The sequence below is a fragment of the Haemorhous mexicanus genome, chromosome 19 (genome assembly GCF_027477595.1).
Source record: "Haemorhous mexicanus isolate bHaeMex1 chromosome 19, bHaeMex1.pri, whole genome shotgun sequence".
In the NCBI taxonomy this organism is placed as follows: domain Eukaryota; kingdom Metazoa; phylum Chordata; class Aves; order Passeriformes; family Fringillidae; genus Haemorhous; species Haemorhous mexicanus.
Genome location: NC_082359.1, coordinates 1918040 through 2039935, shown reverse-complemented (window position 1 = coordinate 2039935; position 121896 = coordinate 1918040). Strand labels below are relative to the sequence as shown.

General features: G+C 55.4%; 2 protein-coding genes across 3 annotated transcripts in view; both read right to left on the bottom strand.

Moving 5' to 3' along the window:
• Positions 1–247: 247 nt before the first annotated feature.
• Positions 248–67645, bottom strand: NOS1 (nitric oxide synthase 1). Of its 2 annotated transcripts, none has more exons than XM_059863300.1 (29): positions 67371–67645; positions 53854–54954; positions 41653–41785; positions 34765–34902; positions 33424–33569; positions 31920–32082; positions 30756–30847; positions 30174–30315; positions 28268–28407; positions 27703–27877; positions 26387–26488; positions 25559–25753; positions 23598–23683; positions 20676–20820; positions 20292–20396; positions 19877–19935; positions 16761–16877; positions 16027–16201; positions 14763–14901; positions 14036–14114; positions 13321–13514; positions 12699–12868; positions 12272–12482; positions 10878–10965; positions 10487–10608; positions 9716–9864; positions 8866–9060; positions 8069–8187; positions 248–7211 (listed from the first exon to the last, which is right to left on the bottom strand). In XM_059863300.1, exons 2-29 carry the CDS (start codon positions 54564–54566, stop codon positions 7196–7198), a joined length of 4308 nt encoding a protein of 1435 aa, XP_059719283.1. In that variant the 5' UTR covers positions 54567–54954; positions 67371–67645; the 3' UTR covers positions 248–7195. The 2 variants fall into 2 exon arrangements, with proteins under 2 accessions (XP_059719283.1, XP_059719282.1); XM_059863299.1 differs by lacking the exon at positions 67371–67645 and adding an exon at positions 64741–64909.
• Positions 67646–100272: 32627 nt separating this feature from the next.
• KSR2 (kinase suppressor of ras 2) overlaps positions 100273–121896 on the bottom strand; it is an 80823-nt gene continuing 59199 nt past the window's right edge. Inside the window, exons 15-19 of the mRNA XM_059863857.1 lie at positions 112492–112588; positions 107097–107230; positions 103884–104015; positions 101306–101435; positions 100273–100410 (exon numbers count right to left, since the gene is read on the bottom strand). Of these exons, the coding sequence (XP_059719840.1) occupies positions 100273–100410; positions 101306–101435; positions 103884–104015; positions 107097–107230; positions 112492–112588 (631 nt within the window). The remainder of the gene's footprint in view (positions 100411–101305; positions 101436–103883; positions 104016–107096; positions 107231–112491; positions 112589–121896) is intronic.

Sequence of the window (121896 nt, the reverse complement as noted above, 5' to 3'; positions counted from 1 at the left end):
CTCTGTTAAACTTTTTGGGTGCTCCCAGGAGAGTGAAGGTGTGTTTCACACACACGAGTGCTGTGACTCAGGCCACTTCACGAGGCACCGTGTGTGTCTGGCAGGTGGAGGGGTGCTGCTGATTGTCACTGCTATTTGTGGCACCCTGGCATTACAGGTGGCAGAGCAGAGCGAGGCCAAGGCACCGGCAGAGACCTCGAGCACCTTCTGGTGTTAAAAGCCCAGAGAAGAGAGAAGAACTGCCAGCTTTGAGTTCGCTTTTTTATTTTGACCGTAATGCAAACAGGCATAAGTATTCCATAAAATCAGAAGATTGGGACTATACAGAGAGGTGCATGCTTCAGAACAACGTGGATATCTTGCAAACAGAGCCAGAGCCAGTCTGAGAGAGGGGCTGGAGCACGGGGGACGAATGGCAGAGATTTTAGCAGCATTGAGAGCTCGGAGGTAGGGGAAGAACCACGTTTCTGGCTGCTTAAAGCACTGGTAGGATCACACACAGCTCAGGTCACCCCACCCCTGCACAAACCTACCCTGGGATCACACAAAAAGCAGCTACAAAAGGAGCTCCCCCTGCCCCACACACACCTGGGGGATGGGATGCAAAGTGAGAGTGCCAGGCTCAAATCTTGGCATCGTTTCCTCGAGCGGATGAAGGCACAGTGACCTCAGGGTGTGAGGGGAGCAGGGAGCAGCCAGGGCTGGGAGCCCCAGCCAGCCCAGCAGGATTTACCCACATCTGAAGGGTTTACAATGGAAAATCTGGGAGTTCCCTGCCCCAAAGCTGCCACCTTCCCCAGCCCAGTCCCCGTCCTCACCGTGGCACCGCTGCTCTTCAGGAAAAGGCCACTGGAAAATGAAAGACTCCAAGCCAACCTTTGAGTCTGAGACTGAAGGTGCCTGGGGGAGCCAAGGGGATAAATCCCTGCTCCTATTACAAAAATTAATTGGCACTGAATATCAAATTCCCCGGGCAGCTGGCAGAAGTGGTGTTTTTAACTCGGTGCAATCGAAAAAGCGACGAGTCCCGGCTGAAAGTCACCGTGCTCTGCTCATCCTCTGCCTGGGGAATTGTGTGTGCACTCTGGAAAAGCTGCACACTGCTCACAAAGCACACACAGCCTGGGGTTTTTAAAGGCATTTTGAGGCAGCAGAGCATGGGAATTCAACCTTGGGAATTGTGGGGATTTGCCTATCTTGTAGGGTTTTAGCAAAGCAGGGATTTTGCACTGAATCTCACTCGCAGGGAGATTCTCCAACCCCATCCCCGTTCCTGAGCATCCTCTGGGCTGCTGGGAAGTGGCTTTTGTTAAGACAGGGCTCCATGCCACGATCACAGGGAGAGGAGAACAAAAAAGCAGGCTCAGAAGCAAGGAGCATTAATGTCTCAGTTAATTAAGGCTGGTTTTGTTGCCCTTGATAAAATTTAAAAATCTCCGCCAGCAGTTATTGTAGGAACAAAAAGTTTGATTTAATCCAAATTTGATACACTGGCTGTTTGCTCTCTGTTTGCTTTCCCCACCCTAAAACCAACACAGGAAAACAAAGCAGCAAAAAGGAGCCCTGAATTAGCTCCTCTCTTAGACCAACTTTTCCAGTATTTAGCCTTTCAAATTTCCAGGTATTAAGGATGCCCCCGGAAGGAAAATACATTGCCTGGTGTTTTTCCCTCCCAGATTTCTACACCAGCCCTGCAGAGAGCTGCCCTGCATCCCAGTTCTTGCTTTTCCACAGCTCCAGAACAGCTTTGGATACAAGAATCTTGCCCAATTCCTCTCCACTGCAATGAGGAATAGCTGCAAAACTCCAGCATGTAGGCTCCTGGTAAAGCAGGAATTCTCAGGGCCAGCCTCACAGGTTTGATTTGCTCACTTTGAGGCGCTTCCTCCCTCCTCCCTCCCCAAAATCTGGCCAGGTAGGACGTGGATGAGTGAGGCAGGAGAGCAGCAGCCCTGGCAGTGAGGTGCTGCCACTGCTCAGCTCTGAGCTCACAACCTCTTGGGGTTTTATTCCTGTGATTCCAGGGCTCAAATTTCCATCACACCCAAACACCTGCAGGGGTGGAGGCCAGGGATTGCCAGTCTGCTTCATTTTCCCAGCAGGAAAAAAAAAAAAAAGTGGATCTGCATGGCAATGCTTAGATATGCCACGAGTTTCCCTGGGCTAAACCAAGCTGATTTTTACCTCTCCTAAATTCTGTTTCACCTCTGGAACCAAGTGCTTTAAAGCAGCAGCTTTCTCCCTCACCCCTGACTCCCTGCTGAGCACACATGGCCACAGGGAAGAAGCTGGAGCTGGGATTCTCCCGGGAAGGGGGAGATTTCCCAGGGATTGCTGGAGCCATGCATTGCAGGCACGTGCAAGCGCAGATTGACACACGCAAAAATATTCTGAAATTGCTGCTGCTGCTGCTGTGCAAGCTGCCAAAATCCCCAGTGCCACTGAAGCCAGCAGGTGTGGAAGGCATTTTGGATCTGGGAGGACTTGGATTCCAGGCTGATTTCATCCAAGTTCAGGATTACAGGTTTTTCAAGAGCACTGGCCAAATTTTGCTCTCCCTGTTACAGCAGAAGGAGTTGTTATAACAAACAGGGAGTTGCAGCAAAGTTGAATGGTCCTGAAAATGTGTCTCCATCTGTTGTGTGAAGGGACTGTGCTCCCCTCTGGAACTGTCAACGCAACTGCAGAGTTATCAGAGCAGTTCTGAAGCTGAGAACGAGTCCCTGGTGAAAGCAAGAACAGAGTCGAGTTCTGAGCATAAAATCATCCTTCCAAAAAATGGTGGGAACCCTCAGGGGGCAATGGAATGGCTTCAGTGGTCAGAAGTCAGGAGGCAGCAGCTTTGGCTTGGGCTTGGTGCAAGTCCATGAGGCTGTGAGCACAACCACGACCTCTCCCCCCAGTCTGACCAGAACGGGGTCTCCAGGGTGTGGGAGAGTTCCCAGCCCCAGTCTGCACCCACACTGTGACCTGCCCCAGCTCCATCCCCCTCTGGAACCCCAGCTCAGGGAGATGGGGCTGGGTCTGCTCCCAGTTATCCCAGGGGGAAAAGGAGCCCGAGGCAGGAGCAGTGCTGTGCTCCCTGCCCAGCACAAGGCACTGGGAGTCCCTGTGCCCCCAGCTGGGCAGGCAGGGCTGCCAAGGGAGGCATCCCTAGGGAACAGCCAGGATGGGGCAGAGGAATCACACACTCCAGGGAAGGAGCAGCCACAGGCTGGACACGGGGGCTCTGTCCCCTCTGTTCCCACAGCCTCCCTGCAGGGTGTGGCTCCTGGCCAGGACACAGCTGCAGGACTGCTGGCTGTGCACAGACACCTCAGATCCCACAGATCCCCGTGCCCAGGGGGTGCACACAGTCCCTGCCCCCCCTCGGGACACACAGGCACAGAGGGGACAGGGACAGCCCAGAGCCAGATGCCACTCTCTGGCCAGTTTGGCTCAGTTCCTCTCAAGCAACAAGCTCAGGCCACGATGTGGAGGTGACAGCTCTGTGAGGCCAATCCTGGTGGCAGATGTCTCTTTGTTTTGCTGTTGTCTCATTGTTTTGCCCTTGTCTCTCACAAACAGAAGAACAACAAACTCCCAGGCAGCCTTTCCCAGGAGATGAAACCTTGCAAATCACCAAGAGCACAGCACTGGATACCTGTGCACTGAGTGGTTTTTCCCTGCTGGTGGACACAGCAGGGTGGGAAAACACAGAACCTTTTCCCCCTGGGTTTTCAAATCCATATAATGACTCTCTGTGGACACTTGAAAGAACTAGGATGTGAAATCTTTGCACAAAACCCCATTTGTAGTGTCTTGAAAATCAAACCTCCTGTTCAGAGAAGAGACTCTTTAACACCTGGAGAGTGAAAAGGAGCAGAGCTGCTCCAAACTGGGGTGGTGGAGGTGGTGGAGATCCTTGGGAGAGCCACTGGGATGCTGGCCAGGCTGGGTCCAGCACAGGGGGTGGGCAGCAAGCACCCAGAGGGGACAGATTTGTCACCTGAGTGCCCCAGAGGCACAACTCCTGTGTGTGTGACCCCTGGAGCAGCTCAGGGCCCCGGGCTGGGGCAGACCCACCTCCCTCTGTGTTCATAGCAGAGATTTTGTGGCTTCACCTGCACGTCAGAAAGGCCACAGGGAGATGAGCAGAGGCCAGGCTGGAAGAGCCACGTTTCAGGAATAATAAAGCACATCCACAAGTTTCTTTCCCCTGTTGCTATGGGAGAAAATGGAGCTCGAGGGGAGTGTGAAGCCCCTGCAGGGGCAGGGGATGAAGGGGAGCAGTTCAGACGTCTGAGACTGACTCAACAGCAAAGAGTGAATCAAAATTCCCAGTGGTGCAGCTTGTGAGGAGCCAGCAGGAGCAGAGGCAGCTCAGAGCCCTGGGGGGTTTAACCTCATGGACCTTCATGCCAGGGAGGGCATTTCTGCTCCAGGTCCAGGCAAGGAGCCCTATACCAGCAGTTCCCCTTCAAGGGCTCAGGTGTTTGCTGAGTTCTGCCTGCCTGGCCCAGACCCTTTGCAGACCCCTGGCAGGAGGGCTGTGCTGCCCTGCTGGCTCCCCTGGGAGGGGAGATGGAGCTGATGAGCTTTGGGATGCACTAAAAGCAAGACAATCCAGCTCAGGCACGGGCTGCAGGTGGTACAGCATGGCAGGCAGGCAGCAGGACAGGAGGGAAACCTTGCCAGCACCACGGTGGGAGCTGGGAAGAGGACAAAGAGATGTTTCTTTGGGCATTACCTCCTCCTCCTCATCAGATTGCATCTTCCCTTCTTCTAAAGAAGGACCAAAAGCAGAAAGCAGGAGCCAGAATTTCCCAAAAGAAGAGGATGAGTCTGATTTTGCTTCTGATTTCCTTTCTGATTTTAGCTTTGTTTCTGCAGCCCCAGGATGGGGGTCAAGGCCAAGCTTGCTGCGAGTTCCCAGCTCTGGAGAGAGGGAGTTTTCTCCCAGACAGGACCTCTCCCAAACTCATACACCCCAAGCCAAGGGGCCCAGCTCCCCCACCCCACTGCCTGCCCCGGCATTAGGGTGGGCTGTCCTTTCCTCCCTGCTCTCCAGCTTTCCCCTCCGGGCCACCAAGTGCCGAGGCAGTGCCACACAGCCGGCCGTGTGTCCCAGCCCTGCCGGCTCAGCTCTGGCCACACCGTGGCAGCATTTATTCGTTTTATCCCGTGTTGGATGCTCAGCTGGCACCAGCAGACCTGGATCTCAAATTCTCCCGGTGCCTGGAGCCCTTTTGCTCCTGGGTTTTGGGCTGGAGATGCTTCAGGGATTCAGGGAGTCGAAGTTGCAGAAGGTGTCACAGCCCACGGAGATGTGGCAGGAGATCCTGGCTGAGGGTGGGAATAACAGCACAGCCTGGGACAGTGGGGCTTGTTCCATGGGCTGGGAGAGCAGCAGAGCTCCTGCAGCTCATTCTGTGCTGCCTTTAGCTCAGGGCAGGTGATCCGAGCCCTGTGAAAGCTCCTGGGCAATCCCAGTGCTGTCAGCAGTTCAGGAGCTCGGCTGCATCCAGGATATCCATGCACAGCTGGGCACAGCAGGGCAGGAGGGGAGGATCAGCAGCTGCCACCTCAAGATGCCAACCCTGCATCCCTGCCTCCAGCAAGAGCTGCAGCCATGTCCTGCTGTCTTTGTGGTGGTAGTGAGGAAGGACAAACCTGGGATGGGCAGAGCCAAAACATGCCAAGGTTCAATCCCTGGATGGGCCATTCACCCAGGAGCTGGGCTGGATCCCTGGGGGTCCCTTCCAGTTCAGAATGTTCTGTGATTCTCCAGGGTGCAGCAGCAGGAAGGACACACAAGGTCACGTTTGCTTTCCCTTGCAGACAGCTTTTCTCTGTTAGAGGCTTTCTGTTTCCTCCAACCTTGCTGTGGTTCTGTTAAATTGCTTTTGGGGCCAGGCTCTTGCAGCAGGGCTGAGGTGTGAGTGTGTCAGAGCCCAGCACCTTTGCAGCTGATCTCACCTCCCTTCTCACAGGAGCTGTCCTGGCTGAGACAGCTCGTGCCGCTGGCAGGTGGCACAGAGGGGCCTCACCCCTCAAAATGCCACACACATCTCTCTCGGCAGGCAGGTGGCTCCACGGTGGCACTTTCTGCTCCCTAAAATGTGGAAAGGGCTGGGGTCTGCTGTCCCAGAAGTGCTCATGAGATGTGCTAAGAGCTGCTGGCTCTGGGATTTCATGATTCCTCCATTGGCACATCCTCACCAAAGACCTGGAGCCTCCTTCCCCCTCCAAGTGCTGCCTTTGTTCCCTGGGAGCTGCTTCTGTCCCATCCTCGTGGCTTTCCAGGGTCACCTGGGAGAGGGATCAGGGCATGCAGAGCTCTGGGAACAGCCAAGCCCTCAGCGTGGCTGCAGATCAAATATTCCCTGGAAAACCCCTGGAGAAGTCACTGCCAGGAGCTTTTCCTTGGCCTGCACATCAGCCTGTGTGCTCAGAGTTTGTGGGAGAACTTCCATGCCAGCAAAAGCTGGGAGTGAGCAAAAGGAGGGAGCAGGAAAAGAGAGCAGGAGAAGAGAGACAGAGCAGGGCCCGTTTAGGAGCAATCATGACACATAAATCAGATCAAAAACCACACAGCTGTACCCAGGCTGCTTGGGGATGAATAAAATACAAGGGAATTGCACATCAGCTGCCCCCAGCCTCAGGCATACGCCCAGGTTTGTCCAAATCCAGAGAAAAGCCATGAAAACACAAGGATTCAGCCAAGCCCCGAGCTGGGGAAAGAGGGAGCCTGGCAGGAACAACCCCCAGCTCTGGACAAGCAACAAGACCTTGCCATTGCCCAGCCCCTGCCACCTCTGCTCACCCCCAGGAACTCCCACAAATGAGCACAAAGGTGGTGATTTCATGCAGCTGCAAAATGCCCTCACGGGAAGGAGAGGAAGTGTGGAATTCTGAAAAGAGCCACTGCAGGTTATAAAGTCATCCAACTCCAGTGGGGAAATCCAGGGAAGGGGAAGGAGGTGAAAAGAAATGGCCAGAGGACAAGAGCAAGAGAAGGAGGAAGGGAAGGAAATAAAAGTCATCATCATCATCAGGACACAAGAACAGGACGAGAGACAGAGTGCTTTCCATGGGCAGTTCCCCTGGGAAAGGAGCCACCGTGTCCGTGAAATACAAAACCCAGTGCCCTCCAGCTGGAGGGGGCAGCAGGTGCTGGGACTGGTTTGGCATCCCCTGGGGGCGAAGGGTCCAGTTAGGAGCAGAAAACCCTGCAAGGGAAAGGGGAGAAAGGCTGGCCTTAGAGGGAGCAGGGAGGAGCACCGCGATCATCCTGACCTGGCCTTTCCGTGTTGTGGGCAGGAGTTTACAGAGCTGGCTGGGGTGGGCAGGAAGGTGACCTTCATCCCTATCCACAATGGGAAACTGAGGCACTCTGGTAGAGTCCAGACCCCAGAGTATGTGATTCCTTGGAGAAAAATTCCTGCCAAACCTCAGGGATGTGGGGAAACCCACTCCAGGCACTACACAGGAAAGGGGTTTCACCCCAGGCTACCAAGGGCCAGCACAAGGAGCACGATCCATGCAGCTGCCCAGCCTTTATCCTAAATAATCCTTCTGCTCAGCCAGGGAAAATCCCACCATGACCAAGCTGAGCAAATGGCAAGACTTGGTAGAGCAGAAACAAACACGGCAAATGTCAAATTTTTTTTTTTTCCCCCCTCTGGTTGTTTTTGCAACAGCAGGGAGAAAAATCTCTGGATCTTTCCTGAAGGGGCATGGAGAGCTGAACACCTGGAGCCAGCCAGGCTCCCCTGCAGCTGGGGAGAGCCACCCCTGCCTGTGGGTTTTGCCAGCCTGGAAGCAGGCAGGACCATTTTCCTTTGGATGGCATTGTCAGGTCTGAGCACGTCAGTGCAATAAATTGGGAAGCTGGAGGGGTTTATCCTAGAGAGGTGACAGCTATTCCAGAGGCACTGCCGGGCTTCCAGAGCAAAAATCAGTGCCTTCCTCAGCCTCTGCTTCAAGGTGTGCACAAAAGCCAGAGCTTCCTTCCCCATCCTTCCTTCCCCATCCTTTCCCAGCCCACCAGGTGGCTGCAGGGGTTAAAACAAAGGTGTGGACTCACTCATCCGTGTCTTTTTTGCTCTCCTCGATGAAGGCGATGGACTCGGATCTAAGGCGGTTTGTCACCTCGTACGTGCGCAGGGTGACTCCAAAAATATCCTCATGGTACCGGCTGTCATCCTGGGAGGGAGGGTGGCAGGGAGAAAAGGGCATTTGTGAATGCTCAGGGACAGCCCCAGCAAAATCCTGCGCGGTGGGGAGGCAGCAAAAGCACACGAGAGGGTTTGGGGTTTGTCACGAGGGGACAGAGGGTGGAGTGACCTTCCAGAGGTCACACCTTGGGCACAGTGGGGCTGTTCTGGGCATCAGACCCCCTCAGCTGCTGGAAATTCCTGGCTGGCAGGGGCACAGTCTGTGGACAGCCCTTGGATGGGGCCTGGGTGGAGGTGGGGACATGGTTCAGAAGAGGAAATCCCACAGGAATCATGCTGAGTTATCCTCCTGGGGAGAAGCAGAGCTCTTCCAGCATCCACCCATGGGTCTGTGTCCCAAACTGAGCTCATTTAAGCTTCAGCTGCATCATCTGTCTCAAACAGGGAGATTTGCAGCAGGGACTCACAAAGCACCCTGATAAATCCATTTTTTGATGGATGGCCAACAAGCCCTGCCAGGGGTGCCCAAAAGCACTGTCACCAGTGACAGGTGCCAGGTGACCTCCCTGCACACAGACACCTTTGGAATGTCCCCCTGCTGACCCTCCCTGGGCACGGGGGGGCAGGCAGCAGGTGCAGTGCCCCTGGCAGGAGTGGCAGTGGTGGCACGCACGGGTGGCAGTGGCATGCTGCAGATACCACTCACCCGCAGCTTGCTGAGGAAGGCTCCTGCCTCCTCTGCTGACAGCTGGCCCTGCTGCCTCACGATGAGCTGCACGGCCTTGAGGACGTCCCCGGCCATGGTGACATCCCCGCAGACGTAGATGTGGCCTCCCTGCTCCTTCAGTGCTTTGAACACGGTCTGGGCCAGCTGCTCCTGTAACACGTCTTGCACGTATTTCTGAGGGACAAGGAGGAGGAGCAGGGAGCTGGGATTAACTCGGATTTGTCCTGTCCTGGGGGCAGCACTGAGGGGTGACCCCTCTTTGGGGGACACAACTGTGCCTTGCAGCACCCACAGTGACAAAAAAGAGGTGGGGACAGCAGCAAAGCATCCTTCTGCTCTTGCACGGGCACACCTGCACCATCTCTTCCACTGCCAGGCCTGTTCAGTCCCAGTGGGATTTTGGAGCAGGTATTTGCACTGGCTCTGGGCCACCCCACTGGGTGACACCTTTTCCCCTTTTCCCCTTTTCCCTTTTTCCCTTTCCTTTCCTTTTCCTTTCCTTTTCCTTCTCCTTCTCCTTCTCCTTTCCCATCCTCCTCCTTACCATTCTCCTCTTTTCCCATCTTCCTCTTTTCCCTTTCCCCTCCCCATTTTTCTTTCCCATTCCCCTTTCCCCTCCTCCTCTCCCACCTAGATAGCAGCAGGAGCAGCCTGGGCATGCATTCCAGCTGGCACTGGGATGGGGACACACCCTGGGAATGGTGCCTACAGGGAAGGGACAACCCTGCCCATTTCTGTGCCCCAGGGATGAGCCACCACCGGCCAGGGACCCAGCCCTGCTGGCCCCCGTGGGCACCAGGCTGGGCAGCATTCCCGGGGCCGTGCCCACCTTTGGTCTGTCGGGTTCCCGGGAATAGGCCGTGTACAGCTCTCTGAAGACACCCTGGCTCTTGGCAAACAGCGTCTCCTCCTTGTAGATGTGGTCAATCCTGGACTGTCGGCAGCCAAACACCAGCACCATGGGACATGGCTTCAGCCCTGGGGACAGCGTGGGGACAGCACTCAGCCTGGGGCCACCAGTTCCCACCAGCCACCTCCAGTTCCCACGAGGGGCCATCAATTCCCACCAGCCACCTCCAGTTCCCACCAGCCATCTCCCTCCAGACTGCCAGCAGATCTGCTGGGACACCCCCGGTAGGGTGGGACCCCCAGCCAAGGTGTGTGAGGTGAGGAAGAGGATGGCCCCACCCAAAATCTGTGTGAGGTGAGGAAGAGGATGGCCCCACCCAAAACCTGTGTGAGGTGAGGAAAGACGGCTCCACCCAAAATCTGAGGTGAGGAAGGACGGGCCCTACCCAAACTCTGAGGTGAGGAAGGACGGCCCTACCCAAAATCTGTGTGAGGTGAGAAAGAGGATGGCTCTACCCAAAATCTGTGTGAGGTGAGAAAGAGGATGGTCCTACCCAAAATCTCGGTGAGGCGAAACAGGGGACAGCTCTACCCAAAATGTGTGAGGTGAGGAAGGATGGCCCCACCCAAAATCTGTGAGGTGAGGAAGGACAGCCCCACCCAAACTCTGTGAAGGGAGGAAGAGGATGGCCCCACCCAAACTCTGTGAAGGGAGGAAGAGGATGGCCCCACCCAAACTCTGTGGCCCCACCTTTGTGCTGGATGTCGAAGAGCCGCTGCTGCCAGAAGCTGCGGAAAGGGGCGATGCCGGTGCCGGGGCCGATGAGGATGCAGGGCACCTGGGGGTCCTGGGGCAGGTGGAACCCGGGGGCACTGCACACATGAAAGCTCCAGTTAAACACCAGCAGGGTGCTCCCTCTGCCCACAGCCAGCTGAGACAGCTCCCAGAGAATGAGGGGCAGAAAATGAGGTGAAATCCCAGGATGTGACTTTTTTGTGCAGAATTTCCCTCCAAGGGGAACCATTTGCTCACAAACCCAGCCCTGTTTGCTCCTGCTGTGACAACAATTGAGGGCAGAGAGCTCACCCTGGGAGGGGTCTCACGCCCTCCTCCTCAGGCCTGGCCTCTGTGGGTCACTCACCCTCGTACAAAGCAGGGCACCACTTCATCTGTCTGGATCCGACTGAGCCACGACGAGCACACTCCATGGTGGATGGGTCCCTCTCCATCTGGGAAGGGAGGGAAGGAGGTCTGTTCATGGCACATCACTGTTTTCTTTCCTAAAACCCTCCCTGCTACATCCTGCATGTACACCTCCCTGAAACATTTCATATCTCAGCATCCATTCTCCATGAACTTGGCAGAGTTTGGGCCTTGGATCCCTCTGTGGAGCTACCCAGGACCCAGACCTGGCAGAGCTGGACCTCCACAATCCTTAGGGAGCACCCAGCTCTCCTTTGGACCTTTTTGGCAGGAGCAGCATTGTGATGCTCCCAGACACAAACCCCCCAGGGCAGCTCCACTGACCTCCCTGTGTCCTGCAGAGCACCAGGGCTGTGTCCATCCACACCATGACCATGCCTGGGCACATCAGTGTCACTGCTACACAAGTTTGGCTACTGGGAATGTGGATTTTGGGGTGGGCAAACAGAATCCTACATGGAGCTTGGGTTATGGACCTGCCTGTCTCAGGTTGAAAGGTGTAGCTGGGGCTGTGTGCTCTATCCCCATCTGTCAGAGCTGGGGCAGTTCTCTGCTGTCCATGGGGCAGTTTGCTTTGTCTCTCCCACAGCCAACCCTCCCTCCAGGAGATCTCTGCTCTCCATGGCCACTGAGTGTCCCTGCATGGCTGATCAAATTCCATCATCCCATGGGGAGATGCTCCGCCCAGGGGAGGAGCCAAGCATTCCTACCTGGATCCAATCTGCCCTGGGAACAGCACAGCAGCCTTTGCCCACTGCATTCCCAGAGGAGCAGCTTTCTCCTGCCCTGCATTCCCAGAGGGAGAGCAGGCCCATCTCCAGCAGCCCTGGAGCTCCAGAGGAAAACTCCTGCCTTGTGCAGGATCCCTGCTCCAGCAGAACCACAGCTGGCACTGCAGGAGGGCTGAGCCCCCCTGGGTGCCACCACCCTGACCCACAGGGGGCCAGCTCCTGTTCTGACTCTGGCAGGGTTGTTTTGTATTACTGCATTGCTTATTTTATTTTAATTTTTCCCTACTAAAGAACTGTTATTCCTACTCCCATATCTGAGAGCCCCTTAATTTCAAAATGATAATAATTCAGACAGAGGGGGTTTACATTTTCCATTTTAGGGGAGTCTCCTGCCTTCCTTAGCAGACACCTGGCCTCTAAACCAAGACACCACCCCAGAAGTGTCACCTCTGTGTCACTGCCACTCTCCATGACATGGGACAGCAGTGGTTTGGGGAAATCTACTCTTGCAGTGGGCTTTAAAGGAACATCTCCCTGGCAGAGGTTTGGTGTGGCTGCCCCTGTGCTGTGTTTCCTGCAGAGCCCAGCCCTGGGGCGGTACCTCGGGTACGGTAGGACACCACAGCCACGGTGAGGTGCACCTCCCCTGGGTACATCTCTGGGGACGAGCTGATGGAGTAGTAGCGAGGCTGCAGGAGGGGCAGCTGGGTCAGCAGCAGCGTGGAGGGCATCTGCACCGAGGGGAACTCCTCCAGCACCTCCACAATCGTGGGGTTCTTGGACCACTTCCACTCCTCGTACTCCTGCAAGCCCTGGGAAAGAGGGAGGGAGGAGAGAGCTGCAGGATCCACCTTTTCCAGGTGATATCCCAGGAGGTCCGTGGCAAAGCTGGAGTGGGTGGTAGTGAAGGCACACTGAGCCCTGCTCAGGGGTGGAGACTCAGCCTAAGCACAGTGTGGGATGGAAGTGCCCTGGCTGGGCTGTGATTGCCCCCAGGCCTTGCAGAACCCAGGGCTTGGGCTCTTTACCTTGCTGAGGACCTGCAGGCGTTTCTTCTCCTTGTCACTGGTGGCCAGCAGAGCAAACTGCTGCAGCAGCAGCGGGGTAGGAGGGGTGGTGATGTCCAGGTAGTACTTGAAGGCCTGGAAGATGGTGCAGGGTGGGACACGATTCTCGTCTGTCCAGTTACTGATGACACCTGCCAGGAGGGAATCCAGCACGAGCCTGGGATCAGCTGAGCAGCAGGGCCAAGGTGGGCAAATCCTGGTTTTCACCCCCACTGGATTAGGGTTTTCCATCTCCAGCAGGGAATCAGGGAATCCCTGAAATCCGGTGTTGGGACGGCCCCTCCACATCCCTTAACTCTTCTTCCCAGTCCTAGACATTGCCCTTTCTAAGGGAATATAAACACCTTTAGTTTTATCATGGAAAATCTTCCCCAGGGCCCTGCCCACCCTTCAAACCCTTGCCCCACATCCTAAGTGCAGACAAGCAATGGCTCTGGGCAGAGATGGGATGAAGGAGGTGCTCCCAATCCACACAAGCACACCAGGGAGATGAAAATAATTTTCCTGGGGCCACCCACCTCCCTGAGGAGCTACAAGAACTTCAGGGAAAGGAGGAGAGAGGCCACCTGTGCTCCCTGGTTACCTAGAGCTGTACTCCTCTCCTCCAGCAGCTCCACCTTCACCAGCTGGTTGGTTGGAGGGGCGTCCTCAAGCCTGTCAATGAGGGCATTGACCAAGTCCTCGTGGTTGCCCGGGAAGACGCCCAGGTGGTCCCCGGGCTGGTACTGCAGCTCCTGGTGCCCGTTGGTGTGCAGGCGCAGGAAAATCGTCAGGCGGCTGCAGGGCAAGGAGCAAAAGCAGGAAAAAGTGGTTTTGGGTATCCTTCCCCAAAATCACTGACTTTGGGGTGATCTTTGGGAAAGCCCCCAAAGATCCTTCAGGGAGAGGCTGAGCCCTGGCCTCAGGAGCTGCTGGTGAGCTGGGCAGGGGTGGTGGCATGTCCAAGCTGAGGTGGCCGTGTCACCAAGGTCACAGCAGGGAAAAGGGACAGTGCAGCATGCCCTGACTCACCCTCAGGGACTTTTTAAAAGGGGAAAACCAATTGAACCTCTTGCTCAGTGATTTTATCCTTCCTTTGCTGCCCCTCCAGCCAGCTCCCCATTCCATGGGCTGAGGGAGGGACCAGCAGGAATTCCACCATGCATGGAGGCCAGGAACACCCTCCACTGCCTTCCAGGTTGACTCATGGCCTGCACAAAGGTGGATTCCATGGATATCCAGGGCTCAAGGGCTGTTTGCAGCACTGTTCTGGGTGCCCCACGTGTGTGTTCACCTCCCAAGACAGCAGTGTCTCCTACCTGGACTTGGGGCTCTGCAGGTTCTGGCGTGTCAGGAGCCGGGCTGCATAGACACGTTTTTTGTGGATGCTGTACAGTCCTGAGGAAAAGAGTCAGGGAAGGGATTCAGCATGGCCAAGGCTTCTGTAGGATCATTGTGGGTTCAGCCCCTCAGACCAGAGCTGACCACAGGAGTCTGACCTCCCTCCTGTGAGCCCAAGGGATCAGGAACCCCAGGGGTGACACAATCATTTTTTTCAGTGACAGAGGAGGACTCCAAAACCAGCCCTGTGACACTCAGGGCTGTGGCCTCACACTGCCCACAGCTCCTCTCGCTGCCAGTGCCACCTGGCTGGCAGGAGAGTGCCTGGGTTTGGGCAGAGCTGAGCTGGTGCTGCAGGAAGTGCAGGAGCCGTGCTGAGGGGCCAGGTGTCCGTGGGCTGGACCTGCCTTTGCTCCACAACGCAGCATTGGACAAAATAAGCCTAGAAAGATCCAAATTTTCCAGCTCTTCGCTTCAAAAAATGGGGTCAGGAGGAGGGAGAGCAGATCATGTCCAAACATCTCTGTTACAGACACAGACAGGACCGGCCTGAGGGGCCTGGGGCTGCTCCTTGAGCATGGGATGGGGGGGAAAGGCAGGGCTGAAATGCTGGGGATTTACCAGAGACAAAAAAAACAGGGTCTGGCCCCTCTGCCCCTGTGTGTTGTCCATGTTCCCCACAGGCCGAGCCCTCCAGGCCTGTACCTTGTGTGAGCTCAGGAGCCTCAGCCACGTAGGTCAGGCGGAACTTGCTCCTCTTCCAGCTGCGGTCGTTGCTGATCAGGGAGTTGTTGGCTTTCTCGATGTTCACATCGTCCCCCACGCAGAACACATCACACGCTGCCTGCAGCACCCACCAGGCCCTCAGGCACCCACCAGCCCAGCTGATCCCCTCAGCCCAGCCCGGCCCGGCCCAGCTGATCCCCCCAGCCCAGCCCAGCCCGGCCCAGCTGATCCCCCCAGCCCGGCCCAGCTGGTCCCCTCAGCCCAGCTCAGCCCGGCCCAGCTGATCCCCTCAGCCCAGCCCGGCCCGGCCCAGCTGATCCCCCCAGCCCGGCCCGGCCCGGCCCGGCCCAGCCCAGCCCAGCCCAGCCCAGCCCAGCCCAGCTGATCCCCTCAGCCCAGTCCAGCCCAGCCCAGCCCAGCCCAGCCCAGCCCAGTCCAGCCCAGTCCAGTCCAGCTGACCCCCTCAGCCCAGCCCGGCCCATCTCATCCCCCCAGCCCAGCCCAGCCCAGCCTGGCCCAGCTGATCCCCCCAGCCCGGCCCGGCCCGGCCCGGCCCGGCCCGGCCCGGCCCAGCCCGGCCCAGCCCGGCCCAGCCCAGCTGATCCCCTCAGCCCAGTCCAGCCGATCTCCTCAGCCCACCCCCAGCCCAGCCCAGCCCAGCTCAGCTCAGCCCAGCCCAGCTCAGCCCAGCCCAGCTCAGCCCAGCCCAGCTCAGCCCAGCCTGGCCCATCTCATCCCCTCAGCCCAGCCCGGCCCATCTCATCCCCTCAGCCCAGCCCAGCCCAGCCCAGCCCAGCTCAGCCCAGCCCAGCTCAGCCCAGCCTGGCCCATCTCATCCCCTCAGCCCAGCCCGGCCCATCTCATCCCCTCAGCCCAGCCCAGCCCAGCCCAGCCCAGCTCAGCCCAGCCCAGCTCAGCTCAGCCCAGCCCAGCCCAGCCCGGCCCAGCTGACCCCTCAGCCCAGCCCACACGGAGAAGGAGCCCCCAGCAGCGTGGGGCTGGAGCAGTGCCCACGGGCATGGCTCGTGGGGCTCTCCTTCCCACCTATCTGGGATGATGCAGGGGTTCAACACGTTGGTGATCTTTGGGTGGTCAGCCCAAAGCAGAGGGTCAGCTCCACCCTCCTTACTGTGGGCTGGGGCGGTGCTGGAGTGTCCCGGTGCCAGGAAGGGGAGGCTGGGTTCGGATCCAGCTCCAAGCTCTGCCCTTCTCCCCCCTGCTCCTCCCTGCAGCCCCAGGTTACCTTGAAGACCTTCTTGGCCCAGGTCCTGAAGGATTCCTCCTGGCCGCAGAGCTCATCCCCTTCTCCCATGCGGAGGATCCTCTCTCCCCCCAGCTCCTCCAGCAGCGTGTCCACGGCGCGGGCGAAGGCGCAGAAGTGGGGGTAAGCCCTGGAGCCCAGCCCAAACACGGAAAACCTGTGCAAAGATGGCTCAGCTGTGGTTGCTCAGCTGGGAGGGACCCTGAGGGGGAAGGTAATCCCACCAGAAGACACCAGAGTTTACTAAGGTGCTCCCTAAATCGTAGGGCTCACAACTCTCTCACACACACGAGGTGATGAGCAGTTTTCAACCCCAGTGGGCAGTGGGGTGACTCACCACAATGCAGCTGTTTTCACTTACTATACGAACAATTTATTCTCAGAATTCAGCTGATGTGTGGCTCTGGTGAAAATTTGCAGTTTGTGCTGCACTGGAGACCACATGTCTGGGTAGCAAGTCAAGTTCAAAAGCTTCATCTAGATACATCTATTAAGTTTTAAAAATCGCAGCTATTGATCTGAATTATTTCAGTCCAGAGCCAGGTCTCATAGAAAGAAACATGTCAGGAGCAAGGCACTCTGAAGCTTGCCAGAGCACAGCTGGCCCCTCCTGTCCCACCACCAGCCACAGCAGCCTGGGGGGGTCTGCCCATCACCCAAACACCTCAGGGCCAGGTGGGGTCTGTGCAGCACCGGCTCCTGCTTGGTCCCTTTACCTGACGTTTGCCAGGGGCCCCGTGCTCTCGAAGTTGTCCCTGGAGTCAGGGCCATCACTGGAGGATTTCCGTGCGTCCGAGTAGGAGGAGACGCTGTTGAACCGGACCTTGTAGCTCCTGTGAACAGCGACAGCAGCCAGGCTCACTCTGGGGGCACCCCTGGCTTTGGGCTCACAGGGGAGCTCCAAAGCAGAGCTCGGGGCTCACAACTCCATCAGCAGGCAGGGTGGGAAGAGCAGAGGAATGTGTTCCCTCCGGGGGTAAAGCCATAGCAACCCCTGTGCATCCCCAGCTGGAGCAGGAATGCTCCATGAGGTCCTTGTCACCTCCCACTGTGCTGGCCCAGGTGCTGGCCACCACAGTGACGCAGAGCTGCCAGCACCTTTGGCTTTACCTGCCCTTCCCTGGCAGCACACAAGGTCGGGTGTGTGTCTGAAGAGATATTCTGAGGGTTGTTTCATTCATAGGAAGTGGGAAATAAAAAGAAAAAAAAACAGAGTGAGAGAAGAAGGGGTGAGGAGGGGGAAGGGGAGCCGAGGAAAAAAAAATAAAATCTGACAACAGCAGAAGTATTTCTGAATTGAGCCATCTCCCAAAATTGCTCTGCACAAGAGTTTCTAAATTTACAGGCAGAGCAGTGAGCAGTGAGCAGTGCTGTGTGCATGAGTCACGGCACAGCTCCTGCACCCGGCATGGCACGGCACGGCACGGCACGGGAGAGCACGGCCTGAGCCAGGGACAGCCAGGTCACAGGGCCCCAGGGCCACCTCTGCCAGGGACAGCCGGGTCACAGGGCCCCAGGGCCACCTCTGCCAGGGACAGCCGGGTCACAGGGCCCCAGGGCCACCTCTGCCAGGGACAGCCAGGTCACAGGGCCCCAGGGCCACCTCTGCCAGGGACAGCCGGGTCACAGGGCCCCAGTGCCACCTCTGCTAGGGACAGCCGGGTCACAGGGCCCCAGGGCCACCTCTGCAAGTGACAGCTGGGTCACAGGGCCCCAGGGCCACCTCTGCTAGGAACAGCTGGGTTACAGGGCCCCAGGGCCACCTCTGCCAGTGACAGCTGGGTCACAGGGCCCCAGGGCCACCTCTGCTAGGGACAGCCGGGTTACAGGGCCCCAGGGCCACCTCTGCTAGGGACAGCCGGGTCACAGGGCCCCAGGGCCACCTCTGCTAGGGACAGCCGGGTCACAGAGCGCCAGTGCCACCTCTGCCCCTCAGCCTCCCCCTCTCCCCAGCCTTTCTGCTCCTCCACTCTGCTGGCCTCCCCTGGGTTATCCTGGGTTAGCTGGCCTCCCTCCCCGGCCTCTGAGATGCTCCAAGCTCATCTTGCAGTGTGGGGGATTTTCTGCAACCCAGGCTCTGTCCAGGGCAGCACGACCCTCTGGATTAGAGGGACACAAAGCCCAAATTGCCCAGGTGGGTGCTGGGCCCATGGCAGGGACAGCAGCTGGAATGAGAAGGTCCCAGTGGAGTGGGATGGATGGGCTGCACTTCAACAGCAGGCTTGGAATAGGAATGCTTTGGAAAACCCTTGGGAAACCCTTGCTGTAAGACATGAGGAGTCAAATACCAAGCCCAGCACAACTTCAGGGCTGGGGGCAGAGAGCCCTGACAGGCTCCTGTGACACTGTCACACTGAGAGGCCACCCTGCCCTGAGGGGTCTCAGCATTCCCTGGGGAAGCTGGCACTCCATGGGGTTCAAGGACAGGAGCTGCTCTCTCCAGGTGTCTTTAACCTGGCTGACACTGTCCCTCTTCCCCCCACAGCCTCCTCAAGGTCTCCTTTTCTCATTGCAAAAGGTTTTTTGAGTGCTTGATCTTAGCAAGGTCCTGGATATTGGCTGGGGCAATGCCAAAAAGAGAAGCTGTGGATCCCTGGATCCCTGGAAGTGTCCAAGGCCAGACTGGACGGGGCTTGAAGCAGCCTGGGCCAGTGCAGAGTGTCCCTGCCTGGCTCTTAGAAACTCCTACCAGCCCTTAAATCACACTTGGAGGTGTCTGGGACAACAAGCACTGAGCTCAGGGGCTTTTAACCTCCTCAAGTCTGCCTGACTGGCCATGGGCAGCACCTCTGCACCCAAGGAGAAGATCCTTGGGGTGAGAACCACGTGTGGAATGTGCCTTCTCCATGCCCACCCCTCCAGGGCAGCCTGCTCTATCACTGTCCCCATTGAGGCACGAGGCCATGAGGAGCCTGGTGGGTTTTCAGCTGGGCAGCCCTGCAGGGATCCATCAGCAGGGCCAGCACCTGGGGCTGCAGCAGGGCCAGCTCTGGAGAGCCACAGACTGGTCCCTGCGTGTTTGTCACCACCCCAGTGACACTGCCCTGAGTCAGGGGGCTGGAATTGCCCTGGCTCCCTCCTGAATTAAAGAGCAGCTCTGTGCCAGTTGTCAGCTCAGGAGACATTCCAGGGCACAGCAGTGACCCAGTTCAGGGAAATATTTTATTCTTCTCAGCTAAAATTAGAGGAGACCCCAAATGATCATTGTCAGTGCCCTCCCTTCCTTCCCCCCCTGGGATCTGCACAAAGCTCATCCTCCCCTGAAGGGGGATTTTCTACAATCCCAGATTCTGTCTCCAAGGTACCGGTTACAAACATCACAGGATTATCACAGCTCTCATTTTCCCTAGAAATCTTTTCACACCATGCATGGAGCTAAATCTGGTTCTCCAGCCCTCCCCCACCTACATCTGCAAGCCTGGGAACTCCCTTCTACCTCCAACTCTTACTATTTTGGTGCCTCCTGGACTGGCCCTGGTTCTCAGAATCGATGATTTTGGAGAAATTCCTACTTTTATCTGTTTTTTTCACAGATTTCTGCCTCTTCAAGATGAAGAGAGAAGCTTTGAAATGTCACCCCAAGGAATTACAAGCTGGGATCCACAGGCACCCCTGAGTCTGTGTTTTTATCCTCCCTGGGACCTCCAGTCTCTCCATCCCCTGGGTCTCCAGGCAGGTCCCATTCCTGGATATTTGCAAATGTGAGATCTGCCCGAGGGTTTCCCACTCCCCTGTGAGAGGATGAAGGCAGGGAACCTGTCCTGCATGCTGGGGTTTGGACTGGGAGGGGAAGGGGTTGGAGTGGGAGGGGAAGGGGTTGGAGTGCCCTTACTTCCTCTCCTCCAGGTTGGAGTTGGGATTCTTCATCTCCATTAGAGCACAGCCAAATTTCTACAGAAAAGGAACAAAAAAGGCCATCAGTTTTGCCAGGTTTTGCAGGAAACCAAGCCCTGAGCACAGCCTGGGCCGTGGCTCTGCTCCCTGCTTGCTGTTCCCAGCTTCCCCGGTCACAGCCCCCCAGCCAGGGGACTGTCACCTTCTGTGTGACACTGCTGGGGGTCACACAGGACAAACTGAACATTGGATCAGTGGCTATGTCCTGGCAGGGAACCAGGAGATATCCCTGCTCCAGAGCAGGCTGGAGGCAGCTACAGCACCTGGACCTGTTTTGGGTCCTTCCAGCTCAGTCTGAGCCAAAAGTGGACGTTCCTGGCCCTGCTGTCCCCTGCTGTCCCCTGCTGTCCTACCTCTCCATTCTCAGGGGGGTCCCCGTTGCCGAAGGTGCTGGTGACCACCAGGACCATGGTCTCGTGCTCCAGGTGCACCACATCATACTCATCCATGGACATCACCTGGGGGCACAGAGAGGGCACAGAGAGCTGGGAGCCTCCTGGGCTGGCTGGGCTGGGGACAGCCCATCCCTGCTGAGACCTCTGCACGGGGAGGGTGGGAACAGGAGCCTGGAGGGACAGGGCCAGCCCTGGGGCTGCCACCTCAGGGGCCACAGCTGCAATCAGTGCAGGAAATCAGGGATTTTCCTCCAAGCCAGACCCACAGGGGCACACCCTGAAGGCCCTTGGCAGCTGTTTTCACACCATGATCTCACACCCATCGTGTGTCAGGAGCAATACCTTGGCATCAAAGGCGTGTTTGAAGATCTCACAGAGGGTTTTTGCATAGACCTGGGACTTCCCCGTTTCCGTGGCATACAGGATGGTGGCCTTGACCCTCTTGGCCATGGCTTGGCCCATCAGCTTGGCTGAGAACTTCACAGCCCTGGGAAGCAGGAATAAATCCCAGTCAGAGCTTGGTCCTGACCCATGCCTCCAGCCCAGACCTTTTCATTTCCTATTAAATGATCAGCCTTACAAAGCTGTAGCATCAGTTTTTTGGTTGTCACATGGCAAACAGGGAAGCCTTGGAAGAGCTCAGTGTGTCAGAGAGGAGAGGAGATGGGGGAGCTTGGACAGAGCTCAAATACCTGGGTGGGGTGAAGGAGGAAAATGCTAAACCAGGCACGGGGGTGGTATTTCTGCAGGGGCACAGAAGCAGGAGGAGAATCAGGGGCAGGGAAAATAAAAAAGGAGAGGAGAGGGAGAGGGAGAGGGAGAGGGAGAGGGAGAGGGAGAGGGAGAGGGAGAGGGAGAGGGAGAGGGAGAGGGAGAGGGAGAGGGAGAGGGAGAGGGAGAGGGAGAGGGAGAGGGAGAGGAGAGGAGAGGAGAGGAGAGGAGAGGAGAGGAGAGGAGAGGAGAGGAGAGGAGAGGAGAGGAGAGGAGAGGAGAGGAGAGGAGAGGAAAAAGAGGAACCAACCAGAGGTGGAGCTACAGGAGGAACAGCAGCTCCTCCATCCCTTAAATCCAACCCAACCCTGCTGCACAGAGCCTGGGGACACCCAGGTCACCCAGAGCTGTCCCAGTGCCTGTGATTTGCACTCTGGTGACCCCCAGACCTCCCCTGGGAGGAGCAGGCACATTTATCCCAGCCTTGTGCCCAGCTGGCTCTTTCCTGTGCCTCAGCCCTGCCTGGGGGCTTTTCCTCCAGTTTTCCCCCAGGCTCAGGGCACACAGAGGGGCCCTGGGGGGGGCTCCAGCCTCTCCCCAACCCTGGCCCAGCTGATGCAGCACCAGGAATGCTGATTCCTTGTCTGTGGCACCACTGGGAGCAGCGTGATGGGGGCAGGGGTTGAGGGTTTGTCATTTTAGGAACATTCATAGTCACATCAATCACATCAACACTGTTCTTCCTACATGCCAAACATTTTTTTTTCCTAAGTGGACCACCAAGCCTTTAAATGGGGCCACCAGAGAGGCAGAAATCCATTAGGTCTGGATTTAGGCTGCTGTTGCAACAGGGAAAGTTGATTTTTGGGAGGCTGAGGGAGCACGAAGCCTCTCTGTGGCCTCTGCAGGAGGAAGGGCTGCCTGATTCGCTTTGACAGCCCTTGCCCCAGGTTTTTGAGTTCAGCAGGGCTCCTGCAGCTCCTTCAGGGGAGCTGTGGGGAACAGAGGCTGCAGCTGGAGTGGTCACACTGGGCAGGAGGAGTCCAGCTTCCCCCTGCCCCTCCTGCCCAGAAATACTCTGGGTTTGGGGAATCATTTCGGGAGGACAAAAGAGGAAAGAAGAGGTGGAAACTCCTCCAGGCTGGTTCATCCTGCCTGCCCCTGGCAGCTCCTCTCCATGGCAGGGTCAGCCTCAGGAACATTTCTGTTTGCTGCTGCATCACCACCCTCAGTGCACTTCTGTCCCTTTGTCCTCCCGTGGTGGCAGTGTCCCCTGTCCCCAGGGCAGGGAAGAGGCAGGCACTGCAGGTCCAAAGGCTCAGATTTGGCCAGACTTTTGATTTTGGACAGGCACCAAATCATGCTCAAGGCTCTGGGCTCAGGCTGCCTCTTCTTCAGCTGATAAGCCCAGATCCAGACAGGATTAATGGTGAATTACAAAAATAATTCCTTTCCCTACACAGGAACAATGGAGATTTTGTTTTAAATGGCCTGCCACGCTCACATTTTTATAAAACCATCCCTCAATGGGGCAGAGGGGAGCAATAAAAGCATTTTTTCTCCCAACTCCATGAATCCTGCCGCTCTCCCCCAGCCCCAGTGTCAGCTGCAGGAGCACATTCCTCAGCTGCTGCTCCTGTTTATGGATGCACCACGGAGAGCAGCTCGCAGGAGGTGACAGCTGAAGAGTGGGAACAAATTGATAGCAGGGATTTGGGGAAACTGAAGCGTGGGGAGATGCTGTGACGAGCCAAGGCCACCTGGCAGCCTGGCCACCGTCCCCAGGGCACACCCAGCCCGCTCCTGCCTTGGCCCAGGGCTCTGCTGCCACAGAACCAGCAGCTCCTCTCTGCCAATGGCCCCCAGGTGAGGAATTTGGGCCAGAATCAGCCAAAGGGTCCAAACTGAGCTTCATTCCTGCACCCCTGCTGCTGAGGAGCCTTGGCAGGGAAGAGGGACTGGGGTGGCCCTTTGCCAGGGGTCAACTGACCATGAAGTGCAAATCTCAGCTCAGCCCTGATCCATCTGCTGCCTGCAGGGAGATTCCTCCTTCCCACCTCCCCCCTTCCTTCCAAAGCAGGTGTTTGGAGGGTTGGGCACACACTGGGGGCAGGCTCTCCTCATGTAGGGAAAAGTCAGTAGGAAAAGGAGGAATATGGACGGGAGTTTGATCTCCTCAGTGCCAGCACAGCCCTGAAGAGGGAGGGGGGATCTTCCTGCCCCAAGAAAAGGAAAACGGGCAAAACACCCTCCAAAAGTGGGAAAGCCATCCCTGAGCATCAAAACCTCCTAACCAGAGAGTGAACAGCTCTGGAGAGCAGACAACACCCAGGATCTGGGATTCACCTGGTCACACCCCTTTTGGTGGTCTGAGGGGTGCTCAAAGGACTGCCTGTGCCCCCAGCTGTCCCTCAGGGCAGGTAAAGCCTTCAGTGGCCCAAAGCCCAGGCTCAGAGCCCATCATCTGTAGGGTGATGCACACACCCACAGGGTGCTCAAATCCAGGACCAGCCCCAAACATTCCAGCTCTTTCCAGAGCCTGCTGGTACTCACTTTGCCAGCTTCTTAAAGCCAATGGCCCTCTTCTTGGTGGGTGTCCCATTGACCCCTTTCCAGACATGGGTGTTCCAGGGGTCCGGCTAGGAGAGGGAAAAGCAGGATCAGAGGGTGGGGAGTGCCCAGAGCTTGGAGAAATGCAGCATCCACAGCACTGAGAGTTAAATGCTTCCTGTCAGGAAGGGGAGGAATAGCTGCTACTGCACAGCTCTTCCTCTCCTCTCTACGTCCCTGATCCTTGGAGCCTTGTGGGGGGTTTGTTCGGGCTGTGGAACATGCCCAGGAAAATTGCAATCTAATAAACCCTCCTGGCTTGTAACAGCATCTGGCCAATTGCTCTGTCACCTCTCGAGGGGAGCGTTAATAGGCCACAGCCAAAAAGTAGACAGCGCCAGAAGGGGAGAGGTGATGGAAACAGATCCTTTCCCCTGCTCTGGCCACAGGTTTTTTTTCCCTAAGAGGCCCTTTGGGAAGGGGAGGCAGCTGAAGGCAGGAGCAGGCACACAGAAGCTCATTCCGTGCCCTTCCAGGCTGCAATCAGAGCCAGGAAGCATCGGGGTGCCTGGTGGGCTGGTTAAGGAGTGAACAGACTGCTCCTGCTCTGTCATTATTCCTTAAGGGCTCTTGACTAAAGGTCACATTGTGTGGAAAGCACCGGAGCAGGGATGGCTGGATAACAAGAGAGGGTTTGCTGAGGGGATTTTCCTCATGGGCTGCAGGGTTGAACACCCCAGCAGCAGTGCTTGATCCCCTGCTGGGCCTGCTGGGCTGCAGCCCCTGTCCCACTGCTGGATCCCCTGGGTGCAGGAGCCAGCCTCTCAACCCTGCAGGCTGGACTGGGGCATGGGATATGGGATTTGGGATATGGGATATGGAATTTGGGATATGGGATATAGGATACGGGATTTGGGATATGGGATATGGGATATAGGATATGGGATTTGGGATATGGGATCCAGGAGCCATCCTCTCAAAACTGCAGGCTGGACTGGGGCATGGGATATGGGATTTGGGATATGGGATATGGGATTTGGGATATGGGATATAGGATATGGGATTTGGGATCCAGGAGGCATCCTCTCAAACCTTCAGGCTGGAATTTGATATGGGATATGGGATTTGGGATATGGGATATGGGATTTGGGATATGGGATATGGGTTATGGGATATGGGATATGGGCTATGGGATATGGGATATGGGATTTGGGATCCAGGAGCCATCCTCTCAAACCTGCAGGCTGGAATGGGATATGGGATATGGGATTTGGGATATGGGATTTGGGATCCAGGAGCCATCCTCTCAAACCTGCAGGCTGGAATGGGATATGGGTTATGGGATATTGGATATGGGTTATGGGATATGGGATATGGGATATGGGATATGGGATATGGGATATGGGATATGGGATACAGGAGCCATCCACTCAAACTGTAGGCTGGAATGGGATATGGGATTTGGGATATGGGATTTGGGATTTGGGATATGGGATATGGGATATGGGATACAAGAGCCATCCTCTCAAACCTGCAGGCTGGAATGGGATATGGGATTTGGGATATGGGATATGGGATATGGGATATGGGCTATGGGATATGGGCTATGGGATATGGGATACAGGAGCCATCCTCTCAAACCTGCAGGCTGGGATGGGATATGGGATTTGGGATATGGGATATGGGATACAGGAGCTATCCTCTCAAACCTGCAGGCTGGAGAGGATTTGGGATCCAGGAGCCTTCCAGGCCATTTCCTCATCCACCCATTAGGCACTTCCAAAAGGGTGATTAAAAATTGGGAGCTCAGGTGTCCCACATCCCCACGGAGGGGCAATCCCCCATTATTACACTGTGCTGGGGTGAGATATCCATAGTGAAGGAACTGGATGGTGTCCCTCTCCTTCCTGCCCCTCCTGAGCTCCCAGTCCCACCCCGCCCTCGGCCAGAGGTGGGGACAGCACCTGGTACTCGAAGGAGGGCGTCAGGCGGTAGTTGAGCATCTCCTGGTGGAAGACGGGGGTGATGCTGCCCGACATGGGCGGCACGATCCACACCCAGTCGGCGGGACAGCCCCCCCGGCACCGGTACTCGTTCTCCATGTGCTTGATGAAGGACTCGGTGGCTGAGTGGTGATCCACGATGGTCACCTTGTCACTCTGTCAGGGGACAAGAAAGCAGAGCCAGCAGCTGTCAACTCATCCCAGAGGGAAAAAGCCAAAATTTTACATTTGGAGCTGTTTGTCCCAAATATTCCTTACTCCCATGGTGTTTGGGGATGATCCAAGGTGGCTGCTGACCCTGGTCTTCCCTTGGGGGCTCTAAAGTGCTTTGAAAATAGATGTCCTATGGAGGCCCTGTTCCCCCTGTCCTGGCCAAGTAAAGATGGGATGGCTGGGATGGAGCATCCTCTGCTCAGACCCTTGGGAAGCTCTTCCAGTGGGGCAGCTCCCACCCAGCTCTGGAAGGACTCCCACCCCTTGAAGCTGGCTCACCAAGGACTGGTTTTGTGTCTGAGGGAGAGCCTGGGCCAGTTCCTGCCTCATGGATAGGTCAGAAGGGCTGGATTTTCCCCCTTTTGGGATATTCCTTCTGGACCAACAGGACTAAGGTGCTGGTGGTGTTGTTTTACAACATCCAGAGTGTGGAGATTATTAAATCTCACTGCAGCAGCCCAGATTCGGGAGGCACGGCCCAGTTTCAGCCATGGTCCTTGGGTGGATGTCTCCACACTTGTCCCACCCAGTCCCTGTGTCCCTCCAGCTGGCCCAGGCACAGCAGGTCTGGGGTACCTGGAAGCTGTAGAGCACTGCGATGTTGATCTCCACCAGGGCCTGGTCCTTCCACAGCGAGGACGTTTTCCTCATATCCAGGTTCATTTTCTTGGCCACTTGCTGTAACAACAAGGGGCAGGAGGGGAAGGATTTAATGGCCAAGAAACAAGGACTGGAGAGCTCTGCCCCAGGCTGGCACAAGGCACCCACAGGGCAGGGAAGGGCTGATGTTGTGCCTTCCTCTGGAAGAAATCCTGCCTTTTCCTCTCCATGGCAGGAGCACGGCCTTTCCTCCTCCCTGAGCAGAGGCAGGTGACCAAATGCTGCTGAGGAGGCCACCAGGAGCAGCTGGACACTCACACTGCTCCCACCCCTCTGGTTTTCAGGAGACTGGGGAGGGACAGAGCCTCTCTAAATAACACAACATTCCCTGGGAGGTTTTGATGGATCCAGACCCCCTGCACGGGCACCTTCCCAAGGCTTGGCTTTGTCTCTCCCAGTGTGGGCAGTCCCTGAGCCATGGGACCAGCTGGAGGGTCCCCAAGGGCACACATGTCCCTGAGGAGCCACCAAGGGTCTCTGCACCCTTTCATGTTTCAGCACTTATCCTCAACTGAGCACCCAACCAGGTGCCTGCTGATCCCTAAGATTCTTTGGGAAGTCTGTGGGAAGCTCCACAGGGATCACACTGGCTGTGTCAGACACCTGCTGGCCCCGCAGAACACAGAGACCTTGCCAACCTTGGCCATGTGGCTCCAGGAGAATTCCCAGAATTCCCAGAATGACCAGGTTGGAAGAGACCTTCAAGATCATCAAGTCCAACCCAGCCATAACACCTCAACTAAACCTTGGCACCCAGTGCCACACCCAGGCTTTGTTAAACACACCCAGGGATGGGGACTCCACCACCTCCCTGGGCAGCCATGCCAGAACTTTATCACTCTTTCCATAAAAAACTTTTTCTGAATATCCAGCCTGATTTCCCTTGGTGCAGCTTGAGGCTGTGTCCTCTGGTTCTGTCAGTGCTGCCTGGAGAAAGAGCCCAGCCCCAGCTGAGCACAGGCACCTGTCAGGGGGTTAGAGAGAGTGATGAGGGCACCCCTGAGTGTCCTTTTCTCCAGGCTGAGCACCCCCAGCTCCCTCAGGGGTTCCTGACAGGGTTTGTGTTCCCAGCCCCTCTCCAGCCTCGTTGCCTCTGGATGCGCTCAAACATCTCAAAGTCCTTCCCAACCTGAGGGACCCAGAGCTGAGCCCAGAAGGGACATCCTGTGCTCTCCCAGTGTCCTGCCTGCTCCCCAGTGACCCCAGAGCCCACCAGGAGCAGCAGGAGGTACCTCCAGGATGTTGTAGCGGGAGTTGTCGCAGTAGTCGCGGACGCCGATCTCCGTGCCCATGTACCAGCCGCTGAAGGGGCAGGCCGAGAACTCCAAGCCCCCGATCTCCAGGAGCATGTTGGAAACGGCTGGCAGCCCGTACCACTTCAGGCCCAGGTCCTTAAACCACTCAAACCTGCCAGGGAAAAGGTCAGGATTAGGCAACCAGCCAGGAATTCCCTTCCCAATGCAGGCAGGGGGAGGGAAGGTCACTTTGCCACCAGGGTGAAGGCCTTGAGCAGAACATTTCCATCAGTACTCTCTTTGGGGCTGTTCATGGGGACAAGGTGATTATGGAGGGGTGTAAGCCCTGGGAGGCTTCAAGGAAAAGGAAATTTTCCAAGGAAATCAATCTGGATACAAGGGAAAACCCTGAGACATGGACACAACCTCCCTGCCAACTTCCCTGAAGGGAAGACCTGGGAGAGGGTTTTGGGTGAAGCCCCCAGGCCATGGCAAGGGTGGAACCAGGGGAGCTCCGTCCTGCTGATCCCCTCGAGCAGTCCTGGGGCTGCCCCTGACTCACTTGGGGTGCCGGATGGGCACTTCCAGCACGAGCTCTGGTGGGATTTCGAAGAGCTCGGGGTCGTTGCCGTTGGCTTGGAGGAGCAGGGGCAGGATATCGAAGCGCCCGTATGGAGCCTTCCAGCCTTGCTGGATGCAGATCTGCAGGGAAAAAAAAGGCAGGGTTGGTGTCCCAGCAGGTCACCTGCTCTTCAGACACAGTGGGCAGGGAATTCTGTGGTGCTGGGCACAGCTCCTGGCAGGATTTCTGTCCTTGTGGTTGAGCAAAGGGAGATACAAACAGGGGGTGGCCTGTCCCAGCTCACCCATGGCCAAGTCAGGGGAATTTAGGCTGCAAATGAGCCTGGAATTGATCCCCAGTAGGATCATGGCTTGTGCCTGTAGTGGTGAAGGAGAAAATGGGTGACAAAAGCAGAAAAGTGACAAAATCCAGCTTTTACTCCTGGGAAAAAAATCTGAGGGTGACACAAACCCAACCTCCCCAGGTGGGGCTGCACTGGACAATCCCAACCTGCTTGACTCAACTCCTCCTCCCTCTAGGGGTACTCAGAATTCCGAGCAGGCACGGGAAGGGTGAGTTTAATGTGGGAAATGGATTTGTAGAGAATTCTCAAAGCCTGACAGAAGGCCCACACAATGTGCATCTGTATGCAAACCTTGAGATAAGAAATGCTGAGTTAGAAATGCCATGGGATGGGACAGACATTCTTGGGAGAGAAATGGAGCTAGAAACAAGGTTTCAAAGGATGGCCTTGCAAATAAGACTGGATACTTTGGAGAAATAGAGCTATGAAAGATCATTGTAGGGGACCCATGAGGGGTAATTTTAGATGATTGGCTTTAAGGCATTTACAGCATGGAGTGGCTAAAGCTGATAGGCCAAGAAACGCTTACAGTGTATTGTAACTAGGAAATAATTAGCTTCTGATTGTGATGGCATGAATTATGACATCTGTATTGTCTCAGCCTCCTCATGAGACCGAAAATGGAATAAAAATTCTTCAAACACCTCTCAGTTGCCCCATCTCTCATTTATGGGGACAAGGTGATTATGGAGGGGTGTAAGGCCTGGGAGACTTCAAGGAAAAGAAAACTTTCCAAGGAAATCAATCTGGATACAAGGGAAAGCCCTGAGACACGGACACAACTCCCTGCCAGCTCTGCCAGCTTCACTGGAGGGAAGACCTGGGAGAGGGTTTTGGGTGAAGCCCTGTCCTAGGGTGATGTTATGATGCTTGTATCCCCATTGGTGTGTTCTGTTTATGCTGGATATTATGCTCTGTGCCTTCAAGACTGGCTCTGAAGAGTGAATGTTTTGTTTTGGTTTGTTTTGTTTTGTTATCAGCCACTCCCCCACAGCTGGAGGGACACACAGATGGAGCAGTACATAGTGCTGCTTTGGCTTTTTGCTTGGCTTTTTGCTTTGCTCTTGCTTCTGCTCATTAGTTTGTTTAGCTAAGCAGTCCGAATCTTTCCCTGGACTGTTTTTCCTTCCCTTTTTAGGAACCACTCGAGCCTGCTCTGGACTGGGACCTGGGAGCACCGAGAGTTGGCACCTTGTGGCTGCAGCAGCTGCCCCGGCGCCAGAGGGACTGATAACAGAGTGACCACCCCAGGAGAGACTTTCTGAATTTGTCATCTTTTTCGGAGCAGTGACAGAATGGTGTCACCCAGTATTGTTCATTTTATGTGCTGGGGGTGCTGTGCCTGTTAAATAAACAGGTTCTTTCCACTTCTCTCCGAGGAATTCTTCCCAAAATGGTTGGGGAGAGGGGCCTTGTGGGTTTGCTTTCTGGAGGCGCCCCTTGGGAGGCTTTCTCCCAAATTTGCCCTGAACCAGGACAAGCCCCCAGGCCAAGGCAAGGGTGGAGAAGGCTCAGGAAGGGCAGGGTCAGACAGGCTGGTACCTCGGTGAGCTCCACGTTGGCGGGGTCGCCCAGCACGGAGCCGTCGGGCTGTTTGTAGCCGGCGTAGCGGATCAGCTGCGCGTTCCAGATGCGGAAGTCGTGCTTGCTGTCCGTGCGCTGCGGGAAGATGGTGATGGCAGACCTGGGGGGAAAGGCAGCTGCTGAAGGCCACGAGCTGAGGTGCTGGAGGAAAAGTGCTGCCACCACCTCTGGATGTGCCCTGAGTGAGTCCCAGGGAGTTGGGGCACTGGTGGGTCTGGAATTTGGGGTGTTCCCAGCTCCTGGCTGCTCACAGGGGGTTTCAGATAGATCTGGAGAGCAGTCCAAGCTCTGTGCCAGATGCAGAATATAGGAAATGGGAAATAATGGGAAAATCTTCCCTCTGAGGTCCAACAGGCAGCAAGAAGAGAGAGACACTTGAACCAGCAGGACTCCTCCACCCCAGGTCAGGTCCCTCTAACCCTTCCCAGGACTCCTGCTGGCTGTGCAGTGCCCAGACCCAACGGCAGCAGGGCCAAAGCTGGGTCTCCACTCACCCAGAGGCCCTCGGATTCAAAGCTTGGTGGCTCCCTGGTGGCTCACCTGAGGTTCCCCTTGTTGGTGGCGTACTTGATGTGGTTGCAGATGTAATTGAACATCCCATGGGCCGTGGTGCAGTCCCGGGCATCGAACACCTGGAACAGGGAAGCAGTTGTGGGGATGTTCCCGCTCCTAGGGCAGAGCCAGGCAGAGGAAACACAGCACATGGAGAACTCCAGGCACCACTGTGGCTTCTCAGGGATCTAGGGCTCTGTAATTATGTGTTCCCTGCCTTTGGAACATGTGGATGTCTAATCCAGCTGCCCCTTTTGCTTTGGAGAGGTGACTCATCTGCTGCTCAGGCAAAAACCTCCTCATTCCCGTGCTCCCAACCTGCTGCTGTTCCTGCCTCATCCCCCAACAATTACAGAGTCTGCTCTGCTTCTCTTGTAGATCAGCACTCAAAGCTGGAGCAGGACAGGTGTCAGTCAGGGCTGGGGGACAGGGAATCAGGGAATCATGGAATGGTTTGTGTTGGGACTTTTAAAGAGCATCTCAGTCCACCCACTGCCTATGGCAGAGACACCTTCCACTATCCCAGGGTGCTTCCAAGCCCCGTCCAGCCTGGCCTTGGACACTTCCAGGGATCCAGGGGCAGCCATGAAAGCATGGGGAAATCATGACAGAAGATCAACAGAAGTGGCTGTGCCCATTCCCTATGTGAAGAAGCCACAGGAGCTGTTCAACAGCACTGGATTTGTTCCAGGTTACAGGAGGAGAGGACAGCTCTGTACCAAGGGATTCCCCGGGGATCACTGATTTCCAATCCTGCTCTGTGTTTCCCTTGCCAAGAGGGCACTGAGCCAAACCCTCCCCTGCTGGATCTCAATACTGAGGACAAATGTGTCCTGCTGCCTCTCTCCAGGTGGAGCAACAGGTTTGGAAGCAGCAGGAAAGATGTTGGAGCAGGATCTGATATTGGAAAACATCCCCTGGAGCACCAGCTTCCATTTCAGACTCAGCCACCTCATCTCCCATCCCCCAGACACTTTTCCAGCTCCTGCCAGCATCCCACAGCTGCTGAGGGGAGCTGTGTGCGCTGGACACCTGTCCCTGGACCTGTGCTGTGCTTCCCAGGTGGTGGAGAGCAGGAATTTGCCTCTCCAGAACTCCAGTACACCCTTTGGCAGGAGTGTCCTGGGTGTTTGTGGTGGGATTGGGGCTCACCTGCAGCTTGGACCACTGGATCCTGCCCACGCACCGTGCCGCGTTCCTCCAGGCGTGCTTGGCTCCGTAGATGAGCTCTGTGTCCCGCAGCTGGTAGGTGTCAGTGGCCTCAATCTCCTTGGTCACCTCCTCCAGCCTCTCCATGTGGGCCTTGGAGCCGGATCTGGGAAGGTTGGGAGCAGACGAGGTGGAGGGGCAGGCGGAGGGCAGGGAATGCTGCTGCTCTCCACCTGGAACACCTTGTTCCTACACAGCCACAGGGATTGTGGGGATGGCTATCCCAGATTTGGCATAACAGGGGGCAAGGCCCAGGGGGAGAGGACAGTGGCTTGTGCAGACACACAACAAACACCAGGAATGAAACTCTACCCAAGAAGAAGCTGTTGAAGGAGCACCAGAGCCTCCCCCTGCTGTGGCTTACACGGGTGGGAGATCACATCATGGAATCATGGAATGGCCTGGGCTGGAAGAGACCTTAATGCCCATCCCATTCCCACCCCCTGCCATGGGCAGGGACACCTTACACTGTCCCAGGTTGCTCCAAGCCCTGTCCAGCCTGGCCTTGGGCACTGCCAGGGATCCAGGGGCAGCCACAGCTGCTCTGGGCACCCTGTGCCAGGGCCTGCCCACCCTGCCAGGGAACAATTCCTAATTCCCAATATCCCATCTAACCCTGCCCTCTGGCAGTGGGAAGCCATTCCCTGTGTCCTGTCCCTCCATCCCTTGCCTCAAGTCTCTCCCCATGTTTCTTTTTGCCTCCTTCAGGCACTGGAAGGCCATACTGAAGTCACCCCAAAGCTTCTCTTTTCCAGGCTGAGCAATCCCAGCTCTCCCAGCTTTTCCTTCCAACAGAGCTGCTCCATCCCTCTGATCATCCTGGTGCCTCCTCTGGACTGGCTCAAGCAGCTCCAGGTCCTTCCTGTGCTGGGCCCCAGGGTGGAGGCAGCTCTGGGTGACACGTGTGACATCTCAGCGCCAGCAGCAGCCTTGGGCTGACGCAGCATGTGGCGTTACATTTTAGTTAAATGGTATGCTCTGCCTCACCCCTTGAAAATGTATGAAAATGTACAGTTTATTCCAAGCCTGTGATCCTCCCCGGAAGCATCATGGATCTGTAATCCCACTGGCCCAAGTCTGATTCTGTGCCCACTTTGAATCTCCCTGTTAAGCTGTGCGAGGGAGACCAGACTCTCTCTTGGCCCTTCTCTCCCTAGGCTCTCCCTCCCTCCCCCTTCCCCCCTTCTCCCTCAGAAACCACGCTGCTCCCAGGGGTGGGACCCCCAACAAACCCTCATCTAATTAGCACCCTCAGAAGCCCTGTGGAGTCTCCTTGCCTGCCGCTACCAGTGCCCCCTGAGGACCCACCCAGGGATCCCCAAACAAATCACAACAAACAAATGAACAGCCACAAATGGCGCCCAACGTGGAGCACAAACCACCGACCCTGGGACTGAGTCCCGTGCTCTACTGACAGCGCTAGCCAGGCAGCAGGAGCAGCACCCACCTCTTTATGGAGGAGTAGTACTGGTCAATGAAGTCCTTGGCCAGGAGCAGCACCTCCTCCTTGCTCCTGGTGTCCTCTGACTTGCGGATGTGGGGGCTGGGGGTCATCACGGAGCCCATGCAGATCTGCTCGGTGCACGCCGTGGCCTGAGGGGACAGCAGGGAGCAGGAATGTCCTGGAGCCACCAGGGCACTGCTGGGCTGGGCTGGGGCAGTCAGCGAGCACCCACACAGAGGGTGGTGGTGGCTGCCAAACAGGGACATTGCCAGCTGGCTGGGGACACTGAGTGGTGACAGCCAGGCCATGTGCAGTCACCACTTGTCCCTCCTGATCCAGACAGTGGGGAGATGGGGTTCACACCCCAGCTTGGCATGAGGTCAAATGCTTTTCCTTTTTAGCCCAGATGGATTTCCCTCTCTCTGCTTATTGCACCAGATTTGAAATTCAAACCCTACTGGAGTGTCTCAGGTTGAAAGATTTAGCTGGGGGTGTGTGCTCTATCCCCATCTGTCAGAGCTGGGGCAGTTCTCTGCTGTTCATTGGGAAGCTTGCTTTGTCTCTCCCACAGCCAACCCTCCCTCCAGGAGATCTCTGCTCTCCATGGCCACTGAGTGTCCCTGCATGGCTGATCCAATCCCACCATCCCATGGGGAGATGCTCTGCCCAGGGGAGGAGCCAAGCATTCCTACCTGGATCCAATCTGCCCTGGGAACAGCACAGCAGCCTTTGCCCACTGCATTCAAAGAGGAGCAGCTTTCTCCTGCCCTGCATTCCCAGAGGGAGAGCAGGCCCATCTCCAGCAGCCCTGGAGCTCCAGAGGAAAACTCCTGCCTTGCCAGCTGTGGTTCTGCTGGAGCAGGATCCCTGCTCCAGCAGAACCACAGCTGGCACTGCAGGAGGGCTGAGCCCCCATGGGATGGAACTGTGCCACCACCCCGAGCCCCCCTGGGATGGGACTGTGCCACCACCCTGAGCCCCCCTGGGATGGGACTGTGCCACCACCCTGACCCACAGGGTGCCACCTCCTGTTCTCACTCTGGCAGTGATTTTTTGTACTACTGTATTTTCTGATTTTTACTTTTATTTTTTTCCTGAATAAACAACTGTTATTTCTACCCCCAAAACTTTACCTGAGAGCCTCTTATTTCAAAATTATAATAATTCAGAGGGAGGAGGTTCCCATTTTTCATTTCAGGGGAAGCTCCTGCCTTCCATAGCAGACACCTGTCTGTTCAAACCAAGACATGAATTCCTCCACCTCTGCATTCCTGGGTAAATCCATCTTGGACATGGTGCCATCCACTCATAGATGCTCAGAGAATTTTGGGCAGCTCTACTCACCATGGCAGTTTTGAGGTGCAGGGTGTCGTGGAGCACGGAGCCTGTCTCCCAGTTCTTGATTTTCACGAAGCGGGGGCACTTGGAAGGGCTCCCATTGTGGGCGTTCTTGGTCGGGGACTGGCGCCCAGATGGCGGCGGCTGGAAAAGAGGGAACACCAGGAACAAGGTCACAACTCATCAGCAAAAGACAGGAAAAGGTCCCTGTTGGAATCCAGGAGATCCCTCTGGCTGCCCTGGATGGCTGCCAGGGGGCTCAGAGACCTTGGCACAGAGCCCAAGACACCTGCGCCTTTGATTTTAACCTTTGGAAAAAATTAACAGCTTTATATGAGGAATTACAAGCCACGAAAGTTTAAGTAGAATGATAGTTAGTTTGTTACAAGACTGAAAAGTAGAATTTTGAGTTTTTAGAATGGGGGTTCAGAAGCCAAGATGGAGGAATTTGGGCGTGCCTCGTCCTTCTTCTTTCTTCTTCTTAGCCTCCATCTTCTTAGCCTCCAGATGGTGACACTTTTGGATTGGTTTAGGGTAGAAACTGACTGTCTAACACAGGTGATAGGTATTGGGAAATTATTGTAAATAATGTGCACGTAGTTCTTAGTATAAAAGATAACACCACCTCTGGGGTGGTCAGTGTGCCTTGGACCGACTTGCTAGACAGACCTCAGCAGGTCAGGAAAAGAATGTTATAGATAACAAAGAATAAACAACCTTAAAAACCACAGCCAAAGAATCCTGACTCCTTCTTCGCTCTCAGAGCTGGGAAAAAGAGACTTTCTAACACCTCAGGGTCATGTCGACCACAGAAACCCCGAGAGGTCCCAACAGCACAGCATTGTGTATGGCTGGATGGCTGTGTGTGGATTCTGGGGGTGACACAGCCAGACAAGGTGTGTTCTCCCAGCATTTGGTGTTATTTGGGATCCTACAAAGGAGCTGCCGACTCGCAATGGAATGAAGAAGTTGTGTCTGGTTACGGGACAGCCAAACCTGTGAGAAATGAGTTAAAAACAGAGGTGGAAGTGACTTGGAGAATATTGCGTTCAAGTTTCCCAGAGGAAGACTCTCCTCCAAAATCTGTGGGGTGTTTCTTCCTGAGGAGCATCACCTGCTCATGTTCGACAGGTGCCAAGCTGTGCCTGGGAGAATGAAGAGCTCAGCATCAATCTGAGCAAGCCAAAGGCACAGCTCCTCTGATACCAGTGCTGGAAACTTGTAGGAATGAGGATGGATGAATTATCCAAGTGGAGGGGCTGCTGAATTATGAGTAGTTGGATTTCTCCGGCCTCAGCTCCTTGGCAGGGGCTCATCCAGCTCTCCTTGAGTTCTGTGCCATCACGGGGAGAGCCTCAGCCAGCAGAGAGCTTGTGAGGAGCAGAACGGGCTACAGGTGCTCCTTTTTGCACGTTTTCACAGATAAACCCACAATTTTCTGCTGTGGCCCTTACTCACCCCAAGCACCTAAAGCTTCAAGAGCCATCAGTGCCTGCCAGTGGGGACAGGGGAGCCTGCGGTGGCTCTGGGCAGCAGAGCTCTGTCTCCCAGGAATCAGAGCTTACACAGGGATGTAATTCCATCGCTGGAACCATGGTGCTGCTGCTGCAGCTCTCCAGGGGACATCTGAGAGCGTCCTGGCCAAAGCTGCTGGTGTTTGGCACCACTTCAAGGCTCTGCACAGCAGCTCCGGGCTGGGACTGGGTCTGTCCCTTCCTACAACAATCCTGGGGCTCGTGTCCCTTCTGAATTAATCTGGTTTTCTTGGAGCTGGCACTGCCTTCAGCAGAGTGTCACCTCCTTTCTGGGGGTCCTGGGCTCCTGTCAGCCCTGCAGCAGCCACACAAATTTAAAGAAGCAAAGAACCAGCACAGGATGGGAGAAGCTCCTGGCTCAGGAGGGAAGGCAGCAGGAGCCACAGGGATGACAGAGCAGCGGAGGCTGCAGGTCTGACTGGTTCCCACTTCACCAGAGGATTGCTCTGCTGCTCCAAAGCTCGGAGAAATCAATCCTGGCTGACTCCAAGGCTGAGGCCTGGGCTGAACTGACACCTTTGCATTTGCTGGCACTGCTGGCCAAACTTTTTGTTCAGTTCTTGTTTCTACGATAAGTCCAGACTTTTTTCCCCCTGGAAAACAGGGATTTCATGCAGCCTGAGGCTCGTGGTGTAATGCCACGCTCTGAAAACATATTCTGGGAGCAAGGGACAGAGGCTGGAGGGCAAGGCAGAGATTTACAGCCTGAATCCTCAGCAGGATCTTCTTTAGCCCTTGCAGTTTCCAAAAGCTGCTCCCTGCACCCCTCAGGCTGTGCTGCCGTGGATGTCTGACATTCCTCATGTCACAAATCCCACGATTTTCCCAACGAGTGTGTCGAAGTCTGCCCCTTGAAGCCAAATGTCCACACACCACATCTCAGCCTCCCCTTTGCACGCTGCTGAAACCAAATAAAAAAACCTCATGCAGAGCTCAAACCCAGCAGTAAATAAGAACCTCCTCGATGTAGTCCTGCAAAACCACTATTTTTAAACTCATTTTTTTCAATTTGAGGAGTCCAGCCTGAATCATGGCAGTGGCAGCTCCTGGTCATTTTTCCCCCTGCTTGTTTTACTCTTCCAAGAGAATTGAATCAGTCTTTAGTCACCAACAGCTTCCTGTGCTCCCTGACCCACCCCGAGGACCAAAGGGGACAATCTGCCACCTTCCCTCTGAGCCTGATTGCTCAGAGCAGCTCCCTGAGATGGGCAAAATGTGCTGAAAACAGCTCAGAAATGCAACCAAAACCAATCCTCACCTGCAGCTCCACCTGCCAGACAGAAACCGAGAGCACCAGGCAGGGAGTGTTGATTGCACCCAGCACTTTTTAATGGGAGTTTTGATCTCCTGACAAGGTATGCTGCTAAAATACTTCTTTCTGGAGCAGGTAGGGCCCCCAAACGTGCTGGGAATGCAGATGTAGCAATGTCCCCGTCCTCGGGGCAAGTGGGGGGATGGAAGACTCAAAAATCTGGCCAAATCTGAGCCTTCCGACCTGCAGTCCCTGCCCCTTCCCTGCCCTGGGGCCAGCGCGGCTCCTGGGGACAGGGGCAGTGCCACCACGGGAGGACAAAGGGGCAGAACTGCACTGGGGGCTGGTGCTTATCTACCTGCAGCGCTCTGCCTCAACCCCCCACAAAGCTTCTCCCCTTCCCCATTTGTCTTTTCCCTGCAGGAGCTGGGAAAGCTGGAATCCTGGAATCACAGAGTCATTAAGGTCGGGAAAGGACTCCAAGGTGGTTGATCCCAACCTCTGGGTGAGCACCAAGCGGCCAGCTAGAGCAGAGCACTGAGTGTCATTCCTTGGACACTTCCAGGGATTAATGGGACCCCATCAATCTGTTCCAGTGTCCCAGATTGCAAGGCAAGATGGATTCTATTTGCCATCTGGTAGAGGTGTGGCACTTATCTTCTGTTAATTGGGCAGTTTTCTTTATCTCTTCCACACCCAGTCCTCCCTCAGGGGAGACACCTGCTGATAACAGGCTCTGGAATGTCCCTGCAGGGCTGATAAGAACTACAGCATCCCACTGGGAGACGTGAGCCCAGAGGGAGGAGCCAAGCATTCCTGCCTGGATATAGTCTGAGACCCTGGGACACCAGAACAGCTTCTCCACTGGATTTCCCAGAGGAACAGCAGCTGCCTCTTCCCGTGGACCTTCAGAGGAAGGCTGCACCTTTCTCCAGGATCCCTGCTCCAGCAGAACCACCCCTGGCACTGCAGGAGGGCTGCAGCCACAATTCCAATGGGACTGCTGCCAGCACCCTGACCCACAGGGTGTCAGGTTGAGTACTGACTCTGTCCGTGTTTTAGTTCACTGCATTGTTTATTTCATATTTTTATTTTCTTCCTGGGTGTTATTCCTGCTCCAATATTTTTGCCTGAGAGCCCCTTAATTTCAAATTTATAACAATTCAGAGGGAGGGGGTTTAGAGTTTCCAGTTCAGGAGAGGCTCCTGCCTCCCTTAGCAGACACCTTTTAAACCAAGACATCCAGTGCCTGACAACCCTCGCTGGGAGAGCCCCACGGAGATGCTGAATCCTGGGACAGCAGCCAGGCGGGAGCAGAGGTGTCAGCTCTGACAGCCCCATCCCGGAGCAGCTGTGGAGAGAGAGAGAGCCCAGGGGAGCCTGGGAAGGAGCGGTGTGTGAGCTCGTGTGTGAGTGTGCTGAAACCGGAGCCAAACACTCGCCGCCGCTGTGCCAGGGAGGCTGCGGGAGATCTTTTCATGTTTTAATGAGGCAGCTGGGATCTCGGTGACTCAGGAGAGGGACAAGCCGAGAGACAACTGCGGCAGCCGGGGCGCACACGCGTTATGCAAACAGCTCCCACCCGGAGCGTGCCTGCACTCCGCGGCTCCCGAGCTGTCTGCTCCCGCAGCAGGAGCCCCGGGGGCTCCTTGGGGACACAGTGACAGCGGACATCTCCTGTCCTGGGCTCTCCAGCCTGCACTGGGAGCGCTCGGCCGAGTCCCAGCGGGGCGAGGGCAGCGGCGGGCGGGTCGCGGATTTATCTCCGTGCTGACATTTCCATCCAGGCTGCATCAGCCCCGCTCGGCTCAGAGCGTGTCCTCTGCCTCTGCTCGGCTGCAAACCACCCCCACAAGCTGCTCTGAGCCGCTTCCCCCGAGAGCCACACGGGCACAGAGCTCCCGGTTGCCCTCGGGCTGCTGACGAATCAGTCCCTGCGGGCTGGAGCAGGACCTGGCACAGCCTCGGCATCCTCAGGGTTAGGGCCAGGGGGATCGGGCTGCTGGGAAAGCAGCGAAAAACGCCGTGTGGTTTTGTAAAAAATAGCAGAGGGATGGGGATCGATGCCCAGCGGGGCTTTCAGCACCTTATTACGAGCCTCAGTGAGCATTCGCCACCTGGCCAAGTGAATCCACCCAATCCTGCTTCAAAAAAACCCAAGGAAAGTTCCCACTTGGCTTGACTTTCCCCAGTGTTAATAGTATTTATTGCTGCTTGAAAGAAGTTCAGCTGCTTGACACAGCCCCGGGGAATGGCTGGGGGAAAAGCCAGCCTGCTTCCAGAAAAGCAGGCGTTAGGATTCAGGGATAAGAAGGATAAAAAGAAAGCTGTGCATCCAGTGGAAAAAAAAAAATAATAAAGAGTTTAATAGCAGCTTAAGACTGGCGGTTTTGGCAGCCCCAGCACAGAGAGAAATTAAGCTCTGCACACAGAAGGTTATAAAGTGCTTATAGTAACAGACACGGACATGCACGGGGCTTAGCAAAGGAGGCAGGAAGACTCTGCAGAGCTGGGGCAAAGGGAGCAGCCCTGACCTGTCCCAGGGCTCAGGATTCCCTGTGCTGGGACGTGGGGCTGCCCAGGGCCATCCCCCAGTGGCTGCTGCAGCTCAGGGGTGCTGCCACCAGCGTGGGGTGACACCCAGCCTGAAGCTGGCTGTGCTGCCAGGACACCTGGCCATGGTCCTGAGGTGAGGGAGGGTGGAAATGGATCCCAGCCAGGCTGGGTGCAGCCCTGCAGCGTGGCCAGGGCTATCCCAGTGTGGGCATCAGCACCAGCTCAGAGGGTCTCGTGTACCGCCCATGGGTCTCTGGCACTGCCAGGCTGCAAAAGGGCGTGGGAACCTCATTGCATGCAGCACTGCCAGGAGAAATGCATCCAGCCCTGGGGCCAGGTCAGCAGGGACCTGGAGCTGCTGGAGGGAGCCCAGAGGAGACCATGGAGATGCTCCAAGGGCTGGAGCCCCTCTGCTCAGGAGCTGGGGCTGCCCCTGGATCCCTGGCAGTGCCCAAGGCCAGGCTGGACAGGGCTTGGAGCAGCCTGGGACAGTGGGAGGTGTCTGTGCCCATGGCAGGGGTGGCACTGGATGATCCTGTGGGAATCTCTGCTCTTCAGGCCACCCATCCCTCTGCTCTGGAGCCAGGCTGGGAGAGCTGGGGGTGCTCTCCTGGAGAGGAGAAGGCTCCAGGGAGAGCTCAGAGCCCCTTGCAGGGCCTGAAGGGGCTCCAGGAGAGCTGGAGAGGGACTGGGGACAAGGGATGGAGGGACAGGACACAGGGAATGGCTCCCACTGCCAGAGGGCAGGAATGGGTGGGATATTGGGAATTAGGAATTGTTCCCTGGGAGGGTGGGCAGGCCCTGGCACAGGGTGCCCAGAGCAGCTGTGGCTGCTCCTGGATCCCCAGCAGTGCCCAAGGCCAGGCTGGATGGGGGGGAATATGGGGCTGGGAGCAGCCTGGGACGGTGGAAGGTGTCTCTGCCCATGGCAGGGACGTGATCTCCAGTCTGGTCCCCCAGGTCCTGCCCTGGATAATCCCATCAGGGAGATCCTTTTGCCCAAGTCCTGGCAGAGCTCATGCACGTTGTGTTTTCCCTTGGGTGATCTTGGTGGCCTGGCAGGGTCTGCCTGACGTCTCTGGCTCTGCTACAAACGTGGAGTTAATCTCCTCTTGGCAAGGAAGCTTGAGAATTTATGGCGGTGGAGTGTGAGGAGATGAAAAGGCACCGTGGAAGGCATTATCTGAAGTGCTCTATTGAATTACCATCAGATGAATCCAAAGGGCTTTAATGATGCAGCTTGGCCTGGTGCCACCAGAAGGGATCACAGTCCCCAGGGAGGCCTCGGCGTCCTGCTCCCTGGCTGGGCTCCCATCCCACGTCAGATGAGGAGCAGCATTCTCCAGTGACCTCCATTCCCTGCCTGGCCCACGGCCCCTTCAGCTCCTGGCCCAAAGGGGCTCTGGGAGCCATCACCTGCAGCTTTCGGGGTCACACGTGGTCCCTGCAGGTTCTCTGCGCTGTCAGAACCCACCAGGATGGGTCACATGCCCACAAACCCTGGGACTTTTGGTTTTCCCAGCCAAAGCAGCCCCAGCCATCGCCTCTTACCTGCTGTCCTTCGGAGTAGGGGTTGTTCAGGACCACGGGGACGTCGCTCTTCCCCCACAGGTCGCCCGGGACACGATCGTTCTCCATCTGAGCTGGCAAAGCTTTCTGGGGGTTGTTCTCCCCTTCCCTGAAACTGAAGGGTTAAAAACCTTTTGGGGTGCTAGCACCACAGGTCCTGCTCCAGCTGCTTCCCACAGGAGCCAAAACTTGGCCACTGCCCCGTGGGAAGGGAGGAAAGGCAGAGCCTGAGCCAGTGCGGTGAATCACCGAGGTGAGCACAGCCCAGGCACCACGGGAGCTCCACCTCGGAGCCACGGGAATGCCCTGCGCCCACCCTGGCCCTACAGCAGAGCCTCTGCACCCCAAAACCCGGCCGGGACCCTGGGAAAACAGCCCTGGAGAAGGGCAAGGGAGGCTGGAGAGGCTGGTGGCAGAAGGAGCTTGCAGAGCAGCTTGGTGTTGGTGAGCAGGGAAGAGGAAAAAACAGCCCAGAACAAAGAGGAGCTGAGCTCCCAGGAGCTCTCCCTCCTCTTCCTGACCTTTCCAGATGCTGGAATGGAAGTGATTTCAGCCAAGAAAACTGAGGAATGTGTGGGATTTATTTGGGTGGAATATGGGATATATTTGAGAGAAATATGGGCCGTATTTGGGGGGAATATGGGATATATTGGGGGGAATACGGGATATATAGGGGGGAATATGGGATATACTTGAAGGAATATGGGATATATTTGGGGGGAATATGGGATGTATTTGGGGGAATATGGGATATATTTTGGGGGAATATGAGGTATATTTGGGGGGAATATGGGCCATGTTTTTTGGGAATATGGGCCATATTTGGGGGGAATAGGGAATATATCTTGGTGGAACATGGGATATATTGGGGGGAACATGGGATATATTTGGGGGAATATGGGATATATTTGGGTTGAATATGGGCCATATTTGGATGGAATATGGGATATATTTGGATGGAATATGGGCCATATTTGGATGGAATATGGGATATATTTGGGGGGAATATGGGACATATTTTGTGGGAATATGGGATCTATTTAGGGGGAGTTGCTGGGGATGAGGGGAGGGCAGGGTGCTGGGGACATCCCAGTGCTGGCTGGCCCAGCCCAGGTGGTGACACCGGAGTAGCTCAGGTGTAGCTCAGGTGTAACTCAGGTGTAACTCAGGTGTAACTCAGGTGTAGCTCAGGTGTAACTCAGGTGTAGCTCACTGCACCACACACCTTTTAGGGTGTGGGAGAGGCTCTGAAATGCCACCTGAGCTGGTGCAAAACCTCTGCCAGGTGAGCCCTTGTCAAGGAGAAAACAAACAGGGTTTAGAGAGGTGGCATTCACATAGGCAGGGGTGGCACCTGTGTCACCAGCACCCCCAAGGCCACCAGGGAAGGGGCTCCTGGGCAGGGCAGAGCAGGGGCACGGGTCAGGATGGGCACAGGCACTGAGGAAATGCCCTCTGGAATTGTTTTGCTCCTGCTGTCAGTCCTTAAATCCTTCCAGGTGCCACTGAATCAATAATGAGAGTTCTCATTAACGGCGGCGGGGTCTGGGCACTGACCAAAGTAGGACATTTGCACCCCAGGCATAAATCACACCCACAGCATGCTCCTGATCCGATTTCAGGGAGACAAATAAATACAAATAAATTCAGTTTCACAGTCCTTGAACTCCTTTAGCTTAAGGAAAAGACTTCATTTCAAGAGCATCTCCCTGCACTTTTTCTGTCATTTTTCTGCTTTTACAGAGCCATGCTCAGCTGCCAAAATATTTCCCTGGGCTCTGGCCACCTTCCAAAGGTTGGAAAGTGGCCACCCTGGTGCAGTGAGGAGGCACAGGTGCCCAAGGGCCGTTTTCCCTGGGATTTCTGTGCCCCTCCAGGCCATGAAAGCTGCTGCCTGGTGACCTGGCTCCCAGGAGGACCTGAAAGGGTTTCAATCAGATAAAACACAGCTTTTAAGAAACCCCACCCAAGCACCTCAGCCAAAGGCAACAGACCCCAGCCTCTGCTGCAGGGGGTGGTGATGCACGCAGATCCCAGAATCCACAGGGATGCACAGAGATCCCGGGGACAGGGACAGCCAGCAGCCACACCAGAGGGAAGCTCAGGGGCTCCTGCCCAGTCTGCCTCCATCCCAGTAATCCCCAGCAGGCAGGCAGGGAATTAGCAGGGTGAGAGCCCAGGCAGGCTGGCTGTCCCCTCGGAGCCAGCCCAGCTGTTAAATCCCCTGGAGGGCTCTCATTCCCACGGCCGCACATCCCTGCCCTCCTGCCCTGATCCCAGCGTGCCAGGGGACGGTGGGAAATGGATCTGAGAATGCTCCAGACCCGACAGAAGGCCTGCACTGTGTGCACCTGTGTGCAGACCTCGAGACAAGAAATGCTGACTTGGAAACACCATGGGATGGGACAGACATTGCTGGGAGAGAAATGGAGCTAGAAACAAGTTCCAAAGGATGGCCTTGCAAATCAGACTGGATACTTTAGAGAAATAGAACTGTGAAAGGTGCATTGTATTAAGACTTATGAGGGGCAGTTTTAGATGATTGGCTTTAAGGCATTTACAGCATGGAGTGGCAAAAAGCTGACAGGCCAAGAAACGCTTACAATGTATAATAATTAAAAAATAGTTAGGTTCTGATTGTGATGGCATGAATTATAACATCTCACCCTTCTCATGAGACTGAAAATGGAATAAAAGTTTTTCAAACACCTGTCAATTGCTCCATCTCTGGGTCAGAAAAGGGCATTGTCCAACAGGGACACAGAGCCAGGTCAGCACAGGGCCCCTGAGCTCCTGAAGTCACCTCCAGCAGCTGACAGGCCCCAGCTGCTCCTCACAATGGGCCCAAAATCCAGACAGAAGCACTGAATCCATAAGGGAGAGGCCCCTTGGCTCTCCTGGAACTTGGGATTTCGCTGAAGGAACCTGCTGGACAACCACGGGGCCTCTCTAGGGGAAGTTTGGGATCAGCCAGGGATCCCACAGGCTCCTCCAGAAGGGTGCAGGTACCTGAGAAGGGTCTGCAGGGCCAGTGCCAGCACGAGGGAAGCTTGGAGAGGGATCCATCAGCAGCAGCAGCAGCTGGAGGCCTTGGAATGTGGGATCCCATTGAGTGCACAGCAGCAAAGCCATGCATGCTGGCAGCTGGAGGAATCCCTGATGTCAGATGAAACTGGGCATTCATTTGGGATTTCCAGGTCCTGCTGGAGCAGGGATTGCTCCCATTCCTTGGCCTCAAGCACCACCTGGCAGCGAGGTGCCCCGTGCTGAGGGACAGGGACATCCAGCTGGGAATTACCTGGATGCTCCACGTCCCTTGCGTGCCTGCAGGTGTGGCAGGAGCAGGATTCCTGCTGCTCTTCCCCATGGATTTATGGCTGCATGAGCACAGCACCCAGGGGCTGACCCTGCTGGGAAAGCACAGCCAAGCGTGGCTGTGACAGAGCCACCAGAGTGCCCTGGGGGTGTCCCTGGTGCTGTGCCTGCCAGGGGCTGCCCCGAGCCTCCCCCGGATGGGGCTGCCCACAAGGATCCGGCTCTGTCCTTTTGGAGAGGGGCAGGGAGAGAAAAGCCCATTGAGAGCAGCCAGAGCCTCAGCCCAGCCCGAGCACAGATGGGGGAGTAAAAATAAAAACCATCAATTGCTTCATTTGACAAATATTTCCTGGGCCTCCCTTGTAAGGGCCTTGTTTGCGAGCTGGGGCAGGAACAGGATTTTTGGGATGGGTTGTTTTCCTCTCTTGCCGTGGCTGCTGCAGCCCCAGAGGCACAGGGTGACCTGAGGGTGTCACTCACAGCTCCAGCAGGCTGAGGGGATGGCCACAACTCAGGCATGAGCAATGTTCCCAGAAGGATTGTATCAACAGCAGAGCCCCAAAAGCCATTCTGGGGGGCACTGGGGGGACACAGCTCCCTCGAGGCTGTGTCCCCCCAAGGAGAGAGGAGCTGGCTCCTCTTTTTGGAGAGCTCCAGGCCAGGTTGGACACTGGGGCTTGGAGCAGCCTGGGACAGTGGAAGGTGTCCTGGGGCTGGAGGAGCTTTAAGGTCTTTTCCAACCCAAACCATCCCATGAGATGTTTTTAATCCCCACTTTGATGCCTTTGGGGAACTGGAAGCAACGCTGAAGGTGGAAGCCCTTGGCTGGATGAACTCTGCCAAAAGCCAGATCCAGGATCCAGGATCCCACTCTGGCCACTCCCAGATCCATCACACTCTCTTGGCCACATCTCTTGGATCCAGAGAGATCCAAAGCCCCGTGTGAGTGGTTTTTGTGATCTGAAAGCCAAACCTGATACTTTAAAAAGCAAAGAGGAATCCTGCCCTCCCCCACTGGTGCCAGGCAGAGCCTGGGATGCTGCCTCCCCTTGGAAAGAGCATCTGGCTGTTTGGAGAAATGAGAGGCACCACTGTTTTCTTTTGACTAATTTGATGATGTTGCAGTGCTCCGAGTGATGAAGCAGAAGGGAAGTTGCTGAGACAGCCCTTTCAGAAATTTCTCCAAAGCTTTTCCAAAAAGAAATTAAAGGGAAAAAAAAAAAAAAAAGATGGAAAGGGAAGTTTGTCAGTTTGTCACTGGGCTCCTTTGAATTTCCTTGGCAGAAGGATCTCTCTGATTGCCAGGCAGGGAGCAGAGACAGCCCTGGCTGCTGCCACCCCGGTCGGGATGGATGATGAGGGTGGCAGTGCCCACGCTCTGGTGACAGCTCTGGTGACACTGGTCACGTCGCTCTGCGCTCTGACCAGGGACTGGCTTTTCCTTCTCCTGGCAAACCTGAGCCTGGGGCTGCGTGGGGCGCTCAGGAGAGAAATTCCTTCCTCTTGCCTCATTCCCTGACTGTTCCTCGGGAATGGCTGCGCTTGCAGTGCTCCTCCTGCCGGTGGGATAAGCAGCTCCTGCCTCACCTGCCTTGTGCATCATGGAAAGCCACATTCCAGAGGGGCAGAAATTAAAATTCCCTAATTTAATCAATTTAAATTAATTGAAATCATTTAATTAAAATTAAAATGCTTTCTTCCCTTGGGCGGTTGGAAAATGTGCTGGCTGCAGGCTGGAGGGTTCAGCAAGGTCTGGACAAGAGCAGAGGGAGAGGGATGGAGCAGGAGAAGGGATTTGCAGGGTGCAGAGGATGGAGCAGAGCTCGGGAAGGAGGTGGGAATTTGGAGGAAGGAATAACTCCAAAATCTGGGATGCACTCCCTGGAGAGGCAGCAGGGACGGTGGGAACTGCAGGGCGACTCAAGCGAGGATCCAAGTGGGAGAGGGGATCTGGAACAGCATGGAAGGAGGAGGAAAAGCCTCAGGAGGAACCTGTGGAATGATCTGGAGAAGATCCTGCGGTCTCAGAACGTCAGGAATGTGCCCAGCACTGGGATCAGGGACTAATGAGCTGAGCAAGCTGCAGCCTCAGGGAGCCTGTGAAATATGAGGCTGGCAAACGCCTTTGAGGAGGCACTGACACGGAAAGGCCTGGGAGCAGATCCAGGCACTCCCAAAGTCCCACCAGCACAGCTCAACATTCAGCCAGCACCGAGCTGCAAGGGCTCCTGTCCCTCCCCAGCCCCTCCCAGTGAGCTCCTGGAGGATCCCAGCCTGGGCAGAGGAACAAAACAGCTCAGGTGTGGTGGGAACCACTCCTGGATCTCCTGGGGGTCACACCTGGATCTCCCGTGGGGTCACACTTGGATCTCCTGGGGGTCACACCTGGATCTCCCGGGGGGTCACACCTGGATCTCCCGTGGGATCACACTTGGATCTCCTGTGGGTCACACCTGGATCTCCTGGGGGGTCACACTTGGATCTCCCGGGGAGGGGGGGGGGGGGGGCTCACACCTGGATGTCCTGTGGGGTCACACCTGGATCTCCTGGGAGGGTCACACTTGGATGTCCCATGGGGTCACACCTGGATCTCCTGGGGGTCACACCTGGATCTCCCGTGGGGTCACACCTGGATCTCCCGTGGGGTCACACCTGGATCTCCTGGGGGGGGTCACACCTGGATCTCCCATGGGGTCACACCTGGATCTCCCGTGGGGTCACACCTGGATCTCCTGGGAGGTCACACCTGGATCTCCAGTGGGGTCACACCTGGATCTCCCGGGGGGGTCACACCTGGATCTCCTGGGGGGTCACACCTGGATCTCCTGGGGGGTCACACCTGGATCTCCCATGGGGTCACACCTGGATCTCCCGGGGGGGTCACACCTGGATCTCCCGTGGGGTCACACCTGGATCTCCTGGGGGTCACACCTGGATCTCCAGTGGGGTCACACCTGGATCTCCTGGGGGGTCACACCTGGATCTCCTGGGGGTCACACCTGGATCTCCCATGGGGTCACACCTGGATCTCCTGGGGGTCACACCTGGATCTCCCGTGGGGTCACACCTGGATCTCCTGTGGGGTCACACCTGGATCTCCCGGGGGGGGTCACACCTGGATCTCCTGGGGGTCACACCTGGATCTCCTGGGGGGTCACACCTGGATCTCCTGGGGGTCACACCTGGATCTCCCGTGGGGTCACAGCTGGCCCTGGGGTTTGGCTGCTGGGGTCACACCTGGCGAGAAGGGCAGGGGACCCAGGGGATGAAGGAGCAGCAGAGAGGCTGAGCTGTGAAGGGTGGGTTGGGAACTGGGCTGATGGGGCTGGGGAAATATGGGATGTATTTGGGATATATCTGGGGGGAATGTGGGATATATTGGGGAGAATACGGGATACATTTGGGGGGAATATGGGATATATTTATGGAGAATATGGGGTATATTTGTGGAGAATATGGGATGTATTTGGGTGGAATATGGGATATATTTGGAGGGAAGTTGAGATATATTTGGGGGGAATCTGGGATATATTTGGGATATATTTGGGATATATTTGGGTGGAATGTGGGATATATTGGGGGGAATATGGGAGGTATTTATGGAGAATATGGGGTATATTTGTGGAGAATATGAGAAATATTTGGTGTGAATATGGGATGTATTTGGGTGGAATATGGGGTATATTTGTGGAGAATATGGGATGTATTTGGGGGAATATGGGATATATTTGGGGGCAATATGGGGTATATTTAAGAGGAATATGGGATATATTTTTGTGGAATATGGGACATATTTGGGGGGAATAGGGGATATATCTGGGGGGGAACATGAGATATATCTAGGGGGAGATATGGGATATATTAGGGGAAATATGTGATATATTTGGGGGGAATATGGGATGTATTTGGAGACAATATGGGATATATTTGGGTGGAATATGGGATATATTTGAGGGTGGAATATGGGGAATATGGGGTGTATTTGGGTGGAATATGGGGAATATGGGGTGTATTTGGGTGGAATATGGGATATATTTGAGGGGAATATGGGGTGTATTTGGGGGGAATATGGGGTGTATTTGGGTGGAATATGGGGAATATGGGGTGTATTTGGGTGGAATATGGGGAATATGGGGTGTATTTGGGTGGAATATGGGATATATTTGAGGGGAATATGGGGTGTATTTGGGGGGAATATGGGGTGTATTTGGGTGGAATATGGGGAATATGGGGTGTATTTGGGTGGAATATGGGGAATATGGGGTGTATTTGGGTGGAATATGGGGTGTATTTGGGTGGAATATGGGATATATTTGAGGGGAATATGGGATATATTTGGGGGGAATATGTGATATATTTGGGTGGAATATGGGATATATTTGAGGGGAATATGGGATATATTTGGGGGGAATATGGGGTGTATTTGGGTGGAATATGGGGTGTATTTGGGTGGAATATGGGGAATATGGGGTGTATTTGGGTGGAATATGGGATATATTTGGGTGGAATATGGGATGTATTTGGGTGGAATATGGGGAATATGGGGTGTATTTGGGTGGAATATGGGGAATATGGGGTGTATTTGGGTGGAATATGGGATATATTTGGGTGGAATGTGGGATGTATTTGGGTGGAATATGGGGTGTATTTGGGTGGAATATGGGGTGTATTTGGGTGGAATATGGGGAATATGGGGTGTATTTGGGTGGAATGTGGGATGTATTTGGGTGGAATGTGGGGTGTATTTGGGTGGAATATGAGGTTTCCAGGCACAAATTGCTTCTCATGATCAGGCATGGGGTAGAGTGATGAGGAAGAAGCCTTGGCCAGGGGAGCAGGGGAAGGCTTTTCCCTGCTAGAGCTCCCTGTGTCCATTTCCAGAATGGCAGAAACGTGGAAATTCCAGGGAATCTTCTCCTTTCTGAGGTTTTAAAGCTTTGTGTCCGAGTGCAGAAGAATGAAGACAGATCAGAAATGGATCAGAAATGCAAATGAAATGTTTTGAGCAACACAAAGAGATTTTGGTGGTCCTGAGGAAGGTGGGAGGAGGAGAATTTTATCTTCAGGAACTGCAAGATTGTGGGGTTTGTTCCAAGGCAAGCTGCAGCCTGAAACCTTGAAACCTTTTCTGAACTGAACTCCTGCTCTCAGCACACTTCTCCCTCTCGGGGCTGCTGCTTGGACTGAAACTGCCATGTTTCCATCATGCTGCTCATGTCATGGAAGGGACCTGGGAAGGAAAATAAACCCTGGCAACCCAGTGGGGAGGGGGAACAAGGAGGGAAGATGGGACCTGACAATCTCCCCAGAGCTCTGAGGGAAAAACAGACCTGGGCTTGCTGGCAGGGAGTGAATCAAACTCTATTTTTGCTTCCTAGCCCACGGTGAGCCTCATGGCAGAAATGCCAGCTCTCATCATACCTTGAGCCCCACATCTGTGCTGCCTTTCCTGATGGCAGATGGCCTGAGCTGAGGAGCAGCTGTGGTCACTCCATGGACACACCCCGAGGGCACAGGGTGGGAGGAGAAGCCAGCGAGGAGAATTCCCTTGGGGAATGCAGACTGTGGGGGCAGGGGATGGAGAGGAACTGATTGTGTCCCCAAAGCAAACTTGGGATCAATCAATCAATCAATCAATCAATCACAGGATGGATTGGAAGGGATCTTAAAGTTCACCCCATTCCCACCCCTGCCATGGCAGGGACACCTCCCACTGTCCCAGGCTGCTCCCAGCCCTGTCCAGCCTGGCCTTGGGCACTGCCAGGGATCCAGGGGCAGCCAGTGCTGCTCTGGGCACCCTGTGCCAGGGCCTGCCCACCCTGCCAGGGAACAATTCCTAATTCCCAATATCCCATCCATCCCTGCCCATTTTGGATCCATTCCCCTTATCCTGTCCCTCCATGCTCCATAAGAAGTCCCTCTCCATCTCTCTTGTAGGCTCTCTTCCAGTTTTCCTTGGAAGTAACACCGGAGAGAGGAGCTGGCAGCCCAAAGCATCAGGTGTAGTTCGAGGTGGTTTTACCAAAGCCCATCTTGAGCAACAAGTTTTTGGCTCCCTGTGGGCAAGCTCAGCCTTCTGCCATCCCCTCCTGCCCTGGGAATGCTGTACCAGCTCCCTGAGCCAGACTGGATCCAACAAAGAGCCCTGGGCTGGGGAGGTGAGCACCAGGCAGAGAGGAGACAGAGCAGGGTCCATCCTAATCCCACCATCTCCAGCTGCATCACCAGGCAGAGAGGAGACAGAGCAGGGTCCATCCCAATCCCACCATCTCCAGCTGCATCACCAGGCAGAGAGGAGACAGAGCAGGGTCCATCCCAATCCCACCATCTCCAGCTGCATCACCAGCCAAACAGGCCAGGCTGGAGGGGTCCAGCTCAACCTTGAGCGAGGTTTTGCACCCTCCTGGGTGTGGGCAGAGCTCAGTTCCTGCGCTGCTCCTGCCTGGAGGAGTCAGGGCTGAGCTGCATCCATCTGGCACGGCTCACTGGGGCTTTTTTGGCATTTCCTTGGCACTGACCAGCACTCTCCCTAGCCATGCCCTCCCCATTGTTCCCTGCCCTTTCTGCACTTCTCCTGCCATCCAAGACAACTTGGAGTGACGGAGACCTTGAGGATGCCCTGGCTCTGTGTGAGCCGAGCCGAGGAGATGAATCATCCCCAGCCCAATCCCACAGAAATGCCCTTTGCCCTGCACAGCAGCTCCTGACAGCTTCTCCCTGCAGTGAATCTTTCCCACTTCTCTGCTCCAGCCTGGGTCTTCTCCCTCACACCACAAGAGCCAGGCTGCAGCTTTTCATCAAGCAGGAGAATTTGACTGAAAAGTGGATTTTCATCCCCAAGGTATAGAGATAACAAAGACTTTTTTTTTTAATTATTAGGATATTGAAAACAAAAAATTGATATTTTGGTGAAGTCCCCGCTTTGCTACTTCAAGATCCTTCAGTTTAAGTGAAATCAAAGTGAAATCAAAACATTTCTGCTTAACCTCTGAATAAAGGAGACTCCTCAGAGTAGAATCACATTTTTCCTCCCTCCCCATGGCTGGAGCAGAATTTCTTTGGAGAGCCTGCAGCTGCTGGGATGGGGGACATGGTGTGAAGGGTGAGGCTGCCCTTGTTCAACCCCGGTGTTTGGGATTTTGTCCTCTGGGCTGCAGCTCCCAGGTCCCTAAGCTAATCCAGAGGGGGTTTTGAAGCCTCCCTGCACATTTTGTATCCAGTCCCGACCCTTTCAATGTCTCAATCCTTAAACCAGGCTCTCCCAGGATGGGATTAAATCCCGCACAGTCCAGGCAGGTTTTTGAAGAGCATCCTGAGCTCAGGGGGGTTAACTCACTTCCCATTGCACAGCAGATTTCTGAATTTTCCAAATCCCAACAATTTGATTGAACAATTCTTGTTCAAAAAGTGAACCTGGAGAGGAGCTGAGGTGGGGAGGGGGTGGCAGGAAGGACACCCAGACACCAGCACCGAGCCCAGCAGATATTTTTTCCCTCTGACTCAGTGTGAGCACCCTAACAAGCTTTGAGTACCGTGTCCTCCACAGGAAGCAGGAATAAATTGGGAGAGCAGGAACGACATGAAAACAACTGAAAATAAAACAAGGAAGGTGGAAAACACAGAGGGTGTGGGTGGGATTGGGGTGGGAGGGAGCGGGAGCTCAGCCTTGGCTGGGAGCCCGTGGGGGGGACCCCGCTGTGGCTCTCCCCTCTTGTTTCTGACAAAGAAAAATGAACACAATGTTTTCCTTTTCCTAAGAAGTGTCTACAGCAAGAGAACCTGAAATTACTGAGAACTTGGCACTACAGATCTTTCCGTGGCCGAGCCACAGATCTGCAGCTCCAGCAAACCCTCGGGGCTTTTCCAGCCCATCAATAAGCGAGGGCAGCCACAACCTGCTGCAGCACTTGACACTGCTAAAACGTGTTTGGGGACTTGGGGAAAAGCAACGGGAAAAGGCAACCTAACAGTGTTAATGAACGGGCAGGAGGAGAGGGAGTTGGGACTGGAAAAACCCAGCTACCAAAAACAGCTTTGGAAAGAAGGAAGGGCCCCGGGGAGCTGCCCCGGCTCCGGAGCGGTGCTCAGGGAAACGCTGAGGGAAACCGGGAGCTGTGCCACTTCCCCCTCCTCAACAGCACCTGGGACAAGTGTTGTTCATGTCCCCACCCATGCACACAAGTCCTGAAACAGCGATCTGGCTCTAGGAGGAGAAGGGGCAGAACCATCCTGGCATTTCCAAAAGGATTGGCCATCCTGAGCTCTCGATAGGGAACAGCTCCCCCCTTCCCACCAGGCTGGTCCCACTGCCCTCGCCCCGTCTTGGCTTCAGATGGAGCTGGACTGGGGCTCTCCTCTCCTCTCCCAAAAGGTTTGGAAGCTCATTTCTCCTGGGGAGCACCGTGCCCTGCTGCTCCGACCTTCCTCTCCCATTAAAGTTAGAGCAGATTTCAGCTGGAGAGCTCTAAAGCGGGACCACAAGGACAGGAATACCCTGGACCTTATTTGGCAGGTGGGGAAACCGAGGCACGGGATTTTGCTTCAACTTAAAACAAATGAAATTGAGAACATGGAGCAGAGATTTAACCCAGCCCAGCCCGTGATCCACCACATCACACAGCTCAGCTTTCCATGAGACATCATTCCCGATCTCCCCAATTTCCCATGCTCAGATCTTCCTTCCACAATCTTCTCCCAATTTTTCATCTTCCCCTCACCGACCACTTCCCCCTTTTCCCCATCCCTTCCCCTCCCTCTCCACCCTGCTGTGCCAGGCAGCAGCCGGCTGTGGAGAGGCGCTCACCGACACCTCGGGGAGCCAAAACCAGCGCATTCCACCAAAGGTAAAAAATGTATTTAGGGACCTACCAGTCCACCTGGACTTCTATATCCCGTGTCTCTACCTTGGAGGGCGCATCTCCACCGCTGTCCTTACTGCTGCTCTTCAGCAGGTCCAGGACTGGCTCGATCTCTTTGAGCAGCTCGTTGTCCTCCACGCCGCCGTTGAGGCAGGAGTGAGCGCAAGCCCCGTCCTTGCCCCTGCCGCCGTCCGGCCCTTTGCTGCCGGGGACGAGGCCGTTAACGTGGACCACGGGCTCCGGCTCCTTGCCCGTTTCCCTGCTCCACAGCGATCCCATGGCTGCTGGCTGCTCTTTGCTGGGAGCGCTTGGGTTGGACAAGTCAACTGCCTTGGGAGCCGGGCACAGGGGTCTGGTGACACGGACGGTTTTGGGCGTTCCGTCGCCCGCGAAGGTGGTCTCCAGGTGAGTGGTGAAGCCCTCGGGGCCGCGCAGGATGAGGACCACGTAGGTCTCGGAGGCGATGCTTCTCAGGATCTCCAGCGCCGTCTCATAGCTCATGTCCACCAGGGGCCTGCCATTGACGGCTAAAATGATGTCCCCAGCCTGGATGAGGCCACTCTGCTCGGCAGCCCCGCCCCGGATCAGGTCCGAGATGATGACGGGCGGTTTGCTGACGCGCTCCTTCACCAGGAAGCCGAGGCCGCCCACCTTGCGCTTGAAGAGCCTCACCGAGATGACGTTGGGCTGGATCTGCTGCACGCTGAACACATTCTCTTCCATGGCAGCCCCCTCCTCCGGCCCGCTCTCCAGGACCTCAACACCCGCTGGCCGCAGGGCAATTCGCTGTCCGAGGCGCTTCCCAACGCCGGGGTGGGAAGGGGCAACTCTGGCTTGTGAGGAGCTGGACTCACTGGAAAACTCCCCTGGGCTTGGGCTGCCGAGGGGCTTCCTGCGGCATGCTCGGTGGCACTGCTCTCCGAACGGCAGAAAAGCGGGAATGTCACTCCTGGGAAGGCGGGCTAGGAGCAGGGCGGGCAGGGCTGGGCATCGCCTGGAGTGGGAAACATTCCAGCTTCCAGTCAGCCGCTGGTGCCGCGCCGGGCAGAGAGGGGGAGGCAGCCCGCTGGCTTCACCGGCATCCCCGCCGACGGTGCGCGGGCTTCTTTATCTGGAAAGGAGGGAAAAAACCAACAAAGGAGGGAGATAAGCGAGGCAGGGCAGGCGCAAGTGCCCGCTGAGCGCGGGGCTGGGCGCGCCACAGGCACCCCGTCCCCACAGATGTCACCCCCCCGGGCTGCGTTTGGGAGCCGGGCTGCAGCCTCGCAGCGCTCCGGGCTTTGTTTCCTCCACCTCCCCCTGCGAAAATCGGCACCATCTGTTCGGCGGGGGCGCGGGGGGAGCGGGCAGCCCTGGCAGGGGCCGCTGGGCAGGGCAGTGCCGGGCAGCCCGGCTCGGGCGCTGCCCGCTCTGCCCGCCCTGCGAGGCTGGCACACCGAGAGGGCTCGGCCGTGGCTCCTGCCGGCTCGGGATCCCCTCTCCCGGTGTTCTCCAGAGCGTCCCACAACCTGCTGGGTGAGAACCACACCGGGGACGGGTAGCCCTGCCCGGGAGGAAACCTGCTCCGGAGGCGCTGTCACAACGAGGTGGCTCCAGGAGCAGCAGCCAGGGAACAGAAGAGGCCGTTCAGCTCCCCTTCCCCCGAGTTAGGAAAACACTTCCAAAGGCAACTGCTTTTCAGGCTGGCTGCAGGGATCAGCGCTCAGCTCCTCCTCTCCCCATATTTCCAGCCTGGCACGGGGAGAAGGAGGCGACGCTCGCCCTCCCCCAGCCCAGCGCCGCTCCCGCACCTCCTGCTCCGGCGGAGGGGAAGCATCGCCGGGAGAGCAGCGCGGGGCTCGTCCCGCCCTCGGGGGAGCCTCGTGCAGCTGGGCACGGCTGGAACAGCCCTCGCAGGGCTCGGGGATTCACAGCCCATTGGCTCCTGATGGGACCCTTGTTCTTACAAGGCACGCTTGGCTTCTGTCACTTCTGCTCCCGAAGCCTCCCCGCGCTCCCCTCGCGTTTCTCAGATGCTCTGGAGAAGGTTTCTCTCCAGGACTGTGCCCTGACACTTCGCATCGAGCCAGCACCCTCTTTTCCTTTTTTAAAATCGGAGTTTCAGGCAGAGAACAGAGGGCACATGTTCTGCTGGAGGCACTGCCACGGCAAGGAGAGCAATCTCCTCTCTCCCCATGCTCAGGGCAGCATTGGCACCTCCAGCCCCTCTCTGCCGGGAGCTCCCTCCAGCCCCAGATGGGACAAACAGGGATCTGAGGGGCAGGGCAGGGACACCAGCGCCACTTGGCACGTCAGTCCTCACTTGAGGAACGCTGCTGACCCCAGGCTGGGCCTTTTAGCAGCGAATTAGGGATGAAACAATTCGAGATCCATAACCCGAACCCATGGGTTTAACCCCTGTGGCCCTTCCCCTGCTGTGACTCGGCCCTGCAGAGCTGCAGCAGCAGCTTGCAAAGGGTTAAATACCACTGGGTCACATCCTCAAGGGCTAATTAAAGCCCTGATTGCAAATGACGCTGGATCAGGACGCCGGGATGGGCTGTGCCGCCTCACGGGGCTCGGGCAGCAGAGCAGGACAGGGAAGGTTCCAGTTTCGGGGAGGACGGAGGGAAGCAGGAATTCGCTTCTACCCCTCAGGTCCTGTCCCTTTCCTCCCTCCCGCCCCTCCGTCCCTTCCCCATCCCGACCCCGCTTCCCCAGCCGAGTTTTCCCCTCTTCCCCAGGCTCTTTGGGATTCTCAGGAGCCGCTTCCTTCTCCCTGCCGGGCTCTGATTTCCCGACCCCTCTCCCCCACAAGGTGACAGTCACCGTCCAGGCAGGGCTGAGTCACACCAAACCCATCCCGATGAGCCTCCTGGGGACAGAGGTGGCTTCGGAAGCAGCCGCAGCGCCCCGGGAGCGCGGAGCAGCAGCTTCGTGGGGGGGCCAGCCCTGCCGTGCCCTCGGGGCTCCTCACCCCGGGCCAGCTCTGTGCGCGCATCTCGGCGGGCACAGCCACCGTGGGCACCGCCTGGCACGGGTCCCTGTCACTGCCAGGCGTTGCCAGCCGCTCACACGGGCAGATGTTGCACAGCTGGAGGGGACCGTGGATGTCCTTCAGCCCCGCTCGACCTCTCAGCGGGACTTGCTGAGCTGGCTGGAACGAGCTGAGGAGCCCCGGTGTTTAATCCCTCTCTCTTCTCCCACCAGGATAATTTCCAGCTATTTCCATGGAAAAGGTTGTCATTTCTCGTGTGTGCTCAGCCCCAGCCTGCAATCCCAGGGAACGCTGGCATTTCCAGGTGCTCATTGCTGCCTGCCCCCAAAGCCACTGACACCTCAGCATTCCTTACAAAGGGGAGGAGAAGAAAAAAGTGGATTTTAAGTGGTACCTCAACACCTATCCAGAGATTTGTCCTTTTTTTTTTGCTGCTCCTCAGAGTCAGGAAGGTCAGAAAAGAGCCTGAAAGGAGAGGAACAGGCAAGGAGAGGGAGGGCAGACAGGCCCTAAGCCCCTCAGCCTCCTGCTCCTTTAGGGAATAGCTGGATAAGGATTTTCACAAAATCATTTACGTTGGAAAATAATCTTTAAGATCATCAAGTCCGATTATTTTCCAGCTGGAAAACCTTGCACAAACTCAGAGTGCAGAGAGGAGGGAGAGGGAGAGGTTCAGGGAGGCAGGAGACACCAGGAGGACTTGGAAAACTCCCCCAGGAGGGTCAGGGCTCTCCTGTCCCACTCCAAGGTGTCCCAGGTGTGATTCCAGAGGGGACATGCTTTGGATGGAGCCCACCCTGTGGGTGGCAGAGCTGTGCTGAGCTCTGTGAGCTCACAGACTCCCAGCTCTCCCTCCCAGCACCAGGAGGACTCTGATTTCTGGACCCCAGAGCCAGGTCAGACATTTAGAAGCTACTGAAGGTGTCGGGTCCGACTCCTTAAAACAGTGAGAGCAGGAGAGGGCTTCACCAGGGTAGGAACATTTATCCCACCCCAAAAAACAGCCAGGAGATGAAAAATCCACCAGCAAAGCCAGGCTCAGGTCCCTGTCAGGAATAAACCCTGGAGAAGGGAGAGAATGGATGGTGCCACCCCACCCCTGCCTCGGTTTCCCTGCCATTCCCAAAGCATAAACCCAACTCAAACTACAGCAGAGCAACAAGCCCTGCAGAGGGGCAGCACCCCAGGCAGGCCTTAGCCCTGACCCCAACACCAATCCCTGGGAACAACCCTCCTTTGGAGGCTTCCAGGGAAGAGCAGCAGAGCCTGCTCCTCTCCAGCAGCAACAAAGGCTCAACCAACCCCACGGGAAGCTCCTCGAGCTGCCAGACAACATTCCAAGGACAAACCCCAGCACAAACCTCAATGGGGTGCTGTAAGGGTTTGTGTCTGGAGACCACCACACTGACACTTGGGGGGAGCAAAAAGGGCAAGGCCATGTGGTGGTGGTAGGATAGAAATGATGTGAACAGTGCCAAACACCCAGTGCAAGCAACTAAATAACTGTTTCGTGCAGTACAACAGGATGATTTGATTTCCAAGGCAAAGCGGAGGAGAAATCAATCTCGGGAGCTCTAACACAATCTCCCGGCTGTGCCAGGCAGAGCCGCGGGCTGTGCCGGGCTGGGCCGTGCTCACCGGCCTCACAAATCCATTTGGAGCCCTGTTCTCCGGGTGATAATGGCTCCTGCATGCCTGTGCCAGCTTTAAATGGGCACCATTGTCCTCTCTAATTAGCTTTCGTGGGATTTACAGCGCTCGAGGAAGAGCCCTGGCGCTGATGGATTGCTGCCCGTTTCATTTTTACGACCCACGGAGCATCGGTGGACGGGATGAGGAGCGCTGGGATGCAGCATGTGCGCAGTTCCTGTAAACCTGCGTGGCTCTGCCTCCGAAATGGGAATGTTGAAGTGATTCCCTGGCAGGCAGCTCGCTGGTGCCAGCAGTTCCACGCTCCATCCCTGCCCAGGGTGTCCTTGGCCACGGCCTTTTAATCCTCAGATAATGTTCCTCTGATGCCTTAAGTTTTAGCTGTTACTCATTTCAGATCCTGCACTGCGTTAGTGCAGAACTCTGAACTGATACACAGTGTGAGTTTGCTCTCCTCACATTTTGGGCAGACAGAACAATCCTTCCAGGCCTGAGAGCCAAGGTCACCAACACAGCCTCAGGCCCAAAAAGTGTCAACAAAAGGGAATGGGGCAGAGGAACCCGAGGGAATGTGACTTCATTGCCTGAAGCTGTAACTGGACAATTCACCTCTGATATGCAGATAGACCAAACTTAAATCAGTCTGAGAAACTTGTGACCATTGTCCACCTTGGGTGTAGCCTCTGTGAGACTTTTGCACTGCCCAAGCTGTATCCTTTGAAGGCATTTAAGAAATACCTACTTTATTCTTTTAGCTCTGTCTAGCCTCTGCTCCAGGCATCACCTCCAGCTGGAGCCACCCACCTCCCCTCAGCCTTCCCAAAATCCACCCAGGGAGGGCGGGACCTTTTCCCTCCAAACCCAAACGACGGCTCTGCTTCCCCCTTTCCATTCCCAGCTCAATTCCCAACCATTCTTGGGTTGGGAATCATTACTCCAGCTGGGCTTGGACGTCACCTTTGCCCCCCACAAACCTGATTTCCACCAGGAGTGACTGGAACGAGGCGCTTTGCCCTCTGTACAATGCCCTGGTGCCACTCGGTGCCCGCTGACCTGAGCTGGCACCAGCAAAGGGATGGAATTGCACCACTGCCAAAAGGATGGAATGCCACGGGCTCCACCCTGGAGACGCCCTCACCCCTCCCTGGGGTGGCTCTCTGCACCCAAAACATTCCTGTTCCTGCAGGAAGGGCAGGGATCAGATAAATCCTTGCTTCTGATAGAAATAAACCCGTGGCCAGACCCCAAGAGGGTTCATCCACCTCTAACCAGGGGTGGTTTCTTGGGAAACAAACCACAACTGTTTGCTCATGTTGGGATAAATCTGCCCCAGAGCCACAGGACCTGAACACTTATCCAGCTCCTGGCACCTGGTTTGGTGTCCATCCCCTCTCAGGGAATGGAGCAGCCAAGGAAAGCCAGGTCCTGCTGGCACAGCAGCCACGGGAATGTCTGGGCAGTTAAAATGATCATTGCACAAATATTCCATTTCTTCTCATCTGCTCCTATCCCATCCCACTCACACCAGGGTCCTGCACACTCCTGATCATGGGACAACAGTGCTGGAGGAGGCAGAGCCACCCCAAAACTTTCCTGCAATTTATTGGAGCCCCTCACCCCCCTTCCCGTTCACCCCACCCGGCACAGCCCGAGCAGAACGCACGAAACGCATTTTAATGTTGCCAAGACAACTGTGTTGACAAAATCCCCCTTTTTCTGTGGCTGCCAGAACCAGGGCTTTGTTGTAATTTGGAGTTCAGGACTGAGCAGATTTCTGCACCACGCCTGCCTTTCCTCTTTTGCTGTTTCCTACAATATTTCCCCGGCGCCTGCGGTGTGTGGCTCCAACAGAATTTAGATAAAAGCGTCAATCCTGCCGCTCACCCCATCTCAAACTGATGTTCTTATTAGGGCTTGGCCCATCTGTAAAACCTCAATTCCGCCACCATCAATTTTCTGAGAGGCTTGGAATTACACCAGTGACTCCAGCGTGACAAATTGGAGCGGTGTTAACACACCGCCACTTTGTCCTGGAAGACAAAATAGGTAGGGAGGAAATAAATGAGAAAATGACACTTGATGGATGGTCTGGAGGTCCAATCGCAGCAGGAGAGGGGAATTTGGGCTCCATTTAGGGAAAAAAACAAAAGAAAAGGAAAATTTCAAAATCACAGCAGGTTGGCTGGAGCTGTACTAGCTCGGGAGCTGCCAGCCAGCATCAATAAAGTCAGGGATGGAGCTCCCACTCCGAGTCCACCCAGGAATAAACTCCTGGTCCTGTTCAGTCCCCTCCTTTGCTGCTGACCCCCCAAAATCCTTCTTGCCTGGCATTAAATTTCCCAATAAATCCTGTTGGCACTGGTTTCCTAAGGAGTGACTCGTGTCCGTGTTTAAAACCCTCAGGAGGAGATCAGGCTCCTCGTGGCAGAGTCCCCAACCCCCAGGCAGACCTCAGGAATTCTGTCCCTGAAAGAGCTCTGGGATCTCCTGAGCACTGTCACCACCCCTCTCCAGCATGGGAAGGGGCAGGATTGGGATTCCTCCCTTCCCCAGGGATGAATCCAACACACAGAGCCAAGGCACAGCTCCTGCCCTGTTCGCCCTGGCATCCTCAGGGACGTGCCAGGGGAAAATTGAGGATAATTTGTTCCCCTGAGTTTCTGTCCATGCTTTGCATTAGCACTTGTTGCCATAGTACCAACAACAGCAGCAAAGTTCTCCGGGGGCCTGCTGGGACCTGCTCCTTGTCCTACAAGGGCTCTGACTCTAATTCCAGCAGGACTCCGGCAGGGGATGATGTGGACTTTTCTGCCTCCTGGATTTGCTGAAGGTGCTGCCTGAGGGAGAGAGGCTGCTCCCTGGAAGCAGCACCAGCCTCATCATCCTCACCCCTCCAGCATCCCTGAACGTGGATGTGGCAAAAAACCCAGGAGTGTGTGTGGGAGAGGAAAGGAAATGGACCCCATTGATCCCAGGGGATTTCCCCTCCCTATGGAAGCTGAAGCAGCCCCAGCCCCCATCCTAAAGCAGCTTTTCCCCGTGCCACAGGAGAGGATTCTGGCTCCCCAAGCCCCTGCTCCTCACTGCTGGCATTTGGGGCAGGCTGTGACCCCAGGGCCAGCTCGGAGCCCTGGTCCCAGGTGTGGCAGGGATGCTCCACTTTGCTGCCTGCTGGGGATGAGGGATAATCCCTGCTCGGAGGGCACCGAGCTCCCCAGCCTCTGAAAGAGAGGCAGAACCTCACGTTCCAGCACGTCTGGAAACGTAAGCCTGAAACTCTGGAAAATGGGATTAAGGCAAGCTGCCCTAGAAGGGCGTTGCTAGATCTCGTTAAGCATTTGGGGATTGTCACGGGGAGCAGAAGCCGTGGAAAGCGTTTCCTTGGCATCATTGCCCCCGTTTTTGTAGGGACACACACACAGAACCTCCAGGTTTCCACGCTCCACATGCAGAGCCACCACCCTGGTGACATCTGGGCTTCCCACGGCCACATCCCGCACGGACGGTGACAACCCAGGGTCCCTTATCACACACAGCCCATCAGGGCTCATTTGGAACAGCTTGATTTATCCAGCCTCAGCCAGACAGTGGCTCCCAGGCCTCTTCAGGACACAATGCATTTATTTTTGGAGGGATCAGATTGCATCTATAGATTCGATTTAACGCACAGATAGGATGGGAGCAGTGGGAGTAGAACAAAGGCATCAGAGCTCCGCTCGGAGCCGCCTCTCCAACCCGGCCCCTCGTTAGCGGGTTGGGTTTCTTTAGGGGAAAATTGATGGTATCAACAAGTATCAAACAATATCCCCGTTCCTCGGGAAAGGTAAATGCTAATCTATGCGAGCCGAGCTCATGTGACTTATCAGTTACTAAAAATAGTTGTTTTCAGGCACTGATTTAGGGAATCTGGCAGATTTCCCGAGCCTTTGTACAGACACACCACTGAAATGGAAAAGACAAAATACACAAGCAGAGCAGGGAGTGGGGGGGAAAAAATCTGACAGGGCCAAAACGGCCACTGAGGGCGAGGGAGGACCCAGCCCTCCCCATGAGCAGCCACAGAACGTTAATTCCAAGCGAGGATTCCAGGGAGGATTCAGCCCAAACCCCTCTGCCTAAGATGGCCTCTCGCTCACAGTTGTGGTGCTGGCAGGGGAAATACACAGAATCCAAAGGGCACGAGGGATTGTCCCTTTCCTGGGCTCCAGAGGGGGTGTGATGCTTCTCCCAGAGCGGGTACCTGAGCAGGGAAATACCCCCTCCCACCCCACGGCTGCGGGGGAAGAGACTCCGCACCCGGAGTTTGTTTGCAAACATTTGAAACTGCAGAGTCTGTGCCTGAGTTTGTGGCGTCTTTAAGGAAATATTCTGGGAAATACAAGCTGGGAGAAAAGAGAGGGAGGAGGAAATTGCTGATGCAAACCTAAATTCTTTAAATAAGGCTTCCCCACTGAGACCTTGAACAGAAAAGGATAACTAGCAAATGGTTCAGGTAGAAATTCCTGGGAGACTGATTTCCCCCCTGCTCCCAAAGCCTCCCTGGAGCTTCTGTGTGATCATCCCTGTAGATTCCCGTCTGCCAGAGCCGCTGGCACTTGGGAATGTGGGTGAGGAAGAGGAGCTGGTGTTTGAAGCAGCCAAGCCCCCTACTGCTGCAGCTGCCCCTGCGATCTCCCCGGTCCCCCGTGCCAGACAGCCCCTGCTCAACTCCTCCGGGGAGGGAGGGAGGAAGGAAGCAAGGAAGGAAGGAAGGAGACGCTTCCCCTCCATCTCAGCGAGAGGCGGATCCGCTCCTCGGGGACTCGGCAGATCATTGTCAAGTCGCCTGCCAGAATTCCCTCCCGACAGGGATAACTTGGAAGCGTCGGGAGAAAATGTCCGCGCCCGGGCCGTGGGGGTCAGCGAGCGGGGCAGGGACCGCGGCTGGACGGGGCAGCGCACACCCACCCCGGCGCCAGATGTTCCAGATGTGCGCGCACAAAGAGCTCTTTTCCCCTCTGCTTTGCCAGTCAGAACCAAAAGCTTTGGGCTGCGAGCCCAGCCGGGGCAGCAGCAGGACAAGCAGTGTTCGTCCCTCCGATCCCTGCGGCAACAGCTCCCGCTGCATTCCCGGCTCACCCAGAGGGACCTGCGAGGTCCTTGGTGGGCAGAGGGACCGGGAACGATCCGGGCTGAACCCCCGTTCTCCCTAAAGGACAGGAGCCAGCCCCCAACGGGACATCCCGAGGGCTGGAGCCGCACTGGGGGGTCTCCTCCCCACCCCGGGCTGGACGGGGGTCTCGCTTCCACCGCAGTGCCCCGGGGACAGTGAGGACACCCTGGGGACAGCTGGGAGACATCCCAGGGACATGGCAAACAGCGAGGGCAGCACCTGGCGAGGGCCACTCCCCACCCCAGCGCGGGGCTCGGTGGCATCTCCCGCAGTCCCAAACCCGCCCCGTCGGGGAGCGGGGGCTCGGGAGCCCCGGCGCTCCCGGAGTTCAGCACCCGGGACAGCTCTGGCGGGGCGGGCGGATCGGCTCATCCACCCGGGACAAAGCCGCTGCGCCGGGACAATGCCGCCCGCCTCCCGAAACCGCCTTCTCCCGGGAAACGGCATCCCCAGGGAAAGCCGCCCCCCCCGGCAGGCTGACTGCCCCCCTGCCCTCCCCAAAAATGCCCCCGCTAACCCCGCTTGGGTGAACGGCCCCTCCCTGCCCTCTCGGCACCGATCGCCTCCGGGCAGAGTGCCGCCTGTCCCGGGCTCCCTGCCCGCCTGCCACCCCCGCACTCCGCCACCTGCCCCCGCCTGCCCTCCTGGCCGGGCACACCGAGCGCCCTCCCCGCTGCCCCATCCCATCGCTGCTCCGGGCTGCGGGGGAGGGACACCCCGCTCCCCGCCGCCGCCCCCGCGGGGCCCCGGGGCCAGCCGGGCTCGGGGGCTCTGGAGGAACTTTGCGGGGTGCGCAGGGACGGGGGGGGACGGACACCCGCAGCGTGTCCTGGCCGTGGGGGGCGAGTGGGAGCCGCGTCTCGGCGGGGCCGCCCGGAGCAGCAGATCGGCTTCCTCCGGGCACGTCCCACTCGTGTCCCCGCTCGGCAGAGCCCGGCTGCCGGCGCTGCCGGGGCCGGAGCCCCGCCGCCGCCTCCCCTTCCCCGGCCACGGGCACGGCGCGGCGGCGCGGCCCCGGTGCCCGGAGGCGGCGGCGCTTCCGACGGGGCGCACGGTCCCGCAGCCCCTGCAAAGTTTCCCGGAGAAGCGGAGCCCGGTGCGGGGCCAGGGGCACCTACCGTGCGGCGGAGAGGAGCCGTGCCCGGCCCCGGCCCCGCGGCTGGCCCCGCATCCCTCCCGGCGGCTCGGCAGGGACGGAGCCCGGCGCGGCGCTGGGCTCGGCTGGGCTGGCAGGGGGGAGCCAGTCCTCGCTGCGCCCCTTTATCCCAGCATCACCGAAACGAATCCGCTTTGACGTCCAACCAGGGTTTTTATGGGTGTGGAGCGAGCCGGTGCAGCCCTCATTAGGAGACACTCCGCTCTCCAAATCATACATCTTTTATATAACCTCATTTCCAGCGTGGCTTTTCTCCCCCCTCCCTCCCCTTGCCCGGGAGCATCGCCCACCCCCCCAACTCCCCCACCAATTAAAGAGCTAAGAGACACCCCCCGGCCCCCACTTGTTGCTGCGAGCTCCGCTTCACCCCCCGCGGGCCTGACTCAGCCTGCCCCGGGCCAGTGTGGGGCTCTGCCTGCCCCGGGGGGCATCGGAGGGGCTGAGCGGTCCCCAAGTCCCTGCCCAGCCCTGCTGCAGCCCCACATTCCTGTTCCCAGGCTGGCTGTGCTGCAGAAAATCCCGCTCTTCTCACGGCAGCCCGTGCCCGCTCGGTGCCCAGGGCAGACACGTCCGTTCCTTCGGGAGCTCCCGGCGCTCCCGGCCCGTCTCCAGGCGGGGCTGGGACATCCCCGAGCCTCAGCTGCCGGAGCTGCCCCTGGGCTGCGCACGGGGCAGGGAACAAAGGGTCTCCTCACCCCATTTCCCCTCCTGACTCTTCATCTGCCCCCAACGCGGCCCAGAGCAGACACAGGCTTGACATCAGTCTCCAGCCTTTGCGATCGTGCTCATTCCCATGGCAACAACAAACACACAATTATAGATATATAATATTATATAAACCCAGCGGGCTCTCGGGCAGGGCTGTGAGGTTCACCTGCTCCCGGCCCGCTCCAAGCCCAGCAGGCAGCTCCCACCGGAGCAGACAGAGGTGTCCTGAGCCTGGGGAAGGCGCCCAGCCCGTGGGTACCCGGCAGCTCCGGTGCCACCCAGCCCGGGCGGCCCCCGGCGCCTCAGCAGAGGCAAACAACACACGGCACAGCGGGCGGCTCAATTACAGAACTTCCCACCGCGAAGGGGAGCGGAGCGGCCCCGCTCCTGCCCGGCACACCGCGAGCTGTGCAGAGGTGGGAAGGCGGAGAGGACGGGCAAATGCAGCAGCAGAATCGGGGCTGCCTCCCCCGTTCCGCCCCTCCTCACCGAGATCAGGCTGTAACACTGTCTGGGGCTAAGGAAAACGTGATCCTGCCTCTTTAGAGCCAGGAGGACTCATCTGAGAGCGAGATACCCAAGGACATCTGCTCCGATCCACCGGCCACGGAGCGGTGGGCACACACCGGTGACAAAGGACTTCGTGACCCAGGCACGGGATGGCGATGGGCAGCTCAGCCCGGGCTGGGGAAAGTCCAAACCCTTCTCCTTGCAGGGCTCACAGCTCGGAGCCGTAGAGCTGGAGGGCTCTGTGGGCTGGAGCAGTTTTCCTCGGATAGGGGTGCAGGCAGACGCAGGGCTGGTGGCTGTGATGTCACCTGTTTGACGGGACTCTGCACTGCCAAAGCCACCCCAGCACAAGGCCACCAGCACCTCCCGCTCCTCCTGCCAGCCAGGCAGATCCATCCGAGGAGCACAGCCCTGATCCAGGGGAGCAGAGCTCCCTGCGCCACTCTGGGACACTCCGGGCTTTGGAAGTCCAGCCCTCCCACCCTCCACCCGCGGCGGGATCCCAGCCCAGGATCCCAGGAACAGAGCTCTGCTCATCCCTGGGCCACATCCTCCCGGGGCACGGCAGCACTTCCTTCCCCGCGGGAATCTGAGCGGGACCACGCTCGTTTCGGGATCACAGGGAGCTCTGCTGCTGCCCGGAAACCCGGGGGAGCCAGGAGCGAAGTGTCCCTGTGGGAAGGGAGCCGGGGCCTGCGCGGGTCCTGCGCTCCCCCAGCGCCAGGGAGGAGCCCCAGGTAGCCTTTCCCTCCCGCTGGAAGCCGTGAGTCAGCCGGGAAGGGAAGGCTTGGAGGCTCATAAACAACTGAGGAGGAAGAGGGTGGGCTGTGAATGGAGAAGGTGGAGCGAGACCCTCCCCAGCACAGCCGCGCCACGGAGCCCCTTCCCCACACAGCTCCTGGTGCCACAGCCAAGGCTGCGCCTTCCTCCCTCCAGCAAAAAGCGTCTGGGGACGGCATTTCTCCGCAGGGAATGCGTCCCTGTCATCCTGCCTCACCCTCCCTGAGCAGCCCAGAGAGCAGCCCCCAGCTCTGGAGGAACCCCCCCATTCCCAGCCCTGCCCAGCCAGCCTCGTCCATGGAAGTTGCTTTCCCCTTTCCCACAGCCGGGAGCCAATTCAGGCGGTGCTGCCTGGGAAGTTATCCCCCAAAACTGCTCGGGAGAGGCAAGAGCCGCCTCCCCGCCCCTCGCAGGGCTGCTGCCCGGCTCCCCCTCTCCTCTGGAAGCAGCTCAGCGCCGCTTGCTCCCGGCCATATGCTGCCAGAGGTTAGGGATAGAAGCCAGATATAAACCCCGCGCTTAATGCCCAAATTTCCTTCCCACCCCGGCGCTCCCGCTGCTTCCCCTCTGCTGCTGCCCTTGTCCCTCACCCACCTCTCTCGGGGAGCGTGCCGAGGGGCTGGAGCCGGATCCCTCAGCCGGAGCTCCCAGCTGGGGGACCCGCCGGGAATGTGCGGCTCAGGATGCTCGGCTCTCCCTGAGATCCTCAGGAACGCGTGGCCTCGGCACGGATCACACACACAATCTCCGCGGCTCGGGACTTACTGGGCTGCTCTTTCCCCGCGGCTGGAAATGCGTGCGGAAGGGGATTAAAGCCCGCGGGCTGGAGGAAGGGCTGAACATATTTATACGGAAGCTTTGGGAGCTGCGGAGCGCGCACACCCCGCGCACACACACGCGCAGCAGCCGAGAGCGGGGTCTGGCACTGCCACTGCGGCGATTTGGGACAAATCCCAGGATTGTCTCTGCCCGTGCTCCAGTTTAGAGCGAGCGCCGATGCTGGGCTTTGCCTAGAGGTGGCAGTGAGCCTTCGCTCTTCGCTCTTCCCTTTCCCCGACCGCCGGCACAGCCCGGGAAGTCCCGGGGCTCTCGCGGGCTGGGGCAGGCTTGCTGTGACCGCACGGGCACAGGAGGGACCCGCTGGCCCCCTCGGAACCCACCCACCCTCTGCGGGCTCGGGGGATCCTCTGGCATCGTCCCCTCTGCACGGGGCAAAGGTTGGGGCTCATCGCAGCCGGGTTTGGAGCAAAACTGGGGTTTGATCAACCCCTTAAAACCTGAGAGTTCATGGCCAGGGCAGGTCGCTTTTAAAACATCCCCGGGCCAGCTCCCAGCTTCCCCCTGACCGTGACATTTTCGGGGAAAACTCTTTGTCCCCCACCTCCGGAAGCTGTCACAACCCTCGGTGACCAGGCAGAGCTGTGACACGGCGAAATATCCCAGCACAAACCCCGGCATCCAACGAGACACCTGTAAACCCCACAAAAAGGCACGTTTATGTCCCAAACCTCCCCGCCCTGGGGGTCAGAGTTGGAAAACGCTGCTGGAAAGATTCCCTGGGAGCTCCTCTCCTCCTCCTCCTCCTCCTCCTCCTCCTCCTCCTCCTCCTCCTCCTCCTCGGCACGAGGTGGGTGATGAAGGGTGATCTCTCTCTCTCACACGTGGGCACACACGCACGCAGCAAATCTAATAAAAAGATATTAGTCCGAGAGAATTTGGCTCCTGGCATTCAACTATCTCGAGCTTCATACAGACACCAAAGAAATGAGATTATGGGAGCACACAAACAAGAAATTCCAGGGGGATGAATTCATGTTTCATCGCTGTTACAGGGCAGGGAAGGACCTGTCTGTCTTCCCTTGCATTTCTTTTTAAATTCTACTTCAAAATAGGAACCCCCTTCCTTCCGAAGTCACATTTCCTCCGGCCCCAAACCCTGCCACCTTCCCATCAAAATCCAAATCGCTCTCATTACCATTTTAAGGACGCGCTGAAGGCCTGACAAACACCCCAAAGTTCAAGGACTCCTTGTAAATCCGGGGTGTAATTTAGATTTAAAAAAACCCCGCTTTGAATCCTCTCTCGGCAGCCTGAACGGGGCTCGAGTCACTCCCGGGTTATTCAGATGCAAACCCTGTTCTGAAGCACAAGTGGCTGAGCTGAGCCATCCCCAGCAGCTGGAGGTTGGGGGCAGATGCTTCGCAGCAGCAGCAGAGCTCCACGACTCCACTGGAATCAGCGGAATCGAGATCATTAAAGCCAGCTAAAACCAGCCTGTTCCCAGGATTTTGTGCCATCTGAGTCCCTATTTCCAGCCCCTTCCTTCCCAGCGGGATCGGGCCCCCAAACGGCACCTTCGAACCTTTCAAACAATTCTTGGTGCCATTACAAACCAGAAAAATCACTCTCGTGTCAGCCTTAAGCACTAAATTTCCTGGTTTAAATTGGTTTTTTTTTGGTTTGTTTTTTTTTTTTTTTTTCTTTTTTCAACCAAGTGACACATTTCTGAGGGCTGTGGGTTAAAGACTCTTTTGAAAAAGCCCCAAATCCCTAATCTGGAGTGAAAAGTTATCGCTGGAGCACCTTGGGGTGGGTGGTGACAAACACAGGAAAGGGCCGGGGCTCTGGGTAAATAGGGCCGGGGAGGAGTGAGCAGCCTGACGAGGCTGATAAGCCAAATCTGCACGGCATTCACTGCGAAAAGCCAGCACAAAGCAAACCCAAAAGCACAGAAACAGCTGCTGCCGACTTCTTCATTTTTAAAGAGGAGCAAGGAGGGAAAAAATAATAGGATAAAAATAATCCACCACCAAGCAGCAGAGTGCCTCGGTGCTGGCCTGCAGGGAGGAAGCTCCAGTTCCCTGCTCCCCCCAGGCCCGCTCCAATACAATGTATATTTTATTATAAAATCAAACATATTTGAAGTGTGTCAGGGACTACGACAGGGAATTGGGGCATCCCGCCATGAGGAGGGAGCAGTGGGTAGGGTTAGGTGGGATTTCTGGGATGGAATTGTCCCCTGAGAGGGTGGGGAGGGGCTGGGATGGAATTCCCAGAGCAGCTGGGGCTGTCCCTGGATCCCTGGAATGCCTGGGACAGTGGGAGGGGTCCCTGCCATGGGAATGGGATGAGCTTTGAGGTCCTTTCCCACCCAAACCATCCCATGGTTCCCTGTCCCAGCTTCCCCCAGCCTGGATGGAGCAGCAAAGAGCCAGGAGAAGGTGGCCACGAGGAAGGCAAATCCCAGCTCCCAAATGAATCACAGCTCAGCAAAATAATAATAATAATAACAATAATTAAAATAAAAGCACCCCTGAGTGAGGTTCACCTCCAAACCAGCCCCGTTGGGCTGACCCCAAAGAGCTGCCACGGAGCTCTCCCAGCCCAACTCCCAAAAAGCAGAGACAAACAAGAACTCGAGAGAAGGAGCCGTCAGATTTCCCTCTTTTTTCCCCCAAATCCAACAAAAAGCCTCTGCTCAGCCTTCCCACCAACTGAGGAGAAGTTTGCAGATGCTGTGTCAGGAACCTGGATTTATTCCTGGCGTGGCTTTAATGGGATATTGGCACTGCTGGGATTTGAAGGTGTTTAAACTCCTCAGCCCCCCAGACCATTCGGCTTTGGGCCAACACACACCAGCCTGGCCAGGAGGGCTGAGCACCAGGACCCAGAAACAGATTTGGACATGCCAGGCCCTAAAAACCTCAACAGAAATAAAGAACTCGCTATAAATAAATAAAGCAATAATAAAAAATATAATAATACATAACAAATATAATATAATATACACGATATAATATATATTATATATTAAAATATATAATATGTATTAAATATGTATATGCATAATAAACATATGTATATGTATAGTATACATATGTAAATATGTAGTAAAATATATAATATGTATATAATATGTATTATGTGTATACTATGTAAAAATAATAAAATGTATTATATGTAATATTATAATATATAAAATAATGATAACGACAATGCTGATAATTATCATAATAATAAAAATATATTCTAATATACAATTTATATTAGAAACAATAAATATATTATATATTATGTATTATATATTATATATTATATATTATATATTATGTATTATATATTATATATTATATATTATATATTATATATTATATATTATATATTATATATTATATATAATGTAAAATGTATTATATATAATATTATAATATTTAAAATAATGATAATGATAAAGATGATAATGATAATAAGAATAAAATATATTCTAAGATACAATTTATATTAGAAACAATAAATATAATTTATATAGTATATATAAATATATACTATAAAATGTATTATATATAATATGTATTATATATAATGTTATAATATATAAAATAAATGTAATGATATATAATAAAATATAATTATATGATAATGATGATGATGATGATGATGATAATAAGAATGATGATAATAATAATAATAATAATAGTAATAATAATAATATAATCTCAATATAGGGATTTTTGGCTGCCTGCAGAGGCAGCCCTGTGATTCACCTGGGAGAGGTTCCCCACAGCCAAATCCTGCCCCAGGAGCATTCCCTGGGATTTCAGGCTGGGCTGGTCCCAGTAGAGGGGGGAACTGGGGCCCATCCCTGGGTGGGGCTGGAATCTCCAAGATTTCCAACATCTGGAGGTTTTGCCTGGAGTCAAACCCCTCCCTGCCACCCCTCGTGATTCCCAGGGGGGATCCCAGCCCCACCCTCGGCTCCCTGGATTCATCCCCCACATTTCAGCCCCCTCTTCCCGCAGCTCCCAAACCCACCCTGGATTTAGCTGGAGTGGCCAGGATAAAGCCCAGAGGGATAAAGCCCAGCTGGATGTTCCCTCAGGAAAGGGAGAGCAAAGGGATCCCCAGAAATAAAAAACCCCCAAAGCTCCCCGAGCTTTGGTGCTGTTGCAGAAGGGAAATTCTCCCTGTGTTTAAAATGGGGAGGATTTCCCCCTCTGGATGCACCCAGGGGCTGATGGCAGCTCCAGCAAGGGGTGGAATTGCTGCCCAGAAATCCCTGCTCCTTTTGGGGGGGTTCAAGGATGTTTTCCTGCAGGCACAGGGAGGGAATTCCTGACCCTGGAGGTGTCCAAGGCCTGACCAGATGAGCAGTGCCGTGCTTGGCCCTACCATTAAAAGGCAGAGATCCTGTACAGATGTTAATTTCACAGATTTATAGTTGTGTTTTACCCCTTGTGCTGTGGTCAGGGGTGCCCTGGCTTTGGGACATTCGGGAGGGTCACTATGGCAGCACCTGAGCTCCAGTCAGGATTTAAGGAATGATCTCCAGCCCGGGGCAGGGAAGGAGGAGTCCAATGGACAGAACTTTGGGGGAACTAAAGGGTTAAAAGGTGAGACCTCCATCGTGAGGGTGAGCACACGGGGGGAAAATCCTCTGTAATTTCTCTGTTCACTCTTCTGTTGGGTTTCTGTGACAGACGGGCAATGCCGGGACTGACTCTCACAACTTACAGACAAATCTCGTGGACACAGGGTAAGAAAAGTTTCTGGATTCACAGTTGTGTTTCGACAAGGTTCAGCAAACCTTCCTGACCTAGGAAAAGGGAGGAGCTGCTTCCCACCATTTCTGATAAGGTTTTAATAAAACTTTCACATTTTTAAAGGGAGAAGCATTTCTCACACCGGGATAGTGGAGAGTGGTGGGGTGGGATGGGATGGGATGGGATGGGATGGGATGGGATGGGGTGGGATGGGATGGGATGGGATGGGATGGGGTGGGATGGGATGGGATGGGATGGGATGGGATGGGATGGGATGGGATGGGATGGGATGGGGTGGGATGGGATGGGATGGGGTGGGATGGGATGGGATGGGGTGGGGTGGGATGGGATGGGATGGGATGGGATGGGATGGGCTGGGATGGGATGGGATGGGATGGGATGGGATGGGGTGGGATGGGATGGGATGGGATGGGATGGGATGGGATGGGATGGGGTGGGATGGGATGGGATGGGATGGGATGGGATGGGATGGGATGGGATGGGATGGGATGGGATGGGGTGGGATGGGATTGATGGGATGGGATGGGATGGGATGGGATGGGATGGGATGGGATGGGATGGGATGGGATGGGATGGGATGGGATGGGATGGGATGGGGTGGGATGGGATCAATGGGATGGGATGGGATCAATGGGATGGGATAGGGTGGGATGGGGTGGGATGGGATGGAATGGGATGGGATGGGATGGGGTGGGATGGGATGGGATGGGATGGGGTGGGATGGGATGGGATGGGATGGGATGGGATGGGATGGGATGGGATGGGATGGGATGGGGTGGGATGGGATGGGATGGGGTGGGATGGGGTGGGATGGGGTGGGATCGATGGGATGGGATGGGATGGGATGGGATGGGATGGGATGGGATGGGATGGGGTGGGATGGGATGGGATGGGATGGGATGGGGTGGGATGGGATGGGATGGGATGGGATGGGATGGGATGGGATGGGATGGGATGGGATGGGATGGGATGGGATGGGATGGGATGGGGTGGGATGGGGTGGGATGGGGTGGGATCGATGGGATGGGATGGGATGGGATGGGATGGGATGGGATGGGATGGGATGGGATGGGATGGGATGGGATGGGATGGGATGGGATGGGATGGGATGGGATGGGATGGGATGGGATGGGATGGGATGGGATGGGATGGGATAGGATGGGATGGGATGGGATGGGGTGGGATGGGGTGGGATGGGATGGGATGGGATGGGATGGGGTGGGATGGGATGGGATGGGGTGGGATGGGATGGGATGGGATGGGATAGGATGGGATGGGATGGGATGGGGTGGGATGGGGTGGGGTGGGATGGGGTGGGATGGGATGAGCTTTGAGCTCCCTCCCATCCCAAACCATCCATGATCCCACTCTGGGCACCCCCAGAACTCCCTGCTCCCAGCACTTGCACCGGGATCCTGCCCAGTTTGTGGTGGGAGGAGGTGAAATCCCGGGATATCCTGGTGGGAGGAGGTGAAATCCCAGGATATCCTGTTTCTCTGTTCCAGGAAAACCCTGCCTGCTTTGATTTCCAGACTTTCCTTGCACCTGAACGCCCTCCAGCTCTTTGGAGTGGCTGATTCCAGGCTGGGTCCTGGGAAAAGCTTGGCCAGGGGGATGGGCAGGCTGGACAGACACAGCCCCACAACTTTTCCTGGGCCAGTATGGGATGGGAGGAGAGGTGCTCAGGATACCAAGGAGAGCTGGCATCCAAGCCACTGTATTTATATTTTATTTTATTTTATTTTATTTTATTTCATTTCATTTCATTTCATTTCATTTTTTAATTTTTAATTTAATTTAATTTTATATTAATTTTTTGCAATTAATTTTATTATTTTATTTTTAAAATTTTATTTTATTTATTTTATTTTTTACATTTTATTTAATTTAATTTCATTTTATTCTATTATTTAAATTTCCTTTCCTTTCCTTATCTGTATTTTATTTTTTACATTTAATTTCATTTAATTTCATTTTATTCTATTTTTAAAATTTTAAGTATTTTATTTTTTAATTTTTTAAAATATATTTTTAATGTTATTTTTAGCCATGTTATTTTCCCCTCCTCATCCCCGGGTGTTTTGCAGCAGGAGCAGCTGACGGGCTGGAAGGAGCTGGGAGCTGGGAGCAGGAGGAGCCCATCCATGCAGCCCAGGGGAGGGGTTGGAGGCTAAAACCACAGAAAACAGGACAAACATCCTCACAAAGAGCCAGGGCACCTTGGAGCAGCAAAGCACTGCCATGAAAGGCTGGAAAAGAACCAATCCCTGCCCAATTCCCACTTAAAAATGGGGAACAAAGGCACAGAAGGGATCAGGGTGTGCAGCACCCCCCGGGCCAAACTCCAAAGGGAAAAATAAAAACATCCAAACATTTTTCTTTCTTTTCCTTTCTCACCTGGGTGAGAGACAGAGCCCAGGGGTTTCCAGGAGCACCGGGAATTTCTGGAGAGCTCTCAGCCCAGAGGAGCAGCACAGGCAGAGGAAGCTCTGGCAAACCAAAGGCTCCTGTTTGCCACAGGCAGGAAAAATCAGAGCAGGAAGGAGCAGGAGGGAAAGCAACAAACCCCGAGCAGGACCAGCACCAGGCAAGGACAGAGCTCTGACAAAACTCTGATCTGCCCTGCCTGGAGCATTCCCAGCCCCACCCTGCTCCCCAGGCAGGCTGCTCAGCCTGGGGAGGAAAGAGAGAAGTTTGGGAAGTGTGGGGACACCTGAAGGCTGAAGGGGAGGGAGGGAGGGGGTGGCAGAGCTGGGACTGCACTGGGGCACTGCTGGCACTGCCAGAGAAATGCAGCCAGCCCTGGGCAGCTCAGGAGGGACCTGGAGCTGCTGGAGAGAGCCCAGAGGAGCCACAGGGATGCTCCAAGGGCTGGAGCCAGGCTGGGAAAGCTGGAGGTGCTCCAGGGACACCTCAGAGTCCCTTGCAGGGCCTAAAGGGGCTCCAGGAGAGCTGGAGAGGGACTGGGGACAAGGGATGGAGGGACAGGACCCAGGGAATGGCTTCCCACTGCCAGAGGGCAGGGATGGATGGGAGATTGGGAATTAGGAATTGTTCCCTGGGAGGGTGGGCAGGCCCTGGCACAGGGTGCCCAGAGCAGCTGTGGCTGCCCCTGGATCCCTGGCAGTGCCCAAGGCCAGGCTGGACAGGGCTGGGAGCAGCCTGGGATGGTGGGAGGTGTCCCTGGGACAGTGGGAGGTGTCCCTGCCCACGGCAGGGTGGAATGGGATGGGATTTAAGGGCCTGATGATCTCTGAGCTGATCCCAGTCCCTGCCAGGGGCTTTCACCTGAACCCCACAGTTGGCCCATCCTCCTCTGCCCTGGCTTCACCCAGTGCCAAAAGTGTCCCTGGGATGGACCAGGACAGGATCAGAGCTGCCCCAGCCCAGGGGGATGCTCACACCTCAGGCAGTGCTGACTGCTCCCTGCTGCAGCTACAAATCAGAACAAACCCCCCTGGACACCTCCTGGTGTAATTCCCCTCTCCAGAGCCTGCTTTCCCTCACAGCTCCTTCCCCTTCCCTCTCCGGCATCCTGAAGAAGTCTCTCCCGCCTTCTCCAGGTTTTGCAGAGCTAACACACCCTCAGAGGTGTTCCTCTGGCTCTCAGGGGAGGCCAGGGCAGCCTCTGGCCCGAGCTGCTGTCCCAGGAATGAGCCACCAGGACCGGAGCTCTGCAAACCTCCCCTGCAGCCCAGAGGGAGCAGCCTGAGCCGGGCTCCCCCTCCTCTCCTCCCTTCTCTCTCTTTATTTTCCCTCCTCTCCCCGAGCTCCTATTCCCAGTGGCCAAGAACATCCAGTCTGGCCGGGAAAAGGAAATCTCATTACAGAATTATGGCTCATTTAGCAGCTCCCCCTGGAAGCCCTGCAATAACCACTGCCTTCCTAACAGCATTAGCCAGTGTCTGAACCTCCCGCCCTGCCCGCAGCCATCTCCCTGCCCAAAACCCCCAAAAACACCAGAAAACCCCAAAAAACCAGAAAACCCCCAAAAACCCCAAACAGCCACGGAAAACTGTGATTCAGGTGGATGCAGGGAGGGGAAGATTGAGGGGAGCTGAAGGTGGAGAATCTGTTGGTGTGAAGGTGGGTGCTGCCAGCAGAGGTTTGAACAGGTGATCCCAGAGCTATCCCAGAGTCATCCCAGAGTTACCCCAGAGTTATCCCAGATTATTCCAGTTATCCCAGATTTATCCCGCAGTTGTCCCTAATTATCCCAGAGTTATCCCAGTGTTATCCCAGATTTATCCCAGATTTATCCCAGTGTTATCCCAGATTTATCCCAGAGTTACCCCAGAGTTATTTCAGAGTTATCCCAGAGTTATCCCAGACTTGTCCCAGAGTTATTCCAGATTTATCTCAGATTTATCCCAGATTTATCCCAGAGTTATCCCAGATTTATCCCAGATTTATCCTAGATTGATCCCACAGTTATCCCACAGTTATCCCAGACTCGTCCCACCATTATTCCAGATTTATCTCAGATTTATCCCAGAGCTACCCCAGAATTATTTCAGTTATCCTAGATTTATCCCACAGTTATCCCACAGTTATCCCAGACTTGTCCCAGCGTTATTCCAGATTTATCCCAGATTTATCCCAGAGTTACCCCAGAATTATTCCAGTTATCCCAGATATATCCTAGATTTATCCCACAGTTATCCCAGACTTGTCCCAGAGTTATTCCAGGTTTATCCCAGATTTATCCCAGAGTTACCCCAGAATTATTCCAGTTATCCCAGATTTATCCCAGATTTATCCCACAGTTATCCCACAGTTATCCCAGACTTGTCCCAGCATTATTCCAGATTTATCTCAGATTTATCCCAGAGTTATTCCAGAATTATCCCAGATTTATCCCACAGTTATTCCAGATTTATCCTAGATTTATCCCACAATTATCCCAGACTTATCCCTGAGTTATCCCAGACTCATCCCAGATTTATCCCACAGTTATCCCAGACTCATCCCAGATTTATCCCACAGTTATCCCAGACTCATCCCAGATTTCTCCCTGAGTTATCCCAGACTCATCCCAGATTTATCCCTGAGTTATCCCAGACTCATCCCAGATTTATCCCTGAGTTATCCCAGACTCATCCCAGATTTATCCCAGACCTATCCCAGTTTCTCCACTTGCAGATCCCACTTTGCTGTCCTGGTCTCTCCCGAGCTGCCTGTTCTCCCCAGTGCTGGGAACTGGGGATGTTGATGCTGGAAGCACCAGGGCCACCCTGGATTGCCCAAATCCTGCTGGGAATTCCCTGCCTGCTGCTCCCAAAGCAGGATCCAGGTGCTCCTGGAAGCTGCTTCAGCTTCTCCAGGCATCAGCCAGGGAGTCTGCACAGTTTTTGTTTGGAAACATCCCCACAATTCCTGGGATCTGCTCTTGTTAGGAGGGTGGGAGAATATAAACCAGAAAAAAAGCCAAATTTTGTGGGGCCAGCCGAGCATCCCGGGCCAGGCTGGAACGTCTCTGCTCTTCCCATCCCTGTTCCCACTCAGAGCCAGGAAAATGGGGTTAAAGAGCAATAAATTGGGTGCAGAGCTCACAAAACCACCCTGCTCGGGGTTCTCCTGCTCTCTGCACCCTCCCTCCCTCCTCTCCTCCCACAATTTTCACTCTGGGCCAGTGGGGCCAAAGCCAGGAGATCCCCATGGCCACGCTGGGTCCCACTGGAGGGGACACAGGCACTGTCCCCAGCAGGCTGAGGGTGGCACAGCCAGCTCAGCCTGGCTCTGGGCTCACCCTGGGCAGGCAGGCAGCAGCAGGAACAGGGAAATGTTCTCCCGGAGCTGCTGGAAGTGACTGAGCAGCAGGAACAGGGAAATGTTCTCCTGCAGCTGCTGGAAGTGTCTGAGCAGCAGCAGGAACAGGGAAATGTTCTCCTGCAGCTGCTGGAAGTTCTGAGCAGCAGCAGGAACAGGGAAATGTTCTCCTGCAGCTGCTGGAAGTGTCTGAGCAGCAGCAGGAACAGGGAAATGTTCTCCTGCAGCTGCTGGAAGTTCTGAGCAGCAGCAGGAACAGGGAAATGTTCTCCTGCAGCTGCTGGAAGTGTCTGAGCAGCAGGAACAGGGAAATGTTCTCCTGCAGCTGCTGGAAGTGTCTGAGCAGCAGCAGGAACAGGGAAATGTTCTCCTGCAGCTGCTGGAAGTGTCTGAGCAGCAGCAGGAACAGGGAAATGTTCTCCTGCAGCTGCTGGAAGTGTCTGAGCAGCAGCAGCATCCCTCCAGGTGTTCCCTGGGAAAGTCTCCAGACAGGAGCAGGATTTGCCTGGGCTGCCTCCCCTCAGAGCAGGGAGAGGTTTCATCCAAAGCAATTGGGATATTCCAATTAAAGCAGGACATTTCGGTACCAAGTTTGCCAGGACTGGGCTCCTGTCACTGCCTTACTCCATCCCAGCCCTCCTCATCCTCACTCCTCCCCTCCTCTGCTCACTCCCCCAGCTCTCATGGAAAACGTGGGGCTCTCCATGGAGCAGCCCCAGCTCTGGGGGGGCTCAGGGACCCTTCCCACATCCCCACTTTGATCCTAGAGCACTCCCCACCCTGCCCTTGAGGGCCCCAACACTGTCAGGTGAGGAAATAATTAATGAACATGTTAATTAAAAACTGTGAGTGTGATCAGGGATTGCTGCTGAGTGCAAAAATGCATCCAAAGAGATTTCTGAAAAAGACCTGGTCCCCCAAATCTGCCTCGGCACACAAAGATTGTTGTTGTTGTTGTTGTTGTTGTTGTTGTTATTATTATTATTATTATTATTATTATTATTATTTCTATAATAGGTAATAAATATATAGCAAAAATATAATAATATGATCATATAAATATAATGAATATAATGAATAGAATAAATATATAAAATATAATATAATATAAATCATTAAAATTTATAAAAATATATAAACATTGATTTTTATCGTATATATTAATTTATAGAATAAATAATATATTAAATATATGTCATGTATATTATATGTATAATATATAATATATTATATGTTCTATATATGATATATACATAATATCTTTAAAATATAAATATAAATACGAATATAAATAAAAATATAATTACAAATATAAATATAAATATAAATATACTTGTATTTATAAATCTAAATCGAAATCGAAATCGAAATCGAAATCGAAATCGAAATCGAAATCGAAATCGAAATCGAAATAGAAATAGAAATAGAAAGCAAGGGGTGATCCTACTTTTGGGGTAGGTAACTCTGGGACGGAGGGAGGTGTTAATTGCAATCAGAACCACATTCAGCCCTGCAGAGTTCACCCCTCTGAGGTTTTCCAGCTCCAAGGTCCCACCGAATTCCCCTCCCTGCAGGGACTCCAGAGCCTGTCCCGGTGTCCCCGCCCTGCTCCCCCTCAGGAGTGTTTCAGGTTGGGTTTGTAGGGAAGCACCACGGAATTTTGGGGATGCCAACCCCATCCCACCCAGGGCAGAAACTCCGCTTCCCCCTGGAATTTCTGCCCCGCTCAAACTTCTGCTAAAAAGTGAATTTCTCTCCCGGTTTCCCTGCTTTGCCCAGCCCCGCCGCTCGGGGTTTGCTCCCCGCTGGGTGCTGGGAAGGAGCGGGGGATGCCTGGCACAGCTCCTTAGCAGGGCACTAAAGGCCGGGCTGGGCTGTTTTGCTCAGGACGAGCCCTGCAGCTCCCACGCTGCTCCAGCAGCGGTTCTGCAGCGCTAACAAGGCTCTGTCAGAGCTGCGGGGGGCGGCGGGCAGGGGTCAATGCTGGGGGCAGCAGCAGGAGCCTCGGTGCCCACGGGGTGCCAGGGAGCTCCTGGGAAGGGTCTCAGCAGGGCAAACCTGGGCTGAAAACTGTCCGAAGAGAGGGGGGAGGTGTTGGGGAAGATGAAACAAGAAAGTCTTACAAATATGATTGCCTGGCAAAAGATTTTGAGAATATAGAAACTATAAGCGAGATTGAAATGAAAGCAAGCTTTGACATCCCTTAGTTACTGAACAACAGGAAAACAATGGTGTGGCTGGCTGAAGGTAATCCCCTTTGGATGAAACAATACCCTCTGCAAGCAGGCAGGTCCAAGGGTCAGAGCAGACCCTGCCAGCTTGGCAGAATGGGTCTGAAGAGTAGTTTTTAGGGTTTAAAATGTAGCACAATATGGTAATGTAGTGATTCTTATAGGCTGTATGTAAATGCTATAGGATTTGTATGCTGTACTAGATTGGTTAGTGAGAATCAGAATATTCAACACAGAAGATGATTTATTGTATTTTAACGAGAACTTTGTACTCATACTCTTGCTTTTGATCTTGCTCTCATACTCTTGCTTTTACTCTTGCTCTCTTGCTCTTACTTACTTTTCTGTGCTCTTAGCTCTTGCCTTTTTACGTTATTACCCTCTCATCCTCTCTCTTCTCTCGGGCCTGCTCCGAGCTGCAGCTGGCAGCTCCCAGCAGGGCCCTGTACCCATACAGGGTACCTGTGCCCCTGCACCCACGCCCTTTGCAATAAACCCCAAGTTCCACCACCTGGCTTCAGAGATCTCTCGTCTCCATCCGTCCCGACCATGCTACCCCCAGTCTCACCTACAGGGAAGGAGGGTGCAGAGAGCAGGGAAAGCTTCCCTGAGGGACAATCTGGAATTGGGTTTGCAGCATCTCCTGAAGCCAGGAGCCGAGGCCAAAAGGCGTTTCTGGAGCTAACGGGAGCACAGGGGCTGGGATTGTCCTGCCAGGAGGGTGACAGCCCTGCTCCAGCCCCTGCAGCACAGAGGGAGCCTCAGCTCCTGCAGCAGGAGAAGCCACAGTACCTCCTCATTTTAATTTCAAACCAGGGTCGTTGTTGGTGCCCCCAGGGTCGGCCCGGCCTGGCCAGGGGAGCAGTGCCAGGCAGGGCCAGGTGATGTCTCCCTGTCCCAGAGCAGGGAATGGCTGTTCGTGAACGCTGGGATACTGGGACACAAGACAGATGATGGACTTTGGACCTGGTTAGCACGGGAGATTGGATAACAGAATGCCTTGGCATCCTGGAACTTAGAGGATTGCAAGAAGATTCAATCAGACTGGTTTAGCAGAAAAAGAAAATTTCATTAAACTCTGCAAGCAAGAGATGTTGCAATGTGCATAAGTTTGTGTGATTTTAACCTGATCCTTGCAGTAAACATTACCAGTCTTCCCAAAACAGCATAAAAGCACTGGGGGTCTCTGGTAACTGAGCCATCTGTCAGGGGGGAGCCCGAGCCCTGCCACAGCTCCAGGACAAGGATCTCATCCCTCAGGACAGGAATCCCTGCTCTGCCCCTCACCCTGGCTTTGGGCAGGGGTTTATCCCCCTTTCCCTGAGCTGGCCCAGAGCTGAGGGTGCCCTGCCTCCCCCTGAGCACCATTCCCAGCACTGCTCTGGACAGGGATGTCACTGGGAGAACTGGGAATGAGCACATCCCACCTTTCAGCAGGGTCCCTGCAGCCTCCCCCCAGCCCTTTCCCTCTCTCCCTGTTTGTTTATTTGGCCATCCAAGCTCCCAGCAGCAGCAACGGGGTCTGGCAGCCCAAAACTTCCCCTGGGGAAGAAGTTCTGGCATCCAGCAGCCAAGTCAGGAGACTCTGGAAAGTTGCTCCGAGCCTGTCTCATCTCAGGGCTTGACATATCACTGCTGTCCATTTCCCTTCCCAAGGAAATCTGATTTGTTCCAAAGTTTATAGTTTCAGTGACCTAATCCCAGCATAGTTGTTCCTGTTTCCCTTTAATTTACTGCTGCAGCTTGTATTAATTGATGGATTGCAGAGGGTTTGAGCCAAGCTAATTGTTTTAGGAACAGAAAAAAAAAAGAAAAAAAGGAGAAAGAAAGGGAGATGTGAGGTCCCTTAGTGGATTATGGAGGGATTCAGAGGGGGAAGCAGCAGCCACCAGGAGAAAGCTCCAAACAGGAGCAGCTCTCTGCAGAGGGGGAGGCTCCCCTCGCGCTCCTGCAGCCAGAAATAACTTCCCTGGGATGACCCTGGAGGGGAGAGCAGGGCTGGGATGGTCCCTGTGCCTCCCCCCTGTGGCTCTGAGGAGCTGCTCCTGCCCCTGGGGATGCCGGGGGCCGGGGGAGCCTGGAACAGGGAAATGTCATCACTGTCACCCAGCAGGGATGGTGCAGGGAAGCACAGGCTGCTCTGAGGAGGGGATGGAGCAAATCCTGCCGAAGGATCCCACCTGGGATGGGTGTGGGAGTCACTGGGAGCTGCCAGCAGGGGCTTGGCAGGTGTAAATCGTGGCCAGTGGCCCTGATCTCGTCCCAGGAGAGGGGAGGGGCTCTGTGGATCAGGAACAGCAGCTCAGGCTGTGAGGGCCCACTTTGGCAAGGCCTTTGACAGCCCTGTGGTAGCAGAGAATGGAACCATGGAATGGTTTGGGTTGGAAAGGACACAAAGCCTGTCCCATTCCTGCCCTGCCATGGCAGGGACACCTTCCACCAGCCCAGGCTGCTCCAAGCCCCAGTGTCCAACCTGGCCTTGGACATTCCAGGGATGGAGCAGCCACACCTCACCACCCTCATCCTAAACACATCTGCCTTGTATCTCCCCCAAATCAACCCTGTCCCAGTTCAACACTGGGAATTGTGAGCTGGGTCCAGCCCCATGGAATCCCGGGGCAAGGGAGGATTTGGGATCTCCTCTGCCCTCCCTCATTTCCTTGCCCTCCATCCTCCCCCAGGAGAGCCAAAGCAGGAGCAAACCTGCTCCTGCTTTGAACAGAGAATCCTTTTGGAGATGGGGGTGCAAGGAGGGGACACCCCCAGAGGAAACCCCAGCTCCCAGCACCCCCAACAGCCTCTGCAGCACAGCACCACCAAAGCACTGAAGTTTTCCAGTTCTCCTTGCTGGTTCCCTGGCCAAACCCCCCTTTCCCATCAATCAGCCCAGGCTCTTTCAGCACGGCTCTAGCAGAGAGGTTGATTTATTCAGGAGCAACACAGGGAGTTTCCAGATTCACACTAATTGCTCTCCCAAATTACTTAATAGTTGAAATTGCAGTCCTCTCTTTGGAAATCATCTCAGACAGCTCAATAAAAAACTATCAGCGCAGAGACAACTGCAAATTGATAAAGTCTTTGAGACGAGGTAATATCATTGTTGTCTGGCAAATTTATTCGTCTGAAACCCAAACGAGGAGGATAAACAGCCTGGCTCGGTGAGGAGGACACCGCCCGCTACCGAGTTGCTCAATTCTCTCTTCCAGAACGGCTCTGATTACTCGGAGAGAGCAGCGGCAGCGCTGCCGAAGCCAGGCAGGCACAGCAACGCCTGCCAATAAACCGCTCCAGCCTTCCCCTGGCCGAGCAGAAATTTAAAATAAATATAATAATAATTATAATAATAATAATGATAATAACAAGACGAGTGCGGGTTCCGGCGGGAGGCAGGGGCTGCTGCTCCCCTCGGGGGTGTGGATTCGGGAGCTGGCTGCTGGCCACAGAGCTCCCGCGGGCTTGAAATTGTCACCCAGGAGGGAAGAGGAAAACTTGTTTCATTTTGGCCGCTTCCCAATTTCCCGGCCGCTCCGGGGGCGGGAGGAGCCGGAGGGGAGGGAGGGAGGGAGGGCAGGGGGTGCAAGGGGAGAGCCAGAGGTGTGGGGGGCTCCTGGTGGGGGGCACGGCCCCACCGAGGAGGCTTCGAGGGGCAGCACCAAGCGAGTGGGAGCCCAGGAAGGGCCAGGGGCGTTTTGGGGGGCGCTGAGCAGAACAGGCACGCTGGGGGCATCACAGCCCTGCAGGGCTCCCCCTTTTTGGGGGCATCACTGCCGTGCAGGGTTTGGGACTCCCCCATTTTGGGAGCATCTCCTCTACTGTGCAAAGTTTTGGGGCTCCCCCATTCTGGGAGCAACTCCTCTGATGTGTAAGATTTTGGGGTTCCCCCACTTTGGGAACATCTTCTCTTCCATGCCAGGTTTTGGGTCTCACATTTTGGGAGCATCTCCTCTGCCGCGTGATCTTGGGGCAGTCTGGTGTCAGGAGGGACCTCAGGCTCCCCATGCAGGGCTGACCCCACACGCTGAGAGTGACAGTGACAGTGACAACCCCCCGCTCCCACCCAGCCGAGCCCCTGGCACAGCCCCCTACCCTCTCGGGGCCCTAAAAGCTGCTCCTTTCTTCTGGTTTTAAGTCAATCTCTGCAAGGTTTGGCAGGAGGGCGGTGGGGGAACAGGGTCGTTGTCACCGCTGACTGACGGGCAGCGCTCCAGACCCACAAAGTTCCTCCCCTCCATCCCCAGCTCGGGGCATCGCACCAGGAACAGCCACCAGCAACTCCTCGGCCAGTTGGGCACGGGGCTCAAATGCAAAATACTCAACGGAGAGACCCCAAAACTCCCGGTTCTTCCCCAGAGAGCAGCGTGGCAGCGAGGGGGTTACGAGGAGCCGCTGCCCAGCACGGTGCCAGGAGCCACAGGGATCTGAGAGCCAGCCCGGCCGATGGCTGCCATCTGCTCCTGGCACCTCGTGTCACTGCCGGAGCCCGACAGCGCCCGGGAGCGGGTGGAAAACGATCCCAAAGCCCCAAAGCGGCCCCAAAGTGGCCCCAAAGCGGCCCCAGCCCCCCGAGCCCTCCCTGGGGAAGGGGCACAGGGAGCGCGGAGATGCCACACGGCCGGGGGGGACACGCAGGGACACATCCGAGCTGCGGGAGCCCTCTGGGCTGGTTAAGGAGCTGTGAGAGCCTCACGGCCAGGGCCGTGTCCCCCTGTCCTCCGTGGGGTGGCCGGGGACAGGGAGGGTGCGGCGGAACCTGTGGGGTCCCCATGAAGCTTTTCCTCACTCCTGGCACCCAAAGGTGCCCCAAAAGCAACAATTCCTGCAGCAAGCCCAGCCCCCAGCGGTGCCCCCGTGTCCCGAGGAGCTGTGGAGGGAGGGCTGAGGTGGCAGTGCCCCCTTAAAGGGCACTCGCGGCCACCCGCGGGGCCACGGCTTTGATGGCACGGCAGGCGCGGGGAAGAGCAGCTCGGAGATCCATCCCCATCCCTCCGGGAAGGCGGCCAAGGGAGGCAGAGCGGGCAATGGAAGCGGGGAACGGGCGAGCGGCGGCGCAGAGCCCCGGCTGCCACGGCCGGGTGACCTCGGAGCCGCGGGGGAGAGCGGCCGCGTTTCCTGACCCACATCCCAACCCCCCCTCGGGGCTCGGGGAAAGAAAAACCCTTTAAAAAAAATAAATAAAAAGAAGTCTCATTCATCATTCAGCCTCTGTTTGTTTTCTGCACTCCGCTAAGCTCAAACAAGCAAAACAGATTAGCTGGGCTCATTTGTTTCCTACTTAATTACACCTCTTCGGTGCTGATGTAATATTTGAAGATTTGGGTTGCTAAGGCTGAAAATCCACCTGCCCCCTCCCACACCCACCTTGGCTTTTCATTCCCATCATGAAAAAGCCCAGATGGAGATTTTTTTTTCCAAAAAAACTCCTAATTATTGAGGAATTCAAGGCTCTGAATGCAGAAGCTGCCAGCGAGCGCTCAGGTTGTCAGAAGCAGATGGACGCCAGCTCCAGCTTTTGATCACAGGCTCGGAACCCCTCCCCAAAAAAACAGGGGGAAGGGGGGGAAGGACCCCGCATCTGCAGCAGCACACGGCCGCGGATAACTTTAGTCATTCCCCCTCCCTCTCCAGGATTGCTTTGGCATCAATAGGACTTCCCAGGAAGCCGGAGCAGCTGCGGTGCCGACGCAGTTTGCAGGATGAGCTCGGCGCTGGAGGAAGGAGCGCACGCCTCCCCGCAGGAGATGCTTCCCATCCCTTCCCATCCCTTCCCTTCGGGTGCTTTTCCTTCCCCTTCCCCACAGCCGCACCCCACATCTCCCCAGATCTGCCGTGCCGTGCCCAGGGCAGAGCGCGGCCTTGCCAGCCCATGCCCGGAGGAGAAGCCGGAGGTCCCCAGGTGGAGAAAGGCGCACCTGGGACGGGTTTTCAGGGCTGTCACCACCCTCAAAGGGTCCCGCAGAGCCCCCAGCCAGGAGGGCGCTGCCGACATCCCCAGCCCACCCCGCCGAGGCCAAAGGTGTGTCCGAGGCGAGGAACAAGTGGAGCCGGGAGATGGGGAACGATCCCCCTGTGATGATTCCCAGCAGGAATCCCAACAGATCCCCCTCGGCCCCATCCCGAGCAAAGCACTCCTGGAAAACCACAACTCCCGCTTGGACACCGCCACCCTCCGGGCCGCGCGGAGCCACCCGAGCCACCTCCCCGGAGTGTCCCCGCCGCCCCCAGCCTTACTTGGGTCCGCAGGGAGCCGCCGAGAGGCCCCCGGGCAGCGCGCCCCGCTCGCCCCCGCCGCAGCCGCCGCTCGGCCGGGGCCCCGCTCCCCCGCCCCGGGCTCCGGGTCCCCGAAGGAAGAGCAAACAAAAGGCACACACCGAGGCCATGGCTCGTCCGGAGGCAGGGGCCGGCCGGAGCCAGGGAAGGAGGCGCTGGGCAGCGGCAGGAAAAGGGCTCAGCCGGCGCTGGAGCTGCGGGAGGGCTGCGTGAGCCGTGCCCAGCCGGCTGCGTGAGCCGTGCCCGCCGCCGCTCCCACGGTGGCATTGCCCCTCGGCGGGTCCAGCAGTGTCCCCGTCCCCTCGCCTGCTCGTGCCCGGGACCCACCGTGCTCCTCCGTCCAGCCGGGACATCCCCTGTGGCTCGGCAGGGCTGGGGCCGGGGAAATCGCTGCCGGTGCTTTTGGGATGACGGGAATGTCCCCTGGGCAGCGGGCACCTGGCACAGCCCCCGCGGCCCCCGGGGCTGACGGAGGAGTTGGGTTATTCAGTAACTTTTAATCTCTCCGGGCTGGAAGCTGCTGCTGCACGCCTGCCTAACCGCGGCTCCGAGCAGATTCTCGGGTGCTCGGGGGGGGCTGTGTCCCGCCGGGTGGGGCTGGGAAGGAGGGCGACGATGGGAGAAGCTCCGGGGCTGAGTTCCAAACATCCAACTCATGGGAAAGGCGGGAAGAGCCCAGGAGCCCCTCAGGGCCACAGGGGATCAGGACCTTCCCCTCCTTTCCCCAAAATGCATTTCCCAAAGGTGCAGAGTGGGGAAAGGGCGTTTCCACCCCACAACACGGCTCTTTCTGCCCCAAACCAAAGGAATTTTTATCCATCTGTAAGGAAAAGCTGAATTTTTACCTGCTCCCAGAGGAGCAGGCAAGGAGCTGCTGTCCTTGGCATGCAGTGGGGTTTTGTTTGAGGCTGATTGGAGATAACGGAGCTCTCCGGGCCTTTGGAAGGGTTTTCCATTGATTTTTCTCAGCTCCAAAGGGAGGGAGAGCAGAAAGGCACATCCAGGCTCCTCAGCACAACCTCAGCCCCTGTGTGCTGCAAAGTCAGGCATGCCTGGACAATCAGGAGGCATCCAAGGGATGCTGCATTAATTAAAAGAGTCTTTGGAGATTAAATCGTCTCCAGGGACCCGTTGTCCCTGTCCCCTCTCACTGTCCCCTCCAGCAGGACAAGCTGCACCTCAATCCAACGTCAGGTTCTGCTCCAAAGCCCCTGAACATCCCAGAAACAATTTTCCTCTTTAAATTGAGGAGATTTTAACCCCACCGAGAGCCCTGAGCGGGGAGAAGTGAGCTTGACCCACCTATCGCACCAGCACTGACATGGCTCTCCTGCCCAAAACCCTCAGTTTAACTCTGAGGAGCTAAAAAAAATAAAATAAAAACAGTTTTTGATGTCTCATCGCTGCTGTCAACACCTCCAGGGCAGGTCACACTTCACAGGATCCTTCCCATCCCGGGGTGACTCAGATACAGCTCCTGAGAGCAGGAACCCTGCGTGCCCTCACTCCAAACTCCACTTTTATCCATTTAATCCAGCAATTCCCACTTAATCCAGCAATTCCCATTCCCAAAACCAGAATCCATTCCTGCAGTTCTCTTCCAGAGCCATTTAACCAACAAACCTCCATGGGAAGGATTTTTGAGCAGCCACCTCCCAGCAGAGGCACCGGGGCACTTCAGTGGTTCTGAGCCCCCAGCTGTGGCTTCCAAATCCCAGATTCCCAGGATCCCTCCCAAACACCAACCAGACTCATGGAAATGAGGAGGGAGCAGCAGGAAAAGGGGCTGTGACTGATGGACAGGCTTTTTTTCCATTTTTATAAGTGAATTTATTGGGACATCTCCAGCAGCACTGGAGGAAGTGATGGATGGATGGATGGATGGATGGATGGATGGATGGATGGATGGATGGATGGATGGATGGATGGATGGATGGATGGATGGATTCCCTGGAGCTGCAGCCAGGCAGCTCCCACCAGGGAAATTGCTGGTGTTGCAGCTTCCCAAATACTTGAAGGCAAACCCTTTGCCTTTCCCACCTCATTACCATGACAAGAGTAGTGGATCCACAACAATTCCCATCTCCATTTAGGAGCACTGCACAACCTTCCCAGCCACTCATCCCCCGAATCCTCCCCACAAGAGGCACCCCAGAGCACATGATCCCATCCAGCAGCATCCCAAAGCCTGGCACACGGATCCAGCCCGGAGGATCCCCCCCAGCCCAGCCCAGATCCCGCTCACCTCTGCACCCAGGGATGGCCACGGTGCTGTTTCCCAGGAAAATCAGTGCCAGGGTGCTCGGTGGGAGGTGTGGGAGCAGCTCTCAGGGCAGGTGTGTTGTATTTAAGGAGCGGTGTTGAGCAGGGATAATGAGGCAATCAATCCATGTTCCTCCCAGCGCCTCGGGCAGCTCCGCACGGAGCCAAGCCCGGGGGCAGGACCTGGGGAACGGCGCTGGTGGTGTCTGGAGCCATGGAGCAAGGAATTCCCACTGCCAGAACCAGGGAAATCACACAGACAGAACCACAGAATTCACCCATCCAGAACCAGGGAATTCCCACTGCCAGAACCAAGGAATTCCCACAGCCAGAACCAGGGAAATCACACAGCCAGAACCAAGGAATTCACACAACCAGAATCAAGGAATTCACACTGCCAGAACCAGGGAAATCACACAGCCATAACTACAGAATTCCCACAGCCAGAACCCAGCAATTCCCACAGCCAGAACCAAGGAATTCCCACTGCCAGAACCAAGGAATTCCCACAGACAGAACCCAACAATTCCCACAGCCAGATCCAGGAAATTCTCTCTGCCAGAACCAGGGAATTCACCCATCCAGAACCAAAGAGTTCCCACTGCCAGAACCAGGGAATTCCCATGGAATTTCCACTGCCTGAACCAAGAAATTCCCACAGCCAGAACCAGGGAATCCCCACAGCCAGAACCAGGGAATCCCCACAGCCAGAACCTTCCCCCTCTCCAGAGCCCCCCTGCACCCTCTGGAGATCCAGGATGTGCAGGCTGCCCATGCAGAGCCATTCCCACCCGGCAGAGCTGTGCTTCAGCTGCTCCCAAAGCCTGGAAGTGCTGCTGGAAATGCAAAATCAGCTGGGAAACAGCCAGATGTTTGGGGTTTGGGGCTCAGGGGCTGATCCCCTTGTGAGAGGGATAATTCCAGCAGTAATTTCCCATGGAAAGGGTGAGCAAGGAGCCATCCCCGTGCAGGGAGCTGGAATTGAGGATGAATGGAGCAGGCAGCTGGCAATAAGAGTTTAGGGAGGTTAAATCCCAAAAAAAGAGCTTGGCCACGTGGAGGAAGGACCCATCGTGCTGAGCATCATCACCCATGGGATTTACAGGACCAAAAATATCCGAAACCCAATCCAGGGACGTCCATCCCAACATCCAGGAGCTGGGGGGTGGCTGTGCCCCCCTGCAGCCCCTGGTCACTGGGCAGCAGCCAGGGCCACCAGAGGCTCTTGGTGTCACCAGACCAGAGGGACAGCAGGGCCCCAAGTGCCACAGCAGCCAGCAAACCAACCTCTGGAGGAAACCAGGTGTTCTGGAGTGAGCTTTTCCTTCAGGATTCCTGCTGGGAGCTCCCAGCCCTGCAGCATGGCTGGGGGGAGGGGGGGGGGGTGGAAATTTGGCAGTACCAGTGCAAAAGGAGCTTGGTAAACATGGATAAAATGGGTTCCAGTCCCTCCCTGCAGCATCCCAGAGCTCCCAGACTGCAATCCCACATGGAATCACCCTGCTCCAGCTGCCAGCCCAGCTCCCTGCACGGGGATGGCTCCTTGCTCACCCCTTCCATGGAGGATTTACTGCTGGAATTATCCCTCTCACGAGGGGATCAGCCCCTGAGCCCCAAACCCCAAACATCTGGCTGTTTCCCAGCTGATTTTGCATTTCCAGCAGCACTTCCAGGCTTTGGGAGCAGCTGAAGCACAGCTCTGCCGGGTGGGAATGGCTCTGCATGGGCAGCCTGCACATCCTGGATCTCCAGAGGGTGCAGGGGGGCTCTGGAGAGGGGGAAGGTTCTGGCTGTGGGGATTCCCTGGTTCTGGCTGTGGGGATTCCTTGGTTCTGGCTGTGGCAATTACTGGGTTCTGGCTGTGGGAATTCCTTGGTTCTGGCTGTGAGAATTCCTTGGTTCTGGCTGTGGGGATTCCTTGGTTCTGGCTGTGGGAATTCCTTGGTTCTGGCAGTGGGAATTCCTTGGTTCTGGCTGTGGGAATTCCTTGGTTCTGGCAGTGGGAATTGCTGGGTTCTGTCTGTGAGAATCCCTTGGTTCTTGAAGTGGGAACTCTTTGGCTCTGGGTAGGTGAATTCCTTGGTTCTGGTAGGGGGAATTCCTTGGTTCTGGCTGTGGGAATCCCCTGGTTCTGGTAGGGGGAATTCCTTGGTTCAGATAGTGGCAATTCCTTGGTTCTGGCAGTGGAATTCCTTGGTTCTGCCCCATGACTGTGGGAATTGCTGGAGGAGGCTGGAGTTGAGCTGTCCCCACAGGAGCTGGTGGGTGAGGAGGATGGAAGTTCAGGCTGAAGGTTCATCCACCATGTCTGGCACCTTCCAGGGTGCTGGAATGTGTCTCTCCACCAGCTGGAAGCGGGGCCATGGAGCCAGGGGGTCCCACAGAGCACCCCTACTCCATGGCTGGCCCTAGGATGGGGGGCACAGGGATTTCCTCACACCCTCCAGAGCCTCCCAGGGATGTCTGGCAGCCCGAGGTGCTGGCACAGGTCACCCACACCCTGGTGGGACAATTCCCCTCTGGGACAAGTTCTCCCCTCCAGGTGCCCAGGCACAAATCCCGAGTGTGGGATCCTTTTCCTTCGGCACCGCCGACCCTTCCCCACCCCAAAGGGACCTCACAGCACACCCAGGGCCCCCTGACCCCCTCCCACCCTAATCCAGGCACAGAAAGCCACCCTGTCATCCCCCCCCAAAAAAAAAACCAGGAATAAATAAAAACCTGGGGCACAGGAAAACCTTCAGCCAGTTTTTCTACCTGCTGCTGCCCAGGGCACGGCTCGGCTCTCTGGAGGAGGCTGCAGGTGTCAAGTTTAGGGCAAAAAGCTGGGAATTGGGAACCTCTCTTCCTTCCCAGAGCGGCCAGGAGGGAAGGATCCTGCGCCGGGAGCCCGGCAGGAGCTCACGCAGGGTCCGGGGTCGGGTTTCTGTCCCCGAAGGCAGCATAAAAATAGAGGTGAGGAAAGAGAATCTGCTGAGCAATGGGGCAGCAGCAGCAGGAGCGGGGATCGGAGCAGGGCAGCCCCTTCCCCGCAGGCGGCGGGAGCGGCTGGAACCCCCCGGGGCCGGGATTAATCCCGGGGCTCTGCGCAAGGCGGGATCAGCTCCGCGCTGGCTCAGAGCCGCAATCCTGTTAAAGGCCGGGTGGCCGCGACACAAGTGGCCAATTAGCCCGGCCGTGGGCACTGCCCGCCCGGGGCTCTGTCCCCCCGGGGCTCGGGCTGTCCCAGCGTGTCCCGCTGCTGGCGCAGGGCAGCCCTTAATGAGCTAATCAATCCCTAATGAAGAGCTGGAGCTTCAGCCAGGCGGGACCCCCCCCGGGGGGCTCAGCCCAGCCCGACTCCCCCCGGAAGGACCGGGCCTGTGCTCCTTGAGGCTCCTGAGAAAGGCCAGACGAGCCTGGGGAGGAAGCATAAATCAGAGCTGGAACAATGCCCCATTGTGGGGCTGCGCCGCAGCCCCGGCCCGGGGAGCACCGGCACGGCCGGGATGGGCCGGGGCCGGGGCAGGGATCCCGGCCAGCCCGGATTGTCCCCTGTGTCCTCCCCGGGACCCCCCGGGCTGGCCACAGCCCTGGCTGCGGGCCACCGCTGGTTCTCAGGCTCCCGGCCCCGCTCGGCTCCTCGCCAGCCTTTTCTTGTGCTGCTGCAGGGCGGAACCCGGACCTGCCCTGCGGGGACAGCCCCGGGTCCCACGGCGAGCAGAGCCCTGTGCCACCGGCCAGGTCCGACAGCCACCCCTCGAGGCATCGGAGGTGTCAAATTCGGCTCAATAAACGGCTTAATTTGGGGGCAGAATCACACAAATCAAGGCGGATTTGTGTCTCTAACAAGCCCGGTGTGTCCGGAGGGAGGGTGGGTGACCCAAGCAGCGCTGGGACACCACGGGGACGTGTTTAGAGCCACCCTCCCTGGTGGAAACAGAGGTGGTTTGATGTCTCAACCGACCCCAAAAGTTCAGCACCCCTGTTTGATGTTGGAGCACCCGGATTGTGCCCACACCAGAGCATCCAAGCAGGAATGACACCCTGGGCTCATCCAGCAGCAGGGACAGGAGAGCTGGGGCTGCTGGCCTGGGGGTTGAGCTCCTCCGCCACTCCCGGCGTTTATCCTGTGAAATATTAATGGCCCGTGATTCATTCCCAGCAAGGAGGAGGTGACAGCCACGTGTGAGCATCCCTTGCCTCTCCCTGCACACACACACACACAGATCCCCCCAGGGATGTACCCAAAAGCATCCCCAGCCCTCCAAAGCTGCTGTTAAAGCTGCTTTGGGGGAGATTTTGGACATTTTTCTCCGTCCTGGTGCTGGCATCTCATTAACCACAGGCCAGGAGCGAGCTCAGCCTCCTGCTCTGGGCTCTGCAGTGCCACCGGCAGCTCTGTCACTGGAGCTGGGGTCACCAGGGCTGCCCAGTTCCACACCAGGGCTGCCCAGTTCCACACCAGTGCCAACCAGCTCCACACCAGTGCCAGCCAGTTCCACACCAGTGCCAACCAGCTCCACACCAGTGCCAGCCAGTTCCACACCAGGGCTGCCCAGTTCCACACCAGTGCCAACCAGCTCCACACCAGTGCCAACCAGCTCCACACCAGTGCCAGCCAGTTCCACACCAGGGCTGCCCAGTTCCACACCAGTGCCAACCAGCTCCACACCAGTGCCAGCCAGTTCCTCTCCAGGCTGGTGGCAGCCCTCCAGCTTTACCACCCTGTTCCTTGCACATCCAAGAGCTGGTGACACCGCGGTGAGCCCAGCGAGGGAGGCAGCGAGTGGTGGTGGCTCTTTAGCCCCAAATCCCCCCTTTCTGCTGCCGGGAGAATCCATCAGAGCAGCCCCTTCCCCGGCAAACCCCCCCGGACGGCTCCGTCCCCGCCCCCGCCCGGGCTGAGCCTGGTTTAATTGGTTCCAGCTCCTGCAGGCTTTGAAAGATGAAAAGCCCTCGACGGGAGAAGTGTGGAGCGTTCATGGTTTATTAATGGCCAGCCATCATTATTTTACCTTTCAAGTGCTCGGGCAGCGGCGAGGAGGGAAGGAGAGGGGGGAAACCGTGTGAACCTGCCGTGATTTTCTCCTCCAGCTCCTGGGTGCCACCACGAGCCAGCGCCGCCGCTTTTCCCGAGGGGCTGCGTGGCAGATTGATGGTGGCATCCCGGGAAAACAGCGTGGGAGAGGCAAACAAAGGGAGCAGCAGATGCCAGGAGCCTCCGGTGCTCCATCAGCGGGCTCAGCCACCCCAGCCCCTCTGCTGAGCACAGCTGGGTGGAAATTCATCTGCGCGCCCAATCCCCACGTTCGCCGCTGCTGCTGCAGCTCCCAGCCAAGAGTTGGCTGGGAATTGTAATCCCCAGAGGGCTGGGCTGGGAGGGAAAAGGAGATTTGGCAGTGCTTGACCTGGCAGAGTGGCTCCCAAGGCTCTGATGGACTCATCCCGACCCCACCACGGATAAAAATCGAGGAGAGGACGCGGAGCAGCACAGGGCAGGGCAAGGTTTTTTCAAATGTGTTTTTGGTTTTTGGTGGGTTTTTTTTTTCTTTTTTTTTCTTTTTATTGGCATAAATAATTCATACACTGTCACCTCACCAAACACTGCACGAGAAACCACGGGAACAAATGGCTATCCAGGTCTGCAGGTCCCAGAGATTCGCACCCAGCCAGACAGTTGAAATTAGAAATTACTTTCTTCAAGTGTAGAAAACGTTAGAAATGTTCCTGTACAAATTTACAGCAGGGAGAATCCATCATGCCTTTCTCAGAAATTCCTTTTTTTTTTTTTTTTTTTTGTTTTTTGTTTTTTTTTCTCAGTGGTTTGTGGGGGTGATTTATATTTTTATTTCTCACCAGCTTCTTTTTTTCTGGAGGTGTTTTTTTTTTTTTTTTTTTTTTTTTTTTTTTTGCAACGACGACAACAAAATATATATATATATTTATATTTATATATATATTTATAAAAAGAAAAAATGGGGGTGGAGGGAGGAAAAGGGAACTGAAAATCAGCTCATTCTGCAAACTACCACGGAGAAAACGAAGCAGGCCAGCGAGTTCAGTTGGAAACTGTACAGGATTGAGGTCTGTATATATCTATATACATACATATGGAGATATGTATATATATCCATATATACCTTATGTACAAGGCCATGGAACAGGGGAATTTACAGGGACCTGAAATCAAAGGCAGCGTTTGCAGCTGACCAAGCTTCCCCCCCCAAAGAGTTGCTGTTGGCAACAAAAATAGATAAATTCAAATAAATTTGCAGAAAGTCCAATAAATTTAAATAAATTCATAGAAATTCAATAAAGTCAAATAATTTAAAATAAATAAAGGGTGAAGAAAGGAGGAAGGGCTCAACCCAGGGCACTTGGGGGGCAGAGAGGGGCTCAGCACAGAGCCCTTCTCCTCACACGGCCAGAGAGGCCGAGTTCCAGGCACCAGCTCTTCCACAGAATCCTAACTTGGCACAGGGAGGGGTTGGACGGGGTGTTGGGAGGGAATTTTTCCTGGTGAGGGCAGGCACGGGTGCCCAGAGCAGCTGTGGCTGCCCCTGGATCCCTGGCATGCCCAAGGCTCGGTGGGAGTGTCCCTGCCATGGGCTTCGAGGTCCCTTCCAACCCAGACCATTCCATAATTCCACACTCTAGGAAAGGCTGAGCGGCTCCTCCACCAAGACCCTGATTTCTGCCTCCCATCCATCCCAAATCTGCACCATCCCAGCTCCTGCCACAGGGCTGGATAAAATCATGGGGGCCGAACTCTGAGCTCGTCATTCCCAGAAATTGCCCGGTCGGGGCTCAGCGAGGATTTGGGAATTTGTGGGGAATGGGAAATAGAAGAAAAAGCCAGAGCAGGGAATATCCTTCAGCAGCCAAAGGAGAACACAGAGAGCTCTGGGGCCACCTCTCCCCCCTCTGGGAGAGTCCACACGGCCCAGCCCCAAACGTGCTGACCCCACCAGCACCAAAATGCTGGAAAAATCCTCGGGCAGCGGCAAAGTCAGGGAGCCCTGGGAACAGAGGGGAGGGCGATGGGAGCATGGAGCAGCGGGGCTGGGCCAGGAGCAGCCCCGGGGCTGGGGCGGCTCCTGCCTCTCAAGGGCAGCGCCCAGCTCAGCCCAGCCCGGCTGGAAATAGCCCTGGCTCTCTGCTGGCTCCCAGCTAAGCCGAGCCTCCGGATGGACCCTCTCCCTCCTGCGGAGCTCCCATCAGAGGCTATTGTGGAGAGCTTCTCCTGCATCCCCTCCCTGCCGAAGCGCTGGATATTTATAAACTGGGCAAAAGGGAAAAAAAAATATCCTTCACAAAGGCAGAGTCAAAAAAAAAAACCAAAAAACCCAAACAACAACAACAACAACAAAAATAAGAATTGTTGGTTTGGTGGGTGGGGTTTTGTTTAAATAATGAAGACTTTAAAAATAGGAAGGGATGATGGGAATAACGTGGCAGCCTGAACGGCTGGAATGGAAGGGAAGGAGCTGCTCCTCGGGGCTCCTTTGGGATAAATTCAGGACAATCGACACCATTGTGCTGGCCTGTGGCTGAGACACCACAGCGAGGGGAGAGGGGAGGAAGAGGCTGGAGAGCAGGGAGAGGTTGGCTGTAGGAATATTTGGTTTCTTCCAGATGCCCAAAATTCAGTCGAGAAGGGTGTGGCCAAGGGGGAATGGGACAGGACAAGGGGAACGGCTTGAAAGTGAAAGAGGGCAGAGTTAAATGGGATATTGGGCAGGAATTGTTCCCTGGGAGGGTGGGGAGGGGCTGGGATGGCATTCCCAGAGCAGCTGTGGCTGCCCCTGGATCCCTGGCAGTGTCCAAGGATGGGGCTGGAGCAGCCTGGGGCAGTGGGAGGTGTCCCTGCCATGGCAGGGGTGGCACTGGGTGGGCTTTGGGGTCCTTTCCCACCCAACCCACTCCATGGCTCTGTGGCTGAGGCTGCAGCCCAGTGAGGCCCTGACCCCACAGGGGAACCCACCCGACACCCAGCACCCCTCAGTTCATTGTTCCCTCCACTCCTGGCCAGAAAATCCATCAGGAGTCTGCCAGCAGCTGCGGGACCCCACGGGGGACACCACGGTGAGACCTCCCAGGCCAGGCCTTGGGGCACGGGAGCAAACCCACAAGGACCCCAAGAGAGACCTCGTCCCTTCCCCCACAGATCCACACAATATCCACCACTCCAGCGGTGAGCACCACCCGGGTGTCACCTTCCTCCTCCTCCCAACACCTTCCCCCGGGAATCCACACCTGCTCAGAACCCAAACCCACAGAGCCAGCAAGACCCCGCTCCCTCTGGGTGGGGTCTGGGGATTGCTGATACCTCCCCGTGCCCCCCCAGCACCCAAAACCTCTGGGGAGGGGGTTCTGTGCCTCCCCCAGAGGCCGGAGCAGCACAGCTGAAGGCATCGGTGAGAGCTCAGAGAGACCCCCGAGGTTTTAGTGCAAGGTTTGTGCAGGTGTGTGCAGAGGGACACCTGGGGACACAGGGACACCTGGGGGGAGCAGGGACAGCACAGGCCATGGGTGCTGCGGGCTGGGATGGGGTGAAAGGCAGGGGAGAGCTGGGATGAGAAGCTGGGATGAGCCCTAACTCAGGAGCCCCTGATTTCCTGAGCAATTAACCCAAACGAGGGCTCAGCCCGCCCATCCCGCTCAGCCTCAGCCCCTCAAGCCATCCTGCCCCACCCCAGCTCCCTGCACTGCCTCCCATCCCGGCAGGAGACTCCTCCAGATCCTTTTGGGGTGGATCCACCCCTCCCTGCTCCTGCCCACCTCGGAATTCTCACACGTGCACGCGTGGGGATTTTAATACCCCCACAATTAAAATCCCATCTCATCCCAGCTGCAATTAAGTTTCTAATCTTCATTTACTTATGCTAAAGCACTCCCAACACCAGCGAGGAGGAGCTGGAGCAGCAGCCAGACGGAGCAGGGCTGGCTGGGTTTGCAAAGCCTCGTCACGGCTCCAAATTAAAGCGAACTGAGACTACAATTGAATTATCCGGGATGGTTCCTGTCAAGCAATTATGCTGCATGAGAGCCTGGGAATGCAATTTGCTCTCATCTGACAGCTCATCCGAGGGGCTGGAGGACCCATCCGAGCTGGGAGGGGGAGAGGGAAACACCAGCACGTGGAATTCAGGTGGAAACAGCAGCTCCCAGAGAGAATTTTTGGGGAAACGCTGGGATTTGGCTGATGGGAGATGAGCACGTGGGGGAAATGGTCCTGGGCACGGCTGAGACGTCCCGGAGTGGGGCTGGGAGCTGCTCTGTACAACCAGAGCCTGCCTGCATTCCCAGCTGCAGGAATGAGCCCCAGGAGAGGGGATGGATCCCGATTCCAGCTGGTGCCCAGCCCCAGAGCACCCCCAGAGCCGGGCTTTGGGGAGTGAGGAGCAAAGGCAGGAGCAGGGCAGCAGGAGAGCGAGGGGGCAGGGCTGGCTGGTGAGACACACCCCGGGACCAGCGGATAAATTAACGGGAATGCGGAGAAGTGTCCCGCTGGCAGGGAGACCCGCGGGAGGGAGAGAAGCCACTTGTGAAAGGTCAGCGCTGCCCACGAAGGGGCTGCGGGGGCAGCGGGACAGATGCATTTCCCCGCGGGGGGCAGCTAATGGCAGTGGCACTCCCTGGCCCCGCAGGATCCGGGGATAAACTCATGAATCAGCGACATTCCCCCTTTTTCCGTGACAAAACCGCGAAGAAATAAATAAAGGGAATTAAAGAAACCCACAGAGAACCGAGAACAAGCCCTCCCCAGCCGAGCGTCGTCGTGAGCACTGGATCGGGATCAGAGGAGCCCTGGGGATAAGCTGAAGTCATTGTCCTGTGGGCCACCCCTGCTCGGGGGGTTCTGTCCCCAGAGCCACCGCCTGTGCTCGGAGAGCCGCCCGCTGTCCCATCCCACCGCAGCCGGGCGTGCCCGGGGCTGCTCCGGCTCCGAGAGGATTCCCGGGATGAAGAAACGCCGCGGGGGAGGATCCCGGTCCCGGCCCGCTGTCGGCCCCGCTGCTCCTCCGTAGCGCAGGGTGGGAAGCGGAGAGGAAGAGGAGACCCGCTGGGGGAGGAAGGCACCGTCCCATAACTCCTCCCGTCACAGCCTGGAGGGGACACAAGGAGCAGAGTCAGCCCCGGGCGCCTCCTCCCGCGGGAACGTGCGAGTTTGCGGGAAAGATCTTTGGGAAAACCCTCCCGGAACAGCTTTGCCACGGAGCTGCTTCCAAAAGCAGCGGCACCGGGGGAAGCCCTGAACTCCTGCACCTCCGTGCCATCCCTGCCCGGCTCCTGGAGCATCATCCAGGGGGGAAAGGGCTCCTTGGGTACCCTGGGCGTCCAGGATGCCGCGGGGCTTTGAGCCCCGATCCCTTGGATGCAGGGACGGCAGGGCCTGGGGGTACCACAGCCAGCTCATCCCTGTGCACAGCAGGGATTCCTGGACCCAACAGGACCCAACAGGAACCTTCCAGGACCTAACAGCAACAACAGCCAGAGCTGAGTCCCTGTGGAAGGAATCAGCTCCCGTGGAAAGCCGAGCTGGAGCATCCTGATTAGCAAGAGATTGGGCCGGTAATTAACAGGGAGCTGCGGGGCAGCCCCAGCCCGGGGCAGGCAGAGCATGGCTCAGTGACTGGAAAAAACATTCCCAAAGCCAGCGGAGCGATTCCGCAGCTGCCCTCGGGGCCCGGCATTCTCCAGCGTTCCCTGCCGGAGCCGCCCTGGTGCCTGCTCGGAGCGTGGTTGGGAATTAACTCCGCTCCTGATTAACATCTCCCGTTCCGGCTGCTTTGGGGGCCGCCTGGCCGCGGGCTTTGCGCTGCTCCCGGCAGGGACAGGGACAGGGAGTGGCACTGGGGACATTCCAGACACTCCTGGGGCCGCCCCGATAAGGAAGAAAGGCAGTTCGTTATCAGCAGCAGGACAAATCAGCATCTCCCACCCTCTGTAAGGACCAAGAGCGATCCCTCAAGCCCCCAAACTGTCCTCACTTCTCTCCCTGAGCTGACATCTCCTCCCCTCCATCCATTCCCATTTCCAGCCTCCGGGGATGCACGCTGGGAGCAGGAAAAATCCCCCCCGTGAATGCCACCCCCGCACGGGCGAGATTTTGGTTCTATTTGTCACAACATGACAAATTCCGGGGAGGAAAATGAGTTTCTAAGTGATTGCTCTGCGTTTTGCCTGCTGTTCCCAACAGGGCAGATTCCAAAATCCCAACCAGGGACCCTCTGCTGCCGTTTCCTGCAGCACAGGAATGTGACTAAGCCAGAGCAATGGAACAGAGCAGGATTTGGCCATGGGAGAAGAAGGGATCAGGCTGGAAGCTGCCATGGCTGAGGGTCTGGGAAGGGTCCCTGGGCAGGGCATTCCCCCAGTCCGTGGAATCTGGGAACAGGGGAGGATGGGCAGGATGGGGACTTACTCTGCCGACTTCCAGAAGTGCCCCGGGTGGGAAAGGCGGCGGTTCCGCTTTGGCAGTTTCTCCAGCATGTCCATGAGCTTGGTGAAGGTGGGCCTCTCCTCCTGCTCGTAGGCCCAGCAGAACAGCAGGATGTCCTGGAGCCACAGGGAGAGCGTGTTGGGAAACCCAGCCAGGCCCTCTCCCACCACAACCCTCGCCCACAAAGGAGCCCGTCTCCATCACCATGTCCTTGGGAAGGGCTGGGATGGAGGGGACGTTTCCATCCCAAGAGGATCCCATTTTCATCACTGAATTCTCATGAAGGGCTGGGATGGAGGGGACGTTTCCATCCCATGAGGATCCCATTTTCATCACTGAATTCTCATGAAGGGCTGGGATGGAGGGGATGTGTCCATCCCATGAGGCTCTGTCTCCATCACTGGGTTCTTGTTCAGGATTGGGATGGAAGGGATGTGTCCATCCCATGAGAACCCATCTCCACTACTGGATTTTTGGGAAAGACTGGGATGCAGGGGATGTGCCCAGCCCATGAGGAGCCATCTCCATCACTGGATCCTTGTGAAGGGTTGAGATGAGGGAATGTATCCATCCTATGAGGTTCCCATTTCCATCACCACATCCTTGGGAAGGACTGGGATGCAGGAAACACATCCATCCCATGAGGATCCCATTTCCATCACTGAATTCTCAGGAAGGACCGGGATGGAACGGATTTGTCCATCCCATGAGGACCCATCTCCATCACTGGATTCTTGGGAAAGGCTGGGATGGAGGGAATGTGTCCAACCCATGAGGCTCCCACTTGCATCCTCACATCCCCACAAAAGGCTGGGATGAAGGGGGGGCCGCCCATCCCACGAGCACCCATCTCCATCCCCACATCCTTGGGAAGGGCTGGAGCAAAGGGAACGCTCGAGCTGAGCTCAGCAGCAGGAGCACGCCTGGCTGGGTGAGATCAGCAGATCCAGAGGGTTTTCCAAGGGCCCCACCAGCCATGTCCCAGTCCCTGCACACCCTCACAGCACCTACCGAGATCTCCTTGCCCATCCCGATCTGGCTGAGGTTGGGCTTCATCCCTCTTCCCACCTGCCAGATTATTGCCTCTGCTGGCTGCGTCTTGAAGGGCCATTCCCGGGCGTGCAGCTCGTACCAGATGGTGCTGTGGGGAGACACTGGGAATCAGGGATGGAGCAGCCAGGAGGCATTCAGGATGGGGAGGTGTCCGGCCACTGCACCCACATCCAGCCTCTCTCCCTGCTCCGGAACCACCTCGTCCAGGTGAAGGTGACACCACCCGGGTGACACCAGAGGTGCTCAGCCCTTGATACAGAGGTGTCACCTCTCCCGTTTTCCTGGAGCGAGCCCTGATTCCCACCAGGGGAGATCCCAACCCGTGGGAAGGAGGACAGAGGTGATGGAGGCCCAGGCAGAGCCGTCAAGTGGGATTGTCCCACCTGGATGCAACAGCACTGCCCATGGAGCAGCTGAAGAGAGGATGGTGGGCATGCAGCTGCCACTCCAGCAGAATTCCAGGAAGGGACGAGCCCAAGAATTCCCTTTCACTCCAGTTTTTCCCTTTCTCTCCTCCAAAAATCTCTCCAAGCTCCAAAAACACGTCCAAGCCGTGCCATGACCCATCCCAGGTGTCCTCACCAGGTGATGGCCACGTGAAACCCGGGCCATCTGCTCCTGCTCTTGTGGCTCAGCCAAGCCCTCTTTTCCGTGAGGAATCCCAAATCCAAGGGAATATCCCAAAACAAGGGCATCACCGGTGGGCACCCCTGCGGTTTTCCGCCCCTGCTGCTGCCTGGAAGTTTTGCATCATCATTTTCTGGCACCCGGAGCCTGGATGAGCCTGGATTCCCACAATGCCAGCCCCACTGTCCAAGGCAGACTCCCTGGACCTACTTTTCCCTCCCAGGGATGCCCTCGTGACCACTACAAGGATCAAAACTCAGGGTTAAAATGACACCAGGGTGGAAAAAAAATCTGCCTGATAAACAAAAGATTCCTCCTGGTTAGGGAAGCTCTCTGATTCTGGGAATTGGAATTCTTCTGATTTTGCACAGTTTGGCTGGAAATCTCAAGGAAAAAAAAAAATTGAATAATGGGAGAATTATGTGGGGGCAGAGGGATGGGGAGCTTGGAGAGGGGCAGATTCTGTGGGCACGGAACAAAATCCTCAGGAGCAGCAGCCAAGCACCCTCAGATTGGATTTAACACATCCAAGGCATTAATTCAGTTTCTCACTGGGAGTTTTTGTCATCTTTAAAAAATCTTTTCCTCTTGCTGTCCCTGATCCCCAAATCCCTAGAGGGAAGTGACACCTCGGGAGCATCCCTGAGCCTCCCCAGCTTGATGGAGGGCAGCAGAAACAAGAGGGAGGGAAAACGTTTCATCTTTTCAGGAAACTCATGCTTTCCATGAGGGCAGAGCTCACAACTGAGGGAAAAAAGTGAAAATTACGTCTCCCCACCCACTCTCACTTAGTTGGATACGATCCTTTAATTACCTCTTTATTTCTGTGCTGAAGTTGTACCTCAGGGAGGGCAAGAAATAAAAGAGCCAGACCCTTCCAGCTGTAATTACTGCGGGTTTGATGGGAATACTGCCTCGGATAACGGGCCCACGCTCCCTAATCCCACAGCCTTCGAGGCATCCATGAGAAAATTAATCCTCTGTGTAAAGAGGAAAGGTTTTGGGAAAGGTTTAGCAGGGTGGAATTGGGCTCGTGCCCTCAGGGAGGTTTGTGGGCAGAAAAAGGGCAGGAGGAATGAACTGGTTTGCTGAGGAAAACTTAGGAATTCTCATTTTCTTGGGATCATTTTGATCAAAAATGATCAAAATCAAAATTATTTTTGGCAAATGCTCGTAGAGCTGGCACCACCATCAGCCCCCTGCAGTGGCTGGAGGGGGACATTGGGGTGTCCAGGGGCTCCAGAGCTGTGTCCCCAACCTTTGACATCTCCATCATCCATCATCCAAGAACCTTCTCATCAGTTCCCACCCCAGGAGGGTGCAGGGGAGAGATGATGCCAGGCTGGCATTCCCAGGATACTCTGGATCCCATTGCCTGGAGCCACCCTGATTCATGGCCAAAACAGGAAAATTTGGTAATTTAGAGAGAACTGGGGTGTCCAGGGGCTCCAGAGCTGTGTCCCCAACCTTTGACATCTCAATCCATCACCCAAGCACCTTCTCACTGGCACCTGCCCCAGGAGGGTGCAGGGGAGAGATGAAGCCAGGCTGGCATTCCCAGGATACTCTGGATCCCGTTGCCAAGCACCACTTTGGTGCAAAACAGGAGGATTTGGGCAGACTTGGGCTGTCCAGGGGCTCCCAGACCTGTGCTCCCTCCCCAGGCTGGCATCCTCAGGATACTCTGGACCCCATTACCCAGAGCCAGCCTGGTCTAAACCAGGGGGATTTGGTGATTTAGGGAAGCTTTTACTCAGAATTTCCCGAAGCAGGAAGGTTCTCCCAGCCCAGCCATGGGAATTCCATCCGGCAGCGTCCCCTTGGATTTGGGACCAACCAACAGTGTCCTCATCCCCTCCTGAGCCCAGAGCAGCTCCCACCTGACCCAGATCCCTGTCCCAGGACTCACCCCAGTGCAAAGACATCCGAGTGCTTGGAGAAGGGCAGCTTGTCCTCCTCGGTGTCGGGCGAGAGCTGCCGGATGATCTCGGGGGCCAGGTGGCACAGCCAGCCGTTCTGGATGCGCAGCTTGTTCTCCCTCCTGTGGGACACGGAGCCGTGGCTGCCCCGGGGCACAGCACCACCACAGCCACAGCTGCCCACCCTCCTCGTGGGGATTTAAGCCTGGTTTTACCCACACCATGCTTGCAAAGGCAGGTTTGAACCCTGCTCTGGAAATGTTGGCAGCAGGACAAAACTGGATGGTGGTTCCTGCTGGGACATGGAGCTGGAGCTCTGGGTGCCCCAAGGCACAGCATCTCTACATCCCCAGCTTCCCACCCTCTTCCCAAGGTTTCTAAGCCTGATTTTTCCCACATCACCCTTGCAAAGTCAGGTTTTAACCCTGCTCTGAAAAATGTCCCTGCCAGGCAGCAGAACAAAATTGGATGGTGGTTCCTGCTGGGAACACAGAGCTGGAGCTGTGGGTACCCTGGGGAACAGCTTCTCCACATCCCCAGTGAGCAGCCCCCAGCTTCCCACCCTCCTCCCAGGGATTTAAGCCTGATTTTTCCCACATCATCCTTGCAAAGGCAGGTTTGAACCCTGCTCTGAGAAATGTCCCTGCCAGGCAGCAGGACCAAATTGGATGGTGGGTACTGCTGGGACATGGAGCTGGAGCTGTGGGTGCCACTGGAGCACAGCATCTCCACATCCCCAGGGAGCAGCCCCCACCTTCCCATCCTCTTCACAAGGCTTTTAAGCCTGGTTTTACCCCCGTCACCCTTGCAAAGTCAGGTTTTAACTCTGCTCTGGAAGTGTTGGCACAGCTGCCAGGCAGCAGGACAAAGCTGGGCACAGGATGGTGGTTCCTGCCAAAACATGGGGCCAGAGCTGTGGGTGCCACTTGGGCACAGCACCACCACATCCCCAGCTTCCCACCCTCTTCCCAAGGTTTTTGAGCCTGGTTTTCCCCACGTCACCCTTGCAAAGGCAGGTTTTAACCCTGCTCTGAGAAATGTCCCTGCCAGGCAGCAGGACCAAATTGAGGCACGGGATGGTGCTTTAGGGGAACTTGGGCTCTCCCAGGCTCTCCCCATCCCAGGTGATGGGGATTCAGGGTCTGCTGGGGCTCCTGCTGTGCCCTTTGCACCAAAACCCCTTCAAGCATCCAGGGGTAAAGTGGGGATGGATTCTCCCAGGGGCCCCGCTGTGGCTGGAGCAGGAAGTTGGGCTGGGCACCACAAAGAGCCTCTTCTCAGCAAACCCATCCTAAAGTAAAGCCTGGGAATCAGCGTTTTCGGGTCTTTGGCCCCAAAACAGCCCCGCCAAGTCCAAGCCTCTGATGGCATCTCCCATGGGAGCAGCCTGGCTTTATAACAATCCCTCATTTCACCTCATCTGTCCTCCCTCCACCTCCCAAGGCTCCCTCTGCTTGGGATAAATCCATTGGAATCCTTTGGCTAATGGCTGTGGATGACATTGGTGACTTCTCCATCCTTTACATCCTCCAGCAGGCACCTGCTGGCTTCAAAATCCCTGGATCATCAGTGGTGGTGTCTCCTGTCTTCATCTGAGAGACACCAAAACCAGCAAAAACCCACCCTGAAAAGGGGAGATCAGACCTGCAGACACTCCCTGTTCCAAAATTCATGGTGGCTGTGGATCCCTGCTCTCCTCTCAGCTCTCCTCCAGCAGAAAACATCTGCTACCAGCAGCCTGGGGCACAAATTTTCTCATTTTCTCCATTTTTCCAGCAAAACCCTGCTCATTTCTCTCCAGCCTTGCTTTCCTGGCCATCTCCTGGATTCCAGCCCCATGAGGGACACCCCAGTCTTGGGCAGAGGTGGCCACACATCGGTCACCTCCTCAGGAACCCCATTCCCCCATTTCTCATTTCATCTCTGGAGCATCCCTGACCTTCACAGCAAAGACTCCTGGCAAAGCTTGGGTGGTTTTGCCCAAATCCTCATTCCCTGCTGGAATGAGCTGTCCCTTCCTCCTGGCAGGCCCTGAATCCCAAACCCCCCGCCCAGCTGCCAAACCAGAGGCAAATCCCACTTTGGGTCTCAGCAGGAGATCCTGATTTCCTGGCTTTCCAAAGTTTTTGGCCAAGTTTGTGCTGAAATCCATTGATATTCACCCAGGCAGAGTGGAAGATCTGGGAGTGTGGGATGGAGAGAGGCAGCCACTGCCGTTTCCTTTAATCCTTTGAAATCATCATTGGGAAATTGGGAAAAAAAAATCCATCATGTCCAAAGTTTTTTTTATCTCCTGAGCTCTCTCTTTGCCACGGAGATGGAAGGACCAGGAGAAAACTGCCCAAGCTTGGGCCGTGCTGCTCCCAACACAAAGGGTTTAGAGGGAAATCCAACACAAAGGATTTAGTGGGAAAGGTGGGAAAAGTCAGCAATGTTCTTATTCCCCACTTGAAAAAAGAGAATGGAAAATATAATCTCTGTTCTTCCTTCCCCACTTCTGTTTCCTTTCTCCACCCCAGCTTTGCTTTTCCTCCTTCCCTCAGCAGCTGGAACTCCTTTCCCTGCCATTCCTACAGCTGGAAAACCTCCCAGAGCATTGGGAAAAGAAATTTAATAAGGAACATTTACCAAAACCTTCAGATTTAAACCCTCCGAGACCCCAAAATGTCAAAAAGCTGTGAAAGTCCCAGGCTTGGCTCTCATTGTCCACGTCTTGCTCCATGCCCAGCACAGACACCACGGCCAGATGTCTGTGATTCCCAAAATGTCACTGGAGTGGGGACGGCACAGAGATGGCATCACTCAGTCCAGGCAGGGGATGAAGCAGATGCCAGGGAATTATAACATTGGAAAGGGAAAAGCCAAGGAATAAACCAGCCCTGCTGCCACAGGAGCATCCCCTGGCTGGCTGCAGTGTGGTTTGCCATGGAAATGATGCATCCCATGGGAAGAGGTTGGTCCAAGGGGCACAGTCTGTCTCTCTGAACCAAAATTCCAGAGGCTCACACACACGGCATCGTGTTCCTTGCTACGGATCAAAACCAACTCCCTTCAAAGAGAGCAGCCCCACAACACCCAGAGGCCTCTTGAACTCCTGTCTGCCGAGGCTGGGGACACAAAGAAGCACTTGGAGAGGGATTTTCTGGGATTGTTCCCCGCTTTAGGGCACGGGGAGGAGCTCCAGTGTGTCCATGCCCTCCTACCTGCCCGCCTGGAGAACCCCGGAGATGCTGAAGAGCCCGAAGTCGGTGATCACCACCTTCCCGTTGTCGTAGAAGACATTCTTGGACTTGAGGTCCTTGTGGAGGATGCCCTTGGCATGCAGGTATCCCATTCCCTGGGGTGGAACAGAGAGAGGAAAACACCCCGAGGTTACACGAGCGGCACAAAGGGGCGGGATAACGCCGGAGTGGCGGCATTCCCGTGGGACCCACGAGCCAGCACGGCACACCCAGGCTGGACCACGGCCCCAAAGGGCCCTGCAGGAAGGGAAAGTGCCTGGAAGGGACGGGCTCCTGGAGGGAGATGGGACTGGGGAGTGGGTGTCCCAGCTGCCACGGCGCCTGCTCATCTTCCTGATTAATTGATTCCACAGGAAAAATGAGCGGCAGACCCACCCGGCAGCCGCTCCCCTGGAACCCTCTGCTGGGAAATGGATGGTGATGATGTTTGTGCCTCGGTGTTTTTGGGGGCTGGCAGAGGAGGGTGATAAGTCACCGCTCCCCACAGCCCCGGCGGAGCCATCGGCGCTTCCGACGGCCCCATCCGCCTGCAAACGGGCGCCTCGCAGGAGTCCTGCCTTAATTCCTTCCCCCCAGGAAAAACTGCTCTGCGGTTAATTAAAATTAGTGCTAATGAGGCACAAAAAGGCCATGGGTGGGAAATCCGAACTCTCCTGTTTAGCCTCGGCAAATCAAGCAGACTGCCGGCAGCTCCGCTGCGTGGCGGATGTTCAGCTCCGCGGGATCATTCTGGGAACGGGGAGGGGGATAAAACACATTTATCCCAACTTCAGCAGGGATTTTCATGCTGTCCCACTTTTCACTCTCCTAAGCAGACTCGGGGAAAACTTGATCTGCAGGATGCTGCTGAAGGATCAATGCCCAACAGGCCGGCAAACTGTTGCTTAAGAGGGAATATCGGTTGTCTGGCACTGGAAAAAGGGGATTTATTAACTGGAATTCCACGGGGATCCATCCATCCATCCATCCATCCATCCTGAGTCTCATCTTTTCATCTGTCATCATTAGCCACGCAGGCTGTGCGAGAAGAATTTATTTTTAAGCTGGCGGCTGATGTGGAGCCAGAAGCCCAATCCAAATTCCACCATCTGGAAAAAGTGGGAAAACAAACGGAAAAACACCCCAACCCAGCAAGATATGGGAGTTTCACGGCACCCCGTGGGGAGAAAATCCTACAGAGCTTCTGCCAAGGGATGCTGGAGGAAGGAAAGGATTTGGGGCTGGATGCCAGGACCGTTCCAGGCACCGGGATTAATTAGGGGTCTCCAGCTCCCAGCACATGAAATCATGATGAGGTTTAAAAATCGGCTTTCAGATGTCACTGTCACCTCCAGAAAGTGCCAGGGTGGAGCAAGGGGCAGTATTCCAATGTTTCCCTGGCCAGTGCAGCGCAGGGCCCTGAGCATCCATGGAGGACCCCAATGCCACGGGAATGCTCTGCAGCCCCTTGTCATTGTTTGAGGGTGATGGGAGCCCAGAGCAGCACCAGGACCTTGCTCCCACCTGCTCCCACGTCCACGGAGCTCATCTCCATGGAATCACCAAACACAGCCCGGCCTTCGCTGAAGGAATTTCTCAGGGCAAACTCCAGTCCCTCACCTCGCTCCGTGCAGATCCCACTGCAAATTCCAGCCCCGCCGCCTCAGCCCCTGGGATGATCCCTGAGGAAACACTGTGGGCCCAGGAATGCCTTAATTTGCTCGGCTGTGTGAAAAGCCAGCTCCCTCTGCCGGCACTGCTCCCAGGAGGAATCTTCCTCCCCCTCCCGAGGATCTCGGGATAACCTTGCACCCGCTGATCCAAGGAGCTGAGCAGCTCTCCCATCACATTCCAGGACTCAAATGATAAAATCAAACAGCTTCTGTGGCTCTGCAGCAAATCCAAAGCCTCTGGAAAATGCAGCTCCAAGCCCACCCCAACTGAGGTGTTGGGATTTCCCTCCCCTGCACCCACCACTTCCAAGTCCCCCAAAACATCTGCTGGAGATTGGTGGGGAAAAGTGGGAAGGCCGGGAAGCTGCTGCTCCTCAGCAGGAATGGGCCACGTGGGTGGGTCATGGCATTGCGACAGGGCTGGACTTCTCCAGGAATTCCCTTGGGTGCACAGGGAGAGCCTTTGGAGCTCTGCTAATTCCTCCAGGGATCTGGGGTGGATACAAAGCCCCTCTGCCTCTCAACACCACAGAGCTGGAGGTTTCCAACCTGCTCCCAACAGGCAGCAGCTGCAGAAAACAAGGATGTCTCAGCCTCATCCTTGAAACCCACACGGAGCAGGGAGCCCACGCAGGGAAAGAGGTTGAACAGAGCTGTTATTCCTGCTGGGAACATCTGGAAGGCAAAAGCCCTGAGCACAAAAAGGGGGAAAAATACAAGGCTAGACTGTGATGCTTCAAATGTTTGCTCAGCAGGAAAAATCTGTGTCTAAAAGGTGGAAAACGTGGATCAGAAGTAGGAATTAAGGAGGGAGAGGCTCTGGGCTGCCTCAGGCACCCCCAGCTCAGGCCACGGCTCCGAGGTAGATAAAGGTTCAGGCTGTGCTCACCTGTCAGCTCCTGCCTGGAGAGTCCAGGAGGACTGAAGGAATTTAAACTTTAGAGTTAAAACTGGGTCTAAATAAACACAAAACAGGCAAATTTATAAAGACCATCCAATGAAAAGGCACCGCCCAGGAAATAGTGCTGAACACATTCTGCTTTTAACCTGGGTTTTTAATATTTAAGGGGGGCTAAGGTCTGTCAGAACACCTGATTTCCTGTTGTTTTCCCACAGCTACACGTGGGATCAGCTCCAGGTTCAGGCCCCAGGGGGGAAGTGTTGGCTGACCTTGAGCAGGGCACGGGGGCACTGTCACAGCTCCCATGGCAGAGCACGTGCCAAATATTTCTGGTGACAAATCTGTTTGGAATCACAGCACAGCCCCGTTCTGGCAGACAGCTCAACACCTCAGTGCTGCTGCTGACATCCCATGGGATGCTGTGAGAGGGCTTAGGGCCTGAATTCCCAGCCACTCCACCCTGCCACAGGAGGATCCTGCTCGGGATTGTTTGTAGGGACACGTCTGAGGTGTGGAAGATGCACTTGGAGTCAGCCCTGGGAAAGGAAAAGCGTTTTTAGCTCTGGAAAATGTATGTGAGCTTGGCCTTGTGGCACCATGGCATGGATTTCTCCAGGAGCCTCGGCCCTGGGAATGTTTTATGGGAATACTGGGAATGCTGGAAGTGCCCAAGGCCAGGCTGGATGGGGCTTGGAGCAGCCTGGGATAGTGGAAGGTGTCCCTGCCCACGGCAAGGGGAGGAATGGGATGGGCTTTAAGCTCCCTTCCAACACAAACCATTCTTGTATTCCACCATTATTACATTTTTTTCCAAGAGGAGAGGAATACCCCACCAGGAACTCCCCCACAGCAGCAATGCTGGATTTAAACACCTGAAATTCCAGCAGGAATTCCAGCAGGAGGAGGAGCAGGGGCCAGCATGAGCCCCAAGCATGAGCGGCCCATGGAAGCTTTGGTGCCACCCCAATTCAAGCACAGGAGAGAGGTCAAAGACACCTGGATTTTAAAGCCAAGGAGTTCTGTCCTGCCAGAATCACTGGATTTTAAAGCCAAGGAGTTCTGTCCTGCCCGGAACCACTGGATTTTAAAGCCAAGGAGTTCTGTCCTGCCCAGAATCACTGGATTTTAAAGCCAAGGAGTTCTGTCCTGCCCAGAATCACTGGATTTTAAAGCCAAGGAGTTCTGTCCTGCCCTGAATTTCTGGATTTTAAAGCCAAGGAGTTCTGTCCTGCCCAGAATCTCTGGATTTTAAAGCCAAGGAGTTCTGTCCTGCCCAGAATCACTGGATTTTAAAGCCAAGAAGTTCTGTCCTGCCCAGAATCACTGGATTTTAAAGCCAAGGAGTTCTGTCCTGCCCAGAATCTCTGGATTTTAAAGCCAAGGAGTTCTGCCCTGCCCAGAATCTCTGGATTTTAAAGCCAAGGAGTTCTGTCCTGCCCAGAATCACTGGATTTTAAAGCCAAGGAGTTCTGTCCTGCCCAGAATCTCTGGATGTTAAAGCCAAGGAGTTCTGTCCTGCCCAGAATCTCTGGATTTTAAAGCCAAGGAGTTCTGTCCTGCCCAGAATCTCTGGATTTTAAAGCCAAGGAGTTCTGTCCTGCCTGGAATCACTGGATTTTAAAGCCAGGGAGTTCTGTCCTGCCCAGAATCTCTGGATTTTAAAGCCAAGGAGTTCTGTCCTGCCTGGAATCACTGGATTTTAAAGCCAAGGAGTTGTGCCCTGCCCGGAATCACTGGATTTTAAAGCCAAGGAGTTCTGTCCTGCCTGGAATCACTGGATTTTAAAGCCAAGGAGTTCTGTCCTGCCCAGAATCACTGGATTTTAAAGCCAAGGAGTTCTGTCCTGCCCGGAATCACTGGATTTTAAAGCCAAGGAGTTCTGTCCTGCCCAGAATCACTGGATTTTAAAGCCCAGGAGTTCTGTCCTGCCCAGAATCTCTGGATTTTAAAGCCAAGGAGTTCTGTCCTGCCCAGAACCACTGGATTTTAATGCCAAGGAGTTCTGTCCTGCCCAGAATCTCTGGATTTTAAAGCCAAGGAGTTTTGTCCTGCCCAGAACCACTGGATTTTAAAGCCAAGGAGTTCTGTCCTGCCAGAATCACTGGATTTTAAAGCCAAGGAGTTTTGTCCTGCCCAGAATCACTGGATTTTAAAGCCAAGGAGTTCTGTCCTGCCCGGAACCACTGGATTTTAAAGCCAAGGAGTTCTGCCCTGCCCAGAATCTCTGGATTTTAAAGCCAAGGAGTTCTGTCCTGCCCAGAATCTCTGGATTTTAAAGCCAAGGAGTTCTGTCCTGCCCAGAATCACTGGATTTTAAAGCCAAGGAGTTCTGTCCTGCCCAGAATCACTGGATTTTAAAGCCCAGGAGTTCTGTCCTGCCCAGAATCTCTGGATTTTAAAGCCAAGGAGTTCTGTCCTGCCCAGAATCACTGGATTTTAAAGCCAAGGAGTTCTGTCCTGCCCAGAATCTCTGGATGTTAAAGCCAAGGAGTTCTGTCCTGCCCGGAATCTCTGGATTTTAAAGCCAAGGAGTTCTGCCCTGCCCAGAATCTCTGGATTTTAAAGCCAAGGAGTTCTGTCCTGCCCAGAATCACTAGATTTTAAAGCCAAGGAGTTCTGTTCTGCCCAGAATCACTGGATTTTAAAGCCAAGGAGTTCTGTCCTGCCCAGAATTTCTGGATTTTAAAGCCAAGGAGTTCTGTCCTGCCCGGAATCCTTGGCTGCTCCTCTCCTGCTCTCCAGAATGACTGGACTGGGATCTTGGCTGGGTTTTTTGCAGGATCCAGACCCCACCAGACCGTACCTTCACAATTTCTTGTGCTATCTGCCTCGTCTTGTTGACGTCCAGGACAATTTTGGCGTCCCTCACCACGGAGTAGAGAGTCCGTCCTTTACACAGGCTGGAAGGAGAGGAAAAGGGAAAGAGAAGTTACAAACCCTCCCTGAGAAACAGCCCCAAATCACAAACAAATCAATCAATAAATAAATAATCACAGGATTTGGGCCAGATTGTGGCCTCCTGGCTGGAGGCAGGTTGAGGATTCTGCAGGGAACTGGGGGCTCTCCCAGTTTGGCTCTGGGAGGGAGCTCTCAGTGGCCCTGGCGTGTCCTGGTGACTCCACTGTGGTGCCACAAGGGACAACCTGGGCTGGCCCCTGGCTTTTCCCTGTGTCCCAGCCCCGACCAAACCACCTGGTCCTCCCACCTCCAAGTTTTTGTGCAGAACTGGCCGTGGGTCCCTCCTCCTCCTCCTCCTCCTCCTCCTCCTCCTCCTCCTCCTCCTCCTCCCTCGGCATCCAAAGCTCACAGATGTAAAATGAGTCAAAAGAGGAAAGACAGGGAGGGGAAAAAAATCCCCCAACCCAACCCCATGCACTGTACAATGTCCTCCAATTTTCCTTCTCGTACCAATTACAGTAAAATCTATTTACAGAGCCTTAATTACCAAAGGCAGCTGGATGGGGGGGGGGGGGGGGGATGGATATAAACCAATTAAAAATATATTGACATTTGAATATCATAATGGAGGACGTGGGTGGCTGCTGCCTCGACTCTCACCCACAAAAAAGAGCTTTTTTTTTCTGCTTTTCTCTATCCACCCACACTCATTCCAGGCAACTTTGGGAAGATGAGACTGGATACCTGTTCCTGGGAAATAAAACACCCAACACACAGCTTGTTAAAGAGGTCTGGTGGCTGCAGGTGTTGACTTGATTCTGTTCTGGTTAACAAATTAAACATTCTGGGGTTTCATTCTGCTGCTCTGCCCCAGCTCGGCTCTGCTGCTTTCCCCTCACCCAGTTCCTCCTGCCCTGGGAATTCCAGCATGCACTGGTTTGGATTCAACCCCTGGGAGAGGTTTTGTCCTTTCTGGGTGAAAATAATCACAGAATCATAAAAGAGAATCACAGAATGGTTTGGGTTGGAAGGGACTTGAGGGACCATGTAATTCCAGCCCTCTGCCATGGGCAGGGACACCTTGGATGGGGCTTGGAGTAACCTGGGATAATGAAAGTGTCCCTGCCCCTGGCAGAGGATGGAATGGGATGAGATTTAAGGTCCCTTCCCACCCAAACCATTCCATGAGTCCATGAAGCCCAGAAGAACCCCAAACTCCAGAAGTTCACGGATGCAAATGGATCCTCCTGCTCCACATCACTCCATGGGCAGAGAGCAGAATTTTCAGGACAAGCAGCGAAACAGGAATGGCATCAATCCCCACATCCTACGGGTTTGGAAAGGCAAACCCTTCCAAATATCTCCTCACTGGGAGCATTAGGAATTGTCCTGCTGGACACGAGTGAGCTGCAGTGGGGGTTTACGGCAGCGAGTGCCCCCTCAGGGATGGTTTTCCTTGCTCAGGTGTCCCAGCCCCTCCCTGAGCACCCCAGCTGGATTTAGCCCCGCAGCAGCTGCACTCCCTCTGAACCATCTTCCTGCAACACTTGGACTGCAGTCAAATAAGAATTTGCTGGAGATTAGGATCCGAGCACTTGGAAATGAGTGATAAAATCCTCGGGTTTCTGTCACCGGAACGAATCACAGTGTGCAGAAAAACAACAGACATGAACTGTCCTTCCTCCACCCGTGTTTTCCTACTCTAATTTGCTACATAAACCCACCAAGCTGTGAGCTCTGCCACACAACAGCCTTTTGCCTCCTCCAGGACCTGCCTGCACACACAGGAGTTCCCCCAGCCCTTCCCAACCCCTGGAAAACACGTTTTCTCCCAGAAAAATCCTTCATACAGCCAGTCGCCTGTGATCTGAATTGGTCACAAATTGACACTGGAAATGCAATGAGTGGATTAGCGCCGGAATGGGGCTGGATTCCAGCCCTAGAGCAAGTTAAGATCAGCTGTTTTCCTGGGAAAGGGCTGTTTAGGGGAAAATCCTCACATTTCTGCTTATCTGAACTGCTGAGATAACCCCAAGAGCGGAGCATGCAGCCCTTTACTGGTGAGATTCCCATCTTTCCACTTCATTTACAGGATTTCCAAATCCTTCCCAGCGGATGGAGCCGCTGCAGGAGACCAGCCAGACCTGAGGTGGTGGCACCAGGACACGTCCCTGTCACCTCTGCTCCTCAAACCCTGGCAGAGCCATCAAAGCAGCCCAGGTGCTTCTCCCCTCCCCTCGATGAATAACGGCTCCGAATGAATTCACCGTGCGCCCGCCACCAGCACATCCGACGTTTCTTGCTGGATAAGGAGCTGCCAACACGGAGACAAAGCCTGGTTGATACCTTTTATGCAGCACCTGAGCCCATTCAGCCACCACCTGCAGAACCTTTTCATGGCACAGCTCCACAATTCCGCTTCTCCTCGTTCCTCAATCGTTCCCCATTCGGGCAGGACAAAGAGCGGCGCCCGGGGCACGCTCGGAGTCTTCTGCCTTTCCACTTGGAGAGGTCCCTGCTGAGCGTGGCTTTGAGGGACACGGCTGTGGATGACAAGGCCACAAAATGCCTACACTCGACGCCAAAACAAGGCAGATAATTTGCATCTTCAGATGGATCCTGGGTTATTCAGTGCTGAAGTGAAAACTCATGAGGAATTCTTGTCTTCTTCTCCCAAACTTCTCCGTCCCTCCTGGGGGCAGAGCGGGTTGATGACACATGCCCCAGTGCCACAAGGTGACCAAATACCATCCAGAGCTGACGGGTGGCTGGGACAGAGATGCAGAGATCCTTCTGGCAGTCCTCAGGAGTGCACCTGATCCCATGGCACATCCATATCCACATCCCGGTGCCTTTCCCGGCATCAGGACAGGCCCAGCCCCACCCTGCTGCAGATGTCACTCTCAATTCAAAATGAGTTTTTGAAGTGTTCAGCCAAGCAAGCCAAATCCCAAATTGCTTTATAAACACTCTGCATTCCCAACGTGGGCTGGAGACATCAGCAGCGGGAGCAAAGCCAAGGCAGCTCGCAGAGGAACAATTTGGGATGAGGGAGGAAGAGCTGGAGCGCTGCCTCTGGGTGTTTTTGCTGTTCCATGGGAAAACAGCCTCATCCCTCTTCCATCCCTTGGGGATTTTTACCCCCCTCTGCAATATTGATGGCCATCAGCTCTGCACTGGCGGCCAGCACATCGACATGGGTGGTCATTGTCTCTACATCGACGGCTGGTGGCCAACACCTCTGCTTTGATGGCCACCACCTCCACACTGGTGACAATCACCTCTACACTGATGGTCATCAAGGCTTCACTGATGGCCATCACCTTTACATTGACGGCCACCATCTCTATACTGGTGGTCAATGTCCCTACACTGGTGGCCACCACCTCTATCCTGGTGACCATCACCTCTACGTTCATGGCCATCACCTCTACATTGACGGCCACAACCTCTGCACTGGTGGCTGTTGGGAAGGATGAAAGTTTGACAAGAAAGTCTCACGGATATGTACGCTGTACGCCTAGCAGAAAGATTTTTGAATGTAGAATCTGAAGAAGGAGTAGAGATGGAAGCAAGTTTTGATCCAGAAGAAAAGAATTGCTGAGCCAGTCTGACTGGATAACCAGGGAGGCAAAGGGTGTGTTAGTTAGAAGGGGTTTTTATGACTTAGAACAAAGGATAAACCCACCCCAAACAAGAAGATGTTTTTACCAAGCACAAAGAGAGCACAGGCAAACAAGTCAGCAAATGTGGCAAGTTGAAAAAAGGTCTCAGAATTTTCCACTGCAAGAAAACTGAAAACCAAGCTCTGGCTTAAACTGTAATGTACTGACTTTTAGTGATTGGAGAATGGTAACATGAACATGGTAATGAGAGTAGTTATGATAGGTTATGGATAATAGTTCAGGTAGAGATTGGTTCTACTGCATTAAGATGCTCAGCAAAGACAAGTATATAATGCACTGTAACCAAACCCAAAGGGTCTCCAGGCCTGCCTGCAGCTGGAGCTGACAGCTGTGGGCACAGCTCTGTCACCCACCACCCTGGACTGCTGCAACGTCTTGGATGGAATAAACTGCATTTTGGAGAGCCCCTGGAGTCCCATATCCCTCATTTCAGCTCTTACAGATGGCCATAACACTACATTGATGGCCAACACCTCTACATTGATGGCCAACACCTCTACAGTGGTGGTCATCACCTCTACACTGATGGCCACCACCTCTGTACTGGTGGCCATAACGCTGCATTCATGGCCAACGCCTCTGCAAGGATGGAGATTCCATCCTGGCCCCTGCTCAGGAGCAGGGATCATCCCGAGCCAAGAGGTGTGGGGAGCATTCCATCGCTCCAGGAGCTTTGTGCTTCCCTTCCCTCTTCCCATCCGCATAAACGCCCATTCAATTAAAGAGGTGATAAATGCCAGACCCTGGGAAGTTCATTCCATGCCGGGATATGGATTTATAGGGAAGCAGCTCGGATACCATGGAGACAGCCAGCACTATAGACCCAGGGGAGACACTGGAGAAGAGAGCGAGGTGGGGAATTAATAAAAAATGCTTTAATATAAAAATACCTCTGCTCCCAGGTTACATCTGTGCTGCAAGAAAAGACACGGCAAAGGATGCTTGGATGCTCCCACATTCCCCAGCAGTTTACCCACTTTGAGGTTTTCATGGAAAAAGGATCCTTTGGGGAATGTTAAGAAAGAAACAGCAACAGGAACCACTGAGCCAGGACTTATTTGATTTCATTTGAGCAGGACCAGAGAGGGAAAGAAGGAGCTCTGCACATTCCAGCAAGTTCCTGACTTATTTAGGAAGTTTTCCAGCTGCTCCCATATATTGGCTTGTTTTTCTCTTTTCCCAGGGTCTGGCAATGGTGCTTTTGGAACTCAACAGCTCCTGAGGTGTTTCACACAAAGGAAAATTGAGCAAGGCTGTAAGAGCAGCAAGGGGAGAGCTTTGGGTTCATTTTTATCCCAAGGTTTTGTTTTCCTCGAAATGGATAAGGAATTTCACCCCCTTGATTCCCTGCCAATGCCAGAGCCAGCAGTGGCAGCATCCAGCCCGAAATTCCTCAGCCCTCTACATCCAAACTCCACGACCATGACCAGGGAGGAAAAACAAGGATAGGAGGAAAAATTTCCTCACTGAAAGGGTTGTCAAGCCCTGGCACATCCCTGGAGTCCCCACCTCTGGAGGATTTAACAGCTCTGTGTGGATGTGGCACTTGGTGACACGGATCAGTGGTGGCCTTGGCAGTGCTGGGGGAATGGTTGGAATTGACGATCTTGAGGATCTTTTCCAATCCAAACAAATCTGTGCTTGTATGGAAGCAGCAGACAAAACTCAGTGCCAGAAAAGGCGTGACCTGAGCATCCAGCAGATCCCAGCCCCTCCAGGCTGGAAATACTCATCCCATCCAACCCCATTCCAACTGAACCCAACGGGAAGCCAGGGAATTCAACTCCTGCCATTTCAAGCAGAGCCCATGCCCCCATCCCAGAGATGGGAGAGACCCTCCTGCTCCTCATGGAGAAGCCTCTGCAGAGCCAAACCAGTAGGAGGAAACAGAAAAGCCCTGGAGAGCCAACGCTCCCCTCATCCCGCTATCTCCAGCCGATGGAAGCACTGGCTTTTGATGGATATTACTTAGGCAGCAAAATTTTCCTGCCGGCAGCTGGCACGCGAGATAACTACAGCCAAACCACAAGGGCTTCAGGAGGAGGAGGAGGAGGAGGAGGAAGAGGAAAAGGAGGAGGAGGGGGACCTGCCTCCCCGAAAAGTAGCTCCAACTCCATCGTCGCCTAGGAAAAAAACAAGTTCTTTGGAAAAAGCCAACTCCATGCATTTTCATTTGGAGGAAATAGAGGAGACGAGCTCTTCTCCAGCTGCGGAGAGAAGAGCTCAGAGCCAGGTGAATGCAAAGCAGCCCCTGGGGCTTAGCTAAAGCCAGGCTTGCAAACAAGTCATCCGAAAAAGCTCCATGCTCCAGGTGCCACTTGCTGCCTTTGGAAAGGACGCGCTCGGAATCGGCTCCGAGAGGGAGGGTTGGGTGCTCAGGGATGAGTGGAGGCGCCTCGACCTCCTTGTCTCCGATATATTCTCTGCACTGCTTTGAACTTCAGGAAGGAAAATAAATTTTTTTTTAAACCCTCTTGGAGAAAGGAAGAAAACTTTGGATTGACCCGGCTGCTTCCCTGGAGCCCAGCTCCACTTTGGGAAAGTAGTAATGATTATTGTGAATAAAGAGTTACGGCTGCTGCGGCAGGAAGGATCTGTTTCTTTGGCTAGGCAGGGTGCCAGCACATGGATCCCCCACAGGCGGCCCTGCTCTGTCCCAAAGAGGATCCCAGGCACTGAGGATGCTTGGAAAAATTCAGGAATGATGCTGGGATGTTACTCAACAGGGACAGGAGGAGCTGGCACGAGCAGAAAGGCTTTTTGGGACCATCTCTCAGCGGGGCACTTAATCAAAGGCATTTCCTTAAATCCCTTCCTCCCAGCACAGCGAGTCCCGCTGCATTAAGCGCTTTCCCGGAGAAATCAAACCAGCAATACTTCCATGGCATTTGGAAACACTCTTAAAACACAAAGGAAAACTTTCCCCCTGGAGCATCCTCCACGTTAAGGAGCTGCTGCCAGCGGGGATTTGATGCTCCAGTGGGCAAGGGAAGCTCAGCCAGCCCCTGACGTTTCCACATCAAACACGGAGGATCAAGCTGCTGCCTTTCCCCATTCCCAACCACCCTCTTGGCTCGGGATATTCCCTCCCCAGGCTGCTGCCTGCTGGTGGAAGATATATCCAGGTTTAATGTATATATTAATTCCCATATTGACTTTGCCGTTGTCAGTCGTTATCAAGATTTATCCGGCCTGATGGCCTGGCATCGATTGGCAGGGAGTGCATTCCCACGGGTCAATCCATTCTGATCCACAGCCTGGCATGAAGTCGATCCCTATTTATTATATGATCTACGAGCTCCATTAACTGCCAGGGAAGGGAATGCGGAGGAAAAGCAGGAAAAGGGAAAACAACAGAGGCAGAGGAGAAGGGTCTGGTTCCCAAAGTGGGTGCTTGAACGTGGATGGGGTTAGGGGAGGCAGGAATCCATGGGTTCCCTTCCCAAAATACACCCGGGAGCGGGGAGAGAAGGGCAGGACCTGAAAGGCACTTCGAAAATGCTCCAGGATCAGAGAATCATGGAATGGTTTAAGAGGGAAGGGACCTTAAAGATCATCTCATCCCACCCCTGCCATGGGCAGGGACACCTTCCACTATCCCAGAGTGCTCCAAGCCCCATCCAACCTGGCCTGGATCCCTTCCAGGGATGGGGCAGCCTGTACCAAGGCCTCACAGGGAAGAATCTCTTCCCAAAATCCCATCAAACCCTGCCCTCAGTCCATGGGAAGCCATTCCCTGTGTTCTGTCAGTGCATGGCTCCAGCCTGGCATGGAGGAAAACAAGGTGGCAACTCTGTGCCTCAGTTTCCCTCCCACTGAACAGGATTCAGAGCTTCTCCTTCAATTCCCAGCACAGGGAGGAAGGACGGGAAGATTCACTTTAAGTCCATTGAGGAGGAAAATCCAATTTCATAGAGCCCTGCAATGGTTTAGGTTGGAAGAGACCTTAAAAATCCTCTCAATTCCAACCCTTGCCGTGGGCAGTGATGCCACTCAGGTTGCCCAGGGCTCCATCCCTCCTGACCTTGTTGTTCCTTCAATTTGTGGCTTGTTAAAGCTCAAAGGACAATTTGGATGCCCTGGAGGGAACAGGGAGCTGGCTGCAAACACCACGAAGCATCCACAGGGAAAAACCAGACCCCCCAATCTGTTCCATCTTAAGTGCCGTGGCTTCCACCCTTCCCCTTTTCTCCCATCCTTCAAATCAGGTTAAATATCCCCAGCTTCCTGAGCATTAAGATTTACAAGCCCCAAATCCTTCCCAGCTGGGCTGTGCCTGTAAAGGTCAGGAGATCTGGCACTGGGAGAGGCTAAAGCTGAGCTTTGTCCAGAGCTCTTCCGTGCCCAGAGGGAACAAGGCCCAGGGATGGGAGAGCAACCCTTGTGAAGGGCTCGTTCCTCCCAGCAGCAGAGCCAAACATTAAATATTGGCAAAATCCAGCATGGAAATCTATTATAAAATCAAAGTAAACCCCAGTGTTTGGTCCATGAACTAAAGTTATCCATGAACAAACAGCTGAAGTGCCTTGGATATCCTTCCCCTCCCTTACCCTCATGCCTTCCCTATTAATTAGTGCCAGGGAATGTGTTCCTGTCATTAAAACCTGTTTTCCACAGAGAAAAAAGAGCAAACTCTCATTTCATCTTCAGTACCTCATGTAAGGACAGGGACTGGGTTTATCTGCACCCCCCCACCACCAGCAGCTCCAGGGAAGGGTTTAGGAGATGCTCCCTCTCCAGCAGAAACCTTCCGAGTTCCTCTGTTCCAAAGGCACTTTCAACAAATTAATTCTCTTTACACAGTTCTGCCAAGGTCAGGCTAATTCCTAATGTTCCTCAGTGTTCTCCTCGGTCTTCCCAGCAGGGACATCAATCATGGCCACACAGCCCTGGTGGCATCACCAGTGGCACCCTGGAAAGCTGAAGTCACCCTGGTGTGACGAGAGAGGGATCAAATCCCAGACTCCTTGCACAAGCTCCCAGAGCCACCTTGGAACTTTTAACTAAAAACCCAAGGAATCCTGGGAAAGCTGCCCCAAATCCCCCTCAGAAGCCGGCGTGAGCTCAAAGCCCAGGCAAACTCCGGCTCAAATCTTCCCCCAGACTGGATAACCTCGCTCCCTTCTCCCAAACAACATTCCCAACCACCTGGAGCCAGCTGCATGCAGTGTGCTGAACCCCTGCTTCCACTACAGACCAAGGAACACCTGGAGCCTTGGGAAGCATCAACAAGCATTCAAATCCCCCTTTTTTCTCCTCAGGAGGAGCACCCAGAATCCTAAAATGTGGGAGTCTCTGCTTCCAGGGGTGGCTGGAGCCATTTCATCAGGATTAGGAAAGGACTTTATCCTCGGAAGGCCCCTTGGCTGGCTGAGGCTTTACCTCTGCTCCTGCTCTGGGGGCCAGGACCAGGAGCCCCAAGGAGCTGAGTTTACCCAGGCTTACCCATGGTATCCTGGCTTTGTCACGCTCCCCAGCAGCAAGACCAGCTGGTTATTCCAACAAAGGGAGTTTTTCCAGCCCTTCCCTCCCGCCCAGCCGAGGACTCCGCCGCCGTTTCCCGCCATCCGTTGAGCAGCACTCAGAGCACCCAGGCTCACACCCGCTCGAGGCTCCTGCTCCAG

Bases quoted from the DNA above. Each gene is read 5' to 3' on its own strand.
- NOS1 (XM_059863300.1), bottom strand. From the start codon at position 54,566: ATGGAAGAGAATGTGTTCAGCGTGCAGCAGATCCAGCCCAACGTCATC. The intron at 26,489-27,702 runs GTACCTCCTGCT...TTGTTGTTACAG, and splicing joins CCCGCTACAACATCCTGGAG to CAAGTGGCCAAGAAAATGAA. The intron at 16,202-16,760 runs GTAAAGGGACCA...ATCTTTGCACAG, and splicing joins GGGCCCCTGGCAAACGTCAG to GTTTTCCGTGTTTGGGCTGG.